Below are 121,896 nucleotides of genomic sequence, written 5' to 3'. Positions count from 1 at the left end.
AATTCTTCCACTTTTCTTTTTTCTCTCCGTATTGGGACATAGTTTTGCGAATATATGAATAGGTGACGCTTGAGTGAAGATCATGTACACGCACTTCTATAGCACTATCTTCCATATATACTGGAATGTTGTACTTAATGTTCTCGTGCTCCACATAGTGCACATTGCTATTGTCTTTTGCGAATTGACTCTTCATAAAACTGGATGTAAATAACATTATTTGTCTTATTGCATTGAAGTAAATGCACACGTTTAATGTCAAGATGCATTTGCTCCTTAAGCAAACCTTCAAGTTCTCGTATCGAAGGTCGAATTTTGCACTGCCTAAAGTCAACAACAATTGTATTCTTTCGTGTCGGCGGTAGCTTTTGTTCGTTTGGTTCGCTCATTTCGAGGTCGTTCTATTGTTCACTACACAATACTGTTCTTGGTTTCTTCTGTCCCGGTTTTGTTTTACCGACTGACTTGGATGTGATGTGAAAGCGAACTGCGAATGCTAGAACAATGTTTGCTACCTGGGACCGGTTTTCGGGTTTTCCTAACGATGATCTACACGAGCAAAGCACTGTTTCATTCTGTATGTTATACTAGTTAATGCACAAACAATCCCTTGGTTCCTTTCAAAAATCGAAGAGAAACATGTTGAATAGAATACCACAGTATTATATATGAGAAAGGCATCATTACACCACTAGGTGGACTAAAACAGGTTTTTCTACTGTGTTTCTATACATTCACTCTTGTTTGTGTAGAAAGAGATTACGTGACGGAGTGTTACGATGCGTTACATACATTACTTTTTTGTGAGCGTTACGAAGCGTTACTTTTTATGAGTTATAGACGCTAAGAAGCTTACGATGCGTTACATACATTACTTTTTTTGAGTCGCAGGCGTTACGTCGCTACTCTTTTGTTAATTACAGGCGTTACGAAGTGGGTCATGCGTTACTGTTTTGTAAGTTGTAGGGGTTTTAAATCGTAACATGCGTAACTTTTTTTGTAAGTTTTGGATGCTACAATTACAATTTTAAAAAGTACACGCGTTACGAGACGTTACATCCGTTACGCTTTTCTAAGTTTGGTGTGTTACGCATTGTATGTGTTACTTTTTGTATGTTAAAATTGTTATAATTGAGTTTTGGCATCCCAATTTGAACGTATTGAAAATGTCAAAATTAATAAATTATTAGAAATGATCCTACAACGACATGAAATACACTCCTCTCGAAATCAGAACAGACACGAAAAACAGTTTGAGATACATTATGGAGCTGTTGATCCTGTAGATTACACCGTGAGAAAGAAGTTTTGAGAGTTACGTCATGGTCAAAAGTCCACTGCCGATAAACAGAGTCAAAACCACATAAAATGGAAGATGAAACTGGGGAAAATTGTTCTGGATGACCGGAAAGAGGAAGATGAGACATACTTATTTAGGGCCTCATACTTATTTAGGGCTCCGCGCACACTTATTTAGGGCTAGAAAGACGAACGCAAGCGCACTTCGAGTACATGTTTGGCTGAACTCATTGTTATACGCCAGAAAACAGTATGATTACCCGACAATAGACTGAAGTCAGCACGAAGGGCGTCTCAATGTGACAGAAAGATCATAATGACGGTTTTCTGGGATCGGAATAGTATACTTTTGGAGGACTACCTCAAATCAGAAAAAAAAGCAATTATTAGCGTGCATTGATGAAGCGATTTGAGACCGAAATGAGCTTACACGAAGCACATGAGCATCGCTACCATGGTCAAAATCAACGGTTTAAGTTTCAATTAGTTGGGCATTTCCTTCGTGCACCTGATTTGGCTTCCTCGTACTATCATCTGTTCTCAAACGTTTATTTATGTCTGAGAAATTTATGTAAGTTTCGTTTTGGAATTTCTGACCACTACACCCGAAACCAGTATAGCCAAACTAAATTTGATCCATAAATGTAGAAGATGTTTTCCGTTCTTCACGAATCGGCTGTGCTACTCTCGGCAATGAATTGTCGTCATTTGAAGTAGGAATTTTAATGATCTCAGAATATATGGCATCATCACAAGTCTTGTGGGGTTTGTTGTGCTATATAAATATTTATAAAGTCTTAGACATGCGTTACAGAAATAACATAACAGTAAACGTAAAGAAATGTAATACAATAATCTTCTTTCGGGCACAGTCGCAAATTTTATCTGAATACTCGAATAATGACAGTTTCAGTGGAAAAGTTTAAAGACACATAAGTAATCTTCAGTAACGTTATTTTTTTAACCCTACCGAAACGAAATCCTGGGTACCGGCCTGGAACTCGGTCTATTAAATAAGCACGTTTTTCTATAAGGATGGTAAAATATTTAAATGATATTTGGGTAATCTGTTCTGGAGTCCGTATGCTACCAGCAAGATGGACAAAATTTGTAGCTAGTTGTTGCCCTTTTTTTTAGAATATAGCTTTGAATTTAAGGAAACAGAAACGATGAGAGCAAAGTTGGTAGATTTCTTTTAGAGCAAGACGGTCCAAACCTTTTCTTTCTTTGTTTGGCTTTGAAAATACTCAACAAAATTCTTAGTTAATATTTTATTACGATCATACGTATAAACTACACAAAAAGCTTACGAGTATATTGGAGAATAATTCACATCTACTGCCACAATGTGTTACGCTAAAAAAATAGCATTTCAAGGAAAACACTCAATGAATTAAACTTATCATTTGAATATATACAAATCATTGTTGGGACACTGCACCGCACTGATATGCAACGTGCAGGAAAACGTCTTGTGACGTCATATAATAATAAATAATTTACAACTAAGCGAGAAATGTTTGTGTGTGTGGACTATTTTCCTTTATATACAAAAAAAATGTGTAATCTTGGAAGTCTCCTAAAACTAAATCATTAAAGCTGTTACTTGCGCGTACTGTTCCCTTACTGCAACCTAGCGTACTATATTTTCAGGACAAATAAATAAATTCCTTAACTCTAAACATGCATCGTCACGAGTTCGTGAGCACACAAGCCTGAACCCTAGCGAGTTCTCACGCCGAGCAAAAATCTAAGCGTTTTGTGTTTGTTTGTTTGTTTGTTTGCAGGGATAGTTATCGTATGTATGTGTATTCACTGCTGCTAATCCGTATCAAGTCAGTTTAGAGCCGTAACATAGGCCTCAACTCAACCGATTTACCGAAATTTAAGTACATTCTAATTATTATTCAATCGATCCTGCCCGTTATCGGGCTTCGATCAGGAAAACAAAAACAATGCAGAGCTCTGTAGAGCCTTTAGCTTAGATATCGAATTGTGAATAAAGTTAATTTCTTTTATGTATTGAATTGTTCTGAACCATTCATTCAGTCGTGTCGCGTAAAGTGATCTCATTTCGAGAAACTAGTCCTCAGTGTTTCTGTATGTTAGCAACCTTTACCGGTTTTAATGTAGATATCTATACTATCTTACGAAATAAAATACCGTGGAAAATACATAACTGATGAAGGAACTCGAAAAAAATAATTTGACTCTAAATTGCCCGTAACAGCATTCTGGGGCTTTTCTAAATGTAGGTATTTTCTTCGATTTTATTTTTCTGACCACCGATCCGGTCTAAAGCTTAGAATTTAATTGTTAGATTTTGTTCGAAGCTCTGGCTTGATTTTAGCTTCAATCGATTCAAATTTTACGTCTCTGAAAAGCTATCTTTTTAGATGATAGCATTACAAAAGAAGAGTTGATTACTGGACGTTTCAGGGACTCTGAATCACTCTCACTCACAACAGCCATGACTCAAACGAGTTGTTTTCGACCAACGGAAAACAAATTTTTGAGCGATAACTAAAACTTGAACGCCCTAACACTACTGCCGCTACTCTAACCGGTACACGTCGTCGTCATCGTTTTGCTGGTGGTGGTGGTAGTGGTGGTATTGGAGGTCACTCGTATGTATGCTGCTTACAATCGCTTGCCAAATCAGAGTTTTCGTTCCTCTAGGGATGCCGACAGGGAGTAATCTTCTTCACTTTCGGCCGAATTGACCAGTGCGTGACGGTGGTGATTTAGGTGCCGTTTCTTGTGCGGTTTGGTCAGTGAGTGGTGCGAGTGTACCGACGGGTGTTGCTTGATTTCAACTTCTTCGGTTTCGTACGAGTTTCCGGATGCAGTGGACGAAGATGAGGGACCGGTCGGTGCACCATCCAGCCGATAGCGGACATTGTAGCTGGCTCCTCCGTAGTGATGTTTCGGGCGGAATAGACGATGGTGCGAGTGGTGGCTGCTGGTGAAGTAGTGATGCTGCGCAAAAGTCTTGTGCATGGTGACGTCTATGCGGGGGACGCTGTCGGAACGACGAGGAAAACTTTAATAGATAATCATTCTGCAGGCAGGTTCTGGCAGTTCGGTACTTACTGTGGCACATCGTCCATTTCATCAGAGGACCATGCGAGTGAGTTTCGGAAAAAGTTCCATGGAAGTACGGTTGCTGTTGCTAGAAGAGAGAAATATACCGGAGTCAGTATCCAGAATTTTCCAGCTAGGATTCAATGAAAGATACAATAATAAGCTTAACAAACGAGCGCAGCTGTTCTGAAAGCTAAAAACGTTCAACTGCATTCTTGAACGACTGCCAAAGAATGCTAATGGGGGTAAAAAACTCGGAAGCCAATAAAGAAATAAATATTAAATTCATCGAAAACAAACCAAAACTCTTTGTGCAATGAGTCTCACAGCTAGTTAGTTTCTGAGTTAGCCGAACAAAAAAACAAACAAAACACATTTATAGCCATAGTTAATAGATCAAATCAACACCGTATGAAATACACTAAAAAGGCAACTGAAAAAACTTTACTCGGATCTTTTTACTTGCTTTACCTCCTTGGTCCTTTGGTAAGCTCTCGTATTAGAACAGATTGGTGCAAAACGGAACCCTAGCCGCCAATAGGCCTTAGTGGACGGAACGGACGGAAGATCGGAATCACGAACAGTTTGATACCCACATGTCTCCCATTTAATTGATCAGCAATTTACGAGTCGATGAGAGTTTCCCCCAGACCGATCGGACCGGGGGAAGAGTGAATGAAAATTCCACACCGATAGCGTAAACAAAGTCGAAAATATCGTTTCCCGCCGAATGTGCTCAAATATAAAATTGCCCAAGGAGGAGGAGAGAGAAAAAAATCGTACCGAAAGTGCAGTCGCAGCAGTGCACTGGCTTCGGAAATTGACAATCGAAAAGAAAAAAAAATTGCTTATTTGTGGAAAGAACTCGCCGGTGTCTGTTGTTACTTAGCGCTTCCCACTACGAGACGTTTGGTCTACATCAGGTCGTCTGAACTGCAAATAAAACCAACAGTCGGCTTATTGTTGAGGGTATGGAAATTGGTGGAAACAAAAAAATCGAGACTGTTATTGTTTTACACGTTCAATCCCCACAAACAGTAGACAGTGTACTGTATTTATGTAATCAGCCGGTGGTCGTAGAGTAGGACATTGGAAGTTGTAATGTTTGGTCTGTCTATTCTAATATTGGTTAGATTTTAAACTGTTTTTCTTTGAATTTTGTCAAGTGACCAATTTATGCAAATTAACTAATTAGAATGAAATCAACACGTAGAGATAGACCAGGGTGCTGTAATCCTTTGGCATGGATTAGATTGGAATGCTATAAAAACACCACTCTTAGGGTGTGGTGCAAATGCAAGATGAATAACCTTTCAGAAATTTTTCGACAGCTGTTTGAATATGCACTTTATTTCTGTTGTGAATCCTTCTTACATTTATACTCTTGAATCAGTAATCAACCATGAACATCTGGCAAAATGGTCTAAGAAAAAAGTTCGTCAAGCTGAGCAATGTCTGTGTGTGTATGTGTGTGTGTATGTGTCAAATAATCTCACTAGGTTTTCTCGGAGATGACTGAACCAACTTTTACAAACTTATGTTCAATGAAAGGTTTCATTGTCCCATACGAAATTCTTGAAGTTTATCCATATCCGACTTCCAGTTCCAAAGTTACGGGGTAGAGTGCAGGGTTTGGATGAACGAGGCAGTGAAGGTGAGTATACATGCTTCACGGCGTGTGATATTCATGAATAAATTTGCTTTACGAACTAAGCCGCTTTTGAGAAAGCGCGAGACTTGTTATTTCATTGGAATGGCTGTCCATGCACGAGAATAGTAGAGAGCGAAAAATGTTCACCCATACCGCTGTTTCTCCTTCTCTCGGTAAGAGAGAATGTCTAACCCCATAATTCATAGCAAGCAACTATCTTCACTGGACTGGATAGAGCTGACTATTAAATATCTAATTTTCGCTGACAGATTGATGACAGGCTCTAACTATCCAATGTTATTTGATTGAAAATTTTGCTGTAAAAATTTTACAATAGAAATTCAATGAAAAAATATTCCATGCGGTCCAAGGCAGATTATAAGACTTTTTTATCCAGCTGGTTGATTCACTCTCATACACTATTTCGATTAATCCCAATTAAACGCTATTTGGCAGGAATTTGATTTATAGAGCAAGAGTTAGTTTCTCTCTAGCAGCCAGCAGACAAAAAGCTTGCTGGCTGCTCGCAGTATTTTCTAAAATCGTCAGCAGATCACCATCGCTAATCTTGCGCTCCTGCTATTTCTGTTTATGATATTAAAGTGTAACTAAGAATTCTTACCCTCTATTAACTTCACGCGACTTAAATAAGTGATATGCAACAGATTTCGTGGCACAAAGTCATCGTTAACAGCCGTTTGCGTTTGGAGTTCACAAAAATATACGACAGTTAAGAGTCAGTCATCAGTTTATTGGCGAAAACTGAAAATTTAATCTTCAGCTCTATCCAGCCTCGTGAAGATAGTTGCTTGCTATGAATTATTTTGTGAGAGGAACGACATTCAGACCACGTGACAGACAATTATATTCACGGCTTCTGTGCTGTGTACCATCTGTGTATATGTGGAATATAATTGCTTCCACTAGCGTTTTGTTTGTGTATTTCTTTTCGGTTGGCAAGGCATCCTCTTTGTGAGCGGTGGAATTGTTCGCTCACAATGCAATGGAAACTGTATGTTCATTCACCGGTGGATGAATATTCCAAACCCTGGTAAAGTGTGTTAAAAATTGTGTACGTAAGAAAAATTCTATAGACGGCTAAACAAACCGATATCGGTTATCCTGGTTCCCGGTTTTCGACTAACGATGGGTGAAAATATTGTCTCCCGAATATCTCGGAAATGGATTTCGCTCACTTTTCTCAGAGATGGCAGAACCTATATTCCCAATCTTAGATTTAAATGAAAGGTCTTATGGTCCTACCAAAAATTACTGCATACTTTTCGGATTAAAAAAAGTTACAGTGCGAGGTTAAAATTGTATAAAATCTTCTGAATTTGAATGAAAATTAGTAGAGTTTGTACGTCATGATAGATGATGGCCATACGAACCAACTTCGATAATATTGGTTCTCGTGTTCCAGTCCCGGAAGTACCTGCAATACGTCTTACGAAAGTCATCACACTTTCTAGCCTGCCTTGGTTGCATACGCTCGGACGACGGTTTCAAGGTAGTCTCAGTCTCGATGTTCAACTGGACGCGTATAAAAGATTGAACATGGTAAAAAATTTACATTTTCATCTTATGCGATAGACGGGACTGAATGTCGTGGTGAGAGCCTGCCGCCAACAGCAACAAAAACAGTTATTCTGCGTGCTATAAAGTCTCATTTGGATTGAATTCTGGAACTGAATTCTTAAACTGAATTTTGGAACTGAAGTATTATCCTGGATTCTGATCCACCTGAACATTTAGAATTTAGCTCTAGAATTCAGGCTCAAAAGTTAGAACTAAGACTGTGGAACAGAATCCAGAACAGAATAATTCTGGAACTTGATTTTTGGAAGTGGTTTCTTGAATAGATTTTAAAACTGAATTTAAAATTCAACATCAGAATTCGGGAGCAATATTCTAAATATGATTTTTATCACTGGATTCTAGGACAAAATTTTAGATCTAAACTCCGAATCAGAGCTTTTGAACTGGACTTTGAAACATAATGTAAGTCCTGAATTCAGTTTAAAAGTTTATTTCCTGAAATGAGTTTCAGGATTTAATTGCTCAATTTAGTTTCAAAAATCATTTCCAGAAATGCTGGAATCGAACTCTGAACTTTGATTCTTGAACTAGATTTTGAAATTGAATTCAGTTTCTTTTATTCAAATTCAGAATCAAAGTTCAGAATTTAGTTCGAGAACTAGATTCGGAACCTGGATTCTGAAAATTAGTTCAGTTGCAAAATTTCAGAACTGAATTCTTGATCTGGATTCCGAGCCTGAATTTTTCAACTGAACTTCGAGACTCAGGTTCCAAATTTAGTTTTTTAATTCCGTTCCAGTTCCTAAATGTCCCGAATACAGGTTTTGATGAAGATAAATCAACGGTGGCAAAAAGTATTCAACAATTGAAAACAACGGATTAATTTCACAAAGTGGTTCCTTTAGAACCATTAGCATACACTGAGGTCTCTTTTTACGCGGGGGATACGAACCGCGCAAATAAAACCGCGTAGCTTCGGAAATCTGTTTAAAAACGTCAAATGAAGGAAAATTTTTTTTGATGCCAAATATCTTAGAAAAGCATGAAACGTCCAGACTGGTGCAATATCAAGAAACAATTTGAGATTTCCGAAATCGAATTTTTTTCGGTTACGTCACATATATTATAGCATCTCTCAGACCGGAAATGTTCCTTCCAAATTTGATCAACATTGTTAGCTTTCAAATAAGACTAAGTTCATCCAAATTCGTTGAATCATCTTCAAGAAACTTCAGCCGAAGCAAAATGTACACTTATAACATCATATCTCCGGCACCGAAAGTGACCTTTTGATCTTCGAACTTGATCAATTTCCCAATAATAGCTTTTAAACGAACCCAAGCTTGTTGAAATCGTTTCAGCCGTCTCCAAGAAAATTGAGCGGTAAAAAAATCTTTGAAAAGTTTACATACACACATACATACATAGTCATTTTCCGATCTCGTCAAGCTGAGAAATTTAAATTAGGTAAACCACGTTCAACATCAAGTTATATGGGAAAAATCCCCACTATTGAGTAGAACCAACTTGCTGTTAAATACATTATTAGAGAAAGATGGGATAAAACGCACCGCCGAGGCATAATGCACCTTTTGCTTTTCTGAAAAGTTATCAATTTTTTTCACTGAAATTTTAATGAAACTGAAAGTCAATTACATCTAAAAAATTTAAAAAAAAACCAATTATGTCTCTGTTATAAGTGATTTTTGATGGTCGTTTCATAATAATTTTTGTAGGGTGAGGAAGACGATTTTAATTATGTAACCAGTGAAGTTCTTTGCCAATCATTCGGGTTTCGAAAATTAGTTCTAATACAAACGATGCATTTGCAATTTTATAGAAAAATCGTCAAATTTATCGTCTCATATTTTTGGGGGCAAAACGACCCGAAATGTGTGAAGCAAAAGTTATCAATTTAATAAATAATAGTGAACAATCTTCCACCTGGCAAATATTTCGTGAACGAAAAGTCTAAAGCTTTCTTTAAATAAGAAGAAGAAGCTTTACGAGGGTGCATATTGACCCGTGGTTGTCATGAGCTTTAATCCGTTGTTATGATGGATGTTTACCCGTTGTTTAAGATTATCCTGTCTCTAACATGTTCAGATAATCGTCACTTCGCGTAATTCAAAATGTATATTTTTCATGTTTTCCACGATCGGGCGTCATGCCCCGCATATATTTCAATAGACAATTTTCAAGGGTTTCGGAAAATAAGATATTTCATGTATTTTTCAATGCATTCAGTGAGTATTTGTACGTAATTTTGAGAAATAATGATTACGAAAGATAGTCATGCATGAAACTCTTCCGTGTTATTCTCTATAGTTAAAATATAGCTACATTTCCTTAGGGGATGCGATTTAACCCCATCTACCCCTACATGGGACCACCTGGGAACAATTACAATCGATCTGATCAGTTCGTCGAGATTTCAAAGTGCTCGAGCTCAACTGTCTTACTTTTCCACAAAACGCTATTGAATATTATTCCGACCTTCAGTTTCGAGGCTACAGGAAGAAGTGTGTTGAAAATTTCAAACCGTCATTTAGACTGACGATACAAAAAGGGGAAAATTCTTCTAAATGTAACTCATAACTGTTTATAAATTGAAAAGTATTTATTAAAGTTTCAAATAAGTTTTTTTTTTAAATCTTCTAGCGATATTTGAAATAATATAAAAATATTAGAAAGGCATCATTACTCCACTAGGTGGATTAAAAAAGCGTTTCGGTAATAATCCAACAACACTGTTTGCTGTTTGGGGACGGGTAGGTCGATGCTTTTCACGCAGCCTACCTGCGTTCGATTCCCAACACCGTACAAAGCACTTTGCGACCCGTGTTTCCGAAAATCCAAATACGTCCGGAATTTTTGGTCAATTTATAGACTTCTACTTTTAATATTTTCTAGTTAGATAAGAAAGTGCAATAATACATTGTAACGATTTTTTTCAGAATAAATAAGGAATTGAACGCTAAAACCATCACAACTCGAGATTACATTCCTGCAGTTTTTCTTTCGAACAGCATTTAGCACATACACATTAAAGCTTCGATCAAAATATTTTTCGATAATAGTGGAAGAAGAGTTCTTCATTGCCCGCCTCATAATCCAGAAAAGGCGTCATCCAACAACCATTAATATCGATCGACGCAAAGAGCTCTTACCGGAATATATTTTATTTTTATTTAAGGGAATCAAATCAACTCGGTTCCTTTTTGGGCTTATTATTAAAAGGACACTAGTTTTTAAGCGCTGCACTTAAAAAGTTTTGGAAAGATGGAAACTAAACGCACTTTCCAGAAGGCTTGTATCCAGGGTTGCCATATATACAGATTAATCTGTATTTTACAGATTTTTCTGATAAAGAATTGTGTCCACCGTTTTTTCACCCAAACATTGCTGCTGCATTGCTTAAAAATATGCTTCTGTCTTTTGATGTTAGTTTCAGTTTTGATTGGGTATCTGAAAGTCAAATCTAATTCTATGACTCTCGTGTCGATCGTAGATAGAGTATTGCGATACAAACTAAATTTTCGATTCACTGAATTCACTCTAGTTTTTTTTTTCGAAATCTCGTCATATTCTATAATGTTTTGACAATTTTTCTATGTGCGTTTGCTCAATGGATCCAAATCAATCTTACTTAGCATATTTGCACTTTCAGAACAAAATCGATCCATCAAACGATGGTTTTTTTACAACGATTTGGCATACTCAAAACGATTTTCATTCTGAAAGTAACCCATCAATCGAAGCCGCGTCTTTTGCGGTCAACATCTTGGAATAGAACTATTTAAGTTCGGAGCGACTTTATTCTGCCGAAATAGCACAGATCAGAAACCATCTTCGAAATTCTCTCGCCTACCATTCCGCTGCTGGTGGACGAAAATCTATCCCATGACGGTAAAAAATTATTACCGAATTGTACAGCAAAATGCATATCGGCTGTCGCAAGGGAAATCCAACACCCCACGTTTGGATGCGTTTTTTGGTGGCGGTCCGAGAGTACGCCAAACACAAACGTGGGAATAACGCCGCTCATGGAATGTGTTTTCGTGTTCGGTTTCCGTTGGTAAGCGCGACCGGCGGCCCACCAGCTCGCGCTCGAATGGCTTTTTAGGGCTACTGAAAGCCAGCACCGCTTCGAGTTGGAGCAAACATTTCCGTTTACGGAACGCGCAATTTCCGCGATATCCGAAACATGGTTTGAGCTTGTCGTTTACGGAAGGATAGAATGGTGGCCGCCGTGGCGAATGTGACACCGAATGTGAGTAGTTTCTAGGAATTTTTTTTCTATTACGGAGGAATGTGGTCATTTGAGAGCTTGGAACTTAAAACATTTGTTGGATGGTTAGGAAGATAAAAAAGCACAAAAAAACACACACTTACCGTTTGATTTACTTGCCTCGGAGCAGTCGGTCGGCTGGAAAAATCGAGCAGCCGGAAGGGTATTGTCATCTTGATCCTGGACATCGATGGCGATGCCGAAATTGCGGTTAGGCTTGTCCCACAGTTTGACCGCCAGCAGAGTGTCCAAAGTGATCCATCCACGGAAGTTTCGGGTAATGGTAATGCTACTGCAGATGCGTTTCTTGCGTTCTGTAATCGAATTGTCTAAAGTGGAAGGAATCTTAGCGTTCTGAGCTCAACACCGGAACCAGCGGGGTGAGAATGTCATACCTTTGCTTTTCTTTCGCCAGTACACGGACGCGGTTACGCGAATCATCTGCTCGGCAGGATCCTTACAGTTATCGGACTCACGACGACTCCATCCCTCCGTTGAATTGCTACCTCCATTCATGTACAATCTAAACGTGTGTTTTATTTAGCACTCAAACCGAGTATGTCAGCAGAAATCGGACCTACCTTAAAATTGCCGAACTGACCGAAGTGTAAGGTTTGCTATGAGGGAGACGAAAGAAAAGATTCCAGGTATACTCGTCGTCCCAGAAGCTCTGATTGGTATGCTTCGGTAAGTCGCACACAGCGGAAAATGCCATTTCGTGAGTGGCACCCACATTCCCGAACGTGTCATTTCGCATCAAATTCGATTCAATGTTCTGTTTGATGTGGCCGATTATGTGCTTCTCGATGCTGCGAAAAGAAACAAAAATGGAAAGAAAAGACAATCATGAAATACACTTCTGTGAACATGAAAAATTCGCGCTCATTCAATGAGCTTGAAGTTCGACTAAATGTTGCGAAAAGATCAAGTTCCGCTAAATATCTAATTACCAAAAAAATCGAGCAGAGTGTAATATTCTTTTTTTTTTCTCTTGCTTCATTGAATACCTAACAACCAGTTTTTCTATAACATACCAACATTCCTAGAGAGCCCCGCCGACGGAGACACTTGCCCTCCCAAGACCCCAAGACGTAGCGTCCTTAGCCGGTTCAAATTCGTCACATCGACACATCAATCTCATTCATGCTGCTCCCAGACAGTGGCTAGACGACTACGCGGTAAAACCTTACCACTGCCGCCTCCCACTCCGACTGCCCGACGTTCCAGGCATTCGCAGACACCGACGCTGTAGTAGCTATAAATAGTTGTTTATTCTGCGCGGCCTATGAACAACCTTCTACGAATGCTGCTATTGCTGCTGCTGCTGTTGCTGTTGCCACTTCAGCTCTGGAAGGTGCAGTTAAGCTATTTAGTTCTGCACTTTCAATTGCAAACTATCGCCTGACTTTGCCGACATACATGAAGTTAATCGGCTGCAGCCAGTTTCAGGTGAAAAGTACGAGTTGGCGGTATGCATGGAGGCCCCTGGGGGGACAGCAGCTGTCCGGGCTTCTGGTGCAGACAGAACATCATCATACTGTGCCTCACTATGACCACGCGGCCGTACGAACTTGCGGTTTCACAGGGATACAGCCCCCGGGGGATATAATTAGCTAATTGGACCAACGACGAAGCCGAAGATGACGGTGGTGGCGGCGGCGGCGTGCTACGTTACTGTTGGCAAGTAATGAGCAAGCTACGAACCACTCCAGCCGCATCACGAGGGCACGTTCCGTTTTGTTCTACGTATGTTAGACTAGAACAGCATGCGGAACGATAAATTATATGTACAGTGAAATGCCGCAGAGCAGAAAAATAACTATGTTAAAGATAGTTACAGTTCATCTAGGAGATGCGCTAAACGAATCTGAAGAGGAGGATCCGGTCTTGATGCTCAGGGAAGGAAGCTGTGACTAGAAATCTCTTCTTGACAAACGAAGAAAAAGGATTGCGGCGGCTCTCCAGTGGATATCGTCTAGTCTTTTGAATATGTGGTTGAGAACGGCGGGTTTGATTGAATTATCCACTGGCTTTAGTCACGTTGTATCGCTGACTGACTTCTCGCTAGTCTTGCAGATTAGGCGTAATGAACTTTCTTTAGAAGTGCACGATTTACATCGGTTACTTGACATGGTTTGAGTGCATTTAGTTTGAAGGTACATACGACTTTATATCACTCAGAGGAAATTACACACCTGAAGGCGATTCTTGAGTTCGCTATAACGAGATACCAAATTCGATAGGCAGTTCGAAATTTTACTGATTGATCAGTAATCTAAACGCTCTTTTCCGAAATTCTTTAAAAGAATATTCTGATACCTTGGAACAGGGCATCTTGCAGAACTTTTCAGTAAATAACAAATACACCGAGATCTACAAATGCGTTTGCCCAGATTCCGTCCGAAATTCGACGAGACACTCATTTAATGCCATTTGTCGATTTTTCAAAGGTGAACATTTCGATATTTCGCGTAAAGATAAGCAAAGAACACTAAAAGACCTATACGATAAGTGAAACTAAAGACTTAGTAACTGATTTTCGTTCTATAATCTCAATTATTTCCACACGGAACGACCGAAATCAGCATTTTCGCGAAAAATTTAGTTGATTTGCTGATTTTAGTTAGTTATTTTTTGAGACAACTAAAAAAATCTTACTTTTGCTGATTTAGATTTTTTATTCTCATTCCCTTAATAATAATAAAATATTTGTTGAAATGACTATTTTTTTTAGTTGAATTCACAAATTAAACGTACTGTCATTTCTTAGCTAAGGCACACTTCATATCCAGTCAACTAATTTTTTAGTTGAATTAAAGAAATATAATGTTGTTTTCAACCAATATGAATGGTTGAATTGGCTTCTGCAATCTGCAGCTATATGGCGCCCTGTCACCGAAACGGTAACACCTTAATGACTACTAGCCACTAGATGGCACACTACTGCCGAAAAAAATTCAGACGCGGTTGTCTTTTCTATATTGGCAGGTATAAATACGATGTTGTGTTGGAGAAAAAGACATAAACGAAACGTAAACATCTTTTTGAATTTTTTTCCTTCTAAATCACTGTTTCTTCATTCTCACTGAAAACTTTGAGCACTCGGAAAACAAAAACCGAATACAAATAGTACACCGGACGGCGCAGCTCGGAAGGTTTGAAGATACAAAAAAACTTCATCACAATTAAAGTGAAACATTCGAAATTCACATCACTGCTCCGCGTAAAAACATTATTACGCACAATCGCTTCAAGTGCGCACAAATTCTGAATAAATACACTTTCCACTAACAGTTTACGTCATTTTTACATATCGGTTTAGAAAATTATATAGGGATATATCGTAACACATGCGAAAAACATCTAAACAATTTGCGAGCAGTTTCAACAAGACTGTCCCTTTTAGCTTTTTAATGGATTGTTTTGCTTTGACACTGCTGTCCTTCAGTAATGACGGTGATAGATAAATAGAATCAAAGTTTCTGATTTTAATAACGAAATTAGTTGTCAATGAGAATTTTGTGTTGGATTGAAATATTGCTGGTTTGTGTCCAGAATATTCGCCAACTAAACACATTCTCTAAAAATAAGTTTTTTTCAGCACAGTAAATTCTACATTTTAACTAATTTTATAGTTATTTTGGAAATTTTGTTGTTAGAATCAACTAATTCAAAAACAGTAATACGAATTAGGCGCAGAGCTAATTTCGGTCGTTCCGTGCAGGTAAAGGTGACGTTGAGGAGTACTAAAAGCATATTTTATTTCCAGATTTCTTGGTTTGTTTAATTTTTTACGTATGTTGAAATTGAAATTGTTTTTTCATACAAAAAAGAATTTTTTTTTTCTGCGTCCAGTTACTGTAGAAAGTAAAATGGATAACGCAAATTTATTGGTGGAGAATGCTGGAGCCAAGGAATAGGTACAATAATATCATATTTATATCACAATGAAGTTTTATAATGTTGAATTTCATTTTCTGGAACATAACATATAGGAGACAGCAAAATCATTGTTTGATTCAAGATATATTCTACATAAATATTATGTTTACTTTGTCAATGACACCATCCAGTTTTGCCTTTCTCATAAAGGAAGTGCTATGCAATCACTGTGAAAACCAACTTTTTAACCGAGACCCGAAGGGCCGAATGTCATAAACCATTCGATTCAGTTCGTCGAACTGTGCAAATATCTAGGAGCTTTTTCTCTGTTTGTGTGGCAAAAATATGCACGCACTTTTCTCGAAGAAGGCTGGACCGATTTTCATAAACTTAGATTCAGATGAAAGGTCTTATGGTCCTCATAGCCTGCAATTAAATTTCACCCCGATCGGACTTCCAGTTCCAGAGATACTCACATTTTCAAAGATGCCAGAACCGATTTTCAAACCTAGATTGAAATGAAAGGTCTTAAGTTCCCATAGCCTGCAATTAAATTTCATTCGGACCCGACTTTCAGTTCCGGAGTTACAGGGTAATATTGGAAAATTTAGGAAAAAATTTGCATTCAATTACCTCGGAAATGGCTTAACCGATTTTCATAAACAAAGATTCAAATGCAATAGTTATAGTTATAGTCCCTAAAAATTGCTGGAACATTCCATCTCGATCCAGCCATCGGTTTCGGAACTAAGGAGTGTGTCGAAAATAAGCTATCAACATACATTTGTATCGTACGCATGCATTTGTGATGGTTTTTTATGCTCAGATCACAGCATGCTGTGCGTTTGGCTGTCAGCTTTCGTTTGTTTACTTGTTTGTGCGGTTGAAATTCTGCGCTCATGGTAAGTGAGAAGGGTATTACTATGCGAAAATTGGCGAAGCTGTTTGGAATTTATCATGCCAGTGTTAAAACCATCATTAATTGGTTTGGGGAACACTATTCTTTGGACGAGGCAAAAAAGTCGGTTCTTCCAACCCGAAACTGGACCAGAAAGTGTTATCTCCAATCATGAAGAACAAATCAATGTAAATACGTAATTTGGCCAAAACGGCAGGAATGATCCAGCGTATCAAGAGGCGAAATCACCTGAAGACCTACAAGAAGCAGAAAATCTAGAAACAAAGTGTAGAACAGAAGAAGCGAGTAGCAACAAGGACCCGGAAATTGTATACGTGTCTTTTGCAATGTCCGGATGCATGCGTTTTGATGGACGATGAGACTTATGTAAAGGAGGACTCAAAAGCCCTTCCAGGTCCACAATACTTTACTGTCGTCGTTGAGGAGGATGTGAGCGATGCGGACAGGTCGATTCAAGTGGAGAAATTCGGTCGAAAGTTACTGGTATTCAAGCAATATGTTCCAGCGGTTTGAAGTCAACCATTTTTTGTGGATAGCTTATTTTCGATACACTCCTTAAAGTGCGATGTATAAAATTTTCAATTTCAGGAACAGTTTTTTTCACTATCGATGGTAATAACAGGTACAAATCCCCTAAAACTGACTGATAAATTCTACTTTGCAGAGCTTGTTAGTTTGTAGGTATAAAAAACTTAATTCGACACTATTGGTCCTCCATTTCCTGTTCCGGATGCACCGAAAGTAGTGAAGAAAAGTTCCATAAGTAGAACTTACTTCGATCTCTCACTGATGCTTGAACCGATTTTCACAATTTAAATTTAAGCTCACATTGTTTCAAAAGCTACTGTGAAATTTTATCCGGATTCGATTTCCAATCTCGCAATTACAAGGCGAAGAGTCTCAAAGCCTTCAAACCGTCATATAAAATGATGATACAAAACCGGTACGCAATGGTACGTGCTGGCACGGAAGAAGAAAACACAACATGCCTTTGTTCAATTTCGTACATATTTTAAAGAAAACGAAACTGTGATTTTTGTAAAACACGGTACTACAGTTGAGAAAAAATTTAGCCATGCTAGGATAAGTGTGACCAAAATTTATTTGAAAAGGTTGATATGACCTACAATTTTTTTTTCGATTCTCTATGACGATTTGAATTTTGCAAAAAAATGTACCGGTAGTCGGACTTTACTCGGTTACAGACTCTCATGGTCTGGAAAATTCACTATCCTAGGAACAAAATATCCTTGAAATTTACATTTTTGCACCAAGCACCCTACCTCCGGAACCAGAAGTTTGATCCAAACGGAAATTGGAATTATCTTATGGCATTTTAAGACCCTTCAGTAGAATCAAAAATGGAGAAAATCGGCTCAGTAATTCCGAAACCGGAACTCGGATCCAAATGATATTCAGAAACTTTGTATGGGACCATAAAGTCGTCCATTAGAATGTGAGTTTGTGCAAATCGGTTCAAAAGTCGGTGTCACGGTGATTTTATAGCCTTTCTATTTGAGAATGTTTAAAAAAATGAACGAATTACAAAAATTATTTATAATAACGATATAATTTTTGCCTTCCTCATACAGAAAGGTTATGCCCGGAGGGCCAAGTGTCATATACCATTCGACGCAAAATGTCTGTGTGTGTGTATGTGCGTATGTGTGTATGTAACGTTTTTTTGCACTAACTTTTCTCGGAGATGGCTTAACCGATTTTAACAAACTTAGATTCAAATGAAAGGTATTGAGGTCCCATAACAAATTCCTGAATATTTTGGGACCCGACTTCCGGTTCGGGAGTTATAGGGTAAAATGTGCAAAAAAAAAGAAAATATGTGTTCTAACTTTTCTCATAGATGGCGCGACCCATTTTCACAAACTTAGATTCAAATGAAAGGCCCTGTGGTCCCATACGTAATACCTGAATTTCATTCGGATCCGACTTCCGGATCCGGAAATATAGGGTAAAGTGGGTTAAAAATTGTATACCATCACTGAAAATGGGAAAAAACCTTCAAAATTTCTAAATCGACCTCAAATCTTTTCCAATGGATAGTTCTTGTCAGTATACGGTCAAACAAACCGATTTTAGTTATTCTTTCAAGAATCGAAGAAAATTATTTTGAAGAATACCACAGTATTATATATGATAGTATGATTGATATGAGAAAGGCATCATTACACCACTAGGTGGATTAAAACAGGTTTTTTATTTTTTATTTTGTAGTGATATCTTGTCATTATGAACTTTTTCCTCTATAAAAATTTATGCAATCATTATCATTTATAATTGTGATTGTTGTAGCATATTTTGTATTGCAAAACATTCAAATACAGTTCGTTGGGTGTTAGAACTATAACATTCGTTTAAATTTACTATTGACTGAAAAGCCGCTAAATACCTCAACATTCCAAAGAATCCAGTTGAAAGTTCTCCAAATCAACTTAAAGCTATAGTAACGGAGGTATTTTGACCACTCTAATATATTTTGAACCAGGGTACATATTGCTGGATGTAATCAAAATGAATTTTAAAAATTATTCCAGTATATTAGGTACTTACTATGTACTTGAATATGTACTTCATTTTGATTACAACTCATAATATGAGCGTATAAGGGAACCGTGGTCGAAATACATCTATTAATCTACCATCAGTAATAAGAATTATTTCTATTATTTCCTAATATTTCGCTTATATGTTAATATTAGATGTCATACTTTAGTAGGGTCATATTTTAAATTCTGGCAAGCAAAGAGGTGAAAGCAAATATGACATGAAGAAAATTACTATCGATTTTATACTAAGATTATCAGCTTTACGAAAGCGTGCTTTTTATTCCTATGAAAGTCAATCCTATTATGTTTTTGCGTTTATTTATAGAAGGAATGTAACTTTTGATCAGAACCCCGGAGACCTCTAGTGTTCTACACCATTCGACTCAGTTCGATGAGATTGGAAAATGTCTGTATGTATGTATGTGTGTGCAGAATCCTGCTCTTTCTGATTCCAAATTTTTTAGCTTGATTTGGCATCTTGTCGCTCCTCGCTGCTAATACAAAAACAACGCCAATGTTGGAAACGTGGAAATGTTAAAACAAATTGGCCATATGGTGGCCAAAGTCGAAAGGACAAAGTGGAAGACAAATGGGAAAATAATAGAGAAGAGTTTTATACGATTGAAACATTCCATTCTCTGGAAGATTACAGAGTAAGTAGTAAGTAAGTCAAATTTTCTAAACAACTATCAAGGTATGCACTCGGCATCTTAGAGCTAAGGTAGTGCACCTTATTATGGTTAAATAAAACAAAACTATTAATGTAAAGTCATTCGTTTTGTACTTTACCACTTCCATTTAACCAACAGCACTAACATATCGAACACTTCCCAGAAGCTAACACTTCAAAAAACAGGATAGAAGAGACATTTCACAAGGAAGCACCCGGAAGGGTCACAATCACAAAACAGTGCACCGACTACAACCCGGTAAAACAAAATCCCACATCCTCCCATGTTATGAAACACTTCTCATCCTTTTCTAAACACTTCAGCGACCTTGACATTGAAACTGCATCCCGGTAGCCGAATCCACTTTACTGTACGTTGCGACGATGACGACGTTTGATGCTACACGGTTACCCGGTTGATGATGGTTTGCACCACCGAACAGACTACAACGACAACCGATTTGGTGCTGCCGGTGGGGATGAAATGGTGGTGTCGGTGGTAGGCAGAGGCATTGGCAGTTCTTGGGGCAGCTGCAGCGATGATGGCGCGCACGGTGGCTGAAAAACCCCGTAAACACAAATCATAGCCGCAATATGCTCGGACTTCGGAGCTGCAGCAGCAACAGCAACACCAGTAGTATTAGTAGTGCCAGTGCACATGGAAGCTCGTATGCGACCCCAGACTCAACTGTTGGAAACCAACCGCGGGAGGACCAGCAGAATTTGGTTGGGAAAGGGGCAAGCAGAACACCGCTAAGTATGTTAATAAAAATCACGCTGTCTAGCCGCCGTCTGGCTCAGGGGGGCTTTCGTGCGCTCTTCTTTCCGTCGCTTCCTCTTATGGCGGTCACTTTGCTCGGTAGGCTTGCATTGATCCAGTCGGACCCCACACGGGGAAATTGTGGCCTGGAGGAAGCCCAGAACCCGGTATCAAATTGAAAATAAATCACACTCGCGGTCTGTTCTCTCTCTGTGTGCGTGTGTGTTTGTGTGTGAGTGATAAGTCGGCTCGAGAGTTCTCTGCATGGGGCTTGGAATCGAAACCAGGAAATATTATGCAAGCGAACGGTGTCGCACTGGATTCCTGGACGGCTGGGACAACTACGCAAGAATGTGTGGCAGTCAAACCGAACAGATTGACAACGAAATTCGCAGACTCGATAGTATGCGGTAAATGTGGTCACCTCTCTGCCGTCAATGTCTTGGGCCACAACTGGCAGACACAGGATGTTTTGCTGCCACTGTCGCTGATTTGCAATCCAGAAATTAGAGCAAACGGGAATTGCTTTTTTTCCCTGCTGCTGTTGAGGCTAAAGTTGTTGCTAAATATGTTCTCTGTCGGAAAGGAGGGGAGGGAGGACTGTTGGCGGTTGCGTTGGGTATGGAAATTTAAATTCCGTTGTCAAGGTCAGTGCGATAATTTTGGGATTTTGTTTTCAGTATCATTGGCAGACAGCGTGGAATGAATTGGAGGATTCGTCGCAGTTTTGATAGATGGGGAGGTTTTTACGGACCAGTCAGTTATTTATGAGCAACTGGATTTCTTTGCAAATCTAATATTTTTGTGGCTGTGAAAGGAAAATGGTTATATTCTATCTTATAGAGATAATATTATGTCTATTGTCGGCATATTATTTGCTATGCAAATGGAACAAACAATGTTACATAACTAGTGTAAACTTGGCGCCTGCTTACCGGTTCAGATTGAACTGCTATGGGGTAATGGCAGTTCAATCTGAACTGCTAAATGAAAGCTCTACTAGCAATGTAGAGCTTGAAAAAGATCAATATTTTCATAGCGTTTCCGCCCGTGTGATGCTTTTATTAAACTGGATTAAATTTGAAAAAGTGTAGCCTTTTTTGTATCATTTATTTAAACCCGGCTTTAACCAAAAATATAGTCGATTTTACACGCAGGCAGTGATTGCAAAAATAGTCCGAGTAATAAGTTTTTAGTTTTTTAGTCCTAATAAAACGTAGTTTTGAATTTGATCAGTGTCTAGCGGAGAAAACAGATTGAAGAAATAACATGCGAATGCAACTATGTAATGCAAACCGCGAAAATGTTACCGCAGAGACGGGGCTCAAATCCGTAGCTGAACTACCCTGTATATGAAAACATATGAAGAAACCGCCCAATTGGCTAGAAGAACCAAGAATGCTTCGCTTTACTTGGTCACCACAGCGTTCAATTATAGTCCTATTCCTATGGAAACACATCCAACGGGAAACAACACACACCACATCACATGTCTATCTTCATTCCTACTTTGTCATCCTACGCTGTTCTCGAATATCATTTTTTCCAATCTGTTCTCCCCGTTAGACATTATTCAAATATAAGATTGGAAAAAGACTGATAAAATAGTTTAGCCGAAACAAAAATGTGCGTAAAACATTCCCAGAGATGAAACTCGAACCAGTCACTTTCTCCTATCCCGGGGAAAATTATTTTGCTCATTGAACCAAATATTCGGAAAATATTATCTTACAAAGCAATTGTGTAGAGTTTCACTCATGCGTGGTTGAGTTTGTCGTCATTCCGCTAGAGAACACTGCCCATCAATATTATCTTATTTATCTTCCCCACCCCTATTGTAATAATTTCGAAATCGTGCCATTTGTTACCGAATAATGCTTTGAACCATCTTAAGCATCTTATGCACGTTCGCAACTTAAACATAAATAATTAATGTTTCTTTGTTAGGTTTAGTTTTAGGAATTACATACCAAAAAGTAGAACAAAAATCAGTTTTTGCAATGACTGAGTGGAAACATATATTGGTGAAACCAAATGAATGAGAAACTCATCGAAAAGATGAATTTTTGGAAGAGGATACGCTCAGGGACAAGACTCGAATCTGCGTTCTTATGCATTCCATGCATACACGCTACCATTTCGCCACCCTAAGCCTTGTGATAGAAACAACACTAACACACGACTAAGTGAGGTAAACGACAAAACTCCCGTTTTTCACACATTTTTTTTCTCCTTTGGCTGAGTTGATTGTAACAAGCATAGGCTCGTTTGAAAGGTTCTTCAAATAGGTTTGAACGCTACTATTGGATCATTGAACAAGTTTCAAATGGCTACGGTTCTGGTGATATAATGACATAAGTAACGGTCGTATATTTTTGTAGACGAAAACCAGTATATTTTGCATGAAAATCAAAAAGTACATCGACTTTGAAAAAGCAGTACATTTCGCAGTACGCATTTAATCTAACAATAGTGAATAAAAAAACAAAAGCAAATAATTGTGACTTATCCAAATGAATTCTTATGAAAACTGAATCCATATTAGTGTCAAAAATTATCTTCCTAAATTAAATAAAAATGTTTTAATGAGACTGCGTCGATGGAAGGAGAAAAGCATTATCACAACATTAAGTGGATTAAGAATAGGTTTTTGCCTTTCTATGTAATGTAACGTTTTAGGTCTTATGGTCCCATAAAAAATTCCTGAATATTATTTGGATCCGACTTCCGGTTCCGGAATCATGGGATAAAATGTGAACAAAATTGTGAAAATAAGTGCACTAACTTTTCTCAGAGATGGCTGATCCGAATTTCACAAATTTAGATTCAAATGAATAAAAAATTCCTGAATATTATTAGGATCCGACTTCCAGTTCCGGAGTTATGGAGTGAAATGTGCAAAAAAATGAAAATGTGTGTTCTAACTTTTCTCATAGATCGCGCAACCGATTTTCACAAACTTAGGTTCAAATGGAAGATCCTGTGGTCCCATACATAATTCCTGAATTTCATCCGGATCCGACTTCCGGATCCAGCAATATAAGGTAAAGGGTGGTAAAAATCTTATACCATCACTTAAAAAGGGCGATTTCGAGTATTCTTTGAAGAATCGAAGAAAATTATTTTACAGAATACCACAGTATTATATATGATAGTATGATTGATATGAGAAAGGCATCAGTACACCACTAGGTGGATTAAAACAGTTTTTTTCGATATGTTTTTCTGTTGTTCGTTGTATCTCAAAATTATTCTGTATAATGACTTCAAAAAATGTCCAAAGATTGTTTAAATGTATTTAAAAGATTCAAAAATTATTATTTTTAAAAAATCCCAAGATAGATTACAAAAAACAATCAGCATCACACTACCTGATCCCTCTAACAATTTTGTAAACTTCGCATGTGCAAAAGTGCGAGGAAAATATGTGAAGATATACGCTTGACAGCAACTCACCGCAGACTCTCTAATGATCGGGCACTATGAAGGAAATAAATTAAATATTCTACCATTTATGTCAAGGAATTGTACTGTCCGTGGGATCGTTGCACTAACCATGCAATTGTTTTGTACGTTTCAGTCCGTTGAAATAGAAGTTTCGGATTCGACATAGAATCCAGTGCTACGACCCAGCCTTTTAAAACACTTTTCAAGCGAACAGCATTTGTCATAATGGAACGAATCTTATAACACTCGTCAATGTGGGAAGTAATCGCTATTTAGTCCTCTATCTACCCGCCAAGATGCAGAGATACAAATTAATCGATCCGATCGAACTTTGTCCATCGAGGCAAAGGTGCACGTGTTCATCCCGGCTGGGATGAAGGGTAATAACCTAATAATAAGTTTTATCGTTTCACGAGCTCGTCGGAGGATCGTTTAGTTGTTCGAATTAGCATTCTCAAATTTAACGATCGGGCATGAACTATGGGGGGCGGGGGCTTCGTTGAGGTAGCTCAGGGTGACTACATGAAAGGCGTAATTTTCACTCTATGATTGATGTGACAAGCCAATGTGTGTGCACCGTAGGCTATAAACATTGGTTAATAGGCAAATCTAATAAATTCTACTTGTTGAAGGGTACGGGAGCAGTATATATTTTGGACTGTTGCTCGTTGGCGGTATTGCAAAAGAACAGTTCTTCAAAAAACAGTGAATTCAAATATTGTTATCTTACCGTTGTTAAAGTATATAGAAAGGCATCAAGTTTCTTAAAATATTGATATGTCGGAGACTTAAAATAATTGAAATAATGAAATCAAAACCGATTTTCGAAATTCTAAGGTTAGCCTCGCGTTGACGTCACAGCATAGTTTATTGTTCCTTTTCACTTGAAGATTCACTGCACCAATCGCGAATTGACGTACGCACGGACAGAAAGCCTCACCGGAAGAGATTACTCGTGTACCATAGAATATTGATTGAATTATGGTGTCAAAAGGGAAAGAAGCTTACGTATGTCGTTTTCACTTCAGAAAACAAAAACTGATCCAGGGAAGTTCCATCAAACAAACAATTTTCTCGAAACTGTGTTGAGATCGAGGTCGTAAAGAAAGCCGATATATACGAATCAGGTTCGAAGCTGACTCGAATTTACGACATTAGTGCGCATGTGCTATGCGCTTTTTCAACGAATTGGTTTCTCCAATTTTTTTACCCACAGTCCAGGAGCGATCAATAATAGAGCAGTTCCACTATATGGCATTCGTATGTATGACCTTGAAATCTTCGATTGATCTGGACCAGTTCGAGTATGTCACTGACCAAATTGCAGATAAAAAGGTTAATGAATAGCCCCTTTTTGGCCGAGTTTGACATCTTAGCAAAAAGCCTTAGATATTTTCCACTTTGTACAAATTGAGCTAGAATTAGGAAAATGGTTTGAGTTTTTATTAAAAAGTTTCTCTGATTCACATACCAATTTTTACTCGTAGCACCCTTTAATCCGGGGGCGGAGGAAACAAATGTCTTGTAATACATTTTGCTTTACAAACGAAATGAATCATACAAATTCAATTTGAACCCAACCTGTATTGGGGAATCTAGCTAAAGATATTTAATAAAATTTAAATTCTTGCGTCGCTGTTTGAAGTAAGCAGTAATTAAGGTGTGGACCTATATTATGTATATTATGAATATTTATGGAAGACATTACTTATGATCTAAATTGTTCTGATCAGAAAATCGTAATTGGCAGTCATAAGATGATAGGATTGTTGAAGTCATGGTTTTTTAATCATTACTTCGGTAACGGATTTCTTCTTGTTTAATCATTACTTCGGTAACGGATTTCGTAACATCAATTTGAATTACTTCAATTGATGCGAAATGCTTTCAAATGTTTATTTTATGCCGACTCCAATGGGTGCCTTCGATAACGTGGAAAATAAACCATTATAGCGTCTCGAGGATTAATTATCTGGGCAAAACAGTGCGGATCAATCGGAAAAATAATTTTCGACTTGAAATTCCTAACGGATTCCATACCTAAAAATTGATAACTATATTGCAATTCTACTTCATATCACTTATTCAAACTAGATTTGCTACAAATTTAATCAAAACGTTCAATATACCTTATGATCAAAAAAGAACCGGAATTTTAATTTTAAAATTCCCGCGCTTGTCCAATCGGTAAACTTTTATTCTCTCAACGTTGGCAACACTTTTATACACATTCTGTCAAATTTTGACGCATATCGTAGGATTACTTTTGTTTGGCGTCTATACAAAGAAATTGAAAAATTTTCGTGTGGCGATTTATATAATGGATGAAAATTTAGAACAACGTGCGTGCATCAAATTTTGTGTTGCAAATGGATTTAAGTGTTCCGAAACGTTGAAAATGTTAGAAAAGGCCTTTGGTGAATCGTGTCTAGGAAAAACACAGGCATACGAGTGGTATAAACGCTTCAAAGATGGTCGTACAAGCTTGGATCATGATGAGATCCCTGGCCGCCCAACAACATCTGTTACTGAAGAAAACATTGAATCGGCGAAGCAAATCATGTTGCAAAATCTTTATGTACCGATTAGAGAGATTGCTGTTTTATTGGGCATCTCTTATGGATCAGCCGAACACATTTTCACTGATGTTTTGGGTTTGAAACGCGTCGCTTCTCGGCTGGTGCCAAAAAAGCTGAATTTCATTCAAAAACAGCGTCGTGTTGATGTGGCCAAAGAGATGATTTCCAACGCAGAGAGTGACCCCACATTCATCGAATGCATCATAACTGGTGATGAGGTGTGGATCTATGAATATGACGTCGAACGGCGCTTCGAAGACGAGCCGTTGTTCTAAATTTTCATTCATTATAAAAATCGCCACACGAAAATTTTTCAACTTCTTTGTATAGAAGCCAAACAAAAACTAATCCTACGATATACGTCAAAATTTAAAAGAATGTGTATAAAAGTGTTGCCAACGTTGAGAGAATAAAAGTTTACCGATTGGACAAGCGCGGGAATTTTAAAATGAAAATTCCGGTTCTTTTTTGATCATAAGGTATGTAGCGAAACAATCATATAGTATTCAATAAAGACTCTAAAGTCAGTTTCAACATCAATAATTTGGTACTGCAGGGCGTGAAGTTTCGAGACAATGCCTGTATTCTCAGCGAGTAGGATTATGTTGAAACCAAGAGACAATCCATTCGAGCACGATTTCATTTCTTTAGCGCTCATTAAGTTATCTGAAGATCACTGTATCAGTTCGTCATTTTTGTGTGAATCTTTATAGTCCGCTTTAGCCCCATAGGGAATTCCGTTTAGTCCCGCGGTTCCTAAATATTGGATTTTGGATTGGTCACTTCGTCGTGATCTAGTACGAAAACTAATGCATGTTTTACTAAGTCACAAATTGGGAATGGTAGCTGAAGGTTAAAGCTACTCGATGGAATAGATAAATTGGGTAAAAACCTGAGTTGTGATACTTTATTCACTTTCCCAAAAGTGTCCGACTTAGCCCCGGTCTCCCCTATTTTCTTCACTCAAATGTTTGAGAACTCAACGCTTACTCTAATGTGTGATTAAATGCTGGAGAATTGATGGCTTGAGTAAATTTTACTCCAATCTATACTCAAATTTTGACATATTGTTCCCGTTTATATGTAAATTTCGGTAATCGTGTCTCAAACCATAAGTTATGCTCAAAGAGCGTTTACGGTTCCCGAGTACTAAACAAGCATTTTTTATCGATTTGTATGTAACTTCGTACTACATGGGTTGAGAAGTACCGGGCCAAACAAAGAAAAAGTCTATTTTTACCGTGAAAACTTTTCTGTTTTTCAGTATAATATCCATCTAAAGCGATTCCCTGGAGAATCCTTTTCAGATTTGGAAATAGATAATAGTCGCTGGGGGTCAGGTCTGCAGAATACGAGGGATGGGGGATCAATCCGCAAATGATTCAATTTCATCGTTACTTTTATGCACCAATGCGCTGGTGTGTCTTTTTCCATAGCATAATGAAAACTAGAACTCGTCTGACACGATCAGCTGTTATTCAAAATTTTGTATTGGACCATCTAGAGACTTGTTCTCAATAATAATATACACGACTCGTAACTATTCACCACTTTTCTGTGAGAGGCCATTCCATGTAGAAATCTTGAGTTGAAAAACAAAGCCGAACAAAAGTCCCCAAAATCGAATTCTGTGCGGTAGAACGTGGAAACCTAATGATATTAAATTGAAAGTCGAAAATCCGTCCCAAACCATTGAACTAAAATACCGAAACACTTGCCGTGATATTTTTCTTCGCAAATTCCACCGCACGCTAAGCGTTCCACTTGATCGTGCTTACAGTACGGTTTCCAACAACAACAACAAAAAATAAACTCATCAGCTGGTGCGGTGGCGAAACAGCTGTGCCGCTAAACCTCCCAAACTAGACCAGGGCTAATCGGCTTAATCATGCTGGGTCGCAAAAGTGTTTGGTTGCTGGTGGGAACGCAAACACACCCATCTTCATAGGTGCTATTTCGGGACTATTTCCTTTGGACACCTTTGCTCAAAGCATAGTGGTTTCATTGATGAGTGGTGAATTCATCAGTTTTCTCCGAAACCAGCAGACGTGTGAGTTTCCCATAGTAACCAATAGAAGAATCTACGATACGTGTCTCATCTGCCATTCCAACTACTATACTGTGTCGCAAACTGAACAGGTGATTGACAGCTCAGCCATGACAGGTTGTTGACAAAACATAACATGGCAGTCAATTTACAATTTCGCCCACAGAAGGAATGAACCGAGCAGTGCCACGAACACACAGAGATTGCTTACTCTGGGCAGCTGGGACCGGCTTTTCGTTCCATTGCCTGCTGATTCTTACACGGTCTCAGCTGATGAAGTAATATATGAAATCGTAAACTAGTGCGTATTCCTCCCGCTCTCCAACGGTCACACCGACGAGAGGCCAGACTGGCGAATGCCTAGGTCAGGAAGAACATAATTTATTTTTGACTAGAGTACTAACAATACAAACATGAGTCGACCGGAAATTTCCTCCCCCGAAAAGTGGGTGTACTAAGCTGACTTAGATGATGTCGCCAACGACTTATTCGGTTCGGTAAACGGGGGACCGAACGAGCGCGCGTCAAAGTGTCTGGGATTGTAATTAAGATGAAAACTCAATATTCGGCGTTATTTTTTTTCTTTTGACGTAAATCGTAAACTGCACGTGTTCCCAGTAACGATAGCCTAGGGGGCGAAGCTAGTTGCCGGTTGAAAATGGAAACACTCAAAACTTGTACAGCACTATTGGAAATTAAGACACTACATTTAGATTCAATGTATTTTGAATTGACCTATTGGAATTTCTACGGCATACGGGCCTTTGAAAATAAATTAAATTTCGTACTCTTAGTAGGTTTGATCTTTATGGTTTGGCTACTAACACATTGAAAGAAACTGCGACAAATCATTGAACTGTATAAATTTCTTTAAAACCAATGAATTAATAATAATGAATTAGAATTTCCTTATTAATTTAATTTATTTCACCTGAATTGAGTAATAAGTTAAGCTTAATGGAATATCATGCAATTAATGAATTTGGACATATGCAAGTAAATATCTTTCAGAAAAAGTTTTTTTGTTTCAACTTTCTTTTTTTTTTTGGAAGTCATTTTTATGATACAATTGAATCAGATTATCAACTCTTAAACAAAAAATAAAACTAGTCATTTTTCTGGGCAATTTTACGAACACTAACCCAGTTCGAATGTAGTTCTATTCTCGCCAGTTCTTTCGAGGGAATTTTTTTATTCGCGTGGAAAACAACTCAAATTAACATAAGCAGATGTTACGAAATACATGGGGAAGTCGAAGCATTTCTTCAGAAGGAGAGAGAAGTACTATAAAAAGGTAAATAAACCCGATGCTGTTCCTAGACACTGACAAAAAGAAAAGTAATCATAACCGAAAATAGATTTTTTACAGTGTTTTCGATGAATCCAACTTTGATTCGACCTTAAAATTTATTCCAAATTCTTGGACATTTACTTGAAAATGAAAGAAGAAAACACGATCATTACTAAACTAAACTAGACTAGATAAATCCAATAGAAAAGGTGTACGATCTAGTGCAAGGTGCAAATTCACAAACGCAACCAATATAATATGGATCATCGAGGAGAATTAAATTTTATAACATTTAGGCAACGGCTGCTTCAAGGAAAAATGTCATCATATAGAAGTCTATTGACTTTGGTCTATTAAAGAAATAGTTTTGCAAATCTGTGCAAATCTTTTTATTTTTTTTTAATCTGAACGAAAAAGCGTCAAATTGTTGGTTTTGAGAACAAGTTTCAAACAAAATTTGGAAAAGTTGTAAAATGCACACAGTTCGAAAAATTCTTTTGATTTTACATCTCATAAGATGCACATAAATGGAGCGTCATATTTCACATAAATTTATATTCAAGAGCATGTAATTTTATGTGATTTGAAAATTACGTGGCTTGAATTCAAATAAAAGAAAAAACATCTCAGATGTCTTGGGGTAAGAAAATTTAAGATTAAGATTTAAGTAATTCATATGTTCACTTTTGTTTTGTAATATATTTACTATATTCTGGTTTTGAAAACTATTATTTGACGTTAACTTGATTTGTGCCTTTTCAAAGATGAAAAAGTTTCAATGAAAACAATTTGAATGCATTCGCAAAAATTTAAGATTGTGCTGAAAAAAAGTCTTTTAATCACTAGCATATGATTTCAATACTTAGAAGCAACAACCTTGTTGTTAGTAACTTTGATTCTAGAAGTGAAGATATGTTAATATCAAATTCGAAGAATCCTTAAATTGCTTCGTTTTATGAAGTCTACCCATACAAACATAATTATTCTGCAGCAGTGGCGTATCAAGGGGCAAGGGTGCATTCGCCCGGGGGCGGCTAATCAATCCTTCAGATCTCCAGAAATTGCAGGAAACTATTCCGGAGAAAAATAGCTATGACATTTGAGAAAATTTGTCAACGTGCATTGGAAAATTCCATGAGCATTGACAAATGCGTGCTTCGCAACACTCGTCAAGTATGAAAATACCATGCCGAGAGTCATACTTTTCGTCATAATATTGAATATATGTTCAAAATAGTAATTTGAATACAAAAAATTAAACAAAATTTTATTCGTCATTTTCATACAATAAATTTAAGTTTATTGTATTATTTACGATCTCTGAAAGTTACATTCAAATATGTTTATTTATCAAAGAATGGCATGACTTTATTAAAAATTTGATAAAAAATTTCTTTTTATTATAACTTACAGAAAAAAAGTCATTTTAATGATCGAATAGAACCATATTATCAGCACTTGAACAAAAATAGATATTGATTTTTTTACGATTTTACGAATTCTTACTCTATAGATGGTCGCGCAAGCAGATCGAAAATTAAAAACGTTTACCACCCGCACGGCCTTTTGGCTACCTGGGCAGCTATGGGCACCAGACGGCTACCAAAATTTTTTTCAGTGACGGCTGTCAAATCCAATTCGGCAAAACATAGTCGCCTATATCTTAGTCAGCCGAGCGTTTTCATATTTTCACCTTCGCTGAAAATGTCAAAGATTTCCATCTGTATGACAAACAGCTGGCAGCCACGTCTACCTCAGAAATCCTGGTGGATACGGTTGTATCGTCGAGGTCTGGTAACGCTGAGGCAGCTAGACACCAGAATGGCTGCCAGCCATATTGTGCCCGCTGGCAGCCGTTTGGCAGCCAAGCCAATGCGGGCAGTAGCCGAGATTATTTATTCTTCCAAACCCGAACCCGACCCGTACCCGATAAAAAAATAAAAATCTTTACTCGTATCCGACTCGAACCCGAAAAAAGTCACGAAACACGACTAAATTTTTCAATCCAAAGCCGATTCGTACCCGTTGAAAATGATAAAATCGGCGCCCGACAAACATATCTGGTTTCCAATATCCGACCAATATCCGTTGGGTTTCGGGTATTTATACTATTTTTACAAGGCTGCCAAGCGCACAAGACTAATATCATTTGCTTAAATGTTTCGTCTTCGACTCTGCACTGCATTTGCAGTTTATGTTAAACTGATTATACTACCTCACGGTTCAACTAAGCAGACGTTAAGTGAATTCTAGTGTTTGGCTATTTCTGTTCAAAACCTAAGTTTTTTTAAATGCTTGAGAATTCTTTTAGTCGGCTGTTCCTTGATTTCAAAAACACTAATCGAATTAACGTAAAATTTCAATAACAGAGTTAAAACGAAAGTGAAAAATTTTAGAATGTTTTTAAAATAATCTTTTTTCGATTAGTTTTCACAGAAAAACAATAATGAATTTTACTGGTGACATAATTCTACTACAATTCATAACTAAGTCGAATGATTCAATATTCTATTCGTACATAATTTTACAGTCTCCGAGTGTAATTTGCACTCGGCTATCAAGTGACGCTGTATGAAATTATATGTATCAAGCAGATATAGGCTTCTGTGGTTCAATCGATTAACTGACGTGCTTTGTGATTCTATGTTTCTCGCTTCAAGTCGCGCTGTTGCTATTTATCTTTTGTGTTTTTTTTATTTCATTCGATTTTAAGGCATGTAATTTTCCAATCACATAATTTTATAAGTTCTTGAACATAAATTTTTGTTAAAAACGACGCTCCATTTATGTGTATTTTATTAGATGTAAAATTAAAAGATTTTTTCGAACTATGTCCGTTTCTTTCGAGAACACAAAATTTTTGTTTCCTACGTCTTCTTCTTGGGCACCATTTTCGCACAAGTAACAATTTTCGAGGAACAATTATTTGGAAGGAGTGGATGAACAAAATATGTTCATCCTTTTTAAAAATCTCCCTGGAGTTGAATTGATTTTCCTATCCCTGCAAAACAAACAGTTTGCAATACTGAAGATGTGTGCCACATTGAAGCAACCAATGCTACAATGAAAGAGTGAGTTTTAGAATGAATCTTTTGCTGTTATTGAGTTTAACAGTGAATCTGCTCTGATGCGTCGAAGCTGTAATCGAACTGATTAGACTCCATATAAAAATGAGAAATTGAATTATTTCTTTTAAAAACTCTTGCATACTGTAACATTTAGTTTTCGTTCAATCGTTTTCCATACAATATATGCAATTGTCATGATTTTCAATCTAAGCTTCAGAACATTACAAATTATCATAAAGGAACAAAGTGTCGAATGAATACGTTTCATATATTATTTTTATCTCCTGCTTTCCCAACAAAATATCTTAATTTTTCATAGTGTAAATGTTCTGTTACTCTGATTTTTTGTTTGTTACACTGTTTTCTGGATTTCAACGTCTTCTCTCTATTTTTATTGAATTTTAGCTTACTTATTAACTTATCCTTCCATTTTATATTTAAATTTACCTTATTCTAATTCTTTAAAATTAGTTCCTCAAGATAATGCAAATTTTATTATAGAGTTTATCAAAAGAACACGATTTAGTACGGCTCTAAAAGTATACCGATTTATTTGGTAAATGCATATAAAGGTTTACGAGACACGACCGATCAAGGTGACATTAAAAATGCACGAGAAAACATTGCCGTTCATGCTAGATGAACGACACTTAAAATAAACCCGCCTTGCTGATGTACAAGTCGGTTGGTACTGATTCTGATTCTGTGGAAGCGGTTTTCTTAAACGCGAACACACAAATTGAAAATCAATACCGCTCATGTGAGGCGAACGGCACATGAAACAAACCCGTAGGATGTCCACTTTCCGATGCACACAAACAACCTTCTCTGTCATATTATCGAACCGCGCCGAGTGCAAGTCGGTTCGATCCTGAATACTGCTAACCGAGGAGTTGATTTATCATGGAACGAATGACAAAGCGAATATTTCACCTGCTGTGCAGAAAGGCAGACGTAGACTAAGCAAAAAATGTGACAGAGTCTTTATTCATAGACTCTATTTTGTGAAAAACGGTGGGGTAGTTTTTATGAATCATATGAAGCCTCCCTATACCGACCGAAGCCGAACTGCTACTGAATGAAATACGAGGTATGACATCTTTATGGTATACTGTGATTGGCTCGTGCAAACATAGATCAATTCAAACCGATTTTTCAGTGGTTTACTATTGAAATATTAAAACGACGTTGCGATACATGTTTAGGTTCAAGGTTTCCGAATCGGTTGGGTGTTAAATCCATCAACAAATGACTAAGTTATAGGCATTCAAAATTATGACAAGAAAAAGTTACGCGGCTAGTTTTGTATTTTTTGACACCCAATACCGGATAGTGAAGAGTAAAACGTTTTTAATGCCAAAAATGTTTGTTTAGATTGGAGTTTCGAACTATTAGCTGTAAACATACGAGCAATTTCAGAAATGGCTAATAAGTCATAAGACTTTACATACTCCGATTTTGATGAAACTTGGCATACAACATAGCAAACAAATTTAACTCAAGACTGCCTTTGCGAAAAGAAAGATGTACTTTTGCAGGCATTTTATTCAAATGTTTGTAACTTAAATACCGTTACTAGTACGAAAATGGTGTCCTGGAATAAGTTGTAGAAAATTACTCGCATAGTCTAAAAGTTTCAGGGGAGATGTGGCGTTTAGTGCGCTCATAAACCTTTTCAAGTGTTTCAAATAAAATATAACTTTTTTCGAGTTCGTAAAACTTGCTTTACAATATCCTCAAATGACGGATTTCAATTATTATGATGCTTAAGAGCATGAAAGCTACAAAATGATCGTGTTTTGTTTTGGTAATAGTGCGCAGTGGTACGCATAATTGTGTACCACTGCACACTATTACCTTGGGCACAATAAATTTTTCCGTAATACTCGAATACTAGAATTTTTAATAATACTCAGAATACTCGATGATAACGTTGTTTGGGTTGAAAAACTGTGACAGATTTTATATTTGCGTCTATCGTATTGATATGGAGAGGACCAGGAAAGGTGAAATGTTGCCGAATGAAGCCAATTCTCCTATACAGGGTCCGAGGCACATTTTCATCTCGGCGGGTATGGTAATAAGCAAAATTGTCGCATCTGGGGGACGGAAAACCCGCACGTTATCATGGAGAAGCCGATGCATCCTCAGAGAGTGACGGTTTGGTGCGGATTTTGGTCTGGCGCCATCATCGGGCCATTTTTCTTCAAAAATGAGGTAAGAGCCGCCGCCACGGTTAATGGCGAGCCATGATTAGCGATTGGTTCTTCCTGTTACTTGGAGAGGAATACTTGGACACCATTTGGTTCCAACAAGACGGCGCTACGTGCCACACAATCAACGCTACGATCGATCTTCTGCGCACAGTCAAAATTCGGATGTCGTTTGACCACCTCGGAGCTGTGATTTGACGCCGTTAGACACCGTTTTGTTCAAGTAACAATTTTCGAGTTACAACAATTACAAGTGCATGCAACAAATGCATTCGCCCTTTTCAATAATAAATCTTGTGTCGAATTGGTTTCTCTATTCGTGAAGAGTTAATGCCCTTCCATACTGAAAATGCGTTAAAAGTTTCATCGAAATCGGAAAAAGCCGATCCTGGGTTTTGACAGCTTTTCCACTGTTCAGGAGGGGGCACTCAATGAAACGATAGAGAATATCCATTATTCTACTGCATTTTCATTACTCTTCTGTAACGAAACCGAAGAAGACATCTCCCGAGACTGATTTAAAAAAGTCGACTTCCCGTTCACACGATATTTTCCGAAGTTGAACTCTGATACATCTCTCCTAATAAGGAATAAAATTAATCAGGAGACTTGTCTTAAATGCGTGAACTTGAGATACTCTGTGAATATTTAATACTCAGCTAAATATAAACATACACAGACAAGATGTTTTCTTGTTGTTTTTATTTAAAAAAATATGAAATCAGATTTTTTTATACATATTAGAGGTTTACGCGATTCCTTGTACATCTCATAAAATAAAAAAGATTCGTGTCGATACAATCGGTAGTTTCTTTTATCGTGTTTCGAAAAACAATGTTAAAAGTACGACTTTGAAACTTTGAAATTATTTTCCTAAACAACATGCCATACGATTAAAACAATAAATAAAAAATCGATTTTTTATAGAGTTCTCCTCTAAATTCCCAGAATTGTTCATACCAAATGGAATAAAATGAAATCATAAAAAAAAATCCATTAATAAACCGTGCAAATAAAATGCGTGGGATTTAAAAAATCCGCACAAAAAGTCGTGTTTCTTTGAAACTATCCGAGACCAAAACTATAATTTTTTTTAACCTTGAACGGTGTTCTGAAATTTTCTAATTTTTATTAAGTAATATCTTTCATGCCAACTGCAGCAGTTCGAATGTGGAGAAGCGAAACGTTTCAATGAAGTTTGGGTTACTATTCGAAATATTAAAGTTCAATTGGTAATTGAAATTTATTACCCAGCAATTTTAAATTTTGTTCTGCGAGCTTTCTATTTTTTTTTGTTAATTTCAAAGGTTTTCAAATCTTTTGGGTTTTCTAGTATGTCAGCGGGATGATGAAATTTCACCCACAAAGGTAATTATAGATAATAATAAAGTAAGAAAATGCACTTTCAATTGTGTTTGATTGTAAGTTGGTTATAAAACTTGGTTATTTCCTTACGCTGACCATAGTTGATTTGACACTAAAGCAGGAACCAATCGAATAAAATTGTAAAAAAATTAGCTACTATTTGAACAAAATTCTGTTTGATTATCATTAGAACTAAATCCAGATTGGTTTTATTTTATCATTCGAACACGACCGCCGGGTGCAACCGCCCCAGAATTGGCGCATCAAACCGGCATTCAATTTACATACAATTCACGCTGCATGTCGTGTTTTCTCTCCTCCCACTGTCGAAGTGTTGCTGCTGGTGCTCAAATCTGACCATTCTTGCAAGTGGAAAACGACAACCCGGCAAATCCTAGCACTCGGAAACGCATCTTTGCCGAACGCGCGCTAGTGCGACAAACACAAAAAAAAAACCCCGATGTCACCACAGGAATTAACATTCCGCGCTATATCATCTCCTGCCTGCGAAATGATGCACGCTTCTTGTGTGCATTTTCATTGTATCAAATCGAGCGCGATGGTTCTAAAAATACCGGAAAACACGAACAATTTCTTTTTGGGTAGTTATTGCTGGTCCATTTGTTAAAATTTCAAAGCACATCGAAACGAAAAAAATCAATCGCAGCCACATCGATGCGTCGGCCAATTAGAATCGGATTGAGAAATAATTGAAAGAAAAAAAAACAAGAGAGTACTTACTCCTTGCGATTCTGCACGTGGCTGGAGATGTTCGACTCGGTGGCACTCTGCTTGATGGCCATCGGTGCCCCGGCGCGTTGCATGTTCTTTTTAGCGGCAGCCGCGCGTAGAAGCTGCTGCTGCAATTTGACCGCCGTTATGTTTATCTGATTCTGCATCAGATCGACCCGTTCGCTCTCGGTCAGGTTATCGAAATCGATCACCTTCGACTCGGGAACCAACATTTCGTCCACGGTATCGTACGAATTGAACGGGGCACCGGTGACACTGAAAATGTGCCACAAACTCGTCACCACAAACAGTAATAATGTCTTCATTTTGGTCACCCACTGTAGTGTTCCTTCTAATGACACTAAACCGATGCAGCAATGAAAAGTTACAAATCAATCACTTTAGTTTCTAGAACGAACGGTAACAAAAAACTGTTCTCACTTCGCCTAAAACACCTCACTTTACAAACAAAACGAAGCAAACTCAGACTAACGTTCTTGATCACCGGAGGAAATCTTCCTAGAACTTGGAAAAGCTTTCCCCGCCAAAGGAAGAAATTGAGAGAGTTCTACTGTTGCTGCTGCTGGACACTTGCGTTGTCAAGAGCTATGTACGAAATGATTTCTGCTAAAGGAGGTATTATATTTATACGGGAGCCAGAGCAGAGCCGACCAACACACACTCCCAGAGGGCTGAAAACACAGGCAAAAGACTCTGTGTCCGCCCGTTCACGGCGCGCGGCTTATGAATATGGTATTTCTTATGATACGATACAAAGGTGTGTTTCAAACTGCAAAAATATGTATGAAAAACGTCGTACCGAGCTTTTACGCCACTACCGGAGAAAGAGAGAAAATGCTAACTGTGTAAGGTACACATGTGCCGGTCGAGAATTTTCAGATACCGTCAGGACAACCGGTATCGGAAGGTGCTAGAGTTTTCCCTTCGGCAATAGCAGAACTGGAACGTCTCGGTTCCGGAAGTGAATCAAACTTGTTTGAACACGAACTTAAATTCGAAGAAAATTAAATTTTATTTTATTGTTAGGATAGCTTCCAATTAACATGTTAACAGAGAAGTTTTCTATGATTTTTATATACTAAACTGCCTTTTCTCGCATATCTTTCCAGTGTGGATTGTCGCCATTTTTGATTTTATCAACATGGAACAAGGAACTGAAATTCGAGTAAATTACTAAGATAAAAATATTTTGTAAATTAACATCAATTTTCATTAACAAATTTGAAGTAGGCTGTTGAATTGAGTTTGTTCTGCTACTTACAAATCTTCATCTTTCAATATATTTTGCAAGCAAAACTAAGTGCTTTTTTTTAATTGGAAAATCAATGCGTTCACATTTAATTTTACATCGATCATGGTATTAAATAAGATTCTCGATTTAACTTTCGACTATTTCATAGTACTATCGATAGTTTCAGATGTTTTTGTGGTGTCGTTTGTACGGCAATACATTTGTTCGTTTTGGTATTCAAAACTCTACAGAATGGTATAGTGGTTTACAGTGTAATCTTATTTTTTATTTTTATAAATCGTGATTGTTCTCAAAAACTTAAATTTTTTTCGCGGTGTTGGTTGGCCAAGTTATATATTTAGCGTAGAGTAATGTGCACTTTAATATTCGTGACATGTTTTTTGAACGAAATTAAATATTAAGCTTAATCGATGATGATAAGAAAAAGTATACATTAGCAATAAGCAATAAAACTAAATCAAAACGATAAACAAATAGAAATAAAGTATTTGTCTATTGCTTTTTAGTGGTAATGTATATAAAATTAGAATCATTACAAATTTTAAATTTTTGTTAAAAAATTGTGATTCCAATATTGTATGAATAAATTGCCATAAAAGTTTTAACATTAAACATTAAAAATTGCTACCGATTGACCCCAAAGAAAATTCGTCCTTTGGCATAGAATACGCTGCAGATGTAGGTCTCTCTGAAAAGATCAGACCTCTCTCCAAGGCGAGTGCATGAGCTGATTCTAAGAAGCGTCATGGTCGAAAACGTCGTTTGATCTTTGAAGGAGAGAAAAATAAAACCAAGCATAAGATAGCAGCGAGAGTTGTGAAAAGTTCACGAATGCTGCCAAAAATATGTCAAAAATAGCTCAAATAACTAAAAAGTAAATAGTGGAGTTTTTTTAGTAGTTCGGTACGCTAAGAATCGGCTGCGAAGTCTGTTGAAACAGAAGATCAAATTCCACAAAAAAATAAATTTAGAGTCTAAATTTAGAATCTGAAAAACTGGAATCATCTTTATCTCGGTCACGAATTGACGTACAAATAAGGTTAATACATCAAAACAAAGATAATTCACTGTGCTTTTAGGAAAAAAAATCAATGCAATTATTTTCTCTTTTGTTTCTTATGGAAATTCACACTTTCTTCTAAACTCTTCCTATTAAACGCTCACATTTTGGTCATTTTTCCCAATTTTCTCCGACTCCCGTTTTGTTATTGTCCAAAATCTCTCGTAGGCCGGAACTGCGGGCAGTAGCGTGGATTCATGTTTTTATCGATGAAATCTACGTTATTATAGCGGTACCACTAGACGACTTCCCGTCTGGAGTGGCAACTCGCCAAATCTGCCAAAAACTTCCCGGGGTCTTTATGGGCTTTAATGGAAGGTAGTACACGGTACTTCCTTGTACAGTGCGGTACTTCCTTTGTTTATTTTTTTATTTTTTATTTTTGTTTATTTTTTGGGAGCAAGGAAACGCCCAATCTAGATGAAATTTGGCAATCTCTCTCTCCAGCAGGCATAAAACCTCCTCATCTTTCGTATCAACAGATTACAATGATCCAACAGATACAATAAGGCTCAACACTAACAATAAAAACTAATAATTAAAACTAATACCTATGCTTCAACTGACGGAGAAAAAGGGATAAGTAAATGGATGATGAAGGTAGGTGGAGGGGGTGGAAAGTAAGCGTGGTCAAACAACGGGGTTAGAATCGGCATGTAGATCTAATTAGTAATCGAAAAGATGGTGGAAGACGGAGGAAAGAAGGAAGTGCGAGCGGATTAGTATTTGCAAGCGAATCTGATTAGTTTCCAATAGAAATAAAGAAGACGAAGAAAATGGGAAGGAATGCGAAAGGGTTAGTATCATCGAGCGAATCTGATTAGTTTCCAACGGTGATGGGAGAAATTTTTGTACTTTTGTTCAACCATCACTAGGTTGAACAAAAATACAAACGGTTACAGACAAATCCTGATCGAAAGTTAATCTGACAAGTGGCAATGAAACAATCGTTTGATCATATTTCGGGATAGATGAAAGTCGAAAACATTGGAGCAGCTATTGGGTGTCCTGCACATACTGGAAAATGGTTCATTGTAACCATAATTTGTTCGTGCAATGCGTAAACTCAAGAAACGATGAAAGCGTAGATTACGTCGATGAATGTCCAGATTAATCAATTACAGAAGTTCGGGACAATCGATACGTGATTGTAATAAATCAACAACAAAAACGGCTTTGGAGACATTCCTATGAACAGATAACAGATCCAGGTCAATAAGCTTACAACGATCTTTGTAGCTAGGAAGATTAGTGGGATCCCTCCAAGGTAAATTGCGCAGAGCGAATCTAACAAATTTACGCTGGATAGTTTCGATGCGTGCAATGTCGATTTGATATTGAGGTGCCCAGACAACAGCTGCATATTCTAGCATCGAACGGATAAGAGCACAATATAATGCCTTAAGACAGTATACATTAGTAAAGCTCTTGGTAACACAAAAGACGAAACCCAAGAGCTTGGAGGCCTTCGAAATCACATAATCGATGTGACTTTTAAAGTCCAGCTTGGAATCAAGAATGATACCCAAATCTTTCACGGAAGATTCACGTTTCAGTATATTGTGCGAGATGCTATAGTCGTAGGTAATCAGTGAGTGTTTACGAGTAAACGACAAAACGGAACACTTCGAGGCATTCAAAACCATTCTATTATCCTGACACCAGTTTGTGAATAACTGTAACTGCAAATATATAGTGTCTTCTTGACATTTATCTAAATAAAATAGCTTGAAGTCGTCTGCGAAGGATAGTTTGTGCCATTTCAATATGAAGTTGAGATCATTAAGGTAGAGTGAAAATAAGAATGGACCTAAGACTGCCTTGAGGGACTCCAGAGTTGACTGCGAAAGGCACTGTAATGAAGTCTCCGATCTTCACAGACATTTCGCGACCAATTAGATACGACTCGAGCCAATTTAGCAATGATCCATTGAAACCAAGTCTATTGAGTTTTGCTACTGCTATTTGGTGGTTTATTTTGTCAAAGGTTGCAGAGAAATCGTTCTGCTTGGTCGATAAAAAAGGTATCCTATTCGCAAACGAATTCTTCGAACGGTATTGCGAGAGGTAAAGTATTTTTGTGCGATTTCAATATCTGATAGTCCATGGTTTGCTCTGACGGTTCCCAACAACTTCTGGTTCAGCTTGCGATCATATGTCCTACGCTTACCTTGAGTCCCGTTCTTTCGTTCCCTGAAACGTTGATTTGGCGATTTTCAATGTTTTTGCGATGTTTATTGTTGAATTATCAAAATGGGTGTGCAGATTTTTTTCTTTCGTCTCGGCTTCCATCTGGAAAAACTTTTAAGTCACTGCACGAAACACCGTAAAATTTATACCATATAATGTAGGCGCCTAGGTAAACAAACCGCTGTAAAACAATTCTTTCAGTGGTCACTTTCCGTATCGCTGTAAAACAATAAGCGATTCCGGATTCTAACTAAACAGAAGTGTATAATACCAAGGCTTTGATTTTAGATCTTGTTTTAACTACACACTTAGTAAAAATCGTGTAAATGTACGTCTTTCTAGATTCACATAAAATGAGCGTCGTAATCCACTTAAATTTACGATTCAAAACAGGCAAAGATAAGTCATATAACCAATTACACAGTTCAAGGTTCGAGAGTAGTTAAGGATCAAGAGTAAACCAAGTTAACATTTGTTGGTAATTTGTGTATTACGTACATTTTATTTGGTACGAATGTCATAGATCTGTGTATTCATATATGCAGTGCACCGAGTTTATCAAAGTGGATTGCACGATTGAGATTCAAACAATCTTTTTGACAATAATTCATTCTCAAATGAATGTTAAGCCTGACATCTTGGATGAAATATCAGTTTTGATCAATTTTTCACCAACGTTTGATGGAAAATTGCTTACATTCTATGAATGTAGCTTTTAATTCCCTAATCAAAAGTTAGCAACACTGCTTCAATGCATTTGTATTAGATTGTGCTACACAAAATAAACAAAACTAAATATTTTCTGTAACATATGCAGTTTGCCGGAAAAATAAATAGTTTTACAACATTCCATATCCGTTGCCTTTCGCGTGTTAAATTCAAGGTTCCTTTTTTGCCGGATTACTAATAGAAGGTACGTAAATCTTTATATCTGCAATAATTTCTGCAAGAGGAAATCCATATAGGAATGTGTTTTTTGCTAATCAAATGTGTCAGTGGAAGTAAGCTGAAACTGAAATAATTTTTCTCGAGCAATTTTAAGGTAAACGGAAGAGTTTTAGACTAAGATTTTCGCTTTTCTTGAATTGCAATTTTAAGCAGTATGAACCGATTGGTTTGTTTTTTAACCATATGGAAAACTTATTGAGTAAAATCAGAAAAAGAAGCGCTGGAATTTGTTTTTACGCACACATTGTTGGCATTACTCATACGCTTGCAAAGAGCCTTGTTCCTTAATGTAACACTATTTTTACTCAAACTCTATTCTCTGACGATAAAAGCCTATTGACCACAGGTAGACATCTTCAAGTGATCTGTAGTTGCCTACAAATAAGCTTACATATTTTCAGTGATTACTTTACTAAACAGAAAATTTTTCGCTGATTTAGTACAAATAAGTTGAACAGACAGATATAGTGACTAAATGTAATGTCACATAGTATAATGGGCAAATTCCGACAATTTTCGAAGCAATCTTATTATCTCACTAATACCTTCTAACTAATACAAAAGTTAGTATAACCTCTTCCGTTTATTTCACAATATAAATAGATTTAAAATTTTTCCTGAAAAATAATAGAAATGCGGAAGCAAATGATGTCCTGATGGTAATAACCAGATCATATAAATATTAGGACTAAAAACTCATTACGTTTGACTGAACAACAACTTGGAATTAATCCATATTGCAATAAATAATACAGAAAAAATATTTTTACAGATCGAATCTCATGTCTACAAAACCCTACAATGAAAATTATTGGATTGGAATGAAACTTAAGTTGGGTATTAGTTACATTTTAGTTCATTTATGAGTGAGGTAAATGTTTTCATGTTGGAAATTATGCTGATACGAAGGAAAACTTTTCAGTTACCTATTTAATCGTAAAAAATTGGTTTCTATAATTAATTTAACAAGAAAAGATTTCTATGTTCCTCAAAATGTAGCGCTCCGTATATCTAGGACATGTATACCGATCAGAAGGTCCTGATAAGTTGGAATTCTCTGAAACTATTCTTAGACTATTCATAGAACAGCATGACATAGTAATAAAAGTGTTTGGGAATTCTCACGCATCTAAACTGCCAATCGGAGCCACTGAACACGAAACACGTAATTGATACCAAATTGCCGAATTACGCGGTTGTATGTTGCGTCTAGACCCGTCTACACACCAGAACCGGCTATTGTGGCTAGACTAGACTAGACGACCGGTCTACGAAAACAGGAAACAGCGAATATTTCATCGTTAGACTAGCCAATTGGGCCAATTCTGACCATGCTCTAACTGCCCCATGTTTATCTTCGTTCGGAAGCGAAGACGCTCCCCTTATCCTAGAAACGACAGGTGGGGGCTGTCTAGCCAAGGCAGAGATGCTTCGTTCAAAGAGTCCTAACAGACAAATAGAATTGAAACTGGTTAAACGCACTTTTGTCTGCTTCGCACTGTGAGATATTGTCCTTTGATTTCAAGACAAAGTGCAATATGTTGAAGTGTTATAGCTTATCATGAACTTTAAAAAAAGCAATAATTTATTAAAATTTGTACTTTTTCACAAAACAATTAGTCACGTCTTGTATTTACCTATCATCAAGAACCAAGCCAATCATATTTCGTCAAATAAACTTTTATTTTATTATATCAACATATTTTTTTACTAAATCTCATAGTTGTCTCCTTTTCAGAGGAGGAAGATGTCTATGAAAGGATTCTTTGTCTCCTTCTATTAAGTGTACATCGAAACAGATAAAACTGAATCGAAAATTTTACGCCACATACTTTCCATCCTTGGTTGAGCCCCTCCTGCTAAGCACTTATCGCTTTGTCGTTTGACGTATTCACCACCAGTCAAATTCTGTTACCTTACATGTCAGTCGAGTTGATTCAGTAATAGCCGTTCAACCGAGAAGGTTGTGTATAGAAGCGTACAGTTTAATAACGCTGGTTAGTTTACACGCGTTAAATACGACAACGGTTGAACTACAGGTAGAGACCTGTTGGCAACAGCCGTTAAAACGTAAAATCGTGCTGCATAAGAGAGCCCTAGTGCTGGGCCAAGCTGGTGAAGGAAACAACAAAGGGCGTTTCCCAAGCTCTACCCAGGCCACAATATATAGCCACAAGTGCTGAGCAGGAGAGTGCAAAGGCACATTGAAGAAGAAGAGTGCAAAGGCACACAGAAGCAGGAGAGTGCAAAGGCACACTGGTGCGAAGGCACTTCGGTGCAGAAGCATATCGGTGCGGAGCACAAGGAAGAAGGAGACAAGACAACTCGGTCTTTCCACTGCCATACAACACGCAGGTATACACCGGTGACCTGCGCTGGTTGCAGCTGGCGAAGACAAAAGTAAATCGGAAATCGAGTGGTGCTGGATGTCAGGTAGCAGTAGCATCACATCCAACAATCAGCATCCAACAAGAACATCTAGAGCAACGAGGATCTACACGGCAGTGCAACGGAGATAGACAACAATTTCAAGGTAGAAGTTTTTTCTTTTCCTTTTGATTGAGTACTGTGTAGTGTTGGTTTCAGTTTGATTAAAAATTTTAATGTGATGGATGAATCCATGGACGTAAATCCTAGCATGAATCCTATACCCCCACGAACGAAAAAATATCAGGAGAGCTCTTCTGGGCCTTGGATAGTCTTTTTTAGACGTATATCAAAGCCATTAAACATTTACCAAATTTCTAAAGGTTTGACATCACGATTCTCTTCAATCAAAGAGATCATAAAAGTAAATAACGATAAAATTCGTGTTGTGGTAAATAATTTGAAACACGCGAATGATATTGTCTCTTCGGAACATTTCAATAAAGAGTATAAAGTTTACATACCCTCCAAAGATGTCGAAATTGACGGTGTTGTTACCGAAGCGAGTCTTTCGGTAGATGATTTACTCAAGCATGGTGTTGGTCGTTTCAAGAACTCTATGCTTGAGGGTGTGAAAATACTGGAGTGCAAACAACTGTACTCAGTAGTTTATGAAGAGGGAAAAAAAGTTTATCGCCCATCAGACTCGTTTCGAGTGACATTTGCCGGATCTGCGTTGCCGTCCCATGTCTATGTCGATAAAATTCGCCTCCCTGTTCGGCTTTTTGTTCCAAATGTAATGAATTGTACGAACTGCAAAAAATTCGGACACACAGCTACTTACTGTAGCAATAAACCAAAATGTATTAAGTGTGAAGGACCTCATAAAGATAATGATTGCAACAAGGAAATTAAAAAATGTATTTATTGTGGGGAAAGTCCTCATGAGGATATTTCAGTATGCACTGCATTTAAAGTGCACAAAGACAGGAAACAGAGGACTCTGACTCTGACGAAAATAGTGAAGGTAATTCGTTTATCACTACCCAAGGGTCAGTTAAGAGAAAGAAGTCTTCTTCCAAATTACCAAAAAAGACACCTAAAGTTTCATCTTCAAAAAAAGATCCTCGTGTTAAACAAAAAAAGTCAAAACCAAAGACTGTGCCTCCTGGTTTGTCAAATTCACAAACCAATCCAGGATCTAGCACAGAAAAAGGTAATAATCCTGTGGGCTCCATTTCACAGCCACCAACAGGATTACTGAAGTTTTCGGAAATTGTTGAATGGATTTTCTCAGCATTCAATATATCTGAACCCTTAAAGACCCTCATAATGGCATTCCTTCCAATAGCTAGAAATTTTTTGAAGCAGTTATCAGCTCAATGGCCAATTGTCTCAGGTTTTGTATCTTTTGATGGATAATTTATCACCCGCCGCAAATGATACAATCACTGTCCTGCAGTGGAATTGTCGAAGCATCATGCCAAAACTTGATTCATTTAAAATTTTATTGCATAGTCAAAAATGTGATGTATTTGCTTTATGTGAAACATGGCTTACTTCAAACATAGCTTTAAATTTTAATGATTTTAACATTATACGTCTCGATAGAGACTCTCCGTATGGTGGAGTGCTTTTGGGAATTAAGAAATGCTGTTCCTTTTATAGATTAAACATCCCTTCAACTTCTAGTATAGAAGTTGTTGCTTGCCAAATAAACATTAAAGGCAAAGATATTTGCATAGCTTCGGTTTATATTCCTCCAAAAGCACAAGTTGGACAGCGAGAGCTTAATGAAATGGTTGAAGCCCTTCCTGCTCCACGATTGATTCTGGGGGATTTAAATTCGCACGGAATGATGTGGGGTTCCGTTTACAATGATAGCAGATCATCTTTAATACAAAACATTTGTGACAATTTTAGCATGACGATATTAAATATGGGTAGCATGACACGGATCCCAAGACCTCCTGCACGCCCAAGTGCATTAGATCTATCTCTTTGCTCAACATCAATTCGACTAGATTGCACCTGGAAAATATTGCCTGATTTACACGGTAGCGATCATTTACCAATCATCATCTCAATTAGCTGTAACAAATGTATTGCTAATTCAGCTAGTATTCCATATGATTTGACAAAAAATATCGACTGGATTAAATACCAAAGTAGAATCTCTAGTATTTTGAATTCAATGGAAGAGCTCCCCCCACTTGAAGAATATGACTTCCTCGTTTGTTCGATTCTGGAGGCCGCAGAACAATCCCAAACTAAACGCTTTCCTGGGCCAACGACTAACAGAAGGCCTCCCAACCCCTGGTGGGACAAAGAGTGCTCAGAGGCTAAACTCGCAAAACAAAATGCTTGCAAGACGTTTCTAAAACGGGGAGGAGGAACTCCTCAGAATTTTGAAAAACTTATGGTTTTAGAAACCAAGTACAAGAGCATACTTCGAGCCAAAAAATGTAGCTATTGGAGAAATTTTGTCAAAGGTTTGTCAAGAGAAACCTCAATGAGCACTCTTTGGAATACGGCCAGACGAATGAGGAATCGTAACGTGGGCAATGAGAGTGATGAATACTCGAACCGATGGATATTTGACTTTGCTAGGAAAGTTTGCCCAGATTCTGTTCCTACGCAGAGCATTATACGGGAATCTCCTCCAAATAATGGTTTTATTAATAACCCATTTTCAATGATGGAATTTTCTATAGCACTCTTGTCTTGTAACAATAACGCCCCTGGGTTGGACAGAATTAAATTCAACTTGGTGAAGAATCTGCCCGACCTCGCAAAAAGACGTTTGTTGGAATTGTTCAACAAGTTTCTTGAGCAAAATATTGTTCCACCTGACTGGAGACAAGTGAAAGTTATCGCCATTCAAAAGCCGGGGAAACCAGCTTCCAATCACAACTCATATAGACCCATTGCGATGTTGTCCTGCATCAGAAAATTGTTCGAAAAAATTATTCTACGACGTCTCGACACTTGGGTCGAGACGAACGGTTTGTTGTCAGATACTCAGTTTGGCTTCCGTAGAAATAAAGGGACGAATGATTGCCTTGCATTACTTTCGTCTGACATCCAAATTGCCTTCGCTCAAAAGCAACAAATGGCATCTGTATTTTTAGACATTAAAGGAGCATTTGATTCAGTTTCCATTGATGTTCTTTCAGACAAGCTCCACCAACATGGACTTCCAGCGGTTATAAATAATTATTTGCACAACCTTTTGTCAGAGAAGTGCATGTATTTTTCACATGGCGATTTGGTAACATTCAGAATTAGCTACATGGGTCTCCCGCAAGGCTCATGCCTCAGTCCGCTCCTCTATAATTTTTACGTGAATGACATTGACAGCTGTCTAGTAACCCCATGTACACTAAGACAATTGGCAGATGATGGCGTGGTTTCAGTTACTGGGCCCAAAGCTATTGATCTGCATAAACCATTGCAAGATACCTTAGATAACTTGTCCGTTTGGGCTGTTCATCTTGGTATCGAATTCTCTGCGGAGAAAACAGAGTTAGTCGTCTTTTCAAGAAAGCATGATCCCGCGCAGCTTCAGCTCCATATGATGGGAAGAATGATCCAACAGGTTTTAACTTTTAAATACCTCGGGGTGTGGTTCGATTCCAAATACACGTGGGGAGGACACATTAGGTACCTGATAACGAAATGCCAACAAAGAGTAAATTTTCTTCGAACAATAACAGGATCTTGGTGGGGTTCTCATCCGCAAGATCTAATAAAATTGTATCAAACAACGATACTTTCAGTGATGGAATATGGATGCGTTTGTTTTCGTTCCGCTGCAAACTCTCATATTATCAAACTTGAGCGAATTCAGTACCGTTGTTTGCGAATTGCCTTAGGCTGCATGCATTCGACACATACAATGAGTCTTGAAGTTCTGGCGGGAGCTCTTCCATTAAAAGATCGATTTTGGGAGCTTTCATCACGCCTGCTAATAAGATGTGAGGTGCTGAATCCCATGGTAATTAATAATTTCGAACGACTAGTCGAGCTTCGATCTCAAACAAAATTTATGACAGTATATTTTAACCATATGTCACAGGAAATCAACCCTTCAAGATATATTCCTATCCGTGTCAGCATCCTAAGTGCCCCTGACTCAACTTTATTTTTCGATACATCCATGCAGCGTGAAGTGCGTGGAATCCCGGATCATCTACGCTCGACGGAAATCCCAAAAATATTTTCAAGTAAGTTCAGGCATATTGACTCTGAGAAAATGTTTTATACGGACGGATCGCGAATTGAAGAAGCGACAGGGTTTGGTATGTTCAACAATAATGTTTCGGCCTCATTTAGGCTTCAAGAACCTGCATCTGTTTATATAGCAGAGCTAGCAGCAGTTCATTATAGTTTGAGTGTAATCGTCACATTATCTCCAAACCATTATTTCCTCTTCACAGATAGTCTGAGTGCAATTGAAGCCATTCGCTCAAACGCTGCTGGCAAAAATGAACCGTTTTTCCTGGGCAAAATAAAACAGTGCCTGAACGACATATTGAACAATAATTATCTAATCACTATAGTCTGGGTCCCGGCTCATTGCTCCATTCCTGGCAATGAAAGAGCCGATATTTTAGCCAAACGTGGTGCTATTGAGGGTGAAATTTATGAGCGACCGATTGCTTTCAACGAATTCTATAGCTCGTCTCGCCAAAGAACACTTGCCAGCTGGCAAGCATCTTGGGATAGAGATGATCTGGGTCGGTGGATGCACTCAATTATTCCGAAAATATCGACAAAGGCATGGTTCAGGGGACTGGATGTGAGTAGGGATTTCATTCGTGTGATGTCCAGACTCATGTCCAATCACTACACGTTAGATTCACATCTCCTTCGAATTGGGCTCTCCGAGACTAATCATTGTGCTTGCGGAGAAGGTTATCGGGATATTGATCATGTCGTTTGGACATGCGTGGAGTATCGTGATGTCAGATCTCAACTAATAAATTCTTTGCGTACCCAAGGTAGACTATCCAATATCTCAGTTCGAGACATTCTTGCTTGTCGTGACCTTTCATACATGAAACTTATTTATCATTTCATAAAGAAAATTGGAGTTTCAATTTAATAAAGGCCCCTTTTAAGACTTAGTTCTGATCCCAGCTGCGTCCATGAGTTCAACCAATAGCTAAATTAGAATAAAAATTATGTAATGATACAAACAAACTCGAAACAGTTTATGAAATTATCAACAAAATGTCTGAAAATAACAGCTTATTTTATAATTTATAGAAGTTAATCGTTTGGTTCAAATAATATTTCCGAGTAGATTTCATAATTAATGACGAGTTACCTAAGATGATATTTAAGCTATAAGAGAATATGTTTTAATAAATTCAAAACGTTGTGACTATGTTAGAATTAAATTAGGATAAGAATATTATGTAAAAGTGATGCTACGGCGAAGAAAAACTTATGTAAACTGCCTTAAGAAATAAATGTATTTATGGAAAAAAAAAAAAAAAATGTCAGTCGAGTGTACAGATTTGACACCTTTTCATATGTTCGACAATGCCAATCAGGCACGTTCACCCGAAATCGAACACTTTCATCGATTGGCTTGATACATGCTATTTACAGATTCAGTTTTCATACATATTATAGTACTTTATTGAAACCTGTTTTGATCTATCTAGTGTTAGTATCTAACTTCTGATAATATACACAATTTATGCAAGTTTGATTTAAGAACTTTTTACTATTATTGCCGAGTTCGGAATAGCACAGTAAAACCTTTGTTTTGGAACAGTCTTTAGCACAGTTCCACAGAGTTTTCACGTAGTTGGCATCGCCACCTCTTATGATAGTTTGAAATTTATATGACACTCGGCCCTCCTAACTACGGTTCTTAAGTCGGTTTTCGCAGTGATTGCGTAACATTTTCTATATTAGACAGACAAACAGACTGAAATACCTTTAAAAAAATTTGAGACTAAATTTGGATGAATATTTTACGAATAGTGCTCATTCAGATCAGATTATATCGTGAAGTAATGCTTTCGATTCGGCAGATGAAAAAAATATTCTGCTGCTGAGTGCTGCACATGCATACTCTGGACTAAAAGGACAAACGCGAGCACACTTCGGAAGTGTTGAAACTGTTGACGAAACCTAGATTCGTTATAATACCAGAAAACAGGAAAATTACCCGACAATGGACTATCGTCGGTACGAGTACTCCGAAGCGGTCTAAGAAGACTGAATGGGGCGGAATGGTTATGAAATCGGTTTTTTGGGAATGTACCACGAAAAAGGAAAAGTATTAGTGTGGAGTGATTGGAACCCGAAAAATCATGTTTTCGAGACAATGCGTCGATACTAAGGGGATCGCACGAGTTCCATTTTAGAGTTTTGATCGCTACTTCCGGAACCGGAAACCACCGGAAACACCGGAGTTATTCCAGATCGCGTTGGGGTATGTCTGTTCTGCCGTTAGAAGTATGTTATGAAGGTGGCAAAAAGTAGTTCATCAATCAGCTCTAAGTGGAAAGTACCTTGAATTTACATCAAAATCTCGAAAATATGCAGATCAACTAAACTGGAGTTCCCAAATTAGTTTTGAGTCTTTTAACAACTTGAAAAGTTCTGAGATGAAATGCCATGTCGAATTTCAAGCACAATTCTTTGGGACCACAATCCGGATTTACCGGGATTGGACATTGCATTTTATGAGCTCTAGTAAGTCCTTCACATTTTATACAATTTCCGTATTAATCCCATACTTATATAAAATTTTATGTATCAAAAACTTCTAACGGCAGAACAGACATACCCCAACGCGATCTGGAATAACTCCGGTGTTTTTGGACCGCTGCGGTTCCGTATGAGTCAGCATGGACTAGAAGAAAATCTGTTTTTTTGACACTGGACACATGAAAATTGGTCAACGGTATCAAGAGTTATGATTTTTTGAAAAAAATAAATTCGATGAAAATCCCTACCCGAGCGTTTGAGTGTTAATGTCACTCTCAGCTGCGCTTCCAAATTATGAGAACGAGATCCATGTCTTAGTCAACGACATAAGCGGAACAGTAGTTTTAGAATTGTGTTCTTTCTTTCATTTGCCCTTTCAGTCATTTTCGGTTTTGAGTGAAAATCCCATTGTATGCAGTGTCGATATTCTACCGAAGCTATAAGAATCGATAAGGACCGAAAACGATTCACAATGACTTTTACCTGTTGTTGTTCGAATTTGTAGTAGTTTTGGTTTCCAAGGAGCTTCTGGGGTGTAACTATTTCGATTTATTATATTTTAGACACTCTTTATAGCCAAACGTCACAGATTCTCAATATATAAGATAATGAGAATTGAAATTGAAATTCCCTTCAGACGATAGTTTGGTTTCGACGAAAATGCTTCATTTTTTATTAGATGCGGTCATTTACGAATGAGACAGCAAAAACGAATATGAGGTTGTTGGATTGAACTATTTCATCGACAATGCGTGACAATTTTGGCCATCAGAGCCATCAACTAATATGACTTACAAATTGGAATAGTTTTGAAGCGATTACAACTTTAGAAGACTTTACTGTTCTTCACGACACCAAACCAAGGAAGCCACCTCGGACCACTTCTTCTGATGCTGTTTGTTAATGATCTATGCAGTGAATTGTCAACATTTGAAGTAGAGTATGCAAATGATCTTACAAAATATCGCAAGCCTTGTGGATACAAATGGGCAATGAGAAGGTATGTATTTGCTTCTTTTGCATCATCACTTATAAAAGCACATTCTTAACACAGAAGATTTTAATACTCGTTACTATGTAATTCCAAAACAGAAAATTGAATCCGGATTGTGGGACACCATAATGAGAGAATTTTTTCCATAGATACGATTATTTCATACGCAATATACATAATTTTATGATCGCCGTGGCATCCACAATATATAGTACTTTAATAGCCTGTTCGCACTATACCAGGACGACCGGGACAAGACCATCCGGGACTATCCGAGATGTTTTTTTCCGTCGACGCTGGAAAAAAACTCGGCGAGGAATATCGGTGGCAACCAAATGGATTTTATCCCGGATCAAGGTTTCCAATACAATACACAGCTCAGTCATCGCCGATGAAGAAAAAAACGTCCCGGATAGTCCCGGTATAGTGCGAACAGGCTATAAATCTAATACATTTCGAATATAATATTAGTATGTTGGTATTCATTAGTTAATCTAAACACTGTTTTTATCAAGCGATTTGCTATTATAAATTACATTAAATAAAATACATTTATTTTGTACTTGATCTTACAACTATGTCTGGTTTGTTTGTATCAGTTCCTCACTTTTATTCAATATAAGATAGCTGACTATTGGTTGAACTCATGGAAGAGAAACGAGTCCAACAACATAACAAAAATTTAAAAATCGTTCTCTTCCCATTAACACACAGAACTTCTTGCTTCCATCCCCATATTCCCATCCAAAATATGAAACTTTCTCGATTTCATTCCACAAGCCGCTCAAACAAATAACGGGGCATAGCGTTATGAGTAAATCGATGCCTTTCACGCAGCTCACTTGAGTTCGATTCCCAACCCCGCACATAGAGTCAGAAAACTTTTCTGCCCTGAAGAGGCGAGTGACCTCATGGTTGTCACCTCTATAATCGAAACCAAAAAACATTTTTTTGATGTGATTATTTACTTAAATTGTACATCACATTCTTTGTCAATTCGATAATAGATTTGTAATTTTGAATCTGTACTCACGCTTCTAAGAAACGTATTCTTTCTTCTATTAAGCTATCGATATTCACCCTATTAAACCATTCATAAAAATTTCTGGGTTGTGTATGAGACACGACCGATCACGTATATATTAAAAATGCACAGGTTACATACTCTACGGCATTATCGAACCGCATCGAGTGAAGTCGGTTCGATACTGGTTCTAATTCAGTGGGAGTGATTTTATTACACACATTGAAAATTATTGTCGCACGTGCGAGGCGAACGACAAATAAAATGAACCCGTGTCTACTTGCTGATATGCACAGGCAATCTTCTTTACGGCAGTTACAAATCGCACCGAGTGCAAGTCGGCTCGATACTGGACACTGCTAATCGAGCAGTTGATTATTCATCGATTGGATGACAAAGAAAAAATTTCACCCATCCGCTCTGCATAAAGACAGGCGTAGACTGAGCAAAAAATGTGACAGAGTCTATATTTATAGATTCTGTTTTGTACAAAAATTCATAGATCAGTGGGATATATTTTCATGCATGACGCTAAGCCTTCCTATAACAACTGAACCAGAACTGCTACTGAAATAAATGCGAGGTTTGAAGCAGCGATTCCAACCCTATAGATTTATTTATAAGTTAGATCTGATGTATTGTGTTTGCTAAGGGTCTACGTACTAAAATCTACGGACTTTGCATGATTTCGTCTGAAATCTCCAAATTTCGCATCGTTTCTCCGAAAATCCACGAAAAATAATGAAATATTTAATTACGTCTTCATGGATTTATGATATGATATATTTGTCCTATTATAAAATTAAAAACCATCTATTCGTTTTCAGTCGAATAATTTGTGGGAGTCTGCCTCTATCACTTAGAAGTCCAAGCTGATAATTTTAAATATAAATACGAGTATGAGTGGATTTGATGCCAAATCTGCGGAATTGACATCAAAGAAAGAAGCAGCGTTCAAAACAGTCGGCCGTGCTACAGGAATCAGTAGGATGGCATCATTATGGCACACTGTGGTTGGTTGGTAGTGACATAAGTCACTTCCGATAGATTTTTCAATAGTGTACTATTGAAACACAATATTGTAATACTCGTTTAATAACAAACAGGATTCGGTTTTAATTCGGTTTTAATCAACACAGTTCGAAAAAATCTTGAGATTTTACAACTTATAAGATGCACATAACTGGAGCGTCGTATTTCACTCAAATTTATATTCAAGAACATGTAAAATTATGTGATTTGAAAACTACATGGCTTGAACTCGAATGAAAAAAAAACAAAAGATCGATACCATAGTGAGACTTGAACCTAGAAACATTAGATCACAAAGCACATTGAATAATCGACTGAACCACAAAGGCACATATGTGCTTGTTGAATAATTGATACACATAAATGCATACTGCGGTAATTGGTCGCCGAGTGCAAATTACAGTCGGAGCGTGTAAAACTTTGTGCGCATGGAATATTGCGTCATTTGAAAAATCAAGTAGTTATGAATTATATCGTTTAAAGGTTTGTGCCACATGTTAAATTCATAATTCTTTTCTGTAAATCTATTGGTGTAATGATGCCTTTCTCTTATCATTTATGTTCTCTACTGCAGGGTTCACCGAAGTTTTTTATTGATTCTTGAATTAAAACAACAAGTTTTTATGACCTTCAAAAGGATTGACATTTTAAATACATTTAACCCTGTGATTTCGGATCCGGATATAATTCAATTTCGACATATATGAATATAATGTCTTTCATTTGAGACTCAGTTAAATAAAAATTCAGTCATCTCTGAGAAAATGAAGTGAGATTTGGATTCCCAAAACTCTTCACCCTGCAATTCCGGAACCGGAAGTTGGATCCGATTAGATTAGATTAGATATTTTTAGTAACCTACGAAACTATATGACATTCCATTTGAACTAAAGCTTGTGGGAATCGGTTGAACTGTTGACATAGCCAATACCATTTATTTGGCTATCAATTAACAGAACCTACATTTTGGAATAGTTTTAGTCACAGTTTCGAAGAATTTTTGCGTTCTTTGCCTAGTCACTATTATGATTTTTACGATTTTTCACTTTTATAATTTCTAAACGGAAGTCGAATCCGAACAAAATTTTATAGCAATGAATGGGAGTAATGCGATCTTTCACTTGATTTTAAATTTGTGAAAATCAGTTGAATCGTCTCACAAAACTCGAAGTAGGGTCCATTTTGGAGATTTTAATACCTATTTCCGGAACTTCCGAAGATGGAGACAGAGATCCGATAAACTCGAAATGAAAGTATGTAGCTGTGATCTAACAAGATCCGAAACTCCGGAGCCGGAAGTCGAATCAGAATGAATTTCATTATTTTTATATGGGATATTAAGCCCTCTCATTTGAAACTAAGTTTGTAAAAATTGGATCAATCTTCGAAAAATTTAGTGCAAATAATATCTTTTTCGTACACTTTCACCCTGTGATACCGGAATCGGAGGTCGGATCCGGATAAAATTCAAGAATTTCATATGAAACTACAAGAACTTTCATTTTAATTCAAGATCGTTGAAGTCGGCCAAAATCGGACGTCAGTTTCAAAGTTGCTTTTCCGTTTCCATTCCTTTGCGAAACACAACAAAATAGAACAGAGAAACACTCTACACAATGCACGGAACCACCCGCGATCGCATTTCTATCAGAATATTAGTTGATTTTCTGAATTCGATTGGTTAAAATTTGGTACAACTAATCGATTGTTATTTTAACTAAACTGTCATTTTTGTTTTTCGATTAGCAGAAACTATGGTTGAACCCACTAATTTAATTGGTTGAAAATAAATGCTGTCAATTAGTGATACCTTTCAATTTCAACAAATATTTTAGTTGAAATAACTGGTGTTGTTATTGAAACTAAATTTTGTTATCGGTTTTTGTTGTATGATCTACTTGAAAAAAGTTCGGCATGTTGAGATACATGAAATAAATATCGTTGTTCCAATATAAACAGTATTTTATATTGACATGTAATATCATAAGTTATGAACAAGGCTGGGAAATCACAGATCACTGTTGATCATAAGATCACTGATCTCGTACATAAAAATCACTACTGTTTTCATCACAAGTGATCTTAACCAAGGAATAAACCATCGTTACGAAATCACAACTGATCTGATCTCTAAGTGATTTTAATTTTTGTATGATCATGATCATGTCAAGTCGAGATCAGTAAAGATCTAAATTCTAAAAAAAAAACACTGATTCGATCGGAAATTATCAATGTAAAAAAACGTTTTTAAACAGCAAAAGTGTACGGAGGCGAACAGGATTAATTATAGACGAACATTTGATTGAGGACATTTCGTTATTAACAATCTTTTTAATTTCAATATCTCTGTACCGGAGTACAAATGTGTGTGAATTTTTTTATTTTTGTAACACCAAATCAGTAAACGTTTTTTAATTTGTCACCAAATCTTTTTCATTTTAAACAAGGTTAACCTTATCACAACACCGCTGTTCTATAAACACTTGTTAAGGAATCATAAATTTCTTCAAATCGAATGAACACAATTTTACCAAACGCTTTAACCATCGATGTTGTTTTCATTGACATTTTGAAGCGACTGCGAACAGATTTTAACTAAAAAAATTGTTGATTTTCCATTGCGATTATTGTTTTGATTTCAGCTGTCTCCGGCATTCACAACCACACATAATTTTACTTGAATATATGCAAATCAAAAACCATATTAGTTGAATCAAAAAGGAATTAGTTGAATCAACTATCGCAAAAATCAAAAACTGCGATATCGCAATTTTATGATCGGAGGGTTCTCCGTGTGTATTAATTGTTGAACAACTGATAACTGTAATATGTCCTAAAATTTTGTGAGCTGCCTGACGTCGCTTTTGATGGCCTTTTCCAAGTATACGCATAGTTCGGCGTAAACATTTCAAAAGGATATAAAAGCCAATGACAGATTCAGTTTACCTACTCTTTCTAATTTTCATATTCAGTATTGTTAGAAACATGGAAATATTATATTTCATTCTACACGAATATCTTGTCAGTAAACGTGAAAATTGAGTAGTTATTAACAGAAGAAAAAGTAAACATAGAGAAATCCTCATTGGTTTCCCAAGTAACAATTTTTGTTACGCTAGCTTGTTTGTGACTAGTTTGCAACCAGATATTTGAGTGATTGTTACTAACATCTAACCACTTGCATGACTCAAAAAGCGCAGTTTCTACTAGTTGTTAATTCAGCTAAAAATAAGTTGTTACGTTGTAATGCCATACTAAAATAACTTATCTTTTCATAACTTGAAAATAACTTGCTTCCAAGTAAACTAGTTGAAACTTAGTCACCATCGACATTATAAACATTGAATAAATCCAGAATACTTTTCTATCTTCAATAAAAAAGCAGGAGAGTGCTTTAAATCACAAACTTGATACAAGGTACAAATTTCACAACGATTTTAAAACTGTCGAGCGGAATTCAATTTTACTTAACTGTTTTTCATGCGCCTTCAATCAGAATCTGTTTATAAAGATATGAAAAACAAACAACAAAATAACGCTATGTTCAGAATGCTCAAATTAGAGTGATTTCTTATCATTTTAAATTCATATATCATGAGAGTTATAATATTATCACAATCGATGCTCAATCCCTATATTATTTTCTTCGTATTTATAACAGTGCATAGAACAAAAATGATTATTCTGCCTTTCACTATTTTCGGCAAAAAGTAGTTTGGAAAAAAGTAATCTCCTGGTTTTATTTACGTTTCATACACTTCTTGAGACTCCCTATTGTATTCGCCATATTCAAGCCAACAAAGGTTGTTTTGTTTGCATTTTCGTTATCATAACGTTGGGAAAACCTACCGATAACTATCTGAATCAATGAAGAAATTATATGTTATAATCTTATAATTTCTATGTTCCTGCTATATGAATTCACAGTAACGATTTACATATACGCTTACATATTTATAATGGTTTCGCAACCTTTTATCAACTTGTAGCTAAAACTAAAACTGAGATTAAAGATATGTTAGAATCAAGTAACGATAACTTACTAATGATAGCTAGTTCAATGTTTATGTTATAAAGAAACACTGCCGTCACCTTGTTTTAACCAGCATAACATAAAAAAAACATGTTCGTGTTCTTGTTGCAACATAGTTGGGCTAAGTGGTATCAGAACTAGTTACGGGTTGCCAATATTGGAGTCTAATAAACTTATTTTCAACTAGTAGCTAGTAATAAAGTTGCGATTAAAGATATGTTTGGATTAAGTTACGATAGCTTATAATTTATTATTAATTCAATATGACAAAAAGATGTGGTGATTTGAAACCTAAATAACTATTTCGTAACTGGTTAGGTTATGAAGAAACATTGCTGTCACCTTGTTTTAACCAGTATAACATAGAAAACATATTCGTGCTCTTGTTGCAACATAGTTTGGACTTAGTCGCATCAGAACTAGTTGCGGATTGCTACTTGGGTTATGTGACCTTATGAGATGTTCACGTTGATATGATTGTCTCAATCATATCGAAACACGCATTATGTTGTTCGCGCTTAAAGGATTGATTGTGAAGCTTTCATGTCTACAGAAAATTTGCTGTTAGGAAAAGCCCGCTTCTTTTTATATAATCAAAGTTGTCATTAATCCACTTAGAAATGGGTTGAAAAAACTAGTTTGCATACATTACGAGACTAAGAGTTAATGTCATCAGAAAAGTTAGAGACTATGTTAAAACAAGAAAACGAAGAAGTGAACTGCCTAAAACGCATTGATGTCGAGATATGGAGTTCACTTCTAGGTGGATCTTCAAAACAGATATTCTTCTGAAGACTTGAAAGCTCAACAATCAGCTCCTGAACTGCAAACAAAGAGGCGTATTTCAATAAGATTGGGCTCACTGTGCAACGATATAATTCTGGTGTAAATTCTTCCTGAAAAAGGCCATCAAAAACGGTCGAGCCATCGGACAAAACCGAGGTAGTCTGTTTTCAGGAATAATAAATAATTTTATTCACAGGTTCAGCTGAAGAATTTCTTGAAATTGATCTGGAATTAATAAATATCAAGCAATTCCGTTTTCAGATTTCAATAGACATCCCGTTCACATGGCTGGATTTTACGAGAATGACTAAAACGCATATGATGTACAGAAATTGCATTCAACAGCTCTTATATTATGTGTCTCCGGTATGAATTATATGGCAATGCAATGTTCTAAAAATTCGAAATCATTAAATCCATGTACCAACTCCATTCGATTTGTTTTCTTGGATTGAAAGTATTACCGTAATTACCTACAGTGCTCGAATTTAATTCCAGTAACTCAAAATACAAAAATTCTATCCAATATTTGGCAACAGTAACCCACAATACTTATAACCGCCGAAAAGTTTGAAAAGGAAGTGCTACTTAACGCACATTTCTTTTTTTCCGCACGCATAATTCCGGTCATGATCGTGAGACGTGCGTAGACGCAACATCTGATGATTTCAATTTCATATATCAGTAGTCGTTGTTATGACGGTAATCAAAATGACGTTTCACTGCTGCAGAAGACTGCCGATTGATTGAATTAAACGTTAACCAATGCAAGCCACCCCAATGATTCATTCGTTTATACATTTCAATAATTGATAAGAAATATTTTCTTTCCAACTCGGTTGATTACTTTGTTGTCACCAATAAATCAAAAATGGTCGACCGGACAGACAGTAACACTGCACAGATCGTCTAGCCGTTCAATTATGACGCGCTACGTCTACGGTCTACGGTCGGTCCACGGATGTCGTAAACATAGGTAATCATCTTTCGTCTAGCAACACCACCGTCAAGTCTGTAGTTACTCAGTTGAGATTCGCTTTAGATGATGGATCACCCCTGTCTCTATGCACTTGGGTATTGCAGCGGTCGAGTTTTATCCGTTAGACTACTTCCGTTCAATGGCTACGTTTGTCTAGTTCTAGTGTGTCTAGAGGTGCCACTATTTCTCGCCATTTGCATAGAATTTTTGTCAGTCTTCTAAATCACTCTCATTGACTATTCGGTTCATTGGATCAAGTGTGAAAAAGTGGATCGGCAAATTTTTCTATTAAGAGCGCTGGATCGAGAATGCGACAGTTCAAGACTGTGAGTGGTTTTAAGTTCGCGGGGAAACATGAGAAAAAATATACCTGGAACATGGTTTAACCTTGGGTTAACCAATAAACTCTATTTTCACATTTTTTTTACATTGTTTCACATTTAACCAAAAATATTCATTTATTTTCTATATGTTTTAGAAAACCATTCTAGTGGAATATTAAATCGTTGAATTCTTGAGCATACATAACAATGATTGTAAAATTCACTTGCGCTTTGTTAACGGAAAGCTATTGGTGAAATTTTAAAACGCTTCGAGGCGTTATAACTTTTCTGGAAATTCTATTCGGAGAATCATTAATCAATCTAGGGAGTTCATGCAAGAATGTATGTACTGCATACACATTGAATAACTTTGAGAAAAAACAACCAATATCTGTACCTTTTTTTTCTTCAATTTGCTTCCTTACAATTTTTTAAGACTAGTTTTCAAAAACAATATCAATAAAGGGGTCACCTTTATTAGCAATTCAAAATGACTCCATTATTCTGCGTTTGCCATTACCTTTTTGAGCATCTATAGCGTCGAGTTCAGCACGAATGTTTGTCATGAGCTCGTCAATAGTTTGAGGTTGATTAGTGTTTACCTACCCTTTCCTATAAGTTCACAAAAAGTCAGGGGTGCATAAAAAAATGGACAAAATTGTCACTCAATTCTCTTAGAGATGACTGAGCCGATTTTCACAAACTTAGATTCAAACGAAAGGTATTATGGTCATAGCTTGCTATTGACTTTCATCTCTATCCTACTTCCGGTTCCGGAATTACAAGGTATATGTTCAAAACTTTGAGAAAATGCACACTAAATTTTCTCGGAAGTTTCTCAACCGATTTTTACAAACTAATATGCCAATAACAGATCTTAAAATTCTTTTAAAAGTCCCCACAAAGTCGATCCAGATCCAGATTCCGGTTCCAGTATTACAACGTTTTTCACAAATAATGGCGAAACGGGGTGCAAATTCGTATAAAACTTAATGGTAATTCATCTAGTTGATAGATCTCGTTAGTTGGTAGATATACAAAGCTACTTTGAGACTGCTAGTCCCCGGTTTCCGCTTACGAAAGCACCGTAATAGAGGAGAAAATCTCCAAAAACGGAACTCACTTCGACTCCTCAGCAACGGTTAAACCGATTTTCACAAATCTTGACTTAAATTAAAGCTCTCATTGTCTTAAAAGATACTGCGCAATTCCATCCAAATCTGACTTCCGGTTCCGAAATATATGGCGATGAGTGTCAAAACTTTTGAACCATCATTCAAACTGACGTGCATTGGCATGTGCTGGTACGGAAGAAGAAAACACCATTGCCTTTACTTCGTTCTAAGCGTGCTTTGTCCAACTTTGTATAGCGTGCAGATATACCACATTTAAATCTATATTTTTCAGGGGGAAAATCTGTATATCCGTATCGGGGTATCAAAATTCTGTATTGAACATCTGTACAAGAAAATGATAAGAAATTAAAGCGTAACGAAAAGAAAAAATCATTAAATCGAACAACAAGTCACTAAATTGAATATGGCAACTTCCTTTTTTAGAGGTAGCGTTTATTGTAATGTTATTGGCAATCATTCCTTTTTACTATGTTACATTATGACAATGGCCATATTTCCATCTTATCAGAAGAAATTTTAGATAACAGACAGCAAATGGAACAATTTATAGTGTTAACCATCCTTGATGTTCTCCTTTATTTCATTTGTATCCACTTGTTGGTATTATCACAAAATCATGATAACGATTTTTTTCTAGTTATGTTAGTTTATACCCAAAGAAAGTTTCTAATCTTATTCAAGTTTGAAAAAACTTTCTTAACAGTATCTATTTCTTCTATCTACTTTTGAAAATATAAGTAATATGTGAAAAGCATCATTACACCACTACGGGTATTAAATTAGGTTTTTTTATACTATTGCACTTAAATTGATTGTCAAAATATAAATGGACTACCGCGTGGATAAATAAGTGCTGGTACTAACTGAAAAAAAAACATTTTTTTGGCAAAACTAAACTTTATTCATCAACATAGTCTTTTTAAAGAGCAATACGATCAGTTCTGGGCTTCTCTGACATTTCAATACCTTTGTTGTATAACGATTTATCTTTTGCCTCGAAATCAGCGTTTTTTGCAGAGATGTCTTCCTCGTTGGAGTAGAGTCTCCTTCCATGGAGCAATTATTACGTCTGCAAACAGGTTGTATTAGCTGGGGCCATATCCGGTGCATATGGTGGGTGCGGCAGTATTTCGAAGCACCGGTGTAATTACCTCATTCGACTGGCACTTTTAAACTCATCACGCCACCGACACGAACGATTTTTTTTTTGATGAAGCAGAGTTCCCGTAGCGCTTTTCAAACCGTTACTGAGTTTGCAGCGTGTGTGTTTTTTTTTGTATTAAAAAACAATTTTGAATCAACACACGAAATTGTTTCGAATCCATTGTTTGGAGAATATCAAGAATAACATCACCTTAATCAATGTAACTCGTCAGTCTAACATCCAAACTGCAGTTTGTTCCTGAGTCCTGCAGAGCATTCTTGAGATAGTTAAATTTATAATGCTATGCGATAATTTAGGATTTACTGAGTTCAATCTACCTCGACTGAAAACTCACTGACACATACTCAACTAAGCGAAACCTAACATTCGGTATGAAAAAAGTAACGTTCACCGGCTGACAACACGGACAGCATAACAGATAATTAACGGACGGTTGTGTGGTTACATATGAATATGTTATACATTTGGAACACCATCTACTGAAAGTCATGAAAATTATCTGGCTTAACCACATTGTTTGATTTGTTTCATAGATATTTGCAAACGAAAGCTGTATGGATTCACCTAAACATTTTAAATAAAACGATTTTTCAAACAATGTTTTCAAAAAAAAATTGGAAACAATGATTTGAAGAAAAAAATGCAACAATGAAGGAATCGCGTAAAACTATATGTTCTTCACACGATTTCATATTATTTTTATTTGAGATTCTGATATTTTTAAACATAACTCCTGAGTTTATGCTTGCAATTGAAGTTATACCATTCAGTGTATGGTGCGTTACGCCTAAATTTCAGCCTAATGGTACAGGATCCGAATACTTTTAATCTGTATATTTTTTAACTTGTATTACCATAACATAAAAATATACTTATTTCCGCAAATCATGACTCATTTGTAGAATCGGAATTTTACCCGTGTGGATTGAGAAGCTCGAAAGCTGAAAGACATTTAGTTTATCCCACCAAACACCCAGTATCGCAACTAGGTTTTTCTGTTGATGTCGATGGTTAGAAAAGGTGAATCCATGATTTTCTGTGCTTAGAAATGAGAAAGTGTATATTCTCTAAAGCTTACTCCGAGGTATTCTGCCTTTGACACTTATTTAGTTAGTCCGACCATGTTAGCTTCGATGTTTATTATGATGTATGTTTCCATGTCCTAGTCATTGACGAGAGGCGATGATGGAGAATTGAGAATAGTACCTCATGAGTGGCGTTTAGCTGCATAATTACGCTGTAGGGTTTCTATAACCCAGGTCACACTAACTCGAAGTGGTACGATCCGTTTCCATCCTATAAAAAACCAACGGCCTTTTTCTGGGCTTTTTATCAATACTGAAAAGAAGGATTGCATTTTTTGCCATTCTCATGTAGAAAGGTTATGCAATCAAAGCTCGACAAACTGAGCAAATGTCTGTGTGTGTAACCGCCAACCCGGGCGACGAGTTATACGAGAAATTGATTGTAAGAAAGATTTGGCATAATGTTTTACTCAAAAAGTTTGGATACTTCGATCTTCTGATTTCATACGAAAAATTATAGCAAAAATAGGAATTTTTCGAATTTTCATCCAATTAACAATGTGAAAAAATGCACTTGCAAGCATTTAAAGGAACCCAACACTTTTCCTTTCCGCGTGCCAAAAACAAGTGAATTGCAGTCAAAATAAAATAGTCACAATGAACTCTGCCAAGTAGGTTCATTGACTTCGGCATGACGCTAGTAGGAAGGCAATCAAATCTATCTCTAAAAGAAACAGTTGTATCTGATTTGCATAGTTATCCGCACACATCACGGCGACCGCGACGACGTCGGCTCCGTTGCCGTTGACCCGGCAGCAAAAACATGTGCCGAATATGTCGTGAGAATCTTCGCCAAAATATGGTTTGGAAGCATTTATTAATCTATTGAAAATGGAAAATACATTTCGACTGGAAATGAGCGCCTGTCAGTCGCATTTTCCTACAGAAGATCAAATACAAATCAATCCTTTCCCGATGGAGCCGTTCGTTGTTGCTTGGTACAAAGTTACATCGACAACGTACAGAGCGTCTCCATCAGGTGTAAGCCGAGCCAATGTACTGAACTTAGAAACTTCAAAGTTCAGTTTTTATTACCTTTATTTGCGTTGACTTACTTGTCTAGTTAAATATAAACAGTCTGCCTCGTTGAACGTGATTACACTGATTGAATGAAAACGCTATTATCAATTTGGAGCGATGAAAACTAGACTATGAAATATATGGCAGCAAAGAGCGTACTTTTTGACTGTATAGCAACTACTTTTAACACAATAAGATCTGTGCGCTGATGTGCCACAGCGCTACTGGGGTCACTTTTAATTATTGGCAGATGTTGCACGACAACTAATACTTCCTAAAGACACTCGTAATCTAAGTCTGCTCGGTACGCAACAACTTCAATCAAATATATCCATAAAGATAGAATTATGAACAGAAACCGATTCGCTAAACGCCATACAAATCTTCAACAACGCGTTCGATAGAAATGTAAATGAAAGCTCTAGCCTAGCATTAAGAAATGCTAAAGCATATGAAATTTTCGACTGATTGAGGTTCTGTCCGATTGATTTTGCTCGTCTGTATGTTAAACTAATAAAATCGCCGCACATTTGTCGAAAAAGTATCATTTTATTTCGGGCTGAGTTTAATAATGAAAGATTGTTTGCAAATTTGCCTATGACTAACATTAGAAATAGTTTTGAGTTTTTTTTGCTATAGGTGTATCCCAATTTATTATTTACGTTAAATTGTTAGCTAAACATTGAAGCATAAATCCAAAGTAAGATAAATTCAGTTAATCGAAAACAATTTATCTTGCTCGAAAACTTAAACGAATTTGATTTAGATTAAAGTTCTGTTGAAATAGTAATGCTGATTAAAGCATTAAAATTAGAGACTCAGTGCTTATACAGTTTAGGCAGCCACGAGATGCCACATTTTTTATTGCTTACAATAATTTGTTACATTGATGGTTCTTTGTTGGAGGGTTAAACCGATGCAGGTATTTTTGACTTTAGATGATATTAGAGCAGTTTCACTTGCTTGATGGTTTGCAACATCGTTACTGTTGGTGGTATTGAAACCTACAAAGTCACTGTTTGAGCGGTGTTCCGTGGAAGAGTCTCAACCATACAACTTAATTGCATCAAGATCTGACATGGTATCACAAACTTAATTATATCGAACGATTAAAATTTTCACACGAATGGAAAATCAAACATGAAATTATGCCACGTGTGAGAAAAACATAGCATGCTAAGATGGGACCGGTATGCGAGTATCTTTTCATTCGTTAACAAAAGTACTCGCATATCAATGTGATATAAACAGGTGAAGCAGACCACATGGCATGCTTGCGTTGGTAACCAAAAATTTGTAAATAGTTCGGTATGACGACATACATTAAAAATAAACATGCTTTGATTCAATGCCAACTAGCCCGAACGATGTGACGAAAGCAAGCACGTGGTTTTTAGTTTTACTTGGCTTGCTGAAGCAAAGTCATTTTCACTAACACAAAAAAGTTGTGTTTGCCCCACCTGTTTCTACCACATTGCTCGCATATGGGTCCCATCTTGTTGCGTAACAGATTTTTTATTACCGAATGACAAGAATTCAACATTTCATTCCAGATGAAAAGTTTATAATGTTATTCATGTATATGACTCAATAGTATCACGCATCAATTATTAGGTAGCGAAAAAAGCGAATTATTTCCGAAATATGTATCCATCTTTCTTTTTCAACTTGCCGATTTTCAATATTGGACTGATATGCAAGTATGGGCAGTATTATCCCATGTTCAATTTACTTCATACGTCTGGCAATAGCATTTTCTAGCCAAATGGACCATTCTTCATGAGTTTTATAAAGCAAAATAAAGAGTCGGCATAAAGCTGCATTGCATCTACGCTGATTGAAATCACATTTTATTCGACACTTTAATTATAAGAGTAAATCTCCTCAAACCTTATTCAAATGAAATCATATTGAATTCTATTGATAATACTCTTGAACTCTATCCACCAATTAACAGATTAATTCCAAATATCAGTCAAATGCTTATGATCTGAAGAAAATGCTTTTTAACAGATTCACATATAATTTTCATGCATTTTTAAGTGAGGTGCATAGGAATTTACGATTGAAATGTGATAATTTAGATATTGGGCTCAAATAATTTACTAAATATATACAATATTGAATATAAGTTATCTGTAATAATGTTTAACCATTTTTTATCTAATTTTTGTTTTCGATGACAGACTCAAGCCCCTGGAAGAATGAAATCTTTTTTTTTTGATAATCCGCAATTCAATTTCCTGAAAACAGAAACAGTTTATGAGTCATGAAAATACCAACTGATAGTTCATGTTTTGGTTTAGTTTCATAACTAGAGTTAAGAGATAAAAATAAACAAAGAGTCACCGACAGTTTAATGGATATACTCACTTTCTGATATTACTAAGATATGTGGTAGAAAACCTGATCCTATCAGTTCCACGAAGATTCATGCAGCCATTCGAACTGACTTGTTGTGACATTGATCTATGTCATAAAGCTACACACTTTAGTTTTATGTTCAATGCATTCTACATCAAAGCAAAGTCCTGGCATTACATTCGTTTTGTAGAATTTGGCCTTTCTGTTTCAACAGACTTCGCAGCCGATTCTTAGTGTACAAAATCATTGCATGTCTAGTACTATGGATTCTACTGACACGAAGAATCCTTCCAGGTCGGGGCTCGAACATACGACAACTGGCTTGTAAGACCAGCGTCCTATGCATTGAACCGCCAACCCGGGAAATCTACATCAACAGTCCACAATTAAAATTAAAATGTGATGACAGTTGATTGAGCCATATGACGACACACTTTCCTTTAATGCGCTAAATTTTTTAAGAATAAATTATGCAACATCTCAGTGAGTTTAGAAACTAGAAATGTATTTAGGGAAACACATTTTAAAAAAGTGTTGATTTTTAGCAGTGTATGTCCGAGTAATAAGCTACCATTTTGTTAATATTTCTTTGAAAATGTGCGTATAATGCTTTCGAAAAATGCCATAGTAAAAATATCTTAAATTTCATATAACATTATAGGCCTTTTTTTAATGTAAAAATGTGCTTATGTGCTTTTATTTTTATCGTGAATGTATTGATGAAAATAAGAATTATAACTAATCGCCGTTTTTGCCAAAGCTTGCATGATTTACGCAAAGTATTTTTTCGGATCCATTATCATTTTGATGAAAATCAGTTTCGTTGTCTCCAAATTTTGTTTGATGTCAGTAAATGCTACGGTTGAAACTACAAAACCCAAGTAACAGTTGGTTCTGATTATAATGTATAAAAGTTTTTTGATTGATTGACTAGTTTAATAGGTGCCTCTTTTTACAAGTAATATGAAACCTTTTAACATACTAACAACTGAACTAAATAAACAACTTGTACTAGAATAAAACCATTCAATATTACCTCCAAATCTTCTCTTTAAAATATTATTGTCAGTTCAATTCTGTCATAGTGCTGTGTGTGTTCGTGTTCATTGGAACATATTTATACAAAAATGACGATGAATCACAAATATACAAAAATGACGATGAATCGCATTTATTTCAAAGCGATTGGTAATATTTCTTATTTTTATCTATACATTCACGATAAAAATAAAAGCAAATGAAGTTTTTACACTCAGAAAAGGCTTCAAACTCGTAATTAAAATCTAATATATTTTTACTGACTGCGTTCAAAACCGACATGACACACATATATTAAAAAAAACATCAAAATGACAGATTATTCATAGCGGGATTCATTCAATCCGAATTAATTTAATGTTGATCGTAAAGCTGGTTTCAAAATTGCTTTGAATTTCGAATCATTTCGAAAAAGATTTAACGCAGGTTTATCCTGATTGTTCACTTAAACCTTTTATAAACCTTATGAAGAATGGTCCATTTGGCAGGAATATGCTCTTATAGTGGGTTTTAGTAGGCTTTCTTGGAGTTTACAGTTTTTATGCCAGATTTTTGATGTAGCATTGAAGACAGCTACAAGTATTTATTGTCAAAGATGGCTCTCTAGCAACACGATTCAATCAGTACCATCAAAGAGAGACGGATATCATCGCAGGAACAAAAAACCGGCATGGTTCATTTAACATAGAATAGACACCAGTGCGAGAGCGAATTTCTCTCGATGACATGTCTGAGAATCACGAGTTAGCACGATGCTGTGGGGATTCTTTCTGAAGCAACAAACGGTTGCTCATTCTCGTTTCGCGATTTGATTCTATACGGGTAGTTGATAATTGCGATAGAATCATTTTACTATTGCCGCTTATTCTCACTATGTGCATATAATTTTTGTATAAGTTGTGTCTATGAAAATGTATGTGAATGCTCCACACAAGGGTTTTGATATATTTCAACCTAGTATGAGAATCATCAAGTCGAATCATCGATTCGATTTTCTGCGATAATTGTCAACTTGCGATTCTTTCTTGGTAAATTCCACACAGCACCAATCATTATCAGACTGTAAATTTTGTAAGGGCCGTGAAATACTCAGCGTATGAAGTGGAGCGAAGTAGAAAAATTCTCTCGCGGTTCATGCATTGACAGACATTACTCGGGAAGGGCAACTAAGAAATTTTCCTCAATACATATTACTCTTAAGTCAAAATGTAATGAATCCTATAGCCCACTGCAAATGCGCAATAAATTTACATCAAAACTCTGAGTGAAACCGTCATCCAATGAACACACATATACACAAAACTAGTTTTGAGATTGAATTGACAACACTGTTTTGAAAGAGATGTTAGAAAGCAATATTAAGAGTGTCTGCAATGTTATTTTTTTGCCTTAGTTAGCTTTTTTCTTGGCGAGTTGCAATGCATTTGCAAAACCAGTGATAAGACAAGAATCCTGCTTAATTGTTAGTCCGTACACAATGTTTTAAAAAAGCTTTAAAAACAAGTTGAAAATTGATTTATTGCTTGTCAAAAGAAGAATTTAACTGTTCTTAACTGTTATAATACTTGTAGTCATTGCTTAATCAACTGCAAAAATCTTACTTCTCTATATTTTTTTTTCATTCTCTTCCGTAGCATGATCATCATTGCCCACGGAAGGCCGCTGTAGTCTATGAAAAGCATGCGGGCCACCCGCCGGGTATTCGTAGTCTGGGGGTGTTCCCCGCGAACCCACACGGACCGAAAAAAGCGGCCAACATAGATACTTACCAACGTGTTACATTCAATACGCCGGCCGGTGCCGATCGCCAGCTGTTGGCTGGATTTGCCAAAGTCGACCAATGCGACCACAATACGACATTATCTAAATATACTATCCTAGTTCTAAGTTAGTTGTTAATTAAAATTAGAAAAAGCCCTTGGCATCTCCTAGCTTAAGCAGTGTGCCTAAAAATATATATATATATATATAATTGAACTGCAAAAAACCTAGATAATTAATACCTAGAAGCATTCGAATTGTTACTTGGGTATTTATGTAAACAAATGGGCGAACAAATTTGCTAAATTTGTTGGTCATGAGCAAGCCCTTTACATTGACGTTTAGCGGAACAGTGTCATATACCATCTTGCCCGAGTTGGCGGATCAATGCACAGGGCGCTGGTCTTACAAGTTTTCGTATGTTCAAGTCCCGATCTGTGGAAGGATTTTTTCTAGTGTCAGTAGGATCTTAGCACCAGTCATACAATGGTTCTGTACGCTTTGAATCGGCAGCAAAGTCTGTTGAAACAGAAGGTCAAATTCTACAAAAAGAATGTGATACCATGCACGGAACGACCAAAATTAGCTCTGCGCCTAATTCGTATTACTGTTTTTGTATTAGTTGATTTTAACAACAAAATTTCCAAAATAACTAGAAAATTAGTTAAAATTTAGAATTTACTGTGCTGAAAAAAACTCTTATTTTTAGAGAATGTGTTTAGTTGGCGAATATTCTGGACACAAACCAGCAATATTTCAATCCAACACGAAATTATCATTGACAACTAATTTCGTTATTAAAATCAGAAACTTTGATTCTATCTATCTATCACCGTCATTACTGAAGGACAGCAGTGTCAAAGCAAAACAATCCATTAAAAAGCTAAAAGGGACAGTCTTGTTGAAACTGCTCGCAAATTGTTTAGATGTTTTTCGCATGTGTTACGATATATCCCTATATAAATTTCTAAACCGATATGTAAAAATGACGTAAACTGTTAGTAGAAAGTGTATTTATTCAGAATTTGTGCGCAGTTGAAGCGATTGTGGGTAATAATGTTTTTACGCGAAACAGTGAAGTGAGTTTCGAATGTTGCACTCTAATTGTACACGTCAAATGATGTTTTTTTGTATCTTCTCATTCCGGGCTACGCCGTCCGGTGTACTACTTGTATTCGGTTTTTGTTTTCCGAGTGCTCAAAGTTTTCAGTGAGAGAGTCGATTTCGCGAAGTCGAATGAAGGAAACAGCGATTTAGAAGTAAAATTTTTCAAAAAGAAGTTTATGTTTCGCTTATGTCTTTTTCTCCAATACAACATCGTATTTATACCTGCAAATATAGAAAAGATAACCGCGACTGAAATTTTTTTTCGGTAGTAGTGTGCCATCTAGTGGCTAGTAGTCATTATGGTGTTAACGAGCGCCATATAGCTGCTAATTGCAGAAACCAATTCAACCATTTATGTTGGTTGAAAACAAAGTTTCATTTCTCTAATTCAACTAAAAAATTAGTTGAATGGATATAAAGCGTGCCTCAGCTAAGAAATGACAGCACGTTTAATTGGTGAATTCAACTAAAAAAATAGCCATTTCAACAAATATTTTATTATTATTAAGAGAATTAGAATTAAAAAATCTAAATTAGCAAAAGTAAGATTTTTTTAGTTGTCTCAAAAAATAACTAACTAAAATCAGAAAATCAACTAATTTTTTCGCCAAAATGCTAATTTCGGTCTTTCCGTGCACCAAGGCTTTGCCAACAATCCGATGTCTCACAGCTTGAAGCCCATTCTCAAATTCTTGACACTAGAATTTAATGGGGAATTCTTAGCTACGGAGCACTTGATTGTCTACTCTCTCAACTATATTGTATCTTATACCATAGTTAGCTACAAGAAGATAGTTCAGCACGTGGCTACAGCAGATCAATCTGCTCACCTCACACCTTCAGTCGTTATCGGAAGTCACTGGGGAACACAAACAACTGCGCAGTATCCTACAATAGTGAATAATGAGATCACTGTCAGTCGCTCGTTCCGTCCAATTATGTTGTGTATGCAAATCTATGCACAACACTCGATTCGAAGGTGATGTTTTGAAGTCATACTCGCTACATTGTTGGACTGGCATGAATTCGAGGAGGTGAATACATAATAAATCCACAAACCGAATTGATTGTTCCCGATGACCACTACGGGGCCAGACACTGATTTGCATGCAGTCGCGACTATTTTCGGTGAAAACCTGTACATTTCCATAGCTGTCTGGATGCGATGAACGTCAGCAAAGTGCGCAGAAATGACCTGAATCTCCAAAGCGATGACCTATGAATCTGACAAAACTTTTCTAAAATACGTAGACTTCTCCGAGTGAACGAGGGTTTGAAATATTTCGGAGCCTAGGTGTTCGGGTTTAGATTAGAATTACTAATGGATCCTCGTCTGGGTATGAACACACTATTTGAGATCAGCGAACTGGCCTTTATAGTGTTTTGACCTCGTCTGCTTTAAGGTGTCAATCACCAATCACCTGAAATCGAAACAAAAAACGTTTGAAATACGTCATTACTCCTTCACGTTGAATAAATAATAATATTCAACTAAAAGAATTGAGATTGGATTCTTCCTCACATCGTTCTGGTATTAATTTCGGGGAATTTGCACTCGATTGCTTAGCATATCGTGATCCTGATGATTCATTATTCTATAATCGTAAAAGTGAAATCCCGGAACCTTGAATATTCACAACTAATCACTAATCTCATTTTAAGCCATGTAAGCTGACTTGCGTTTTCTCACAGGTGATCTAAACAACTTATCGTCACGATGGCTAAATTCCATGAATTGAAATTCGAATTACCAAAGCATCCTTCATATTCGTGACACTATTTCGTGACAATTTTTGGTTCTCAGACTCTAAAATGAAGCTCGCTAGAAAGACATTTGCCCCGAATGACGAGGTCATCACTTAGAATGAAAAGTGGTGTAGAATTTTAGAACGCCTTTGGAACAATTGTATTGGTCCTCAAAGAAAATTTGAAAAATTAGAGATGTTGTTTTCTTTGCCAGTCCAGGGACCGTGTTATTTCACATCAAACATCACTTAATCATATAGTTATCTTCCGTATGTAAGCTAAGTGTGGCCAATCGAACTGCTTCTACTAGCTTCCTGTATCCATGTCGTAAAAGAAGACAATTGCAGGAGTTTCTCTTTTCCTACTTTTGATTACCAGATTCTTTCAATGTTTCAAATTTGAAGACTACTTTTACTAAACTACTAATCACTTCGTTCAACCAACAATTTTTTGTGTAAATATGTATTCTCAATTATTCGAATTTTATTGGCATCGAAGTGCTTGTGGTTTATGTTGAACTGCAAGTGGCATAAAAGTTCAACATAAACTGTTATGCACTAACGAATCTAAGACGAAACGTAAAGATAGCGAAATTGGTTATGTACCCTAGCACAAAAGAAAGTTATTCCCAAAATGACATATTCACGCGTTTTCTCTGTACACCGATAAAGATCCATTGTCGTTATCATGATTAAAAATCATGAAACATGAGATCATGCCTATTACTCATGATTTCATGAGCAAAATGATGTATGCCACGGGAGATGAGTTTTTGCTCGTGATAAATAGTATCGAAAAATCAAATAGTATCGAATTATTTGTTTTTGTATATTTTTTGATTTCAGATAATTCTACGCCGAGTTATCGTGTTCACCGCGCAACGCGATTTTAAAAAGAGGTTTTGGGGAAAGCTCTCTTACCGCCTTATTTTTCAATATTAATATACGAAAATTTAGCTGTATATTCTTTAAATGATGCTTTATAATGTTGTTAACGCTCTGATAAAGCCTTCCGTCTGGCAACACAAAATGTGATCCACAACCCGAAGATCACTTGGTCTCGTTCACTCTTAATTAAATAATACATTCGTTTCATTGCACTGATAACCAGGTAGTACTAGGCAAGATCGACTACCTTTCGGGATCGTTCGTTATCGATATATTCACCACTGGTACTATTCTATCGCATTCAAGACGAGGCCAATATCAGTTATCATTAGCTACTGCACGTGTCATCACTGAACAAAGCTTTTAGAATAAATTAGTGAACTCTGAATTATAGTTGGTTGAGCTTGAAATTCGAAGTCAGTTTTTTAGATTGATCTAGTGTCATCAAGGTTTTCGCCAACGGTCTCAGTAAGCGAACTAACATTTTTGGTCCTTCGAACCGGATAGTTTAAACCGGTGGACCGTTGGGCGATCATTCGACAAAGAGTGACCTATTCAGTTTGGCATCGCGTCGGTTTGAACAATAGTGGCGTCAGTAAGACGACAAAAGACCGCCATTTTGATAGTACTGCTACATCATTACACTTTTTACCGCGTGGTATTGGAGCCTGCCAACTTGGAACCACGAGCTTCGGATGGATATACGGAATCTGGATCAGCGGAGAAATTCGACATAACGAAAGATTAGAAGGGAAGTACAAGCTTGCATGTGATCTGTGGTGGCGTCATGCATGAGACGTGCACCAATGGAAAAAGGTGGTCATTTTCAATAAAAATTTATACAGATAAAACTTAGTTTTGCATGCGAATTTTATGATCCCTGAGTTTGAGATTGACGGATGGTCTTGGTTCTGCTGGCATTATTTGGCTCGTTTGTTCGCTTGGTCGGTTCCCCTCGCTGCAGTCAAATTTATTGAGTTGTTTAATTTTCTGTCACCTCTGGGACGTCGAGTTGAATCGCGGATCGCGTCGAGTGAAACAAATTTGTGAATCTAAACTGTGAATTAAATTGTTACATTCTGAGTGCAGTGCAGTAGTGATATTGATTGCAATTGAATAGTTTGGGTGTGCTTAGTGCAACAATGTCCAGTGAATTAAAGGATTTGAAACGGCAGGAGAGACAGATACAAAGCACCTTCAATGGTGCCAAACAGTTTTTCCAAAAATTTAAGGTGGAGAAGCATACAAGTCAGATAGAAAATCGTTTAGAGCTTCTGGAAACCGCGATGAAAAAATTCTACGTGGTTCGAAGAAAAATTGAGCTGTTAACTGACGAAGATGACGAGAAGGAAGCAAGCGATAGCAAGGAAACAGTTGAAGAACGTGCTGTTCGTTTGGAAACCCTCGCGGAAAGGCGAGAAATTGAACACTCTCAAATTATACAGAACGCCGAAGATCTCTTCTGTGAGCTGAAGTCGTTACTGCAAAGTTTGAAACCAGCTAACACACCTACACAAGTGCCTGCTGACGTTGCACCTACTCCAATATTACCTACTACCAACTCGGTATCAAGAGTCAAGCTTCCCGATATTCGTCTCCCTAGCTTTGGAGGCAAAACAAGTGACTGGGTCACATTTCGTGATATGTTTCAAAGTTTGATTCATCACAACGATCAATTGAATGCAATCGATAAATTTTCGTATCTTCGATCATCGTTGATCGGCGAAGCGTTGCAAGAGATTTCGTCAATAGAGATGTCGGTAGTTAACTATCCAATTGCTTGGGATTTGTTGAAGAGACGTTATGAAAACCGAAAACTGATAGTCAAGGCTCATCTGGATGCGTTATTTGCTGTTGAACCGATGAAACGTGAAAACTACGAGGCGTTGAGTCATCTTATAGGCGAATTCGACCGTAATTTGCAAATGTTGGAGAAAGTTGGAGAGGATTCGTCTCAATGGAGCACAATATTAGTTCACATGATCTGTTCGAGGCTAGATCAGGCTACGTTACGACACTGGGAGTCACACTATAGTTCGAAAGATGTTCCAACCTACGACGCCTTGATGTCATTTCTTCGAAATCAATGTTGCGTCCTTCAATCAATTGCTCCACCTAAATCGGTTCACAGTGAAACAAAGAAACCTAAGTTCACAGTGTCTCACACATCTGTACAGTCTTCCAATCGATGTCCGTTCTGCGTAGAAGCTCAACATTCTGCATTTAAGTGCCAGAAATTCATCAAATTGAAGGTGTCTGAGCGATTCGAGATGGTGAAACGTTATCGGTTGTGCTTGAATTGCTTATCTCCGACGCATCTTGTTCGGTTTTGCACGAAGGGATTCTGCCAACATTGCCATCAGAAACATCACACACTCTTACATTCTGGATCTGTCATCGGAGGAAAGTCGTCGTCGACAGCACCGCAAACCGATCCCTCCGTCCCACGTGCACAAAATCGGCAACAGACAGCGAACATTCAGCAAACACAAACACTAGCCCAGAACCATACCACACTCACTCAGAACACTGGATCATCTACAAGCTCATTACACGTCGCAAACGCAAATTCGCAACCGCAAACACACCCACCACCCACCACAGATCGTACTCCCAGTACAAACACTCTAGCTGCAAACACATATACACCACAACGTCAAGTTTTACTATCTACCGCTTTGATTCGCGTATCGGATTTCTACGGAAATGCACTGATAGCGAGAGCTCTTCTCGATTCTTGCTCAGAATATTGTTTCATTACTACAACGCTTTTCCAAACGCTGAAGTTACCAGAGACTGCCACTACCCTGTCCGTAGGAGGAATCGGTGGTTCTATAGTCAAATCTACAAAGAGCGTAGAAGCGACGATAGCTCCAAGATCGTTGGATATTTCATCGTATTCGGAAAACGTTCAACTTCACGTATTGCCGAAACTCACCTCGAAGCTGCCATTGCAGGCGGTCAACAGTCGGACTCTCGCCATTCCGGCAGGCGTCATTTTAGCAGATCCAACTTTTTGTGAACCTGGATCTATAGATCTCATAATCGGTGCTGAGTATTATTACGATCTACTGTTAAATGAAAGAATGAAGTTGTCAGAAAATGGACCCATCTTACAAAGAACCGTCTTTGGATGGGTTGTATCTGGACGTGTACCGGGTACAAATTTGGAGATTCCAAGAACCATTACACATACGTGTGCATCAATTGATCTTCGGGATCTCCTCGCTAAATTTTGGGAACTAGAGTCCTGCAATAATCGAAGCACTCATTCAGTCGAAGAAACGATGTGTGAAGAAATATTCGACAGAACAACTGTTCGTGACTCAGATGGAAGATTCATTGTCACACTTCCTAAGAAAAACTACGTTATTGATCAATTAGGTGACTCAAAATCCATCGCATTGAAACGATTCTTCGGTTTAGAAAAAAGACTTGCTGTAAATATCACATTGAAGAAGTTATATAGCGAATTCATCGAAGAATACTTATCCATGGGCCATATGCGAGAAATTTATGAGAATGGCGGTGAAATGCTTTCTTACTACATGCCTCATCATGCTGTAATCAAACCCCACAGCACTACGACGAAGCTACGTGTCGTCTTCGATGCATTTTGTCGATCGTCTACAGGAGTTTCCTTGAATGATGGATTGCTTGTGGGACCGGTAGTGCAACAGGATTTGTTGTCAATTACCTTGAGATTTCGTTCTCATAAATTTGCGTTAGTTGCTGATGTAGCAAAAATGTACCGTATGGTAAAGGTAGCAGAGGAAGATCAGCCATTGCAACGCATTTTGTGGAGAAACGCACCAAACGAGCCAGTGAAGATCTACCAGCTGACTACAGTAACATATGGTACCGCATCTGCACCATATCTTGCGACCAAATGTCTTCAAAGGCTAGGTAGTGAAGGCACACAATCACATCCAACAGCAGCCAGAGTAGTAGCAAATGATTTTTATGTTGATGATCTGTTGACGGGTACAGACAGTATAGAAGAGGGAGTCATTCTCGCATCAGCGCTCATAGATCTAACGAATTCGGCTGGGTTCAACTTGCGAAAATGGAGTTCCAATAGTCAGGAGCTCCTCTCCTCTATTCCTTCAGAACTTAGAGATGATCGTGCCATACTAGAACTCGATTCGTCCGCATCTACTGTCAAAACGCTTGGAATAATCTGGGAACCAGCAAATGATTGCTTTAGATTCGCCGTGCCACACTGGAATACAGAGTCAATTATCACCAAGCGACTAGTACTGTCAGACACAGCTCGAATTTTCGATCCCATTGGTCTCATCGGCCCAGTCATCGTTCAGGCCAAAATCTTCCTCCAGAAACTTTGGAAGCTGAAATCAGATTGGGATGAACCTTTGCCACTGGAACTGCAAAATTTTTGGATTCAGTACCGGTTGAATCTCTCAGCTCTCGAAACATTCTCTGTTCCCAGATGGATCGGCTTCTCTAGTAACTTGGTTTCTACGGAGCTTCACGGTTTCTGCGATGCTTCAGAGGCTGCGTATGGTGCTTGCTTATACCTTCGATGTGAAGCAATTGATGGATCAGTTAGCGTTCGTTTGATAATGTCCAAGTCTCGAGTAGCCCCATTAGAAGATCTCAGTCGTAAGAAAAAGAAACAATCCATTCCAAGATTGGAATTATCCTCAGCGTTATTGCTGAGTCATCTGTATGAAAAGTTATGCAGTAGCTTCGAACCTCCAGGCAAGGTTTATTTTTGGACGGATTCCATGATAGTTAAGTGCTGGCTTTCATCGTTGCCATGCCGTTGGCAATCTTTCGTTGCTAACCGTGTATCTGAGATACAACATATCACCAAAAAGGGAGTTTGGAATCACATTGCCGGTGCAGATAATCCAGCAGATATTATATCGCGGGGTTCGACACCCGCTCAGTTGCAATACCAACCACGTTGGTTTGAAGGTCCACTCTGGACGCGCCAGCAACATTCAACCTGGCCAAAGTCAGCGGACGTAATGTCTCCACCAAACAGTCCACTGTTAGAAGAAAAACCTACCGCATCGCTTCCTGTTCACACAAAACCTCTGAATAACTTGTTTTTGCGTAAATCTTCGTTTCCTGATCTTGTTCGAATGGTAGCATGGATACGCCGCTTCATACATAATGCGATGCCTAACAACCGCACTAGAAAACGGTTAAATTATTTATCTTCTGTGGAATACGACGAAGCAGTGATAGTTTTGGTTCGAATTGCACAACATGAGAGTTTTGCGGAAGAAATAGCATCTTTGTCTAAGGGAGAACCTGTAAAGGCATCATCCAAATTATCAGCACTGAATCCTCGTCTGGTTAATGGGATTATTCAAGTTGGTGGACGATTATCTCATGCACCAGTGTCCGAAAGTCGTAAACACCCTATGATCATTCACCATTAACACCCTTTGACGAAGTCTATTATGCAGTATTATCATCGCAAGCTATTCCACGCAGGTCAGCAACTACTCATAGCTGCCGTTAGAGAGAGGTTTTGGCCAACTCGTATTCGGGGTCTAGCACGTTGGACAATTTATCGATGTGTTCAATGTTTTCGTAACAAACCCAAAGTACACGAGCAGTTGATGGCTGATTTGCCATCCGTTCGCGTTACTCCTGCAGCAGTGTTCAGTAAGGTCGGTATCGATTTTTGTGGACCGTTTTACATTCGTTATACAGTTCGACGAAGCTTAGTGGTGAAGTCCTTTGTGTGCATTTTTGTCTGCTTAACAACTAAAGCAGTTCATTTAGAAGTGGTTTCAGATCTGTCAACGCAAGCATTTCTAGCTGCATCAAACGTTTTGTAGCAATCCGTGGAAAACCACGGCTAGTCATGTGTGATAATGCCACAAACTTCGTTGGAGCAAACCGAGAGCTAGAAGAACTACGTATGCAGCTGTGCAACCAGCAGTTTCAACATACGATGATAAAGTCTTCAGAAGAAGAAGGCATTGAATTCAAATTCATTCCACCGCGCTCTCCGAATTTCGGTGGTTTATGGGAGGCGGCGGTCAAGTCCTTCAAAAATCACTTCCGCAAGACTATAGGTGCCAGAACACTAACATACGACGAACTAAATACCACAGTTCAGCAAGTTGCTGCCATTCTCAACTCACGCCCATTAACACCTATGAGCAATGATCCTTACGATTACTCTGCATTGACACCCGGACATTTCCTGGTTGGAAGGCCGCTGACAGCAGTTCCTGAACCAGATTTACAAGCAATTCCCGAGAATCGTCTATCACTTTGGCAACGTACACAAAGTTTCGTTCAGCAGCTATGGCGGAAATGGAAAACGCAGTACCTATCGGATCTTCACAACAGAACGAAATGGACACGGCAGCGTAACAATATTGCTGTTGGCACTATGGTTCTAATTAAAGAGGACAACCTACCTCCCCAAAAGTGGCAATTAGGACGCATAGCAGAAGTTTTCATCAGTGCAGATGACAACATTCGGGTTGTATCTGTGCGAACCAAAGATGGCGTCTACAAAAGGAGCATATCTAAGATTTGCATCCTTCCTATCAGGGACAACGACGAGAAGTCCCACTTGTAGGCAAGCTAAAGTCCTTCCAACGGCAGTGCTTCGGCACCGCGGAGGACTCCTATTGGGGGTCCTCCGCATTCCAGTTAAGTATTTTTTCAACAATATTTTTCAAAAATCTCATAGAATGTTCATCCTCCTTAGCCATTCAGTCATCTCTGTCCCAACTATGGGACAGACATCGTTTAGAAGTCAATAGTTCATCCATCGTCACCATTCCACTCCGTCAATCGCCTTTGTAAAATTATTCTTGTGATGTAAAGCATGGTCCACGCATGGTTTTGGGACATTGATTCGTATTTTGCATCGGTTAAGAAAGTTTATTCTGATCACAGCAAGGCTGCTAGCACACCAAATTTCTCTAGCCGAGTAATGGGCCCGTTTCTCGGTTTTGCTTCCAGTGCCACTCAAGGCCATCATAAGGATTGATCACCCGGTTGAAGGTCAAGGCCAATGCAGAATTAGAACTGTAGCAGTCTCACGCAGCACGTGATCGTCGTCTTCATTGGTTGTATCACCCGACTAATGTATGTAGTGGTCATCATCATCGTCGGTGCTCAGTGCACCCGCGGAGGCCAGGAGGCCTCCGCTTCAGGCAAGTTCTTATAATGCTCATCATTTCGGTTTAAAAAGCACCCTATGTTCTGTTCCAGAGAAACTACATCAATTGAAGGAAGATAAGCACAATTCGAATACGGTTACAAACACCCTGTCAGCGTAGTCCAGTCATGACGTCATCCGAAAATAGCAATATCGAAATCAACACGAAACTTCATCTCATCACTCACCCAGGAACAACATCCATGCACAACTGAACATACAGTCCATCAATTCCAGTGAATCACAGTCACAAACGGTCAACCAGATGCTGTCATTCATCATACAAAAGATAGAATATGAGTTATTAATTGAATTTGCAATCATGATACATATTACGTAGAATAATGCTAGTTTAGGATAGCAGTTAAAACAAAATTATATTAGATAAATTTGAAATCCAAGCGATTTCAAGGCGGGCGGCATGTTAACGCTCTGATAAAGCCTTCCGTCTGGCAACACAAAATGTGATCCACAACCCGAAGATCATTTGGTCTCGTTCACTCTTAATTAAATAATACATTCGTTTCATTGCACTGATAACCAGGTAGTACTAGGCAAGATCGACTACCTTTCGGGATCGTTCGTTATCGATATATTCACCACTGGTACTATTCTATCGCATTCAATACGAGGCCAATATCAGTTATCATTAGCTACTGCACGTGTCATCACTGAACAAAGCTTTTAGAATAAATTAGTGAACTCTGAATTATAGTTGGTTGAGCTTGAAATTCGAAGTCAGTTTTTTAGATTGATCTAGTGTCATCAAGGTTTTCGCCAACGGTCTCAGTAAGCGAACTAACAATGTAAACAAAGTTTGAATAAATTTGCTTAAGCTGTTACTCCGTAAAACAATTAAAAAGGTGTTTTTGATTCAAATTATCCCTCCCCTCTTAAGAGCTAACGCTGTTTGCCTTATTGTGTATATATGATTGAATAAAAAAAATCTTGTTAGTCCTATCTGCAATATCAATCTCAATATTTATTCAAACTTGAAGTATATACCAACGCTTATTTAGCCTAGTTAATTTATATACTTCATAAAATGTTTGTGTCCACCCAGAAAGGCCAAAGGATACAAATGAAACAATACGAAAAGATGCCAATCCCTTTTCACAATATTTACGATATTCCAAGATTTCAACATTGTCATGAAAAGTAAGTTTAACTAATGTGCAATGTGCAGATGAACTATAACAGTTTAGAGAAATTAAGTTAAACTAACGATAAATAACTAACGGCATTAGAAAACAACACTCTGGAATCATCCAGAGGCTTTATCTTATACACCACACTGAAAGTGAAGTAAACAATTTAAAATTATATTAAAAAAGGGGGGTAATTACCCACCTGAAGTTTTAGGCGCAAAACAATGGTATTATTAGTATTATTTATAACAATTTATTTTTGTTGTAACTCGAAATAATAATAAAATCAATATTATAGAATGGTAGTACTCAAGGTAGAGCAAGGATTTGAAAATATGCAGCAGTAAGGTGAGACGTGACAAGGGTTATTTGAGCAAGCAGAAAGAAATTAGTTACTTCACTTCCACCTTCAACCAGAGGAGTCGAGCTTAAGGGACGGGTAGGGTCTAACACTTTTGTAAAATTAGTCATGGGTCTTTATCTTTGCTTATCTCATACTGCGAAGAAGTAAGAGCTCGGCACACAGGCGCAAGATTTCTTCTTCGATTGACTTAAAAACTTGACAAAACATTATTGAAAAAGTTCATTATAACAAATTATAAAAGTAAAAATATGATTTTTTGAAAATGTTAGACCCTATGAGCTCCCGTGGGTAATAAATTGTTTCCATTGATTTTATAGACAAAAAAATTAAACGCGTTTTTCTCGAAAGCAGGTTTTGAAGGTCCGTGTCCATCGTCATTCAAAAACTACTACACCAATTTTTTTCAAATTTTGCACACAGTTTCTACATATAAAAAACCAGACCCCAACGTTTTCCTTTTCGTTGTTTGTTACTTTGAGGAGGTTTTACAGCTACAAAACGGCGAATTTGAAATTTTTTTTTTCGTAGTTTTCACTTTGAGCAATCACTAAAAATTCAAAAAATTAAAAATAAATCAAAGAGAAACGTTGGGGTTTAGAAATAATTTCTACTCTAGCCATGCTGCTGTGATTTGTTCATGCGTCCTCAAAACTACCTCTTCACCGACTTATTTCTCAATTTTTTTCCACGAAAAAATTACAAAATTACAACTATCCTAACCAGCAAGAGAAATGTTAGCAGAAGTTGTCACTTTCTGCTTGCGACAGCACTCTCATGCACAATAAGTTCTTCAGAGACTCGAATGATTTGCATTGATGAGATGTTTAAGCTTGACTCCTCTGGTAGAAGGTGAAAGTTAAGTTACTAAAAGATTTCCACTTACTCAAATTAACCTTGTCGGGTCGCGATTTTAAGATTGAAACCATACAAACAGTGGTTAGGCTTTGAACGTCTACATCTTAACTAAACAGTGCCGAGCACCTCTCTGGATCGTTTATGTATTGTGGCTTTTGTTCTATTGTGAGCGAACACGGCACCTTTTTGGAAAAGACCATTTTCATGCCCAGACTTTTGCGTAAGAACAAAAAACCTCTCAACCTATGCAATGATTTATCAATTCAAGTAATTCGTTATTTACATTTTTTGCGAATGAAAAGGTAACGTCATTTATATGTCGATAAGTTGCACGGTTGTGATGCGATTGACGTGAAAATTTTTGGTTTGTTTGACACTACAAACGTTATCTCTGGATCAGTCCCGGGATTTGTTGAGCAATGTGTAAAGCATATCAGCGGCTGGACTGTTTATGGATTTGTTTTGTGCGTCGTTCGATACGCACACATACGGGGCACATGTTGAACGACAATCAGCAGTTTCTTCGTATTCGAAGAAATTCAGGATGACCTCGATCATGCACTGAAATGAAAATCTTATTTATAATCATTAGATTTGTCATATGAATCAAATGCAGAATATAATTTATAGAAGTTATATGGAAACATATAATCTTCTTTTAAAGTGTACGTTAAATCTTAATAGACGTTACCATAATGAAAGTTATAAGAATATCCCATATAATGTATATAAAAATCCGATGAAATCTAACTCGTTACTTAATTTATATTCATTGGATATGTCTTATGAATCGTACGCAGATGGTATTTCACAAAAGACATATGATAACTTATGACCTTTAATGGAACTCTACATAAAATCTAAATAAAATCTAAATGATTCAATATATTTTATATCTTCATAATCTTTATGATATTGATAAAAATACCATATACAAGTTAGGCGAAAAGTCGATAAAACTTAAGCCAATATAATTTTAATATACATTACATTTTTCTATTAATCGCATGCTAATTAAGTTGTCATGTGAAAACTTATAATTTTCATTGGAAGCGTACATCAAATCTGCAACAAGTAAGAAAACGAGACACTGTTTTCTTAAGTTGAAGAAAATAACTAGAAATAATTTTTTAACTTAGATATATAATGGAGTTTGTTTTTACGAAAGAATAGTTGTGAGTCGTACTACTTGAAGCTGAAGAAGGAGTTGTGTCCTCGAAAAATATTGCAAGTTTTTGATAAGACAATTATTTTTATTGTTTTTGATTCCCTTAATAACCATTATCGCAGTATTTTAAGTAATTGGAATCTTATATGTATCACTTATTCAATCAAATAGCAATCATTTGATCTATATATAACTGCTATATAGAACTGGGATGACCTCAATCAAAAATTATATATAAATTTTATGGAACTAGTCATACGGTATAGATAAACCTATCTATATTAATTCGAAGTGAATATAATATGCGCTTCATAAATAGTTTCAATGTATGTTGTGTGAATATCTAGTAATGGTTATAGGGCGCGCCAATAAATTTGACTCAGACTGGAAATTTCATTCGTTATATGAAAATCTTGTAAAAATAACGTTACGAAGAGTTTTATGTTTCATGAGATTATGATTTGACATGATGTTGAATACACTTTGTAGCTATCAATGGAAATGCTAATAGAGAAAAATCATTAGAATATCATATAATGTGAAAATGAGAATTTAGCTCAGTGTGGAGTACAGGATGAACTAGTTCAGCACCTTCCATCATCAACCCCAACGAAAAAAAATTATATAGTCCTACGTGAACAGCACGAACAAACCCACAGTACACCGAAACAAAATATTATAAAAATGTCATTCCCATTAGAATTAAGGAATATTTCGAAACAGTGGGTTGTTTCTGCCGGTACGAAAAATTACCCACCTGGGCTTGACATGTTTCACCGGTCTTGATTCAAATGAATTCGACTTCGTTTGTTCGTTCGCAACCCAACAAATGGCAAATTGCTAAAATTATCATAATGGAATTTACAAATAACATTAATTATTAATAATTTTTTTTTTTACAGTTTTGAACTGTGATGCTCGCTCTTTAAAATAGAACGAAGACTATCTTTCTTGAAGTTCACAACACTCGTAATGCTATTGTGTCCACATCATTACCAAAACCAAATAACAAACTGATAAACAATTCACCATGTGTGAGTCATCGATTTGACGAATTCAATGGAAGGGGTGCTGTAGTATTCATTTTTGCCAGAGTCAAATCAAATATCGAATTTTACCTTCTTTCGATACTTGTTTAATGACATCCTTGTTATATCTAAGCACGCCTCTTGGAACAACTACAAAGTAACCGGAATGGCAGTTCACTTTACAATCCACTTTTTTCAGTTTTATTTCCTAACAGTCCAACTTGTTTCTCTTCTGTAAGAATATCACATTTCTAGTGAACTGATTACTCATGCAGACTTTGATTCAGACTATCTCCCAATAATATTCAGAGATTCAAATAATGTAATACTTTATTCAATCAGCTACCAACGACCCCAGAGCTAATTGGTTAGGATTAAGATCTGACATTGAAAATGTGAATGATAAAACTGTTATGGAAAATTCTGCTGATACTGTTGAGTAGAAATTCAAAAAAATCACTATCCTACTAAATATATTCTAAACCTTTCTGAAAAATTTTCAAAGTTCTTAGAAACCCAAAACGAGCTCTCAGAAAAGAAAATGAAACATTTTTTACATAAGGTGAAAAATTTCAAACTCTAACTCAACAAATTGAGCGTGTCCTCAAGTTTAATTTAAATGTATTGTACTAAATTTTCGAACAGTTTTTGGTCGAAGCGTAACGATTTTTCTTGGGATTCCGTACTAAGTTTTTACATTAAAATGCATGAAAAATATATATTTTGAATAAATTTATTTTCTCCAAAACACCACCTGAACGCGAATGGTCAGTTTGTGAAACCGACGATCAGCGCAATTTCCGAATAATGTGCAACCTCAATTAGGAAACGACAAGTTTGATAAATTGCTGTCCATACTTTTTTCACGGGCAGTAACAAGTGATTTCATCTTGAATTTCCAATGTCAGTGTCACTTATCTCATCCAAGTTAATTAAAGCTTTTATGTGAGGCTTCCCGGGCTCGGTTGTTTGCACTCCGTTTGCGTTTGCGTTTGCGGGAGCAGGACGCAACGCAGCGGGCACTGGTTTATGTAATACACACAGTCTGTCCCGGCTGAGAAAACGTGATTCAGCTAATGAATTTCTGCACATGAAATGCGTCCACGCACATCGCAAATGGCAGAGCTACCATCATATGCATAACGCAAGAAAGGACGTGAGGACAAAAACAGTCATCGTAAAATTGAATTGAAACTGGTCCTCACCTAATTTAACAAGTTCTGTCTGCCAGATTTGTTTGGGCTACCACACCCAACTACCCTCTCCGTGGTTCTAACTTTGAATGGTACATCTCAAATGTGGACACAGTCTACAGCACTCTTCAGGTGCGAGTTTTGCGTTGGCCAGCTATCTTCTTGTACTCATAACCATACTCATCTGACCAAAATCCATTCGAAAGAAAAATCAAATGTTGTGTCCGAAAACATGAATGAGCAAAACAGCAAACCTCGTTTGTATTTATTTTCTGATTATGTTTATGTTTATTTTTCACTTTTAATAAGCACACTTGTCTCGTTTGTGCTAATTATTTTGGCTTTTATAACCACATATGTACGTCTGCCCGCCGGTTTTGGTGGGACTCATTTTTTGGCTAGACAGGACTCGAATCGCAGTCTGGCGGTTTTCGCCAAACCCCGTGTTCTCCGGACTACTTTATGACCATGTACGTCGTCTGGGATGAGATGATATGGCGGAGCGATGGCTTGCCGGTCGAGTAGGCAGGCAGGCGACTGGGAGCATCTATCCGGAAAGGCGAAACGAACGGCTGCAGACGTGTTTATTGGGCGAACGAGAGAAAAACGGTTTTTTTTTCGTGATATAGTTAGTGTTTCTCCTGTTTACCGTGTCGCTTGCCTGCCGTGCTCGGGTTTTCCATATTTCCCGAATAGAAGCGTTTGTTTTATAACAAACCTTACCAAGGCTTTCCTCGGGATTCTAGTGCTAACGACATAATTCAGCGAGATTCGAGTGTACCGTTGATGGGCTGAATTCAATTGGAGTTTGCACTAATGAGATCAATTTCTATGAAAATGAATACTTAAAAAATAAAACACTAACTAGATTGATCTACCTTATGATAAAAAAAGAACCGGAATTTTCATTTTAAAATTCCCGCGCTTGTCCAATCGGTTTTATTCTCTCAACGTTGGCAACACTTTTATACACATTCTGTCAAATTTTGACGCATATCGTACGATTAGTTTTTGTTTGGCGTCTATCTTTGTAGAGTGTGGCGATTTTTATAATGGATGAAAATTTAGAACAACGGCTCGCCTTCGAAGCGCCATTAGGTTGATTGTTGTGCGGTTTCGACGTCATATTCATAGATCCACACCTCATCACCAGTTATGATGCATTCGATGAATGTGGGGTCACTATCTGCGTCGGAAATCATCTCTTTGGCTACATCAACACGACGCTGTTTTTGAATGAAATTCAGCTTTTTTGGCACCAGCCTAGAAGCGACGCGTTTCAAACCCAAAACATCAGTTAAAATGTGTTCGGCTGATCCATAATAGATGCCCAACAACACAGAAATCTCTCTAATCGGTACAGAACGATTTTGCAACACGATTTGCTTCGCCGATTTAATGTTTTCTCCAGTAACAGATGTTGTTGGGCGGCCAGGGATCTCATCATGATCCAAGCTTGTACGACCACCTTTGAAGCGTTTATACCACTCGTATGCCTGTGTTTTTCCTAGACACGATTTGCAACACAAAATTTGGTGCACGCACGTTGTTCTAAATTTTCATCCATTATAAAAATCGCAACACGAAAATTTTTCTACTTCTTAGTATAGACGCCAAACAAAAACTAATCGTACGATATGCGTCAAAATTTGACAGAATGTGTATAAAAGTGTTACCAACGTTGAGAGAATAAAAGTTTACCGATTGGACAAGCGCGGCAATTTTAAAATTAAAATTCCGGTTCTTTTTTGATCATAAGGTATCATTCGACTCAGCTCGTTGAGTTCTACCATGTTTTCTCAGAGATGATTAAACTAATTTTCACAAACTTGGGTTCAAAGAAGTGCTTGATTTGTTTTTAACTTCACTGGGATCCGATCTTTGTTTCAAAAAAATACAGAGTGAAAATACAAATACAAATTTCAAACCGTCATTAAAAGTTCACACTGCCAAAATCGTAAACCAAAATCAGAAGTGACCTTAAAACCATTTAGATTTGTAGGCCTTTTTAGTTCCAGATTGAAACTTACCACATGGCTTCAGTATAGCAAACCATAAGTTTTGAACGGATCGAGAGGTCAATCCGACTCACGACTGATTTTTAAAAAGGGCGTATGTATTTTTGCATTTCACAAAAATTGCCTTTTTCAAATCGTTGTAACTCGGAAACCGTTAATTGTACAAAAATGGCGTTCAGGAAGAAGTTGTAGGGAATCGATTGGGCGCTCTAAATAAAAATACACTGAAAAAAATGTTTTCTCAATAATTATAAAATAATCGGAAAAAGTTAAATTAAAAAAAGCACACCTGAAATCATGTTTTTAAACATTCGAACTTACTCTTTGGTGATCAGTAGAAACTCTTTAGCGAGTAGGAACCAAAAACCGATGTTAAAACCTTCTTGATAGGGTTAGGGTGGTAGATCTTCCGTAGCTTTTTTGCATAGCTCGATGCAGAACCTACTATTTCTGGAGTAGAAATCCTTTTATCATATTATGATGTAAATATTTACAGCTCCAAATTAATAACTAATATACCAATCATCGTGCAAATTTTGAGCAACAATCGATTAAAAAAAATTATTCATAAATATTCCTCAAGCTGGAAGTTGGTTTTTTATCGTGAATTTTTCAACAATATTCAAATGTTTACTAGTAAACATAACAATCCCGCGTACTGTCGTCATCATAATAACTCATTTATTATCAGCAACAGTTGATCTACCTTTCCGGTAACAAGCTATAATTTTCACATCTCAAACCAGCTACCGAATTGACTGTTCCTGGCTTCCCTTTCGGTTTAGTTTTGTTTTTTTTTGCGCGATAATTCGTCTCGCTGCTGTCGTTTCGCACCAACCAGAATTTGCCTCCGGGTCTGAAACGTGCCCCGAACATTATATCATCTGTTGCATCTTCATACCGTGGACTAAGCTGGCCGGTTGGTGGAGTGCAGTGCCCCCTCCCTCGCACCATCATCCGAAACCCAGCCGTATTCTGTTCAAAGTTGCTACTTAATTCGAGATCCATTTTTTATTCTCTTATTTGCTTTCCACGCCCGTCCACCAGCCGAGCAGCCGAGACGCTCGGTGGCGGGAGCATCCTCATCTCCAACCCGCACGGTTGTTTCATTTTCGTCCAGACATTCAGACGCATAAAATCATATTTATTATTATGTTGCACAGACGCAACACACGTCCGATGTGTCGTGGAACATGCGATACAAATTCTGTCTCTCGGGTGCGTTCGGGTGGAGTGTGAGCTGTTCGGTGGTCTGTCTGCTCGATTGTGTTTTGCACCTCGCGGTGCAACGGCTGTCAACATTTATAGAAAAAAAACCTATCCGTTAGAAACATTTTGCAATACCCAGCGATGAACAATGAGGACACGTAACGGATGGCAAATTTTGTTTTCAATCACCTATGCAATTAATAATTTCTTGAAATAATAAACAACTTATTGATATTATGGAACCATATAATCTTAGTTAGCAAAAATCGTTCCAAAAAGGAAAACCTTGGTATTACATTCCTGTAGTGGAATTTGGCCTTCTGTTTCAACAGACTTTGCAACCGATTCATTGCATTTAACCGCCAACCCGGGCTAATGGGGTTGTAAGCAGAGATGTCCATCTCCTCTGGGTGACGAAGACTAAACAAAATTTCTCCCCTCGCACTGACAACTTCAACGAGAGCTCTTCTCTTTCACATATATACACCACTGTTGTATAAAGTGTGCACGCATCATGAATGCGTTTGTTTATTTCCTTTTACCTCCTCCACTGAATCGCACCCAAGTGCTAGAGCAGAGCTAATAAATTCTCTCAGGTGGATGCAGATACTTTCACAGAGGTGTACACGCCGGTGAGCACTCTGGTGTATGGTTTGCGTAGAAGAAGTGTGGGGCACGCAAAATCAGCAAAATAAAACAATTTATCTTTAAATTTTCGGTTTGCATTGCAAATTTTTTATAGCAAGGCCAGATCTACTCTCTATTAATTGAAGTTCACATAAGTGTTTCTCTCACCATCACGCGCCAGTGATCACTTGGGTGTATTTAGGCGAGAGCATGTGAGAGCGATTTGTGCGAAGAGAATGTTATTCTCTCGCACCAGCTTCTTTCAACACAAGCACGCACTCAAAGTCTGTCTGTCTGTCTGGACACTGAAAAAAAGTGCGCTTTCCTATTTGTGTGGAGCGCAGCAAATGTATCCGCAGTGTATAATTGAAACCTACGCCCTGATGTATCACTCTAGTGAAATGCCATCTCCTTCTATTTGAACCCAAACTTGTGAAAATTAGTCAAGCGGTCACTGAAAATATCGAGAGTACTTTTCTCCATTCTTTTGCACATAGGGTAACTGAGGTAATTTAACCACTCTAATAAATTTTTGTCCGGCGTACATAAAAATGAAGTATATCGTGTCTCGGAAGTTTGAAAATTATTCCCTTCCATTCATATTAGATGAATATGTACTTCATTTTGATTATAACCAAAAACTGGACCAAAATATATTAGAATGGTATAAATATCTCCGCGTCCCTATTACCTCGTGACTCCGGAACTGGTAGTCAAATCCAGATAAAATTCAAGCAGGCTACGGAACTATTTAGCTTTATATTTGAATCTAAATTTAAGAAAATCAGTTAAATGGTCTCTAAGAAAATCGAGTAAACTTTGTTCATTTTTACACATTTCTGAATAGCAGACTATGAATATAAATTAGTGAAAATCGGTCCAGCAATCTCAGGAAAAGCGGGTGCATATTTTTGTTACATACACTCACAAAAATTTTACAGGGTCCGGCACTCGAAGTGTAACCAATTAAAAAGGCCATAAATTCAGTTTGGAAAATTACTTTTACTTAATTCAAAGTACAAAATGTGTAAAAATAATACAAAATTCAGAATCAATTCACTTTTGCTCGATATGACCACCTTTTGCCTTGACTATGGCCTTGAGACGGTCAAAAAACGAATCGCAAGCTGCCCGAATGTGACTTGCAGGTATTTTGGCCCACTCGCCTCGAGACTGGTGTTCGGACTTTGCTCTCCAAAATGGCTCAAAGAGAATAATCCATTGGATTCTCATCTGGTGAATTCGAGAGCCATTGTGTGGACGTGATGAAGTTCGGAACGTTGTTTTTCAGCCATTCTTGGTTCACGCGAGCTTTGTGAGACGGTGCCGAGTCCTGCTGAAACGTCCATGGTCTGCCACCGAAATGTTTGTCTGCCCACGGCTTCAAAGCAACCTCCAGAATACTTTCCCGATAATATGTCGCATTTACCTTGACGCCAGGCTCGAAGGTCTGAAGTTGGTTACACTTCGAGTGCCGGACCCTGTATTATCTCAACTAACTGATTCGAATGGTATCGAATGGTTTTCAACCAGCGCCGCTTTTACGTATTAATGGGCCCGGCAGCAAGATTTATTTGTGTGTCCCTAACTAACTGAATAATGACCTTTTTTTTACCTCGGTGGGTTCCGTCAAGGGCACCTAAAACCAAGGATGCAAACTGCCTCCCATTTTTATTACTGTAGTCTGCTTACCCACATCTACCTTTTTTAATTTTTCTTACTGTACCGCTTGTTGCATCCAAACTAAAATTCTATTACAGTAGGCGTGCGAAGCAGTATCGCGTAAAAAACTACGGCTGGAATCATAGCCGTTCGAAGTAGGTAGAAATTATATTTTTCCACATTTTACTGCCTCCTTGTTCGCGCTACTGTACCACAAAAAAAGTAGCTCGTGGCGGTAGAAAAAAGTACTTTGCCGTTGTAGAAAAGTGTACATGAGTGCGATAGAAAATGTACTTTACGGTAGGCGCTGCACATTGCCTATTTCGTTCATTATTTTGAAGATGACTTTCACGTATTCGCACGTGTGACTAGTCAATGAATGCTTTAAGGGCTTGTTGGTTGGACAAGTAAACTGAACTCGGCTATACTGGTTACCGTTTTCCTATTCGGGAAGCCTAAAAAGTAATGGTCACAAAAGATTTCAAATGAAACTAACATCGATATCTTTGAGGTGGTTAGATCGCTTCTCGCAGTCTTCGAATCAAATAGAAGGGCCCTACGTTCGGAAATAATAATTTAATCGTTCTCCGGTGTGAAATAATTTTAACCGTTATATAAATGAAGATAAAAAAATAATTTTTTTTGGTATTTAGATCGAATTAAAATTTTTAGATTGAGTGAAAAATATCCATTTTCCGCATTTCGAAATGTTTTGATTGAATGTAAAAAATGTGATTCTGCATTTCGAACAAGTGATGTTTTTTGTATGGAAAGCTCAAACTTCATCGAAATACACAATAGGAATGACTTGTGCGACTCCGTACATCTTCAGTATATCATCGATTTTTTAATTTAGGAATTTACCAGTCTGGCGACATTTAACTTCCATCATTGCTACAAAACAAATCATTTATATGCTTATACTACTTTGGCCAAATCAAAATAGCCTTACCTAGGGTTCTAATAATCACAGTATCATCTTTATTAAATTGCGCATTTATGCCCACTACATGACGGCCATATCGGGTCGCAGAGTCGATTTTAATGTATATTAATCGACCTTGCATTTCAGCTGCAATTTTTTCCCTAATATTTGTTGCGCATTGTTCAATATGACGAGAGATATTGTCTCGATTGATTTTAAATTTAAGTGCTTCGCAAATTGGATCTAGCAGTTCTCGAAAACCTTCCAATTCAACGGCGCATAGGGCAAGTAATGAAGTGATACCATTTTTACCAAAGATTCAACCACAGCTTGTCTGTCGAGTGCTATTGATGTTTTAAGAATTTTCCTTTTCTTTTCTGGTGCATATCCTTGCCTTAGTAGTCCGTATTCCAGAGCCTTTTCCGGATTCACGTTTCGTAAATGCTTAACAAAATTTCCGGAATCATAACTAGGGTAACAGAGGTATTTTGGCCACTTCATATATTTAGGCCCACCTAACAAACTTTATCGATTTTATCGGATTTTATCCATGTTAAGTAAACCATGTTGCATCAATTTGATGCCTATCATATTAAATTACCTATTGCGGAAGGGTTTTTCAAAGATATCACAACATTTGGTGGATATTTCTAGTGGGCCAAAATAAAATCAATCCTAAAGTGGCCCAAAATACCTCTGTTACCCTACTTCTTAATTTTTTGTACGTGCAGATTCGAGTAGAATCGATGTTACAAATTATATAATCATCTTCACACTTATAACAATCATTGGCTATGACCCGATAAAAACGCTTTATTTTCGATAAATCAGTCATTTTTCACGATCACGAATTGCTTTGAAAAAAAAAAACGATTTTAGGAACAACAACGTTCACTGCTAATGAAGGGAAAAAAATTGACAAGTCGACGTAACCATTTCATAAGGTTACAAAAGTAAATTGTTTCTCTTTGTTTACTTTTTCATCTGCTAAAATCTAATCAGTACGTTTCAATGCAGCAAAGCATTGAATTCTTCATTTAAAAAGGGCCTTGAAAACAAATAATTCACTACACCATTCGGGAAGATCATCAAGAATATCAAACGATCTACTATTTAAATACAATATAATCTGGTCTTGAAAAATACAAAAAAATCGTCAACACATAATGTTTATATATTAAATAACTAGTAATCATTTGTTAACGTTCAATGTAAACACGTGCGCTACCATTTTGAGCGAACAATGTAAAGTACAGCGGTAGAATACTTTTTTTTTCGACGGCGGTAGAAAGCTATATTACATTTTTAAAAGCGGCGGTAGCTTTGAGCAAATGTATCGCCCAGCCTACTGTAGAGCAGGGCTTGTATTGTGAATCCTCAAACGAACGAAACAACAAAAAATATCTGCTGTGAACACTTTGCTTGACATAGCTGAATGAGAGACCTATATTAGAGAGAAACTGGATGCGTGAGAGTATATGCTACTGAGCAGACCAATTCCCCTTGCCAAGTAAACTGTCTGTGCTCTCAGTCTCAGTTAACACATGAACTAAGCAATCCATGACAATGTAATGAAATGAAGGGTTCGCTCTCGTTAGTATTGTACGAGAAAGAAGACCTTGCCTCACGGTGTGCTACAAGACGCGAAGCAAAGTCATATAGGCAATGTTTACGGTTTATTTTTAAAAAGTAGGTTTACAGAAATCATTTTTAACATAATGTTCGCATTCCAAGACCAAATTTGATCACATTTCAAACATACTTTAAACATTTTATAGCAGAAGTTTTGCATTTGAGCCCATTTTCAAAACGATCAATTTGTTTCTTGGCAGTTTACACTGTGTATATATCCGAGAAACAATAAAAGCAATGTTCTTTAAATTAATATTCATCGGAACTAAAAGTTATGAAACTAGTTTCCTCATAGGCATCTACAATATTAGAACCATTCATCAAATGCTAACCTCATGAAGCATAGGTCTCAGCAAGCGGGCATATTCATGAACTAATGAACGAACGAAGCAGCTCTCCTGGCTTGGGTTGCGCTGTGAATTCTACCTGACATACGAATGTGTGTGAATAGCACAGATGGTGAAATCCTTTCGTTCATATTCGTTGCTTCAATTTGCAAGCCCTGAGAAAGAGTAGAATGAAGCAGAACAAAATATATTTTTACCTTCACCGTTCTCATCGTCGCTGGTACACTCTCTAGAGTAAATGTATCTACCAGCAGTTGTAGCAGGCGGTAGCACTCAGAGTGTGTAGAATGTAGGGAAAGAAAATGTATTTTACCGGTACCGTTTGCATCACTGCCTAAAACTGTGGGTTCAGGGGCATGTGCTCCCACTGCCTCTCTGTAACAGCGGCCCTGGTTTTTACAGCGATTGGATAGCCTTTCTATATGACAAAGGCAAACAATGTTGTAAATTCCGTTTACCTCTACCCTAGAAGATTGAAGGGGGTTAAAATGGAAAATTTTGATTTATATGCTGAATATTCAGATTATCATCTAGCACTATTCAACTTTAATTTATGAGCAATTATGTATAAATTATTCAAACACACATTTCGTTACCACATTCGGCTTGCTGTTCGAATTAATTTATGTGGGTATAGCGTGATGGATAAGTCGATGTTTTTCACTCACCCCACCTGGGTTCGATTCCTAACTCCGCACACAAGGTCAGAAGATTTTTCTGGTCCGAAGAGGTGAATGCCCTTAAGGTTAAAACCTCTATTATAGAAACAATAACAAAAATCATGTGGTTCTGATTGGTTCAATTTTTCGAGATTAATTAAACTGATACCCAATATTTTGCTAACCATTTCTTGAACATCGTAGTTTATCGAATATATGATAAATTTTGTCAGTGCGCTCTCAGTACCAGGTGTTACACACACCTATTCTTCGCTATACCTACTTATGACATTAGCGATTTTCAAAGTGGGCACGAAAACGAAATCACGTAAAAATCCTTTACGTAAATTGCTTCAGTATTGAATTGATCCACACTGTGAACAGTTCTGCTGCAGGATGAACGAAAATACTGAAACCTTCTCTACCAGGGAAAAAATGAACGTTTTTTACCTGTTGATCTACCACATATGTGCATCGTTCGCACCGTTGGATTTGTTAAGTGCGCCGTTCGCAGTGCGGCTTTCGCTTCAAACAGGTGCGGAAAGTACAACGAAGTTTTAACAAAACGAAAAGAATATACAAATCAACATTTCAAAGCGCCATAGATGAGAGTGTTATAATCCGCAAATACGGTCAAATCATTCAGATCCTATCCATTTTCAGTGTCTCCACATCAAAACAAGTAAAGAGTTTATTGGATTTCCTCATATTCATTATTTCGATTTTTTAAATCCAATTTCAATCAGAATAAGTGTTGTAATTAATTCGTACAATGTTAAACTTTAGCATGGGTGCCATCTAAATGTATGTCGCGTGATTTGCACTCCCCAAGTAACCATATGCATTATATCATTGCACATTTACAACTCTATTTTTACATTGATAATGTATAATTACACTACATGCTTTAAAGCAATGTGCATTAAATTTGAATTCGAAATGTAACTGAGCATTATTTTACAACAATCTTTTGCCGTGCTATATACCGACATTCAATGCTATATTTTGAAGCAACGAAACTTTAACAATAACAGTGCAAAGGAATTGAATAGCTGCATTAAATCAATGTCTTGGCATTGATAAAAAGTGGAGTAGTTCTATGGTTTGAAGCTAGTCTAAGTTTACCTTTATTTACAAAAATGTGTCGATAGTGTTAACATTGTGCAGCGTTATGGATTGGTAACATATATAAATGTTATGTGAAATTGTGAAAAGACTGTATTGCTATTAGTGATGAAGTGAGATTCTTATCTGAAAACAAAACATTTCAAGGTTCCAGCTGAAAGGTGCTAACTAGGAAACCAGAGAGCCACGGTTTATGGGTTCAAATCCAAATAAATATAAAAATAATACGCCTTAAACAACATTAATAGTGATCTTTATTTATTTATATTGAATATTAAATATCTTTTACAATATTTGAATTCCATTGGTAAATCATTATTTAAGCACTTGCTTTGTGACATTTATAATATGCAGTTGAAATTGTTACCATCGATAAAGTAGATATTTGCATTATAGCTACTTTAATAATGTGCAATTCCTGCTTCACTTGTCAGATCCCATAAAAGTCTAATAATCACCCGTTTCAGCATTATAATAGCATTATAAAAGCATGTGTAACTCCGCTGCATTAAATCAATTTCTTCACGCGAATTTTCAAAACTGAAAAATGTAAATTTGTAATGCGTCGTGGTTACTTGGGACAGTGCGGTACATTTGCGCTGTAGCGAAGGGCACAAATGCAAGTGGCAGATTTACTTTGTGCGCCGTTCGCCGCACGATAGGTAACCGACTTGTTCGTAATTTTGCTCTTGGAAATAAATATCAACTAAGTTGAACGTCGGAGAAATGGTAATTTTCGGTTCTGAATCCAAAGCATTTTTCAAAGAATAAATGAGATTTTACTTGATTTATTAGTAAAACTATTTATCAAAATAAATGTGTTACAGGCACCCTTTTATTTTAAGCTTATAACTTCTGACTAAGTGCACATTATGCGGACATATATACATCAATGTAAACCTGTTGATGTTCATTTAGTTGATTGGGAAAACTTTATTATCAATTTAGTAAAGTGATAAATTTTGGCCATTTCAAAAAAAGTGTTCGGTTCCGGCGACCCAAGAAATTTCGCTAAAAATGGAAAAATATATTTACTTATACTGCAATTATTCAAAGAAAAAACAGAATTTATTCTTTTCGGAGGTGTTTTGGACAAAAGTCTTCATTGCCTGATACTGACTTGGCTCTCTTGGCCGATGATTTGGATGGTGGTGCCTTTGGTATTGATTTGGTCGGCCTTCCACCGGCTTCGCGGCATTGAATACGTTACTGCAGTCGAATTTATTGGCTTCATATCCACTAATTAGTGGCAATTTTCTGTGCATTTAAGTTCATTTTCCTCGACTTTGACGATTGGTTTGGAATCACCGTGGCTAACAGAACCAGAGAACCAATGTTTTTACTTATATGACGGATGTTTTGAGGCTGTCAATTCGTCCACGTGTTGCATATCACCAGAGATGCCAGTTAGTACAATAAGTTTAGGTGGCAAAAACAAAAAGATCGCACCAATTTTAAAAAGTCTGTAAATTCACACGAATTTCGGCAAACAGTCGATGTTTCAAAAGTATGTAAAAAGTCGTCAGATGAAAAAAGCAGTTTAACAAAGGAATTTGATAAATTTGTAGATTTGGCATTTCTGCATATCACTGAAAATTTTTCACGGATTGTCGAAAAAAATGGGGTGCCGGAAAATGAATTCGGTAGACATTTTGAAAATTACTACAAAAAACTTCGGTTGCGAAAATTTTGACAGCATCCGGTATTAAATCACGAAATAGATCGATTTCACTTCAGAAATATTCAATCCACTCACCTTTTCGATTGATGTTCTTCACTTTACGATACTATACAAAAAGTCAAAATAGACTTTTGTGCCGATTTTCAGGTAATCAAAATTTGTTTTAAGGTCAGTAAAAAGTACAATCGTCTATTTGCTTCGGTATTCGGCACAAAAAGAACGTGCTGATATTACACACACATGACATTTGTCGGAATGACGCTATCTGCTTTCTGTCAAAAGTTACGGTGGGTGCCGGCAACCGAACACCTTCCCATATCATGAGTTTTTCTCTTTAAGACGCGTTGAAACCAAACATTTCAGAAAACTATAATTTTTAGTTAGCATTTATTTCATACTACTGAAAACTTTATCATAAATTGCAGATCATATTTCTGATAGTAAAAGAAGAAAACAACGTTGGTTTAAGCACAACAAGAGATATTCACAATTAAGATCTACTCATTCTTGCACAGGGTAAATTTTGAAAAGGCGCCTCATAGTAAAGTAAGCCATATGTTCAAAAAAATACTTTTTTTTTCAGTAGAAGTAACGTTTCACAGTGAACGTTTATTTGTGCTGATATAACAGTAGAACGAAAATGTTCGGTAATTCGGCTGTTGAAAACTCGTCAAAGGATGCCAAAATTACCGAACGAAGCTTAGTGGGTGGTTTCGCAAACAAGTCACCTGGGCGGGCACCGTTCTACCTTTTCTTTGCCAACTTCTCTATCGCGGATACCTTCGAGACCAATTCTGTATCCTTTTCAAGGGTATTTTCTAGAAAAATGGGATTTTTTTTCTATTTTTCTAAAATTGTTCCTAGGAGGTTCCTGAGAAAGGAAAGAAAGGACAGATAACAGGTCGGCTGAAAAGTTCGTATCGTTTCTATGAGAGGGCGCCACTAGAATTAAATCCATACCATTTTCAGTTAGTACCAACCTTCAAAAGATACGTGTATAAATTTCACAGCTGTCTGATTATTAGTTTTCGAGATATTGCATTTTGAGTGTAGCTACTTTTGTTATTGTGAAAAAAATGGAAGAAAAGGAATTTCGTGTGTTGATGAAACACTACTTTTTGATGAAAAAAAGTGCCGCCGATACCAAAAAATGGCTTGATGAGTGTTATCCAGACTCTGCACCGGGCGAAGCAACAATTCGTAAGTGGTTTGCAAAATTTCGTACTGGTCATATGAGCACCGAAGACGATGAACGCAGTGGACGTCCAAAAGAGGCTGTTACCGATGAAAACGTGAAAATAATCCACAAAATGATTTTCAATGACCGTAAAGTGAAGTTGATCGAGATAGCTGACACCCTAAAGATATCAAAGGAATGTGGTGGACATATTATTCACGAATATTTGGATATGAGAAAGCTTTGTGCAAAATGGGTGCCGCGTGAGCTCACAATCGATCAAAAACAACAACGAATTGATGATTCTGAGCAGTGTTTGGAGCTGTTATATCGAAATAAAACCGATTTTTTTCGTCGATATATAACAATGGACGAAACATGGCTCCATCACTTCACTCCGAAATTCCCACTTCACACACGAAATTCCTTTTCTTCCATTTTTTTCGCAATAAGAAAAGTAGCTACTCTCAAAATGCAATATCTCACAAACTAATAATCAGACAGCTGTCAAATTTATACACGTATCTTTTGAAGGTTGGTACTAACTGAAAATGGTATGGATTTAATTCTAGTGGCGCCCTCTCATAGAAACGATACGAACTTTTCAGCCGAACTGTTATATGTGCAAATGCAATCGCGCAAATCCTAAATTAACTAAGCCACATCCTCAAATGGATTTTAAATTGGGTATCATCTGAAAGTTGTTGAGAGCGATTGATTTTTTCTTCGAAAATCTCGAACTTCGTCCGCCGAACACTAGACATTTGTTCTAAGGCGCGAACGCAAACTAATCCCCAGCAACCGCAACGCACTGCTTCGTTTCTTTTTCCGCAGATAAGCAAGTACGTTCATTGATTAGTAAAGTAGTTTTTGCTTTTCTTTTCCTCGGTCTCCCGGCGCGCAGTTTTCCGCACACCGCACGGCTGGCTCAGCTTTTCGGTACCATCCTATTCTATGTTGTTTTGAGTACCGCTTGATTTAACCACATTTTCCACACGCGGCAGAGAATCTGCGCGGAACCATGGTGAACAGATACACTCACACACAGACACAAACTCGCTCAATCCGGCCTGTCTGCTGACACACGGCAGTAGTAACCGTCTCAATAAACCGGCCAGACAGCCAGACCAAGCCGTTGATTAATCACCCAGACCCAGACCCAGACTGACCGGCTCAGACAGCGTGTGTGGACCACAAAACCTGGCCCTAAAGGTCTCTCGCCATCGGTTAGGTCTCTATCATTCGGCCTCGGTACTATGCCAACAGGCCAAGATTTTTCTAACGCTGCTGCTGCTGCTGTTTTCTTGTTCTTGTGCGTATTCCTACAGCCGGTAAGTGACAAACTTGTACGGCGGCCAACCAACAGTGTATCCCCACGCCTTTTTTTTTCTTTGGCCAAGAAAACAGAAACGATATGCACGGACAAGAGTGTAAATCTCGGCAGTGCTGGAGCGGCAAATGTCCACGGTGCGGTGTCTCGCCAGCCTGCATTACGCCAACGGGCGAATTTTGGCTGTCTGATTGACGATGATTGACAATGTCTAGCGCGCGAATATCGGGAGAGCTGCAATTGCATTTGCATCGGCTGCCCGGTTGCACTTGGCAGTTTTAGTTTCCTCTCAGCATCGCTGATGGATGCATTATTTTGTATATTTAATTTTTGTTTATACCCCAAATGTAGGATAATTTGTAAATGATCGTATAACTTTTTATTGTTTTTTACGAGCCCATCAGGAGACAGGAGATCACGTTAGGCAATTGGTATTCGACGGGCACTGGAAGGAAGACATCCCAGACAGATACGGCAGAGACCGGCAGACAATTCACAGACGGCCGAAAATTTAGGCATAATGATGATGAATTTAAATGAAATTTAAAATGGTTGCATTTATTGAAATGGTAAACAGCAAATGACTGATGACTTGCTACTCGGGAAAAGTGCTCTCGGTTAGACCATGGTTAAGGCAGCCTGGCAACAGTGAGAGTACATTATTTCGGTAAATTGATTTTCTACTGTTTGTTATTGCAACTCAAGTAAGGATTATTTGAAGGATTTTTTTTATTATTGATGTTTTCAAACAAAAAATTGAACACTTACTTCAAGTGAAATTTTAAATTGTTTTGAGTATGCACCGATATTGAAATATTAATAATATTATAAATCGATAAACAAATAAGTTCGAAGCTGTTCGAAAACCAGTTGCATATAAAATTGAAAATACAAATGCAGAGACTTTGATCAGCAGCTGACGTTTTTGAGATCATATATAAAACTCTTAATGTTGTTTAGTTCTAATGATATGCTACTTGATTGATTATATAATATTATGTGAGTGAGGGTTCATGTTTGTTTAGCGTCAATACCTTCAAATAGGCACACATTTATGTGGAAGATCTGTATATTGCTTAACACTAAACATTTGCTTGATGCATCACTTTTGCCATACTTGTGTTTTTGCCACGCAATTACTTTAAAAACTGACGTTTGAACTGAAACCCGGAGGTCTGAGTGTCATGCACCATTCAGTTCGTCTAGAATACGTGTTTGTGTTTGTATGTGTGTATGAAGCCTTTCTCATAATTTTTTTATTCCCGAATTAAAATATTTTGCTTTAGTTTTTATATGTGTTATTCAAAGGATTTCGTTCATTTTCACATGGTCTACTACATACACGGTCTTTAAAATGAAATTTGCACTCATATCCACTGAAATTCTGGAATTGAAAGTCAGGTTTTGATTAAGTTCAATAGCGTTCGTAAGATGTTTCATTTGAATCTAAGTGTGTAAAAATCAATTTGAAACGATACACCCAAACTACAGTACAGATTAGTTACATCAAACATTCTGACACACAAATATTACAAAATAACCAGTACACTGAGGTCTTTTTTTATGCGATCTTTTTTTATGCGGTTTTTTTTTACGCGACTTTTTTTATGCGAATTTTCAGAGTTATGCGGTTTTTTTTTTATGCGAAGTTTCAGAGTTATGCGGTTTTTTTATGCGAATTTTCAGAGTTATGCGGTTTACCCTTCTGCGGTCTTTTTTTATGCGAAGTTTCAGAGTTATGCGGTTTTTTTTATGCGAAGTTTCAGAGTTATGCGGTTTTTTTTATGCGAATTTTCAGAGTTATGCGGTTTTTTTTTATGCGGTTTTTTTTTATGCGGTACGTAAATTCGCATAAAAAAAGACTTCAGTGTATAGTTCTTTATGATAAAATAATTTTAATTTTCGATTTACAAAGAAGCAATCTTTATAGTTCTTTAGATAACATTTAGAGCCGTTAGAAGGGCTAATTTTGCATAATGTTCCACATCGTTGTCCCTTTCTCGTTGTATTTTGCTTCAACGCAAACGACCACCAACAGGATGATGTAATCGATCTTCTTCGAAGGGAAACTGGCACTGCGACCTGAGCGTTTGAGGTTTTGTACAACGCTAAAGGTCTGCTTTCATTACTAGTGACTGCTGCTCTCGACGATAGAAGTCCACATGAAATCACGTCCTGAACGTTTGACGCAAAAGGTCTGCTTTCATTGACGACTGCTCCACCTGATGGCTGAAGTCCAAATGAGAGCACGACCTGAGCATTTGAGGTTTGGTACCACGCAGAGGTGCACTCTCCGAAACTGCTGATCCCACGACGTCTGCTTCCGTTCTACACACAAGAATAAATAATCGATTTTTGACCACGGTTCCCCTTTTATACGCAGTCACTTGAAGATATGGGCCTGACTACCTCAAAATCGTCGTCCTTGCGCGAAAAAGCCAAGCAAAAGTAAAGAGTTTTCCGCGTTGTTTTCAAAGTTTGAGCAAACTTAATTTTTGAGTTGTTTGTGGTTATCTCACGCTGTTCAAAATATTATCCTAAATTCCTGATCATATTTTTGATGAAATGGTGAAAGAATTATGTTGCTACGGTTAATACAAGTCGAGATATTCATGATTAAGTTCTGCCCATTCTTCCATATGGCTAATTTTGAAAAGGCACCCCATAGTAAAGTAAGTCGTATTCACGACAAAAAATAGTAGTTGTAAATAGTCTCGTTTGTAGAATTCTGTCACCTGTAAAATTCATATTTTTTCTGTGTAGAATAATATAGTATCGAAGGATAAACTCAAGATAAGCTGATCTGCGATTTTACATGTATCATTTGAATAGAACCCCTCACTGTACTCGGTTCACCGTCAGTTTCAGTTCAATTGTCATTTGCATCAAAACAACAAGCGTCTTATCACTACATGCGTTGCAATTATGGTAATGTTTGTTCGTGTATTAAGAATATCGAATTACAATATGAACAACATTAAGGAATTTGGTTGCTTATGCTTGGGTTCCTTAATATGCAAACGTGAAAAGCAATGAAAGTTACAAAATATGTTCTGCAGATTGTGTCACATATTTTCTTCATTGTATTGCTGCCATTGTGTTTTCAGACCCTTTCCGAAGATTATCGAAGCTTTTTAACGAAGGATCATTAATATTACACTATTACTGAGTTTATTGGTTGACTGTTATTCACATATTTCACATTCACATTTTTCTATCAAAATATATAAAATCGTATCTTGAATCGTTGTTTATAATTTAATAAATTTGATTGTTCGTATCCAAAATTGATCTTTTAAGTAACTTTGAAATTATTATAATTTACTTTCATTGAAAAGATATGTTTCAAAATTGTATAAATGTGAAAATTTATGGAAGGCTTCAAAATCGAATAGAATCAATTGTTCTAAAAGAATCTAATTGTCAATTTGATCATTCGCAATAAATCTAAACGCTAAAAGTAGCGCAAGTTTGTAAGTTTAGTGCATCCACAATCATTTTAATTTTTGTATTTATTATGTGTACCTTAGAATTATTTATGTTATGTAATCGTGCTCGGTCGTTTCTTGCATACAACCCATTAATTTTTCTTTTTTTTTTATTTCAAAAGTATTTTTTATTCTCAAAAGAAGCCATTTTCATGGAGATAGATAATATCAGGTGAGTGTTTTTTTGGGCGAAATTTCCCGCTGAACATAAATCCGATGCTGTTTTGTTGATATTTAGGATTGAGATTCCGAGGGTCAAGTGACAAAAGTGCTTTGGAACAATGCTGTGAATGTGTTTGAGAGCAATGTTGTAAACTGTAAAAAATATTCTTTTTAATTAAAATCAACGTAAAAGCAGCCACCAGGACTATAATCAAACGCAGATTTAGGAGTCACCATTGAAATGATTATTATTCTGTTGAAGTTTATCACACACTCGCAGTTTTTGTAACTCCCTATGAATATACCGTAAGCCTACATTTTAGTTTTTGCGTTTTTGTACTTTTCTCAATAATAACGTTTGTGACTATTACGGATACATTTTTTTATTCAATAATATAATATAATTCTAAGGCCCACTTCTTTAGCTCCAAAATGCCAAGGGTATTTTCTAATCTTAATTAACGACTAACTTAAAACTAGAATAGTATCATTAGGTAATTTCGTATCGGGGTCGCGGATTCTCGAAAATCCTGCTTTCAGCTGTTACAACCGACTTTACAGCCGGGGCCCGGAGGGCCGGCTTTCATATACCACTCTACTCAGTTCGTCGAGATCATAAAATGCCTGTGGGTTTGTGTGTGTGCATGTATGTATGTAGGTGTGTATGTGATAAATAATTTCACTCAATTTTCTCAGAGAGGGCTGAACCGACATTCACAAACTTAAATTCAAATGAAAGGTCTTATGGTCTTATACAATTTTCTTCAATTTCATTTGAATAAGACTTCCGGTTTCGGAGTTACAAGGAAATATGTGCAAACTTATTAAAAAATGCGCACCTAATTTTCTCGGAAATTTCTCAATCGATTTTTACAAACTAAGATGCAAATAAAAGATTTTGAAATCTTTTAAAAAGTTCTCGAAAAGTTGATCCAGATCCTACTTTCGGTTCTGGTATTACAGTGCGATTAGTCATAAGGATTTTTTCACAATCAATAGCGAAACGAGGTGCATATTTGTATAAAACTTACTGCTAAATTCATCTAGTTGGCAGATCTTGCTAGTTAGTGAATATATAAATCTACTTTGGGACTACTAGTCCTCGGTTTCCGCCTCCGAAAGCAGGTATGCCATATATAAAGAATATTAATGCTGATCCTAAAATAAAAGTAATGTAGATTGTATATGTTCAAAACAATCTTACGAATGTAAATCGTGCCGCACTCATGACTCCTGAAACTAGGTCACCTTTCAATCTAATATTCAAACTTTCAATTGTAGACAGTCTAAATACGTTTCCCAGCGCAAGCTTTAGAATAAATTGCATTCGTCTGCAGTCGCAATCGTTTCTTGTTTGTTCCTAATTCAAATCAGCCAGCGGTAGCGAAAATAAATTGTAGTATGCATGCTGCCATTGCTTAGACTTGTTTTGACCAAACTGTCTCGAATAAGCTTCTCCTACTATTATCATCATTACCACTGTCTGCTGATTGTATTAAAAAGAGTGTCACCCGGCAGATTGCAGCAGTTGTATGTTTATAAATTCTAAATAGATGTTTCACCTTACCTCTTCCTTCGAACGCAGTTCATCACACCCTCCCCTCAACGGTCCGACCCTGCCACCGAGTGTTCGCACGACCGGCTGAAGTCTGGACTGGTCCGGTTTTCAATTGGGACCACGTTGGTAAGACGCATCTTGCGGCTCGAGCTTCAAGCGGTTGGATCTAATTTACTTTTAAAATCACTATTGATGAATATGCCGCGTTGAGAATACTGCGTCAATAGAAATCCGAGAAGCTGCTAGTCCTTGAGATATTTAGCTATCCCAACCAAAACCTGCTTAGCACAACATTCGAAGCGGCTGAGAATGTTTGTTTTTATTTTCAAGGTGCGACGAATATTGAATTTTGAAATTTAGAAAGAAGTTATAACTTTAGTCTGATTATGCAATCAACTCGGTAGACCTACCAGATGTGCCAGTTAATAATGCCGGATTTTTTTGAGAGATGTCTCTGCAAACATTAGCTTAGTTTATTGACGAAGCTATTGCGTCATTTTTTTGTCCTGTAACAACTTTCCAAAAAAAAAAACATTGTTGTTTTGTCAATTGCAAGCTGTGATCATAAACATTTAATGAAGTAAACATGTCTGAATTCTTGCCGAGCAAAGAGCATTTGCGGGAAGTATTGATTCATTGCTTTGCTTAGAAAAACGTGCTAGTGAATCCCACGTACCACTTCACATTACTGCCAAAAAGTCTCACCAGCATCTTGCCTCAAGTTAATATACAGTGCCTCCGGCACCGTCATCCTCGAAACAAAACGTCGTTCCATCTGTCGCTCGTTCTATAGCTTCTTGATTGCATAATCGGAAAGCATTCGTTTAGAATTGTATAATACTAACACACATTTCAGCAGCAAATTGGTTCAAATCGTTTATGCAACCGACAGCGGCGACGGCTCCTAATGCTTCCCAAATGAATAATAACGATGCACTTTTGCCCAGTCCGTTTTCCCGTCGTCATTTAGTCCTCACCGGTTGCCGTCGTGACAGTATTTTTAGCAGACACCTTCCATGCCGTTGTTAGGATACACCGATAGTATTCCAGCAGGGATAAATCGATTCGGCTGCTGTAGCGAAAGACATTATACGTAGCATTAAGATTGCTCCCGACGGTGGCAGCGAAGGTGCATCTGCTTCATTCCCGGAACTGATCGAATAATGCCGCACAATATGCAACTATTTCCTTCTCGAAGACCTATATATGCAAATACATTTGCACCGTCTGTGCAGTGTTAAAATCTCCTGTTACGGATATTACAATATGTGCATCTGCAATTTCAATTCTTGTAGTCAGGTCTTCCAGCAGCAGACGGAGACAATATTCCACTCCGCCGATGTGGAATGTCGTCCGCTGAATGCAGTGAGCCACCCCGAAGTTGCTTTGGTTTGCACTCACGAAAGACAGTATATTTAATAGATTAAAGTAGTTACACGCTGAACCAGACGGCAGTCAAAAGATGAATATGGAACATCGATCGTTATGCACTTGGTCGCATATAAGTTACCGATCGGAGTAGGCAGTGATTTGCCGATGGTTTGCGTGGTGTTGTGATGTGATGATGATCTTGGCGGACTGCATACTAATATAACTATGTTTTGTGCTGATTGAATAATTGGAGTTGCTTGGGAAATTATATTGGAAATTGATACCATTATAACTCAGATCAATATCTCAACAGTGCAAGACATTGTAGTGTAAGTGTCAACAACGAAAGTGAACGACACTACTCTCCCCTTCCAAATCGTTCCAACCCTCCGTCTGACAGACATGTTTCGTTTTTACCCGTTTTTCAAAACATATTTTGAATTTATCTATCGGCTTAAGTTCTAAAATGTTATTCGCTATCGATCTATGCAATTTTCATTAAGTAAAATGTCCTCGTAAAAAAGGAAACCTTATTCTCGATGCGAAACGGTAGCTGGTTAGACGCCATGCATTTTGTATGGAAAGACATATTATATGACTAGCGGACCCCTGCACACTTCGTAGCGCAATAATATGATGTAGAAAATCAAAACTACTTATCAATTTTAATGATTATTGAAGAAAAATATCATTATAATGCTCTATGATAGTGGCCCCAACCTTTTTATATCGCGGACAACTCAAAATTCACGCTACAGACTCATAACGATTATTGACAGTAATAGAAAAGTTAAACGGATGAGAAAATGACGTTCAAATTGAAATGACATGTCAGTGGGCATCATTGGAATGCGTGGAATGAAAACTTTTTCTTCTTCTAATTTGCCATTCATAATTGTTGTCTCGACAACATTTGCGATTACCTTTTCAACTTTTAATTTTTTTTTTGTACTTGTTCCTCTATTGTCTGTACTTTATTTTGTACTTTGTGTGCTTGTTTCTGTAATTTGTGTGTTTTTTCCTGTACTTTCTGTGCTTGTTTCAGAATTTGTTCCTGTACGTTCTATACCTGCTCCAGTATTTTCTGTATTTGGTCCTGTAACTTTTGTACTTATATCTGTACCATCTGCTCATTCTGTACCTTTTTCTGCACTCAGTTGTGCCAATACTTGATTTACTTGTTTCCCTTAATTTCTGTACTTGGTTTTGTACTTTCTGCACTTGTGCCTGTACCTTCTTTATTTTTTCCTGAACTTAGCTTCTGTACATGTTCCTTTTATTTCTGTACCTGTAGCTGTCCCTGTGAATTTCTCACAGCTCAAAACTTATCTTTGGATGGAAATTATTTCGAATACTCTTAAATTAGAATAATCGAACAACCCTCATGATCGCTCGAGATTAGTGAAGTAGAATGGTAGAGTGTTCTGTAAAAATGAATCATCTGACAATTGTTTTTGTTTCGATCTTAACATTTTCCCCAATTGAGGTACACACGTACACAGCAGTTTTTACCTGCTCTTAAATGTCCCAAATGATTCAAGAAAAATACAACCAAAGTCAGTTTGACGGTTTATGATCAAGAGAGTGAATCATTCGAATAGGTAAAACATGTCGATGAGTTCCCAAATCTCGGTTCAATCGATGTAATTTAAAAATAGGAGGCAAACGGGATTTTCGAAGTACTCTGGGTTGATATATTTCGAATCGCATTTGGGCCAATTGAAGACGTTTGGGCTCAAATAAATAACCGAACTTGTAATATGAAGCAATTGACGAAATTTGGAGGTCGTTTCGAGAAAAATTTACCCAAAATCTCGTCCAATAAATTCTTCAAAGATATGGGAAATGCTTATGAAAAATTTAAGCCGAGAAAATTTCCTTCTAATTCGAATGGAATTGTTCCAAAAAGTAGAGAGCCGGACAGTTTTGGTGTTTGAGTTAACGGTCTTAATTTGAAGTGGCAGCACACCTCAATCCTGTTGTCTCAGTGCATTATGACAGCAATAATTATATCTATCAAGAAGATGAGATTCACATTTCTGGAGTTTTAGTAAAACAACGAATCATAAAAGAAACGGTAAACGATTTTATAAATTGACTTCACGGTATTGAGCCCAAATTTATATATCGGAAAATGGAAACTTGTATGCTGTTCATTTGGTACTCTTACTTAATTGAACAAGTGATTCGAAATAAAGAAACACGTGAATCAAGTAGGCTCAGTGAAATTTTTGCACAAATCAGCTCGTTTGGCGCCAAACGGTTTCATTAATAATCTAGTGTTCACATTTTGGTCTCCAGCGGCCAGTAACATTGCATAACTCGATACGCGCCCAACAATCATCGGAGATCTAGCATGCATTGAGTGGAAAATTTCCAATCCTAAACGAACCAATTTTCTAGCTTTTCTCTACTTTCCCGGAGGATTTTCCTTATGTACTATAGCCAAAAACCCCCGCATTAACGTCACCTTTCGAACAAAAAAAATCATTTTAAGATCGATCCACGCATACCAGAGAACATTAGCAGCACACACTTTTTTCGCTATTATTTTATATATATATATAGATGTCTAAGGAGTGTATCGAAAATAAGCTATCCACATATTTTTCTTGCAAAATATTTTAAAAAACGATACTTTATTCAAACTAAAAATTTATTATTTATTGTACGAGGTTACACTTGAGCATAGTGACAACCGGATGAAATTTAAGTTATTCCTTAACGAATTTTCAAACTTTTGATCGAACGCTCTCCATCAAGTTCCGGACAAGTGTTGTATCGCATTTTTTTGACGCTTGAGCCCAAATTTGTTTGAAATCTAGCATGTTCCCAGCTGCCTTACCAGTCTTCTTGAAGACCCTCTTCACGATTGTCCAGTAACGTACGATGAGTCGAAGCTCAGGGCAATTTGGTGGATTGATATTTTTCTGAACGATATTTATTCCCTTTTCCGCAAGCCAATTGAGAGTGGTTTTGGCATAGCGAGCCGACGCCAAAAATCAGCCAAAACAGTGGAGGTGTACTATGCTTCTTATATAAAGGCAGCCATCTCTTCTGGAGACACTCAGATCGATAGATTTCTTCATTTATAGTTCCGGTAGTGTAAAAAATGGTTGATTTCAAACCACAGGAACATATTGCTTGCCATACCAGAACCTTTCGACCGAATTTCTTCACTTGAATCGACCTGTCCACTTCGCTCACATCCTCCCCAACGACGACAGTAAAGTATTATGGACCTGGAAGCGTTTTTGAGTCCTTCTTTACAGAAGTCTCATCGTCCATCAAAACGCATACATCCGGACACTGCAAAAGACACGAATACAATTTCTGGGCCCTTGTTGCTGCTCGCTTCTTCTGTTCTACACTTTGTTTCGAGATTTTCTGCTTCTTGTAGGTCTTTAGATGATTTCGTTTCTTGATACGCTGGATCATTCCGAAACTCGTTCCTGCCCTTTTGCTAAATCACGTATTGACATTGATTTGTTCTTCATGATTAGAGATACCACTTTCTGGTCCAGTTTTGGGTTTTCTGCCTCTTCCTGGTAGCTCATCCAAAGAATAGTGTTCTCCAAACTTATTAATGATGGTATTAACACTGGCATAATTAATTCCAAAACGCTTCGCCAATTTTCGCATAGTAATACCCTTCTCACTTAGCCATGTGTCCAGAACCTTAATTTTCACTTCCTTTTCAATACTCGGCATTTTGAAAACGCAGAATTTCAACCGCACAAACAAGTAACCAAACGAAAGCTGACAGCCAAAGGCACAGCATGCTGTGATCTGAGCATAAAAAACCATCACAAATACATGCGTACAACACAAATGTATGTGGATAGCTTATTTTCGATACACTCCTTATTGATCATTTTTTCAAGAGTTTGTTGTATTTCTCCATTCTAAATGCAATTTGAAAAAAAAAAAACAACTGCCTTTTGAAAGCGAATAAAACAAGAAACGTAGGGTGACGGCTCCCTATTTCATCTTAGTTCCTATTTCCATCTCAGATCTTTGAACATGAATCATATCTTTCAACGTTCCTGAACCAAACTGGGAAATATTTTAAAATGTTTAAGTTTTTGTCACACTTTTCATTTAAAAATGGTTTTAAATCCATTAGCGATCGTTCTTTCCGTTAGAAAATTAATTTGATTCATCTCAAAACATATTCACTATTTCACATAATTACACCAGTATTCAATGTTGGATGAGTTCATAATTAGTCATGTTGACTTTTTACTTGTTTAATCAACGATTGAAATATTCTAAAATTACCCGCTAAGCAATAAAAATCTTCAAAAATATAAAAGGAAAGTTTGCACTTAATTCACTTGATTGCACTTTGTTTCATCTCATTTCGTATCGTAAGATTGCCAAGGTTAATTGATTGCCATAATGTTATGAAAAAACAAATTGTTTTTCTTTGTTAAATTAACATCAATTAGTATTTTTTTGGTATCCATGGCATTAGTTTAATGATAGTATTGATATTCATACCACAGAGAACAGACATCCAAGCTAGTACAAACTTTTTCAAAACAGCTGTGTGAAACATACAAGTGAAAATCCATTAAAAATTACCGTTGCGTACGACTTTGCACGCATTTATTACCATTGTATGGAAACTTGAACGCAAGAGCCCATAAGCGACTGCTGGGCTGCTCAAAGCGCCTCTATAAGAGCAAATTCAGCAGCTGCAAGATTCATATGGGTGGCCTATAATGTAAATGAAACTGAAACAAACGTATCCCCAGCAATGCGTTTTAGTTTTATTTATTCGACCAGTTCTACTGTCAAATTTAAAACTGGTATACATTGCCGTTCTATTTTTTTCTATATTTGAAACACAGATAAAACGCTGCTGGGGCTGCCAGTTTATTTTGTTATAATTTCTAGATTTAAATTTTAAAACTGACATAAATTATGCATCTAGAACTAGAACACTCCTGAATATGCCCTAAGTCTATAGAAGAATTGCTACTTGGTGATTGATTTTTAAAACACCCGTTAAATTTCTTACCTACATTGAAATCTCTACTAATACTAACACAGATAAAAATATTTTGTAAATTTACATCTATTTTTATGCACATATTTGGAACAGGCAGTTAAACATAAAATTACTTCACAATTCTGTATGTTTCAATATAATTTAATCACAAAACTAAGCGTTAATTGAAAGATACAGTTCTATTCATTTAAAATTCAATGCAATTCAATTTATTTTTGCATCGATGAAGGGTTTCAATGAAATATTCGATTCAACCCATGTCTATTCCATGTCAATACTGAATGACATGTCGTGTAAATTTAATTATTTCTTTCTGTGTAAGGCCATTGTGGCAAATCTAAAAGCACTAGTTTCATTCCGATATATTTTCTTATTTTAAAAGGGCCAATCCAAATTAACCCTACAGTGAAATTTTAAATGTGAAACGAAGGGAAACAAAAGCGACCCAATAATTTTCAAAAGTCCAAAAGTTGTTTTCTAACTGGTTCCAAAAATATCGTGTGTTGTCTCACATTTCTCGGTTGATTTTTCATTGGGGCGTATAAGCAAGTGATAGTTTCTCTTTAATCACTCTCTCTTTCGATTATTGTGATGTGATTAAAAAGATTTTCTTTGATATCACAATTCTGTTTGAAAGTCGAAAGTTTCGGATATCATTTCATGCAAAGAGTTGAGTGATAAACGTGGAAATCTTGGTAATTAATGGAAGAGAAAGTAAACAAAGAGAAACTGTCACTTGCTTATACGCCCTTTTGAAAAATTAACCTCTCTCTTTGTTTACTTTCTCTTTCCAGTATTACGGCTCAATCAGCAATCCTTCCACCTAACACTTCACATAGGACAATAGCAAAAACCATCAACTTTCGATAGAAACTGTAGAATTTGCGGGAAATTACTGGAATTTACCGTAATAATCGAAAGAGGAAGTAAACCAAGAGAAACTGTCATTTGCACTTGGGACCTTTTCTAATGTTCATCGAGATTTATTTATATTCATGAATGGTCAATTCAATAATAGTTAGGATTGTATGCAATGTAGTACCACCAATGAAGACTTTTGTTCACCAGCAGACAATGAAGTCATAAACACTACGACATAAACATAAACACTACAACCAAAAATATTTTTTTTACTCTATAACTTTCATTCTTTGGAAGGTTTCAGCTGAAAAGGCTAGTTCCAAATTACAATTAAATACTAATACCACAGACTAGCAGACATGACAGTATGAGTAAATTCTTATAAAAAAAAATTTTCATGATGCACTGGTTCCACCTATATTGTACCTCGCGAACTATTTCCTATAGGTACCCCCCTTGTGTTATATAAAGTTTTTTTACTAGTTGGTTCCCCTCGTTTGTCAACACCGATTAGCTGTTTGCAGGGATGCCTGATTTCATCATAATATTTGGAAATGAATCGTATCAATGAATTATTTGATTACGTTGATAAAATATTTAACTTTGTTAGCGATGTTGGTAGGTTCATTTTTCTCAATGTTGTTCATCTAGACTATTTTTGAAAATTAAGTAGCGGCAAACCAGAAGCCAGTAAATATTGTAACAAAACGGGTTCGATTGTGTATTGCGTTGGAGGATGAGAATGAGATACAATTCGACGTGAACATTTCATAAGGTTATATAAACGAATGAGAGATTCTCTTTGTTTACTTTCTCTTCTGTAAATAACTCCCTAACTTTACGTTTACTTACAAAATATTTATGTAGAATTAAAGAAAATATTTCCAGTTTTGTGACAGTTTCAGATATGCATCAGATATTGAATATAAAGACGCAGATACAGTCGAAAGATAAAGTAAACAAAGAGAATATGCCAATTGTTTTTGGGCCCTTTTGAAATGTTTACATCGAATTCTGTATTTAGTGTTGGCAATATGTTTTAAATCTGTATCCTGCATGAAACTCGCATGGACACAAATCAATACATTACAGGTAATTCTGTATGAATGGCAACTCTGTTGGTAAATGAAAAATAAACACAGTCTAGATAACAGACAGGATGTTTTTGATAGGGTAACATGGCGCCATCATGACACTGTCCTACTGTCCTAACTAAAGGAATATTCGAAATGACAGCTAAAATGATTAAAGAATCAAATGTGAGTGTCTTGTCTGTTAGTCTGGGCAAATACTTCAAAAGTTTATAGTATACCAAATATTCATTTAAACAGTACATATTTTTTTTTTTTTTATAAAAAATTTTTTATTCAGGCCAATTTGCGTACAAGCTTTACGTGGCCGAATGAGCCATGTTTTTATTAGATAAAATAATTTTTTTACCGTTGGATCTCGTTGTCACCCTTTTTCTAGGGGGAGAGGAGCTTCCATTTTTATCTTGCGATGAGTGAGGGGCACTTTGTTCGTGGCTCGTCTCGTCCTCCATTGCCGCATCGGTGGTATCGTTGTTGGTTTCCGTTTTTTCTTCGTTTTCCTTGTAATTCGCATTCTTGGGTTGGTTGTTAGTTGCTGTAGACGCACCTTGTTGTGCATTAATTGCAGTTGTTGGTGGGTTTGATGGTACAACAGGAGTACTGCGCTCACTAGTTTCCGTTGTTGGGCGGTTGTCCTTTTATTTGTTTAAAGATGTCCTTTTTGCAGTTTCAGTGCAAGGTTTGCCGTAGTGTGCAGGTTGTTCACAAAACTGACATGTAACCAGTTGATTTTCATACGTAATCAGCGTTTTACACGGATGTATCCCGTCTTGATCACAAATGATGTAAGATGGAATTGCTTTACGTAGTTGCATACGTACTACTCGCACGCCATTCCGGATACCCGGAAAAAAATTCCGCCATACTTCCCTTTCGATGGAAAGAACTTCACCGTACTGCGACATACATTCCCGAACATACCCCTCGCTGGTCTGCGGGGGAAGGTCATGCACGCGTACTTCTATGGCATTATCCACCATGTACACAGGGATTTTATATTTAACATTGTCATGATCAATACTGTGCACCCCGTTATTAACCGAAGCAAATGCAATTGCATCTTTTTCACGTTTGAACATAATGTACACACAGTTCGACGCCTTGTTGAATTGAATCTCACTTACATCAGTAACGTTTAGATGCATTCGTTCCTTAAGCAAGATTTCAATTTCGGTTGCTGCTGGTCTAACTTTGCAGCGCTTGAAATCAATACAAATTGAATTTGGCCTTGTAGGCCAAGTTTCAGGCTTTGTTAAATCGTATTTGCCCATTTCGTACACTCTATTGTTCACTACACTGTATTGTCTTTGTTTCTATCGTCTCGACCGTAAGCAATTGTCGACTGTGTCTGATGAGATGCCAGCACGAACTGTACAGTACATATTTGAATTATACTGATTAGTACCGATTTTCAATTTAGAGCTAGCGGCGAGAGCGGGCAATTATATTTATCGTACTCAATAAAGTCATGTGGCTCTTAATATGAAATCCAACCCGAGACAAATAGACTCTGGAAGTAGCGTCAGCTATTTGCAGCCAGGAGTTGTTCTGGAAAGCAGATCAATGGCTTATGGGGAGCTGTGGGATTTCTGACGAAAAAAAAACGTTAAACGCCTACACGGTATGCAACAAATCCGTCACTGTGAATTTCATAATAACAGCTTTAGCTTAACGAAATGCCTATTTTTTACCGATACTAATAAAGCTTTCGGCGTTTGGAAAAGTGGCATTTAACGAAAAAAGGCTCTCATAGAAATAAAAAATTGGTTTTCATTGGAAGAAAACGGAAAAAATGGGTAATGTTTCTAAATCTCTGTAACTCTCCTTGTACTCAATGAAATTTGATTACGTTTCATAATTCACGATAATTTGAATTTTTGTTTTTCTGCTTGGGGTGTGTCATTCAAGCAAAAAATATTCAAATTCTGCCAGGTTTCTGGAAACATGGAACGATTGATCACGGAAAACTTATGAATACTCTTGTTTTACAGGGTAGCCCGATGCAGCCTGACACATTTTGTTTTCCGGTTACACTGGAACCCAACAAGGGAGGGAGAAACCGAACACAGCATCGGAAAGTAAAAAAATGAAGATTCACTTTTCGTCTAGTAGTTTACCATCATGGAACACTGGAGTGTCGCTAACCGCATTTTTATTTATAACTCGCTTTTGAAGAATCAGTCGTACGTTACAACTATTTTTATCGAGTATAAAAATCTGTTTCAATCCACCTAGTACCTTTCTCATTAACAAGTCACAAGAAATCAATGCAAGTTTTATATTGGACATTTTGAATAACTGTTTCCGGAACCGAAATAGGGAGACTGGCAGAGTTGTAGTGAGTTTTTACAGTCATTAAATAGCTACACGGATGAAAATCTATTGCTGGAACCAAGATTAAAAATCATGAAATCATGAATCATATCTATCATGAATAATAAGTCATGATTTCATCATCAAAACCTTTAATATCATGAACAATAACATATCTTTTATGACAATTTTTCACGATATCAATCATTTTGCTTTTTTTTATGAGAAGACATGGTTCATGATTTCATGATTAAAAATCATGGTACCAACACCCGTACCCGTGTAGACCTAGAAGTTCCAATAGTTTTACAATCTACTTCGAAAATTTCGTACTTCTTTGTGTCGTACACTAAATGAAGGTTAGACATTTTTTATCTTTCATTTTCCTGGGGGTCGAATCCGGATAAAATTCAATCTATAATAAATAAGACAATAAGACAACTATTAGATTCAAGCTTCAACCGGCTCAGTCACGGTCTGTTTGTTTGGTCTAATAATACTAGAAGAATTTACTGGTTACTTTCAAGGCGTTTGTTCCATTTGCAATAATCCCTAACAATAAATTCAATGGAAATAATAATATTTCGTTCGGAATATTGATTATAGAGATAAAGTCTCTGTTTTAATTCCAGTTGTTTGGCTTACCACTCATGCTCTATTTCGATAAAACTAATTATTCGAAAATAAGCGAACTAAGATAGATAAGATAAATTTTGCACTTTAGTTACTTTTGTATATGAAATTCAAGCTAATCTATTATTTTTGAATCAGTTGCATAAAACCAACTTTGTGATTGAACATCCAATCAATTTCGGTCACAGCATGTATGTAAATATTATTTTCTTTCGGGCGCACATCTCGTAAGGTGGTTATGGTTTGTTTTTCCCTCAGCGCCGTGTTCAACAAAAATTACAAACCGGTAACAGACATCCGTGCCTGTGTCGTGATTCTTTTTTCTTCAAAACGGTTGAAAACTCGTGCTCATGTAAGCTCGGAACCGATGGACTCGTTTGTGTTTTCCAAACCGAGTTTCGGTGTTGGTTTTCATTTTCTTTATCGCGTATATGAAATCGAACACCACACACAGCGTGCTTCGTTCGTAGAGGCGGTGTTGTGTTTTTTCATCTACCGTACCACTGCAGAAGCTGGGGATTGCTATAGCCGGAATAGATACGTTTGGTCGTCAAGTCGGATCAAGGAAAAATTTAGATATTGTCTAGGGGACCATAACACCTTTTATTTGAATTTAATTTTGTAAAAATCATCTCAGCCATATCTGTGGAAAGTTAGTATTTCATTTTTCATTTTTTGCACATTTCCCCCCGTAATTACGGAACCGGAAGTCAGATCCAAACAAAATTCAGGATCCTTGTATGGGACCACAAGACATATTATTTGAATTTATTGCCGGCTTTGGTTTTAGCACTAAACCGGTGTAGTGTAGCACCGACCATACTTACTATAATTTAGGTGTAATCAAAGCATAGTTTTCTGTCCTACACCGGTGACCGTTTAAAACAAAATCGCTATAAGTTTGTAAAAATCTGCTCAGCCATTTCCAAAAAAAATGCGCGCAGACAAATGTTACATACATACACAGACTTTTATTGATATATAACTTTTAACGTTACGCATTTAGCTCATCAGTACATTAGTATTTATATTGATCTGCTAATGCCACCTCACGGATCGAATAGCAAATAGAAATGACTTTACGTCTGCCTTACGAATCATGTTGATCCCTGAATACCGGTAAGTGACTTCTTACACATCCACCCAACCCCTCGCTACCTATTTTTTTACGATCAAGTCAAAGATTGAGTAGATAATTATTTAGTTACTATCCATAACAAACTAAAAAAAAAGTAATCGGTTATTTACCTGAAATTTTGAAATCTACCTACATTTTATTCTGCCTAATTTTAAGTAGCTCATAGAAAAACTCGACAATGAGTGATTTTTCCTAAAAAAAAACCTGTTTTAATCCACCAAATGCTGTAATGCCTTTCTCATATTAATATTTTTTTCTTATATATTACAGCAAAAATTCATCGAAATACTACATTTTAAAAAAGGTTTATTTGGTTACAGACACTCATGGTCTGTAAACTAGAGAAATTAATTAGCCAATAATTTCCCTCAATACTTTCAATAATGATTAGTCAATAATTTCCTTCAATTCTTTCAAAGGAGAAAGACAAAATTTGGCGAAAAACACAAAACATTTGACAAAATTTGGCAAACGGTCAAATTTACTGGAATAAATGTCTTAATTTCTGATTACAGATTCAATTATAACTGACATTCTGACATTCCGCATAACGAAATATACTGGGCCACGAGAAAATTTAAAAGTTCTATACAATGAACGAAATTTGAAGAAAAAGTAACTCGAATTGTTGAAAAAAGTTAGCCTTCCGACTTCGAAAAATATGATGAGAACCAGAGCTAATAAAAATCATTTTCATTGCCTCCAAAAAGAGGAAAATGACACGAAATAAATGTCACTCTTAGTTCCGCTTGCAAATTGTGCGAATGAAATCCATATCCAGTCAACGACATAAGCGGAACAGTAGTTTCAAAGTTGTGTTCTTTCTTTCAGTTTTTTTCAGTTTTCAGTGTAAGTCGTACAATGTGCAGTGTCGATATCAACTGAAGCTCGCATCTACATTTTTTTTTCTTTTCCCAAGAGATTCTGGGGTATAATTATTTGGATTTATCAAACACCGGTGACCTAATTCTACAAACGATACAATTACACAGAAAAAAAAAATGAAAATTACACGGCATACAATTCAATGATGCTTTGAAACAGACATCAATTGAATCAACTGATGCATTGCTTTTTCAATGAGTTATATACCATGTTTTAATTTACGCTTACTTTTGCTTCTAAATTATATTGAAAAATCAAGACCTGAGGCGTATTTGATATTCAATTTCCTGCTCCAAATATGTGCAGGAAAATAGATGTAAATATTTTTACTTTTCTAATGACGCAATACTACACTCGTACACAATTTTGCAAGCTCCGGATGTTGTTTTCACTCGGCAACCAACTGTTGCTGTATGGATTTATAGCTATCAATTATTCATCAAACAAATATGGGCTTCTGTGATTCAGTCGATTAACTGACGTGCTTTGTGATCTAATGTTTCTCGGTTCAAGTCGCGTTGTTGCTATCGATCTTTTGTTTTTTATTTCATTCGATTTTAAGCCACGTAATTTTCAAATAACACAATTTCACATGTTCTTGAATATAATTTTTTTGTGAAATAGGCCATTTATGTGCATTTTATAAGATGTGAAATCGCTGGCGTTTTTCGAACTGTGTATTTTAGACACTTTTTATAGCCAAACGTCACTGATTTTCATTATATCGATCAAAGAATGAGAAATTAAATTCGACTGATTCTAGTAGTTTAATTACTAAATCATCACGTATCAACGACTATACGAGATAAAGTTATCACAAGAAACGAAAATCCTTCAATAAATCAAAACTGAAAATTATGACAATGATTGATTAGATAGCTGTTTTGAAATTTGATCGTACTTCATGTAATACAATCAAATGATTTTTTTTTCATATCTCGAAAATGACTCACTTCCAATAGTGATATAGCTGTTGCTAATCGCTTCATGCATTCAAGCGTTCATAAATTCGAGCAATAAAAATGTAAATTGATTTAAATCTATACTATATTTTGTGCATTATCAGACCTCGGTCACGCGTCAAAATGATAACAATGGTTGCTAAGATTTACTTCGACCAACAATGTCGTCCTACGTCAACTCTGCGTATGAGAAGTAGATATCAATTGATTAGCTTCACACTGGCCGTGAACTTCGAGCGGACTATCTTTGATAGTGTTTATAAAATATTTACTGTTTTGTATTTGAGATATTCAGTTCAGCTGCTATTGCAGCTTTATTATGTTCCAGTTATGGTTGAGTCGTCCTGAAATTCAAGACTATAGGCAAATACATTTCTAACAAAATGGAAATCTGTATCCAGTGGTCGATGCTTCAATGAAAACGGCCCTTTTTATTTTATCTTAAAATATTATGCATTATTGTTGACAGGAAAATTGTTCCATTAGAATTCTGCTTTTGTATGAGTTTAAATTCAAATGGAAGTCGTCTAATCTATGATTGAAAAGTTCTGCCGCAAACCTAATTAAATAGAGCGATCGATTGCGTGTTGTGGGTTGATTTCTTGTTTGAATGCGCCCACAATAAAAAGTTTCTATCTTATCGCCATGATTGTTGC

The 121,896-nt window shown here is 37.0% G+C and overlaps 3 protein-coding genes across 4 annotated transcripts; 2 read left to right on the top strand and 1 right to left on the bottom strand.

The window, feature by feature from the left end:
- Positions 1 to 2,555: 2,555 nt before the first annotated feature.
- LOC131436010 (protein anachronism) lies at positions 2,556 to 38,002 on the bottom strand. 2 transcript variants are annotated; one of them, XM_058604420.1, is made up of 6 exons: positions 37,411 to 38,002; positions 12,446 to 12,673; positions 12,260 to 12,387; positions 11,969 to 12,193; positions 4,393 to 4,471; positions 2,556 to 4,321 (listed from the first exon to the last, which is right to left on the bottom strand). In XM_058604420.1, exons 1-6 carry the CDS (start codon positions 37,725 to 37,727, stop codon positions 3,958 to 3,960), a joined length of 1,341 nt encoding a protein of 446 aa, XP_058460403.1. In that variant the 5' UTR covers positions 37,728 to 38,002; the 3' UTR covers positions 2,556 to 3,957. The 2 variants fall into 2 exon arrangements, with proteins under 2 accessions (XP_058460403.1, XP_058460404.1); XM_058604421.1 differs by having other exon boundaries at positions 11,969 to 12,178.
- A 37,591-nt stretch (positions 38,003 to 75,593) lies between these two features.
- Positions 75,594 to 79,865, top strand: LOC131434325 (uncharacterized). Its single transcript, XM_058600992.1, has one exon. It carries the CDS (start codon positions 75,594 to 75,596, stop codon positions 79,863 to 79,865), a length of 4,272 nt encoding a protein of 1,423 aa, XP_058456975.1.
- A 431-nt stretch (positions 79,866 to 80,296) lies between these two features.
- LOC131434324 (uncharacterized) lies at positions 80,297 to 81,025 on the top strand. The gene has a single exon (XM_058600991.1). The coding sequence runs from the start codon at positions 80,297 to 80,299 to the stop codon at positions 81,023 to 81,025; it is 729 nt and encodes a 242-aa protein (XP_058456974.1).
- The last annotated feature ends 40,871 nt before the right edge of the window (positions 81,026 to 121,896 follow it).

The sequence above is a fragment of the Malaya genurostris genome, chromosome 3, assembly GCF_030247185.1.
Source record: "Malaya genurostris strain Urasoe2022 chromosome 3, Malgen_1.1, whole genome shotgun sequence".
NCBI lineage: Eukaryota > Metazoa > Arthropoda > Insecta > Diptera > Culicidae > Malaya > Malaya genurostris.
The sequence above is the reverse complement of the archived record's forward strand: the minus strand, read 5'-3'. Positions and strand labels throughout refer to the sequence as shown.

Excerpts from the sequence above, each read along its gene's own strand:
- LOC131434325 (XM_058600992.1), top strand. The coding sequence starts at position 75,594 with ATGTCCAGTGAATTAAAGGATTTGAAACGGCAGGAGAGACAGATACAA.
- LOC131436010 (XM_058604420.1), bottom strand. The coding sequence starts at position 37,727 with ATGAAGACATTATTACTGTTTGTGGTGACGAGTTTGTGGCACATTTTC. Across the intron at positions 12,674-37,410 it reads CACGTGCAGAATCGCAAGGA|CATCGAGAAGCACATAATCG; the intron begins GTAAGTACTCTC and ends TTCTTTTCGCAG. Across the intron at positions 12,388-12,445 it reads GTCAGTTCGGCAATTTTAAG|ATTGTACATGAATGGAGGTA; the intron begins GTAGGTCCGATT and ends ACACACGTTTAG.
- LOC131434324 (XM_058600991.1), top strand. The coding sequence starts at position 80,297 with ATGTGTGATAATGCCACAAACTTCGTTGGAGCAAACCGAGAGCTAGAA.